This window comes from Elephas maximus, chromosome X (assembly GCF_024166365.1).
Source record: "Elephas maximus indicus isolate mEleMax1 chromosome X, mEleMax1 primary haplotype, whole genome shotgun sequence".
In the NCBI taxonomy this organism is placed as follows: Eukaryota; Metazoa; Chordata; class Mammalia; order Proboscidea; family Elephantidae; genus Elephas; species Elephas maximus.
The window spans coordinates 152,549,841-152,694,019 of NC_064846.1; the positions used below are offsets into that span (position 1 = coordinate 152,549,841).

At 45.8% G+C, this 144,179-nt stretch overlaps 5 protein-coding genes and 1 pseudogene across 5 annotated transcripts; 1 reads left to right on the forward strand and 5 right to left on the reverse strand.

Annotated features, from left to right (window-relative positions):
* The first annotated feature begins 41,079 nt into the window (after positions 1-41,079).
* Positions 41,080-45,294, forward strand: LOC126068859 (guanine nucleotide-binding protein G(s) subunit alpha-like; annotated as a pseudogene).
* A 10,873-nt stretch (positions 45,295-56,167) lies between these two features.
* On the reverse strand, positions 56,168-57,220 carry LOC126068860 (melanoma-associated antigen B4-like). The gene has a single exon (XM_049871549.1). The coding sequence runs from the start codon at positions 57,218-57,220 to the stop codon at positions 56,168-56,170; it is 1,053 nt and encodes a 350-aa protein (XP_049727506.1).
* A 24,487-nt stretch (positions 57,221-81,707) lies between these two features.
* On the reverse strand, positions 81,708-82,751 carry LOC126068861 (melanoma-associated antigen B2-like). Its single transcript, XM_049871550.1, has one exon. The coding sequence runs from the start codon at positions 82,749-82,751 to the stop codon at positions 81,708-81,710; it is 1,044 nt and encodes a 347-aa protein (XP_049727507.1).
* Positions 82,752-82,986: 235 nt separating this feature from the next.
* Positions 82,987-93,698, reverse strand: LOC126068862 (melanoma-associated antigen B2-like). Its single transcript, XM_049871551.1, has 5 exons — positions 93,587-93,698; positions 90,722-91,696; positions 85,230-85,313; positions 84,695-85,054; positions 82,987-83,000 (listed from the first exon to the last, which is right to left on the reverse strand). The coding sequence occupies exons 1-5, from the start codon at positions 93,696-93,698 to the stop codon at positions 82,987-82,989; spliced, it is 1,545 nt and encodes a 514-aa protein (XP_049727508.1).
* A 30,871-nt stretch (positions 93,699-124,569) lies between these two features.
* Positions 124,570-125,658, reverse strand: LOC126068863 (melanoma-associated antigen B5-like). The gene is given in 3 exon segments (XM_049871552.1): positions 124,570-124,656; positions 124,658-124,717; positions 124,720-125,658. Coding segments are annotated over 3 exon segments (1,086 nt in total).
* Positions 125,659-131,179: 5,521 nt separating this feature from the next.
* Positions 131,180-132,220, reverse strand: LOC126068864 (melanoma-associated antigen B17-like). The gene has a single exon (XM_049871553.1). The coding sequence runs from the start codon at positions 132,218-132,220 to the stop codon at positions 131,180-131,182; it is 1,041 nt and encodes a 346-aa protein (XP_049727510.1).
* Between the last annotated feature and the right edge of the window lie 11,959 nt (positions 132,221-144,179).

The window sequence follows — 144,179 nt, forward strand, 5'->3', positions numbered from 1 at the left end:
AATATTTAAAGTTTTGCACAATATAATTTTCATAATAATAGACCTTTATGAAAGGTTCCCTTATAAGCATAGCAATGTCGTTGTTGTTAGGAGCCATCGAGTGAATTTTAACTCATAGCCACCCCGTGTGACAGAGTAGAACTGATCCATAGTGTTTTCTTGGCTGTAATCTTTTTTTTTTTTTTTTAATCTTTAGGGAAGCAGGTTGCTAGATCTTTCTCCCTCGGAGCCCCTGCATGTGTTCAAACTGCCAACCATTTACTCCGCCAGGGCTCCTCAGACATAGACTTAGGCTGTTTTCCATTTCTTTCTTAACCAGGAGTTACACCACCCAAGTGAGGCAGGTACCCAGTATTTACAGATGAGGTAATGAAGTCAAGACAAGGTCAGTGGTTCCAAAAGTAAGTGTTTAACAACAACTGCTTCTATGATCAACTGCAGTCCTTATTTTATTCTCATAAAATAATATAGCATGCAATTTTGATTACAAATATTCGCTTAACGTTATTTCTTAAGTGCAGAAGTCAAGGTATCCCTAGTAGCTGTAACAAATAAACCTTGAAATTTAATCTTACAAAAGATTATTCCTCGTTTATATAAAGTTCAAAATGGATGTTTCAAATCTGTAAATGGTTTTTCTTCAAGTGACATTTAGGGACCTATGCTTTTTTCTTTTTTGTGGCCCTGCCATTTTAAAAAATGACTCCCAAGTCACTGTGTTCATTTGCCTCAAGTCAGAGGGAAGAAAAGTATGTGAAGGATAATGAGTGGAGTTTCTTAAAGGCCAGAAATGGAGGAGGCATACCTAATTTCTGCTCATATTCTATTTTTAAGAATTTAGTCATATGGACACATCTAATTGCAAGGGTATGCAAACAGTTAATGTGCTCGGCTGCTAACCCAGAGGCACCTCAGAAGAAAGGCCTGGCAATCCACTTCTGAAAAATCAGCCATTGCAAACCCTTTGGAGCACAATTCTACTCTGATACACACGGGGTCACCATGAGTCAAAATCGACTCGATGGCAACTGGTTAACTAGCTAATTGTAAGGAAGTTTGTGAAATGTATTCTAGCTGTACACCTAAGAAGAATTGGGTTTCGCAGGCAGCTAACCAAACTGTGCCACAACCCACTCATCTGGTCATCAAACACCCTACTCAAAGAACACCCCAAAAGAGAAAAGCCAAAGGCTCCACCAGTCACTGCCTCTAACTCAAAGGCCAACATCTCCAAGAGACATGCAGTAACTATTGTCAAGTTTGGATATGCTTTCTCTTTATCTGGAGGTCTATGAACTAAAAGGACAAATTTACCACTGTGGTAAATACCTCATCCACAACAGCTGTTTGAGTCCTCATTCCCTGAGTTGGCGACCATATTAGGTCACAAGGCAAAGGAGAATTAAGCTTCACTCATCAGGTGACTTTGGAGCCCTGGTGGTGCCATGGTTGAGAACTACGGCTGCTAACCAAAAGGCTGGCAGTTTGAATCCACCAGCTGCTCCTTGGAAACCATTCGGGGCTGTTCTACTCTGTCCTATAGAGTCGGAATCAACTCTACGGCAATGGGTTTGGTTTGGTTTGGTTTTAATCAGGTGACATTAAGGTATGAAGAGATGAAATAAGATAGGATACGATGAGATGAGATAAAATGACAAGAGATGACAAGAGACTAGAAGAGACAAGATGATAAGGAGATTGTCCTGTATTATCCTGGTGTGCAAATGTAAACAGAAAGGTCCTTAAAAGTGGAAGAGAAAGGCCTAAGAGGAGTCAGAGTCAGAGAAGGAAAGGTAATGAGGGAAAGAGGTCAGAGTGATGCAGTGTGAGAAGGAGTCAACTAGCTGATACTGGCTTTGAAGATGGGGAAAGGTGGCCATGCGCCACGGAATGAGGGCAGCTTCTGGAAGCAGGAAAAAGCAAGAAAATGTATTCTCCCCTAGAGCCTCCAGAAGGAACGCAGCCCTGCCAACACTTTGATTTTACCCCAGTGAGGCCCATGTCGGTCATATGATCTCCAGAACTGTAAGATAATAAATTGATGTTGTTTTAAGCCACTAAATTCATGGTGATTTGTCATAGGAGCAATAGAAAACTAATACAACCACCGACTTCCTCCTTCCATAAATACCCAATACAGCGGTGCTGCAACAGCAAAACTAAAAGCATTGCCATTCAGAAGAGGAAAAAATGGGAGACTCAGCAGTACTGACACAAAGCAATGATCAAATCTTGAGGGAAAGGCATCACGAACTGTGCTGGCAGTTAAGAGTTCCTTGATTAGAGCTGATTTTATTCTCTGTGAGCAAATCCCTTGCTTTTCAGTAGCCAAGGCTCCCCGTTCTACCTTCTGCAATGTTCATCCTCTGCCATTACTGTCCACCTGAAGTGAGCTTTGGGGATTATGCTGTCCTTAGGTATGGCAGGAATTTGAAAATTTGCTTTTTGCTCATGCAAATCAGAGGCCGTGATATTTTTGGTAATATAACGACAATAACAACAACAAAGGCAGATTTGATTCCAAGTAGTTCAGTGCCGAGCACCACATCAAAAGAGGCGCAGATAGGTATGGTCTAGCTGTGGGCAGAATAAGACAAAGAAATGCATTTGGTGAAATAAGTACTTTTCATTGTTGACATAAGTAATTTCCATTGTTCCATTAAGCATATTATGTTAATGGCCAGTGCACCCCCATAATTTTTTCTTATTTTGCAAGAATTTCACTATTTCCAATGAAATTGCAACCAGTACTGTCATGCACTGTCCACTCTGGCTACTCACGGAATTTTCATTTCTGGAAACCAGTATCTCCAAGGATATAATGTGTAATACACTGTAACAGGTTTACCAAATAGCTTCAGAACAAATTTTCCTGTCTCTGGAAGTAATGTAGACTATTTGGACCAGAGGTGGTTAAGCTGTAATGGTTAGTAGGCATGTGAACCATAGAATCTGACTTCTTGTGTTTAATTACTGGCTGAGCATGGAACCTTATTCTAGTTACTCTCTTTGAGCTACATTGGGCTCATCTGGAAAACAGGAATTAAAAACAGTAACTACTTTGTAGGATTACTGTGTGGATTAAACTAGAAAGTATGTATAAATCCCTGAGCTCAGAGCCTGAAAATCATAAACACCAAATACATTTTAGCTTTCTTAATTACTGAGCACTCTTTCCGTTTGAATTACCAACCTTCCAAATCGTCTTCTCTGAGGAGTCACTAAGCCCTCTTATACTTTGAATGTTGATGCTGCTGTACTCACGTTTAGCACACCCATCCAGCATTTTGTGTGTGTGAGAGGAATGTGTGTTTCAAAATATAGTGCTTCTGAAGGACTCTGGGTTGCGCAAGCAGCTTGCGCTAGGCTGGTAAACAAAAGGTTGGTGGTTGGAACCCACCTGGGGGCACCGCGGAAGAATCAGGCCTGGTGACCTGCTTCCATAAAGATTACAGTCAAGAAAACCCATGGAGCAGTTCTACTCTGTCATACGTGGGATCTCCTAAGTTACAAATCAGCAACAAAAACAAAGTCAACAACAAAATACAGTGCTTCTAGACTTTTTAATGTAAGCAAACGTTCTTGATGTACTAATTTTCATTTTCAGGGTAATGACACAAACTTAGCATCCTCCTTAGAATGGAAAACTTGCTTGGAAGTTAATTCTCTCTTTTTCTCTCTCAAAAGTGCATCTTGTAACTCCAGCTGCTTTTCTCTGAAGGACTGCTTATTTTTTGACGGGGCATTCTGTCAAAAAATCCATATTGCGTGATGGCAAAATTCTCCTGTTTTCTTCTTCACTTAATTTGTGGAACTAAAAAATAAATCTATTTTGGTTTTCTTCCTCAGGAATTCTATTTGATCTGTCCTTCCAGTCATTGCAGTTGCTAGTCTTATCTCCCCGTCGGATTTCTAAAGGGGCATGTTACTTAACTGCTCTGAACCTCCATTTCCTCATCTGTAAAATGGAGATATAATAGCATCTATCTCATAGAGTTGTCGTAAGGATTTGTCTTAGTTACCTGGTTCTGCTGTAACAGAAATACCACAAGTGGGTGGCTTTAAGGAAGAGAAATTTATTCTCTCACAGTTCAAGAGGCTAGAAGTTCAGGGCGCAGGCTCTAGGGAAAGGCTCTCTTTCTGTGGGCTCTGGAGGAAGGTCCTTGTCTCCGTTTCTGTTGCCCCAGTGTTCCCTAGTTTCTTGGCCATTTTCACATAGTGTCAATCTTCCCCCAGTTTGTCCTTGTGCTTCTGTGATTAAAAAAACAAACTGTGACTAGCGTGCTCTAACTCAGAAGTGATTAGCTATAGAACCCATCCTATTACCTAATTAATATAACAAAGAAACCCTATCTCCAAACAGCATTACATCCACAGGTAAAGGATTCCAACACATATTTCAGGGGGACACAAGTCAATTCATAACACTAGATGTATAAGCAGATGTATAAATGGATAGGTAGGTTTGTAGACAGATACATAGATGGAGAGGTTGAGAGATCAAGAGGAGAGAGAATGTACATCCTTTCTTATTTCTTGTGTCTTTCTGTAATATTCTGAATCTTGCTTTTGTCACTTTCAAAAACATAATTTATTATCGCTTTATATCAGTGTACAGAGCACTTCATTCCTTTTTATAGTTGCCTAGTGCACATTCCTTGGTGTGAATATTTCTTTTTAAATAGATAAATCCTCTTCTTAATATGGATTGTTTAAGTGCTTTGCCCATTTTTCTATTGAGTCGTTTGTCTTTTTCTTACTAATTGTAGGATTTTTAAAATACATTTTGAGTGTGAGCCTTTTGTCAGATTTGTGTACTTCGAACATCTTCTCTGGTCTGTTGTTTGCCTTTTCACTTAAACAGTTTTTTTTTTTTTTTAATAAAAAAAGCCCTCAATTTTAATGAATTCCAATTTATCAAACATTTCTTTTTCTATTTGCCTGGAGCAACAGAGGAAGAAGGAGGGTCAGGAAAAGGAAGAAGAAATGGAATGTGTAGCTAATTGGCTCCACAAACAACTGCCTCCTTTGCCATGAAGCCCTCTTCAAACCAAACAATAGTTTAGCTTAACTAGTAAAGAATACCTGCCTTGAAGATTGTGTTCTTTTAAGGATCTATCTATATGGACTCGAACTGACTGCAGCAACTCCAAAGATTAGATAGGAAATTCAGAGGACAATGAGTTTATGTTAATGCAGGAGGAACAACTCGGAAAAGGAAAGTGAGAATGGTTGCACAACTCAAAGAATGTATCAATGTCACTGAATTGTACATGTAGAAATTATTGAACTGGTGTATGTTCTGCTGTGTATATTCTCAACAACGACAGCAATAAAATAGGAAAAAATTATTTTGTGGTTAGTGCTCTTTGTGTCATGTTTATAACATCTTTACATGCTCCAAGTATACAAGGATGTTCTCTGATGTTTTCTTCTAAAGTTTTATTGCTTTTTTTTTTTTTTCTCCTTTTTTATTTAGATCTGAAATCCATCTGGAATTGACTTTTTTGTTTGTGGAGTGAAGAAGTGAAGGTCATTAGTCACTATTTGTCTAGATGCTATCAAATTAATCTAGCTCGATTTATTGAAAAGGTGAACATGTCCACAGCAATATCACCTTTGCCAGAAGTCAAGTGACCATACGTATGTCAGTCTATTTCTGGATTCATTTTAATTCTATTAGTCTTGCACCATAACCACTCAATCTTAATTACTATAGATTTATAGTAAGTATTGGTAGTTTCATTCCTCCAGTTTTTTTCTTCTTTAAGATTTCCATGGCTCTCTCTCTAAACTTTACAATCAGCTAAGAGCTGATTCTTTGAAAAGCTTGATAAGGTAGGCCTCTGGTAAGACGGATAACAAGAAATAATTAAGTAAAGTATGAAATTAAAGACGGAGAATAATTATAGAGACACATGAAAGTAAAAATAAGTTACTACAAACAACTACACACTTGTAAGAAAAAAAATTATATAAAATACCAAAACTGTCTTAAGAAGGAAAGGACTTGAATAAACTAATGAATATTAAATAAAGTTTTGAAATTTTAATTAAAAGAGAGAATAATGCATAAGTGCACAAACCTTAACTGAGCAGCTCCGTGACTATTATGGACTGAATCGTGCCCCAAATAAAAATGTGTTGTAAATCCTAACCTCCATACTTGCCAATGTCACCCCATTTGGGAATAGAGTTTTCTTTCTTATATTAATGAGACCATATCAGCGTAGACTGTATCTTAAATCTAATCACTTTTGAGATATAAAAAGAGCAGATGAGGCAAAGAGAAACAAGCAGAGATAGGGATAGATGGCAGGCCACATGAATATCACCAAAGAACCAAGAAACAGAAGCTGAAAAGAGAAAAGGACCTTCCCCTAGGGCCGACAGAGAGAAAAATCTTCCCCTAGAGCCAGCACCCTAAATTCAGACTTCTAGCCTTCTCAACTGTGAGAAAATACATTTCTGTTTATTAAAGCCACCACCTTGTGGTATGTCTGTTATACCAGCACTAGATAATTAAGACAGTGAGTTTTCAAAAGGGACACACAACTCAGATCAAAATACCAGAATATTCTCAGTCCCCTATACTGAAGGCTGTGAAGGGTTTTTTTTTTATACTGAAGGCTATAGTCTTTGATCTTCATCAGTAAGTGCTTCAAGTCATCTTAACTTTCCACAAACAGGTCGTGTCATCTGCATATCACAGGTTGTTAATGAGTCTTCCTCCAATCCTAATGCCACATTCTTCTTCATATAGTCCTGCTTCTCCGATTATTTGCTCAGCATACAGATTGAATAAGTATGGTGAAAGGACACAACCCTGACGCACAACTTTCCTGACTTTAAACCAATCAGTATCCCCTTGTTTCATCTGAACAACTGCCTCTTGATCTATGTAAAGGGTCCTCATGAGCACAATTAAATGTTCTGGAATTTCCATTTTCACAATGTTATCCATAATTTGTTATGATCCTCACATCAAGTGCTTTCATACAGTCAATAAAACACAGGCAAACATCTTTCTCTGCTTTCAGCCAAGATCCATCTGACATCAGCAATGATATCCCTACTTCCACGTCCTCTTCTGAATCCAGCTTGAATTTCAGGCAGTTCTGTGTCAATGTACTGCTGCAACTGTTTTTTTAATTATATTCATCATAATTTTACTTGCACGTAATATTAATGATATTGTTTGATAATTTCCATATTCCGTTGGATGACCTTTTTTTGGAATGGGCACAAATATGGATCTCTTCCAGTCGGTTGGCCAGGTTACTGTCTCCCAAATTTCTTGTCATAGATGAGTGAGCACCTCTAGCACTGCATCTGTTTGTTGAAACATCTCATTTGGTATTCCGTCAATCCCTGGAGCTTTGTTTTAAGCCAATGCCGACCGTGCAGCTTGGGCTTCCTTCAGTACTATTTGTTCTTGATCATGTGCTACCTTCTGAAGTAGGTTAACATATACCTATACTTTTTGGTACAGTGATTCTGTGTATTTCTTCCATCTTCTTTTGAGGCTTCCTGTGTCATTTAATATTTTCCCCATGGGATACTTAAATGTTGCAACTCCAGGCTTGAATTTTTTCTTCAGTGTTTTCAGCTTGAGAAATGCCAAGCATGTTCTTCCCTTTTGGTTTTTTGACTCCAGGTCTTTGCACATTTCGTTATTATACTTTACTTTGTCTTCTCAAGCTGTCATTTGAAATCTTCTGTTCAGTTCTCTTACTTCATCATTTCTTCTATTCAATTTAGCTACTCTACCTTCAAGAGCAAGTTTCATAGTGTCTTCTGTCATTAATTTTGGTATTTTATTTCTTTCCTCTCTCATTAATGACCTTTTGTTTTCTTTAGGTATGATGTCCTTGATGTCATTCCACAACTTATCTGGTGTCCTTGAGATGGTCTCTAAATTCAGGTGGGATATACTCAAGGTCATACTTTGACCCTCGTGGACTTATTTTTTAATTTTCTTCAACTTCATCTTGAACTTGCATATGAGCAGTTGGCTCCTGGCCTCGTTCTGACTGATAATATTGACCTTCTCCACCATTTATTTCCACGATGTTGTCCATTTAATTCCTGTGTATTCCATCAGGTGTATAGTCCCAGTTTATGTTGTTGACAAAACGTATTTCCAATGAATAAGTAGTTTGTCTTGCAAAATTCTATCATGCAATCTCCAGCGTCATTTCTTATTGCTGAGGCAGTATTTTACAACTACTGATCTTTCTTCGTATCCAACTTTTGCATTCCAATCACCAGTAATTATCAATGCATCTTGATTGCATGTTTGATCAATTTCAGACTGCAGAAGTTGGTAAAAATTTTCAATGTATTCATCTTTGGCATTAGTGTTTGGTGCGTAAATTTGAGTAATACGTACTAGCTGGTCTTACTTGTAGACGTATGGATATTATCCTATCACTGACACCTCAACACACACACAAAAAAAATCCTCACAACTGGACCAATAAGCAACATTTCATTTTACTTGACTCCACAGTCAATGCCCATGGAAGCAGCAGTCAGGAAATCAAAGGACATACTGCACTGGGCAGATCTTCTGCAAAAGGCCTTTTTAAAGTGTTAAAGAGGACTAAGGTGTGCCTAACCCAAGCCGTGATATTTTCGATTGCCTCACATGCATGTGAAAGCTGGACAGTGAATAAGGAAGACCAAAGAAGAATGTATGCACCTGAACTATGATGTTGGTGAAGAATATTGAATATACCATGGACCAGCAGAAGAATGAACAAATCTGTATTGGAAGATGTACAGCCAGAATGCTCTTTAGAAGCGAGGATGGCAAAAGACTTTGTCTCACATAATTTGAACATGTTATCAGGAGGGATCAGTCCCTGGAGGACATCATGCTTGGTAAAGTAGAGAGTTAGGGAAAAAGAAGAAGACCCTCAACAAGATGGACTGACACAGTGGCTGCAACAATGGACTCAAACACAGCAATGATTGTGAGGATGGCGCAGGAGGGCAGTGTTTCATTCTGTTGTACATAGGGTCGCTCTGAGTCAGAACTGACTTGAAGGCACCTAACAACAACAGTAACAACAACTGGACCCCCAGATGCTTCCACCATATCGCCTCCCAACCAATAAAATCCAGCCTCAAAAGTAACCATTGTCCTGACTTTAATCATTGTAGACTACTTTTGCCTAATTTTGAACTTAATACAAATGAAATCATACACTGTATACTATGTATGGCTTTTTCCACTCCACATTATATTTCTGATATTTCTCCAAGTTGTAGGAGTTTGTACAAATGAATTCCTTTTCATTGTTATAAAGTATTCCATTGTATGACATACCACAATTTATCTACTCTATTCTTTCAGTACATATGTTGTTTACAGGATTTGGCTATAACAAATAGCAATGCTATAAAAATTTTACTTTACTTCATGAACTTGTTACTTTAACTTTACAATCCTAGAATTATTTGTGATTGTGAAGGATTGTGTTTTAACGTAGTTTTAAGTTCATTCGGCATGTATTCATTTACTATTTCTCATATTCTTTTTGAATTAGGATTAGGAGTTAGCAGTTTAATTATCCTCACTTTTTACAACATACCAAATAGCCTGTCTCTGTTATATATCACAGCGCATTGAAATGATCCTTGTCGTTAAAGGATTACAAACTCCGTAAAGCATATGTGCCTGATATCTTTTTTTTTTTTCTAGGCTATTTTTTTTTTAATAACTTTTATTAAACTTCAAGTGAACGTTTACAAATCCAATCAGTCTGTCACATATAAGTTTACATACATCTCACTCCCTACTCCCACTTACTCTCCCCCTCTTGAGTCAGCCCTTTCAGTCTCTCCTTTCTTGACAATTTTGCCGGCTTCCCTCTCTCTCTAGCCTCCCATCCCCCCTCCAGACAAGAGTTGCCAACACAATCTCAAGTGTCCACCTGATATAATTAGCTCACTCTTCATCAGCGTCTCTCTCCCACCCGCTGACCAGTCCCTTTCATGTCTGATGAGTTGTCTTCAGGGATGGTTCCTGTCCTGTGTCAACAGAAGGTCTGGGGAGCATGGCCGCCGGGAATCCTCTAGTCTCAGTCAGACCATTAAGTTTGGTCTTTTTATGAGAATTTGGGGTCTGCATCCCACTGATCTCCTGCTCCCTCAGGGGTCCTCTGCTGTGCTCCCTGTCAGGGCAGTCATCGATTGTGGCCGGGCACCACCTAGTTCTTCTGGTCTCAGGATGATGTAGGTCTCTGGTTCATGTGGCCCTTTCTGTCTCTTGGGCTCTTAGTTGTCGTGTGGCCTTGGTGTTCTTCATTTTCCTTTGCTCCAGGTGGGTTGAGACCAATTGCTGCATCTTAGATGGCCACTTGTTAGCATTTAAGACCCCAGACACCACGTTTCAAAGTGGGATGCAGAATGATTTCATAATAGAATTATTTTGCCAATTGACTTAGAAGTCCCCTCAAACCATGTTCCCCAGACCCCTGCGCTTGCTCCACTGACCTTTGAAGCATTCATTTTATCCCAGAAACTTCTTTGCTTTTGGTCCAGTCCAATTGAGCTGACCTTCCATGTATTGAGTGTTGTCTTTCCCTTCACCTAAAGCAGTTCTTATCTACTGATTAATCAATAAAAAACCCTCTCCCACCCTCCCTCCCTCCCCCCCTCGTAACCACAAAAGTATGTGTTCTTCTCAGGTTTACTATTTCTCAAGATCTTATAACAGTGGTCTTATACAATATTTGTCCTTTTGCCTCTGACTCATTTCACTCAGCATAATGCCTTCCAGGTTCCTCCATGTTATGAAATGCTTCAGAGATTCGTCACTGTTCTTTATCGATGCGTAGTATTCCATTGTGTGAATATACCACAATTTATTTACCCATTCATCCGTTGATGGACACCTTGGTTGCTTCCAACTTTTTGCTATTGTAAACAGAGCTGCAATAAACATGGGTGTGCATATATCTGTTTGTATGAAGGCTCTTGTATCTCTAGGGTATATTCCTAGGAGTGGGATTTCTGGGTTGTATGGTAGTTCTATTTCTAACTGTTTAAGATAACGCCAGATAGATTTCCAAAGTGGTTGTACCATTTTACATTCCCACCAGCAGTGTATGAGAGTTCCAATCTCTCCGCAGCCTCTCCAACATTTATTATTTTGTGTTTTTTGGATTAATGCCAGCCTTGCTGGTGTGAGATGGAATCTCATCGTAGTTTTAATTTGCATTTCTCTAATGGCTAATGATCGAGAGCATTTTCTCATGTATCTGTTGGCTGCCTGAATATCTTCTTTAGTGAAATGTGTGTTCATATCCTTTGCCCACTTCTTGATTGGGTTGTTTGTCTTTTTGTGGTTGAGTTTTGACAGAATCATGTAGATTTTAGAGATCAGGCGATGGTCGGAGATGTCATAGCTGAAAATTCTTTCCCAATCTGTAGGTGGTCTTTTTACTCTTTTGGTGAAGTCTTTAGATGAGCATAGATGTTTGATTTTTAGGAGCTCCCAGTTATCGGGTTTCTCTTCATCATTTTTGGTAATGTTTTGTATTCTGTTTATACCTTGTATTAGGGCTCCTAGGGTTGTCCCAATTTTTTCTTCCATGATCTTTATCGTTTTAGTCTTTATGTTTAGGTCTTTGATCCACTTGGAGTTAGTTTTTGTGCATGGTGTGAGGTATGGGTCCTGTTTCATTTTTTTGCAAATGGATATCCAGTTATGCCAGCACCATTTGTTAAAAAGGCTATCTTTTCCCCAGTTAATTGACACTGGTCCTTTGTCAAATATCAGCTGCTCATACGTGGATGGATCTATGTCTGGGTTCTCAATTCTGTTCCATTGGTCTATGTGCCTGTTGTTGTACCAATACCAGGCTGTTTTGACTACTGTGGCTGTATAATAGGTTCTGAAGTCAGGTAAGGTGAGGCCTCCCACTTTCTTCTTCTTTTTCAGTAGTGCTTTGCTTATCCGGGGCTTCTTTCCCTTCCATATGAAGTTGGTGATTTGTTTCTCTATCCCCTTAAAATATGACATTGGAATTTGGATCGGAAGTGCGTTAAATGTGTAGATGGCTTTTGGTAGAATAGACATTTTTACTATGTTAAGTCTTCCTATCCATGAGCAAGGTATGTGTTTCCACTTAAGTATGTCCTTTTGAATTTCTTGTAGTAGAGCTTTGTAGTTTTCTTTGTATAGGTCTTTTACATCTTTGGTAAGATTTATTCCTAAGTATCTTATCTTCTTGGGGGCTACTGTGAATGGTATTGATTTGGTTATTTCCTCTTCGGTGTTCTTTTTGTTGATGTAGAGGAATCCAAGTGAGTTTTGTATGTTTATTTTATAACCTGAGACTCTGCCAAACTCTTCTATTAGTTTCAGTAGTTTTCTGGAGGATTCCTTAGGGTTTTCTGTGTATATAATCATGTCATCTGCAAATAGTGATAACTTTACTTCTTCCTTGCCAATCCGGATATCTTTTATTTCTTTGTCTAGCCTAATTGCCCTGGCTAAGACTTCCAACACGATGTTGAATAAGAGCGGTGATAAAGGGCATCCTTGTCTGGTTCCCGTTCTCAAGGGAAATGCTTTCAGGTTCTCTCCATTTAGAGTGATATTGGCTGTTGGCTTTGCATAGATGCCCTTTATTATGTTGAGGAATTTTCCTTCAATTCCTATTTTGGTAAGAGTTTTTATCATGAATGGGTGTTGGACTTTGTCAAATGCCTTTTCTGCATCAATTGATAAGATCATGTGGTTTTTGTCTTTTGTTTTATTTATGTGATGGATTACATTAATGGTTTTTCTGATATTAAACCAGCCTTGCATACCTGGTATAAATCCCACTTCATCAGGGTGAATTATTTTTTTGATGTGTTGTTGGATTCTATTGGCTAGAATTTTGTTGAGGATTTTTGCATCAATGTTCATGAGGGATATAGGTCTATAATTTTCTTTTTTTGTAATGTCTTTACCTGGTTTTGGTATCAGGGAGATGGTGGCTTCATAGAATGAGTTGGGTAGTATTCCGTCATTTTCTATGCTTTGGAATACCTTTAGTAGTAGTGGTGTTAACTCTTCTCTGAAAGTTTGGTAGAACTCTGCAGTGAAGCCGTCCGGGCCAGGGCTTTTTTTTGTTGGGAGTTTTTTGATTACCGTTTCAATCTCTTTTTTTGTTATGGGTCTATTTAGTTGTTCTACTTCTGAATGTGTTAGTTTAGGTAGGTAGTGTTTTTCCAGGAATTCATCCATTTCTTCTAGGTTTTCAAATTTGTTAGAGTACAATTTTTCATAATAATCTGAAATGATTCTTTTAATTTCATTTGGTTCTGTTGTGATGTAGTCCTTCTCATTTCTTATTCGGGTTATTTGTTTCCTTTCCTGTATTTCTTTAGTCAGTCTAGCCAATGGTTTATCAATTTTGTTAATTTTTTCAAAGAACCAGCTTTTGGCTTTGTTAATTCTTTCAATTGTTTTTCTGTTCTCTAATTCATTTAGTTCAGCTCTAATTTTTATTATTTGTTTTCTTCTGGTGCCTGATGGATTCTTTTGTTGCTCACTTTCTATTTGTTCAAGTTGTAGGGACAGTTCTCTGATTTTGGCTCTTTCTTCTTTTTGTATGTGTGCATTTATTGATATAAATTGGCCTCTGAGCACTGCTTTTGCTGTGTCCCAGAGGTTTTGATAGGAAGTATTTTCATTCTCGTTGCTTTCTATGAATTTCCTTATTCCCTCCTTGATGTCTTCTATAACCCAGTCTTTTTTCAGGAGGGTATTGTTCATTTTCCAAGTATTTGATTTCTTTTCCCTAGTTTTTCTGTTATTGATCTCTAGTTTTATTGCCTTGTGGTCTGAGAAGATGCTTTGTAATATTTCGATGTTTTGGACTCTGCAAAGATTTGTTTTATGACCTAATATGTGGTCTATTCTAGAGAATGTTCCATGTGTGCTAGAAAAAAAAGTATATTTTGCAGCAGTTGGGTGGAGAGTTCTGTATAAGTCAATGAGGTCAAGTTGGTTGATTGTTGTAATTAGATCTTCCGTGTCTCTGTTGAGCTTCTTACCGCATGTCCTGTCCTTCTCCAAAAGTGGTGTGTTGAAGTCTCCTACTATAATTGTGGAGGTATCTATCTCGCTTTTCAATTCTGTTAAAATTTGATTTATGTATCTTGCAGCCCTGTCATTGGGTGCATAAATATTTAATATGGTTATGTCTTCCTGATCAATTGTCCCTTTTATCATTATATAGTGTCCTTCTTTATCCTTTGTGGTGGATTTAAGTCTAAAGTCTATTTTGTCGGAAATTAATATTGCTACTCCTCTTCTTTTTTGCTTATTGTTTGCTTGATATACTTTTTTCCATCCTTTGAGTTTGAGTTTGTTTGTGTCTCTAAGTCTAAGGTGTGTCTCTTGTAGGCAGCATATAGATGGATCGTGTTTCTTTATCCAGTCTGTGACTCTCTCTCTCTTTATTGGTGCATTTAGTCCATTTACGTTCAGGGTAATTATAGATAAATAAGTTTTCAGTGCTGTCATTTTGATGCCTTTTTATGTGTGTTGTTGACAATTTCATTTTTCCACATACTTTTTTGTGCTGAGGCGTTTTTCTTAGTAAATTGTGAGATCCTCATTTTCATAGTGCTTGACTTTATGTTAGTTGAGTCGTTACGTTTTTCTTGGTTTTTATCTTGAGTTATAGAGTTGTTACACCTTTTTGTGGTTACCTTATTATTTACCCCTATTTTTCTAAGTAAAAACCTAACTTGTATTGTTCTATATCGCCTTGTATCACTCTCCATATGGCAGTTCAATGTCTCCTGTATTTAGTCCCTCTTTTTGATTATTGTGATCTTTTACCTATTGACTTCCATGATTCCCTGTTATGTGTATTTTTATTTATTTTTTTTAATTAATCTTAATTTGTTTGTTTTTGTGATTTCCCTATTTGAGTTGATATCAGGACGTTCTGTTTTGTGACCTTGTGTTGTGCTGATATCTGATATTATTGGTTCTCTGACCAAACAATATCCTTTAGTATTTCTTGTAGCTTTGGTTTGGTTTTTGCAAATTCTCTAAACTTGTGTTTGTCTGTAAATATCTTAATTTCGCCTTCATATTTCAGAGAGAGTTTTGCTGGATATATGATCCTTGGCTGGCAGTTTTTCTCCTTCAGTGTTCTGTATATGTCGTCCCATTCCCTTCTTGCCTGCATGGTTTCTGCTGAGTAGTCAGAACATATTCTTATTGATTCTCCCTTGAAGGAAACCTTTCTTTTCTCCCTGGCTGCTTTTAAAATTTTCTGTTTATCTTTGGTTTTGGTGAGTTTGATGATAATATGTCTTGGTGTTTTTCTTTTTGGATCCGTCTTAAATGGGGTTCGATGAGCATCTTGGATAGCTATCCTTTCGTCTTTCATGATGTCAGGGAAGTTTTCTGTCAGGAGTTCTTCAACTATTTTCTCTGTGTTTTCTGTCCCCCCTCCCTGTTCTGGGACTCCAATCACCCGCAGGTTATCCTTCTTGATAGAGTCCCACATAATTCTTAGGGTTTCTTCATTTTTTTTAATTCTTTTATCTGATTTTTTTTCAGCTATGGTGGTGTTGATTCCCTGGTCCTCCAGATGTCCCAGTCTGCATTCTAATTGCTCGAGTCTGCTCCTCTGACTTCCTAGTGCGTTGTCTAATTCTGTTATTTTATTGTTAATCTTTTGGATTTCTACATGTTGTCTCTCTATGGATTCTTGCAACTTATTAATTTTTCCAGTATGTTCTTGAATAATCTTTTTGAGTTCTTCAACAGTTTTATCAGTGTGTTCCTTGGCTTTTTCTGCAGTTATCCTAATTTCATTTGTGATATCATTAAGCATTCTGTAAATTAGTTTTTTATATTCTGTATCTGATAATTCCAAGATTGTATCTTCATTTGGGAAAGGTTTTGATTCTTTTGTTTGGGGGGTTGGAGAAGCTGTCACGGTCTGCTTCTTTAAGTGGTTTGATATGGATTGTTGTCTCCGAGCCATCACTGGGAAACTAGTTTTTCCAGAAAATCCGCTAAAAAATAAATGCAGTCAGATCCCTATCAGAGTTCTCCCTCTGGCTCAGGCTATTCAGATGTTAATGAAGCCGCCTGGGGAGGGTGGGGGAGGGAACAGAGAGATAGGAGAGTAGCACCTCAGAATATAGCCAGAGTTGCTTGTCTTCCTTGGAATGACTATTATATCTGAGATTCCTGCGGGCGCGTCGCCTATGTGTGCTGGCTGTGTGGAGATTGCCCCCGGGGGGTCCGGCCCGCTGGAGTCACGGTCAGATCCTCCGCTTCCAGCCCCACGCCCAGCGTCAAGGCTCCCCTACTGGGACGGTGCACTCTTGACTCCAAAATCAGTCGCTGCCTCCCGGGGACTTCTCGTCCCTCCAGCCGCGTGGCCGTGCTGCCCCGAGAACCAGTTGAGCCTCCTCCCGAGGTTAGTTCAGATGGGTGGAGCAGGTCCCCGTGCTTGTGCCGTGACCGAGTGTCCCGGCTGGGACGCTGTTCTCCCCGCTCCAATACCAGTCGCTGCCTCCCAGGGACTTCTCCTACCGGCTGCGTCCCACGCTGCCCGCGCGACCCAGCTGGTCCCCTTCCCAGGGTTAGTTCAGGGGTGTGGAGCAACTCTCCGTGTTTATGGCGTACCTGCGTCCAGTCCAAATCCCTGCGGGACGGTTCCCCGGCTCGGATGCTGCTCTTTCTGCTCCAAGACCAGTCACTGCCTCCCGGGAACTTCTCCTACCGGCTGCGTCCCACGCCGCCCGTGGAACCGGCTGGTCCCCCTCCCGGGGTTAGTTCAGGAGGGTGGAGCAGGTCTCTGTGCTTGTGCCGTACCTGACTGGTACGCTGGCTCCAGGCTCTGGAAACAATTGCTGCTTCCCCGTATTAGTTCGTTCTCCGTCTCTAAATCTGTGTTTGTTGTTCAGGGCTTGTAGATTGTTATGTATGTGATCGATTCACTTGTTTTTCCGTGTCTTTGTTGTAAGAGGGATCCGAGGTAGCATCTGCCTAGTCCGCCATCTTGGCTCCGCCCCCGCCTGATATCTTTTAGAGAGAGAATTATTTGGTTAATTTTTAATCCTTCATGGTTATCAGTTTATTCATTTTTCTCTTTACTTTTTGAATCAATTTTGATCACTCTGCCAGAACAGGAAAAAATTACATTTCTTTCTCAAAAGGTCATCAGTTCATGTGAACATTCCACTTTTCTATCATCTCCAGGTTTCTTTTTACCTTGTTCTAATAAAAGAGTGGAAACCTTGGTGGTTAGTGGTTAAGAGCTATGGCTGCTAACCAAGAGGTTGGCAGTTCAAATCCACCAGGCGCTTCTTGGAAACCATATGGGGCAGTTCTACTGTGTCCTATAGGGTTGCTGTGAGTCGGAATTGACTCAACGGCAAAGGGTTTGGTTCTTTTAATGGAGTTGATTAATCCAATTCCTTGTCTTCATCTATTAACTTCGATGTGCTGTATTAGAAATTATCATAGCAAACCATGAGTTTCATTTACTCTACTGCTTGCAATTTTAGTAGCCTCCATTTTCTTTTTCTCTTGTTGACTTTTGTCCCAAGTGCCCTGGAATTGGCTTCATAGTGCACATATTCAGTCAATTACTTCATCAGGATTAGTTAAGAACTGTGAAAAGAAAAGGAACCCCGACCTCCCCAGCTAGGTCTAGTTTCAATTGTAGAGACTAGACTTTAGTACAAGTGGATTTTGTCCGGTCAAGCCATCCAAAGACCAGATAAATAGTTACTTGTATTAAATTCTAATTTCTTCAGGTGTTTTATATTTCACCTTTAAATTTTTATACCATCTGAAATGCACTATGCTGTAAGTATGAGATATTTTCCTAAATTTCTTTTTTTTCTCTCAAATACATATTTACTTTCCTGAATGCTATTTTGAATAATCTATCCTTTCCAACTCATTGGAAAGCCCATCTTTTAAATAGTTTATATCTTTATTCATTCAGGCATGTATCTGGACTTTGTATTCTGTTACATCCAAACACTTATTGCTTGATGTTTTCAAATAGATATGGTATGACAAGCCGTATAGGGTCGCTATGAATCAGAATCGACTCGACAACAATAGGTTTTTTTGTTTTGTTTTGTTTTGACAAGTCATCATTCATTCTCCTTTTGCCAAATATACTTTAGTATTTTACCTTTTTCTTTTTCCAAAGGAAATCCAGTATGGCATTAAGACATCCATTTCCATCCCTCTGAATCATAATAGGACCTTAATTTGAATTAGTTTGAGGATAACTGAAATTGTATTAAAAAATTATCTTTCAGAAACAGAGTTTATCTCTTCTTTTTTTATGCCTCCTTTTATAATCTTCATTTAGAGTTTTGTACTTTTCTTACTGTAGGCCCTTATGCTATATTTAAAGCATATTAATAGTTGTTTCATGTGTAAATTGATTGCTAGAATGAATAGAAAAGATCCCCTTTATTTCAATGGAATTTTATTAAATTCTAATCACACATATACTATATGAAAATATGCTAAATTAAAACAAAACAAAACAAAAACAGTATTACAGATAAGGCTAAAGTCTTCTCTGAACATCACTACTAATCCCTTCCCTATCTCAGGTGGATGTATATCAGCCAGACCTCTCCCGTGAATTTACGGTTTTATTTGTCTTTGCCATAAAATGTATATATACAAAAAAAAAAAAAAAACCATTGCCATCGAGTCAATTCCAACTCATAGCGACCAATAGGACAGAGTAGAACTGCCCCATAGAATTTCCAAAAGCACCTGGTGGATTCGAACTGCCCACCTTTGGTTAGCAATCGTAGCTCTTAACCACTACACCACTAGGGTTTCCATAAAATATATCGGATTTTTAAATACAGCTTTATGAATCATTCTGCACTTGCTTTTTATTACTCAACGAGTTACCTTGCTTATATTTACAGATAAATACACATATATTAACCACAAGCTTATTCATTACTGCAGAGTATTCCATGATATACTGTATTGATGGACAATTAGCTTTTTTCCCATTTTTCATTACTACAAAAACCAATATTAAAAATGATAATTGCACACGCCTCCTAAGGGACCTGAGTGAAGGTTACTTAAAAGTGAAACGACTGGATCATAAAATATGTGCATATATGCTTTTTATTTTAATGTATTCTATTAAATTTCTTCCCGAAAAGGTTTGAGAAGTTTACCCTCCAATCAACCGAGTTTGAAATCATCTCTTTTTGCTCACACATTGGTCCCTCCTCAATATTATCAAACTTAAAAAAAAAAAGCTTCTCCATTTTTTTTTTTCTTCCACAGCAGATGCCAACATTTCATTACTAAGGGAGTGGACATTATAAAATAGTGATATGCCAGTTCATAATTGCAGATGATCCATTTCCCACTGTTACTATTCATAAGATATTATCAGCTAGAAGACATTTCACATATTAGAAAATACACACCCTTCATTCTGTACACAAGAAAACCAAAGCCTAATGCATGTCTGGTTGATAGAAGAGTGGTTGATAGGCTCTCCATAAAAGTTTCTCAAATATGAAGTTACTTTTCAATAACTTGATTTATTTGATTTAGTGTCAAACCAGACCAAAATTTAAAATTTCTGATATTCAGGGGAGTTTTATTTCCAATCACATGAAACTGGCCTTTGGCCTCAGAAAACTAAGCATGACTAAAAAGGATAGTGGTCAGTGTGATAGGCAGGCAATGTTGTAGCATTCTTTGGTAGGAAGAGGATTCTCAAAAGCCAAGAATGGGTAAGGTTATGGAAACTTAACAAGTAGTTCATTCGTATTCATTCTATAGGCTTGGGGGTTGTGGAAAGCATTTTTGCTTTGATTGTGTAATAAGGTTTATTTGTTTAGTTTCTTTATTTGTAGTGTTTTTTTAAATTTTTAAGTAGTGCATGTTCTTTGTTGGTGACATAGAAAACATTCAAAATCATATTTTTTAAGTTGTCCTATAATACAGCCATTTGGAGAGTATCACTACTAATATATTTTGATTTATTATGCTTGTGTATGATTGCCTGTGTGTCTAATACATCCATACATGGTCACATATTCTTCAGAATTACATTTATACTTATTCTGTATTCATCCACACACACACAAATATTCAAATGTATACACATATGTACATTTGCATAAATCCAAACCAAACCCGTTGCCGTGGCGTTGATTCCGACTCATAGGAACCCTACAGGGCAGAGTAGAACTGCCCCCACATGGTTTCCAAGGAGCAGCTGATGGATTCAAAATGCCGAACTTTTGGTTAGCAGCCAAGCTCTTAACTACTGTGCCACAAGGGCTCCATACATTTGCATGCCTGTGCATAAATATGCATAGACTTCAATAGGCACATATTTACCTATAAACATGTACTTCTGTATTATTTTACATATATGTATATGCAGACATATGTGCATATTACTGTTTATATACATGTACATATATTTGGCTGCAACATTATATGCTCTTGGAGCATTGGTGGCACAGTGGTTAAGCACTCAGCTGCTAACCGAAAGGTCAGCGGTTTGAACCCATAAGCCCCTCCATGGGAGAAAGATGTGGCAGTCCGCTGCCATAAAGATTTACAGCCTTGGAAACCCTATGGAGGCAGTTCTACTCTATGAGTTGGAATCTACTAGACAGCAGTGGGTGGGTAAGTGGAAGACAGTAGAATAGAGTTGTTAAAAGTAAGGCATATAAAAGCTTCAGTTTGACTCTTGGCATTGTCACTAACTGGTTTTGTGAATTTAACGAACTTAACCACCATAATGCAAAATTTCATACCATCTTATTATCATTATAAAATGATAGAAAGCCCTACTTAATTGGGGGCCGAACAGCATTACACGGGTTAGGTATAATACATTTTTCTTTTACATCTTGAATTCGGTGTTGGAGAGAAGTGTGCATTCTGGCAGGGTTTAGTATTTCGCTTAAAAAAAAACTGTTTTGCTAATTCAAAATCCATCAAAGACCTAAATATAAAACCAAAAAGTATAAAGTTCATAGAAATAAACATAGGATCAACACTACAGGCCCTAATATACGGCGTTAACAGGATACAAACCATAACCAACAGCACACAAACTCCAGAAGATAAGCTAGATAACTTGGATCTTCTAAAAAGTAAACAGTTGTGCCCCTCAAGAGACTTCACTGAAAGAGTAAAAAGAGAACCTACAGACTGGGGGAAAAATTATGGCTATTACAAATCACACAAAGATCTAATCTTAAAATCTACAGGAAAATCCAACACCTCTACAACAAAAAGATAAATAATCCAATTAAAAAATGGGCAAACGAAATGAATAGACACTTCACCAAATAAGACATTAAAGCAGCCAACAGACACGTGAGGAAATGCTCTCGACCCTTAGCCATTAGAGAAATGCAAATCAAAACCACAATGAGATACCATCTCACCCTGGCATTACTGGCACAAATCAATAAAACAGGAAATAACAAATGTTGGAGAGGCTGCAGGGGGATCAGTATTCTTATATGCTGCTGGTGGGAATGCAAAATGATACACCATTTTGGAAAATGATATGGTGCTTTATTAGAAAACTAGAAAGCAATCCCACTCTTAAGAATATATATGAGTCATCACACGGACAAACATATGCACACCCGTGTTTATTGCAGCACTGTTCACCATAGCAAAAAGATGGAAACAACCTAGATGCCCATCAACAGATGAATGCATGAACAAGTGATGGTATATACACACAGTGGAGTATTACACAACGATAAAGAACAATGGTGAAACCGCGAAACATCTCATAACATGGATGAATCTGGAGGGCATTATGCTGAGTGAAATAAGTCAATCACAAAGGGCAAACATTGTATGAGACCACAACTATAAAAACTCATGAAAAGGTTTACACACAAAAAGAAACAACATTTGATGGTTACGAGGGAGGGGAGGGGTGGGGATGGAAAAACACTAAATAGACGATAGATAAGAGGTAACTTTGGTGAAGGGTAAGACAGTACACAATACTGGGGAAGCCAGCACAACTTGTACAAGGCAAGGTCATGGAAGCTCCGTAGATACATCCAAACTCCTTGAGGGACCAAATTGCTGGGCTGAGGGCTTTGGGGACCATAGTCTTAAGGAACATCTAACTCGATTGGCATAACATAGTTTATAAAGAAAATGTTCTACATTCTACTTTGGTGAGTAGCGTTTGGGTCTTAAAAGCTGTGAGCAGCCATCTAAGATGCTTCTCTGGTCTCACCCCTTCTGGAGCAAGGGAGAATGAAGAAAACTAAAGATACAGGGGAAAGATTAGTCTGAAGGACAAATGGACCACAACTACCACAGCTTCCATCAGACTGAGTCCAGTACAACTGGATGGTGCCCAGCTACTACCACTGACTTCTCTGACAGGGATCCTAATAGAGGGTCCTGAACAAAGCTGGAGAAAAATGTAGAACAAAATTCTAACCCAAAAAGAAAGATCAGGCTTGCTGGCCTGACAGAGACTGGAGAAACCCTGAGTGTATAACACCCAGACACCCTTTCAACTCAGTAATGAAGTCATTCCCGAGGTTCACCCTTCAGCCAAAGATTGAACGGACCCATGGAACAAAACAAGACTAAAGGGGCACACAACCCTGGAACAGGGACTGGAAGGCAGGAGGGAACAGTAAAGCTGGTAATAGGGAACCCAGGGTTGAGAAGGGAGAGTACTGACATGCCCAAAGGACTAGTAGACCACAACTACCACAGTCTCCACCAGACTGAGTCCAGCACAACTAGATGGTGACCGGGTACCACCACCAACTGCTCTAACAGGGACCACAATAGAAGGTTCTGGGCAGAGGTGGAGAAAAATGTAGAACAAAATTATAACTCCCCCCCCCCCACACACACAAAAAGACCGGACTTACTGGTATGACAGATAGACGGGTCCATTACAAAATCCTTTATTTAGAATTCTGCCTTGCTTCCGTCAAGGTACTCATTTTCATACTAATATTACTGGCATTCCTTAATTTGTCTTTCTTTTTATCTTTAATTATTGGGTTTTGCTTCTCTCCCAAATCCATTAAAGTATCATCCACTGATAGAATTGAAAAAGATTTTTTTTTTCCTAACAGATTTTTGTTCAGGGAAGATTTTTCCTCCTCCTTAGATTATTTGAAAGATTCTCAATATTTGCTCAAGAATTAAACTGCCTTTCAAATACCCTTTTTCATTTTGTGACATACCCACTGAAAACATTTCCCATAATAATTATTTTGTGGTCCTTGGAAGAAATGTGTCACTCAATTTGAAGGGAGACTAAAACCAGTCAAGTGGTTGTGCATGTGAATACAGTAAACGCCCTACAAATAAATATCAGCTTCATTTTTCCTTGACATATTCACATAGCGGCTTGAAATTGTTTTGCTTCTCTTTTCAAAACTTACAAGGAGCTTTTCAGTAAGATATTGGGAAGGATAACATTTAATTCCAAATATTCAAGGTCTTAAGGTATGTGTGTGTCTGTTTGCTGCTTCTTCTACATGCAAAATATATTATACATACATGTATACAAATGTGGATGAAGAAGAAGGTAGGACCAAGTTTATTTTAATAAAGAGGGAAATCAGACGATTCAGATTTGATTGGCAAGCATTAAAAGGGAAGCTAAAACTCTAATATCAACAGAAACTGGCAGAAAAGAATGATAGAAATAATTTCTTAAAGCTTAAGAAATCCCCAGGTATTGGTTTGGTTGAATATTAGAGACACATGGAAACAGCCCATCGTTAATTTAGAATCCTCAACACGCTGGAGTAATTAGCATTTTCTCTCCTAGGATTAAAATAATCAATACTTTGGCTATATCCTTGTGGAGAGTCTGAAAATTACTCTGAGAACTCTTATAAAAAACAAGCAATTAATTTTCAACACAAGTTTGTCTTAGAGGATTTTTAGCTGTAGCACACGTGTCTGCTATCTTTTAGATAGGAATATTAAATAAAAGGAGAGAAAAAAAGCCCTAAACAATTTCCCTGTTGAGAACGAGAAACCACCCATAAGCCTTCTGAGAAAAATCAGTAAAGGTAGTGACCATTACGAAGCACAGCGTGGACAGGGATCAAAATAGAGGGTCCCCGGGCAGTGCTGGAGAAAAATGTAGAACAAAATTCTAACTCAAAAAGAAAGACCAGACTTGCTGGCCTGACAGAGACTGGAGAAACCCTAAGAATATGGCCCCCAGTTACTCTTTCAGCTCAGTAAGGAGGTCACTTCTGGGGTTCACCCTTCAGCCAAAGATTGAACAGACCCATGGAACAAAACAAGACTAAAGGGGCACGCCAGCCCAAAGGCAAGGATTGGAAGGCAGGAGGGAACAGGAAAGCTGGTAATAGGAAACCCAGGGTTGAGAGGGAGAGTGCTGACGTGTCGTGGGGTTGTTAACCAATGTCATAGAACAATGTGTGTACTGTTTGATCAGAAACTGGTTTGTTCTATAAACCTTCATCTAAAGTTCAATAAAAATAAAATAATTAAAAAAAAAACTGTTTCGTTCTGTTTTATTTTCTTTTCCTCCATTGATCATGAGGAATTTTTCTTCATCTTTATTTTCAAATATTTAATTGGCTCTATCTTTTTTTTTTTATCTGATTGTGTCTCTTTAATGAAGTTTGCCTTGTTTGATTTGCAAAATCAGAATTTTATGTCTTCTCAGGGAGGTTTTATCCTAATATGTATATCCTCTGGTCCAGTTTTGTTTTGTTTTCCCCTCAAGGATACTGGGAATTTGTAGAGTGAATATTCACTGATTTTTAGCTGTATAGACCCATTTTCAAATTTTCCCTCCTTGTTTTCCTTTTTGTACTTGCTTTTCTTCTGACTTCTACCTTAGTGACTTTATTTCGTGTCCTGAAGATGTTATTCATTTCAAGTGTGGTTTATTTTTACTACTGTGTTTGTATTTTTCTGCATCATTTTATTTTCTCTCATGATTCGCTTTTCAATCCCATGTTCATTTAATTCTGTTCTGTTTTATTTATTTAATTCATGATTGAATAGCTTTAATCCTGAAAGTAGCATAATAATATGTGTATTTTAAAATTACAATGGCAGTAGTTAGAGAATCCAAAACCAAACCAATGTGTCATCGATTGAATTATGTCCCCCCCTCCAATGTGTATATCAGTTGGGTTGGGCCATGATTCCCTGTATTGTATGATTGTCTTATATGTTGTAAATCCTGCCCCTATGATGTTAATGGGAGGATGGGTGGCAGTTGTGTTAGTGAGGCAGGACTCTACCTACAGGATTGGATTCTGTCTTGAGGCAATCTCTTGAGATATAAAAGAAAAAATCAAGCAGAGACAGGGGGACCTCATACCACCAAGAAAGTAGCACTGGGAGCAGAGCATGACCTTTGGACCCCGGAGTCCCTGTGCAGAGAAGCTCCTACTTCAGGGAAGATTGATGAGAAAGCCAACAGAGAGAGAATGCCCTTCTCCTGGAGCTGACACCCTGAATTTGGACTTTTAGCCTACTTTACTGTGAGAAAATAAACTTCTCTTTGTTAAAGCCATCCACTTGTGATATTTCTGTTATAGCAGCACTAGATGACTAAGATATCAACCAAGTCAAATTGATTAGCCACCCCATAGGACAGAGTAGAACTGTCCCATAGGGTTTCCAGGGAGTGGCTGATAGATCTGAACTGCTGACATTTTGATTAGCAGCTGAGCTCTTAAGCACTGTGCCATCAGGGCTCCTGTTAGAGGATAGATAGGAGAAAAATGAGATTAGAAACAAGGAGTAAAGTTAGAAGCACACTGTAATAATTTAGAGAAGCTAAACTAAGCCCTGGTGGTCAGCAGTTTGAGTCCACCATTGATACTCCTTGGAGACTCTATGGGGCAGTTTTACTCTGTCCTATAGAGTCACTATGAGTCAGAATCGACTCAAAGGCAATGAGTTTGGTTTTGGTTTAAACTAAGACAAAAGAGCCCTGCCGGCAAAAAGGTTAAGCACTGACTGGGCCGCTAGCCAAAAGGCTGGTGGTTTGAACCCACTCAGCAGCTACACAGGAGAAAGACTTGGCAATCTGCAGCCAAGAGTCAAAAGTGACTTGACAGCACCTAAAAACAACAAACTAAGGCAGTTGTAGAGTTGGAAGTGTTACCCAGTTAGGGTCTGTGCCCTGGAGGAGTCGAGCCGATGAAACATACTCCAAGTCAGAAAGAGTGAGAAAGTTTATTAAGGAGATGCGTACATCACCAGGGACTCAGCAGGAACACAGGCTGTCTCCATGGAGTCCCAAAGAGCAGTTTTACATTAGAGCTTATATAGAATCTTACAAGGGTTACAGGTGTCTTTGTAGTCCCCTGCCAGACATTTCTTTATCACTCTAAAGACATACATATCTGATACCTGGGCTCCAACTTTCCTGTGGGGGTCGTATGGCACAGGTAGTCCGGACAGAACAAAAGGTTATTTGCATCAGTTTAAAACAAAGAATAAAGTCCTGTACATTTGGTCAAAACAAAGTCATTAACAGAGGCATGTGAAGGAGGCAGGCAGAGGAAGAACAACTTATAGGTTTATCATGGCCTTATCTTTTTAGTGATGTTAAACTCTCAGTTATTCATTCTGAAAAAGGAAAACATGTTGGGGAGTATTGGGGCCACAGGAAGTATGAGAATGCTCAAAATAAGTAGTGTCATGAATTCTGGGAATCAAGGCAAAGCCTTAGATGTTTCACAGGTTTTTGTTGATTGCTTGAAGCACTAATTGAGATACAGAATAGAAGAGGAGGAGGAGGAGGATATTTGGTAGATGGTCAATTTAACTGAAGACACTTCGAGTCTAAGTGTCTTGTGGGATGTGGAAGAAAAGAATACTGATAGATATTTAACGATAAGAGTCAATTTCTCCGGAAAAGATTTTAACTACTATATTTAGTAAAGTAGCAACTGAGTGGTCAAAATTGTATATTTTCTCCTTACTCAATTCCCTGCCTCAGACAACATCCCATAGAAAACTTAATGTAAATTCTGGAAATATAAAAGAACATGAGTAAAATTACAACACGGGGAAGAGTTATATAAATTATAAAATGTAATTCATGGCCCCATTTTTGGCCTGAAAAGATTAAAAAACACACACATTTGTATCATCAACTTATAAAGTCAAAGCAAAAATAAAAAACTATCTAAAGTAGCATTAGAAGGAAATTTATAGCATTAGCTCTTCATACTAAAAAAAAACTCTAAAATCAAGGATCTCAAGTACCACCTGGAAAGCTAGAAAACTAAGAGCAAATCTGGTCCAAAGTAAGTAATGAAATGATAAAGGTAAGAGCAGAGATTAATAAATTTAAAAAGTAAGCAAAAGAGAAAAACCGGTAACATTTAATTTTTTTTTTTAATTTGAAAAAATCAATAGAATCAATAAAATCTCAAGGTATACAAATCAAGATTTCACAAAAAGAAAAGACACAATTCACCAGACAGGATTTCACCAAGAATCTTAAGGACATTAAAATTCTAGGCTTCTGAGAATATATACCAATGCTGATGAGAGCAGGCCATCCCTAATAACTTTATGACAGGAGGCATCATCAACTTTTACACTTCAAACGTAAACCTATCAAACCCAGAATATTTAAAACACTGATAAAACCATCTAGCAACTTTGTGTATTTATTGGTAAAGAGCAGATTTTGCCCTTTTATTTTATGTAATACTTTTAGCATGTGTTTTAGAGAGAATGGAAAAGAACAGAAGTTGCTATTCACACGTCAGATTTAGAAAGTAACATAAACTAAAAGTGGAACTATGTCAAAGAAAACCTAGTCTACAGAGACTACAACTGGCTGACAGTGACAAGGAAGTAGACAATTGGGCTGGAAGAAGATGGCTGGGAATAAAGCCAAAATACCTGGTGCACGTTGTGAAAAAAATATACTTGATGAATAGATTTCAGGCTGCAAAAACAGAAAAAACACAAATTTTTAAACTTGTAAACACTAATCAGTATTTGTGCTCAGTCCCTTCCATGTGAAGATTCATGAAATCATATGAACAGAATTAAGGAATCACTTTTGGCAAACGTTTAAGGGAAGAAATCAAGATTATTCTTGTTAAATCTTTGAGAGTTTTCAAGATGAAAAGAAAATACTTTTACATCACCCTTGAGTATGATTTTTTAGACTAGTAGGTATATTTTTAGATACAGTTTCAGTGGTACAGGCAAAAAAACAAACATTATAATAAAAAATGTTTTAATTTTAAGAATGGAGATAAAGGAAAACAATAATAAAAACTGTTAAGGAGTCACATAAAAGAAATAAAACACAAGTACAAGCAACAACAGCAAAAATGTATTGATACTTTCCTTTAATAGATATATAATTGAAACAATTTCTCAGATTTCAATGTGAGCATAATTTAGATTAACGCACAGTATCTTTGAAGAGGTTAAAGACAACAACCACCACCAAAAATAAGCAACGAATCGCCATTTTTTTTTTTTTTAGTTTTTTTTAATTGCATTTTATTGTTTTTGGTAAAGGTTTACAACCTACACAGCATTTAGGTTCCCATTCAACAATTTCTATACAAGTCGTTCAGTGACATTGTTTACATTCTTGAAAATGTGTGAATATTCTCATTATTTCCCTTCTGGTTGTTCTGTTTCCATTGATCTAGTTTCCCTGACCCTTTACATTCTCATCTTTGTTTTAAAGTAATTGTCGAACACTTGGAAATAACCATTTTTCTTGATGTGAGCTGTCCATTTACCTACCTGATATTGAGAAGATCTTGGTAATTTTCTTCGAGGCTTGTAATTCTATAATTTATAAATCTAAATCTATACTTATATAAAGAATCTGATAAAATAGTTTGGCCATAGGCCAAATGTAAACAAACAGAAAAAAAAAATCCTTGGCCTTTCCTGAACGCTTTAGGCAAAGGAAAACGAAAGGATTAAAACAAACCTTCTTTGACTTTTAATTTTGTTTCTGATCAGAAGATTTCCAATCTGAAGAAGAAAGTTCTACAGGAAAGTATTCACTGATTTCTGCATTACCAGAGAGAAGGGTATAAGAGATACCACAAAAGTATCTAATCATCAGCTAGAGTGTAAGTCCAGTGCCCACACTGGAGGTGTGGGAAGAAACCATTATTCATTGCCTCAGCATGAGGGGCTGAAGAAGTAAATGAGAGTGTACGATAATGATGCTTTGTGCCAAATGAATACTTGTCACTCCCAATCATTCATTATAACTGGGAGAGGAAAAGAAGAATTACCACAGAAATCGCTTTTATCTATTTTCTTTTTTCTTGATGCAATCAACGCAAGAGGACACGGCTAGTAGAGTGGTCTCATGCAAGTCTGTGACAACAGATTTTTGTATCTTATAGAGTACACAAATATCTGGCTACATAAAGTTGCTATGCTGTTTTGTTATCACTTGGTCCATTCTGCTTCAGAATTCATTACGTAAGCATGATCTCTCTGTAAGTAATGACAGTGAAAGACTTGATAAAGGACAAGATTTTCAGTATGTAAAATAAAATTTAAGAAGAATCACCTATCTTTCTTTGAGTCAAAGAAATCATAAATTAAGATGGCTGATTCCCAGGAAAATTCCTCAAAGAACATATACAAAGGTAGGTCGAACCTGTATCATGAACCTACATGAGGGTTAGTTCCAGGTCCTCCTGATGAGTGGGAAAGAACCCCATTTTCTTCCAGCCCACTTCACACCCCACAAAAGAGGTCGTTTGTCTGGATAAGTACTTACTTAGTGCGGTACAGTTTGTTATTTGAAATGTCTGCACAATAATGTTGAAATATGATGCATTTCTTACAGTTCTGCTTTCCTCTTAGTAGGTCAGTACAGTGAGCCCTCCCCTCTATATTTCCCTTATCACTAACTCAGTCAATTACATTAGAAATATATTGACTATACTGTTGATGTGTTAGCTGTTGTGTAGGGAAAGTACCACAAGTAGGTTTTGTTGAGTAACATGTTGTCCCCATTAAGTACATCCCCATAATTTGTATATTGTTTCTTATTTGACAAATAGCCTTAAGAGATGCATTTGTTGTCCATAGGAATATTCTTAGCAGATAATTTTTGTTTTACAGTTAAAAACAAGCACAACAAAAACCTATTGCTGTCGAGTCCATTCCGACTCAAAGCGACCCTATAGGATAGAGTAGAACCACCCCCCAGGGTTTCCAAGGAGTGGCTGGTGGATTCAAACTGCTGACTCTTTGGTTAGCAGCCAAACGCTCAACCACTGCGCCACAGGACAATTTTAATTTAAAAATTGGAGTTGATTCTGGCTATAACTAGACATTTGATAAAAAACAAAACACATTTTTTTGTTACTGTTATTTCACTCACTCACCCCTTACCCTATCCTGAAGCAATTGTTTTATGTTAGTTAGCAACTTTGAAATCAACCAAGTTTCTGGCACAAGCCATAGGCCCTTAATAATAATTAATCTAACAGATGCCTGAGGCCTTTATGGAAAAAAATGCAAAATGCTATTAAAGGACAGAGAAATGGTCTGAATGAATGTAGGACTACACCATGCTCATTAATGGAAAAAATAATATTGTGAAGATTGTACCAAAAATCCAAAGCTGTTGCCGGCTAATAGATTCCAACTCATAGCAGCCTTATAACAGAGTAAAGTTGCCCCGTACGGTTTCCAAAGAGTGGCTGGTGGATTCAAACTGCTGTCCTTTCGGTTAGCAGCTGAGCTCTTAACCACTGCGCCACCAGGGATGCATGAAGATTATAATTCTCCACAAATAAATGTATTGATTTAAAACAGTTCAAATATTTACAGAATCCTGAATTCTATCACCTTTCCCTGTGTTCCCCATTTCCCTGGGTGATAGAACATACAGGCTACTAGGAATAAATGAGTCCTGGGCTCTGCTGGAATCAAAACCAAGAAAACAAGAGAAACTGTCCAGCGTTTTACCCTCTCCCCCACTCCTATGGTCTAGGTATACATCTGGAGAACTGGGGGCAAGAGAAAAACGGTCATTTATTTATACAAGAAAAATAAATGTCATAAAATAGACACGAAAATTATGGTAAAGAAGAAAAGTAATGAAGGACTTGTTATTAGAGATATCAAGATAGAATCTAAAATCGTTGCATTCAATTCAATCTGGTAGTATTTTACAGACAGCCAAATAGCCTAAAGTATTCAAAAAGTTAAGTCTATTCCTTTTAATCAAAAAAGAAAGGTATTTTCCATAAGAGTCATAGAGAAGACCTCTATTTATGCTATTTGGCCAGACCTGGGTTACATAGCTGCCCCCAGACCAATCATTACCCAACAAAGATTACTATTACTGGTTTAGGCGACCAGCCATTGAATTTGGGGCTGATTTTTCTTCTCTTGGAGCTTAAGAATCTTCTCTGCTTCTTCAACAAGTTGAATAATCTCTTAAAATGAATAAGGGTAGATATCAGGTATTCAATAGATCATATTTCTCACAATGCAAAGACAAGTCGAGCAGTGTACAAGATAGAAAATATAGGAATGTATACTTAAGAGCATGATAAATGATAAAAACAGTTCAATTCAGCACGGAGAAAGGGTGGATATTAAAGAACAGTGGAGAGACGATCTGTAATTGACCTGGCAGAAAAATAAAATGGGCCTCCTTCGTACATCATAAATTATCCTTGATTCCAGAGGGATTATGTATTTAAAAATACAAAATAAGATAATAAAAATCTTAGAAGGAAACCTTGAAAACCACATGTAAAATACAAGAGCAGAGGAGACTTCAATCATAACTAAAAGCCAAAAAGCTGTAAAAGATAAAAGCATTCGAAAAAAAATTTCGTTACAGCAAAATAGAAACAAAGCTAATCCACAAAAAAGTAATGCCATTAACGAAGGGTTTATTTCTTTAAATTGCCAAATGCTCTTACAAATTCACAAGAAAAACACATGCAGTCTAATAGAAAAAGATACCAATAGACACTTCACAGAGATGTAAACCCCAAGAGCTAACGCACATATGAAGAGATGCTCAGATTCCCTAGTAATCAAGGAAATGCCAGTTGGAGTAACAATGAGATATCACTCTACCTATCAGAATGGCTAAAATTAAAATGAGCTATATAGGGTCGCTATGAGTCGGAATTGACTGGACAGCACTAGGTTTGGTTTTGGGGTTATAATCCCGATTGTTGATAGTGACTGGGAAAAGAGGTACTTTCATAATTGCTAATAAAAATACGATACACTAAAACCTTTTTGGAAAGCAATTTGGCAACTTACATTAAAACTAAAAATACAAATACCCACTCCTGAGAATCTATCCTACAGAAATAAAGGCACATAAGGACCTATGCACCTGGATGTTTATTGCAGCAATATTTGTTTTGGCAAGAAACTGGCAACAAAGTGAATCTCCAATATTAGAGAAATGTCTGAATACATCGTGACACATCCACACCATTAGTTATTCTATTGCTATTTAAAATTAATGAATTAGAAGGTTATCCGTTGAATTGGATGTTATTGAGTGACAAAAGGAATTGCAGACACGTGTACAGTGTGATACCATAGTAATAAAATCAACAGTGACAAAAATAAATCTTGCCTTTATATAAATAGATAAAACACAGAACCCATACATGTATTTATACAGAATATGTAAAGGCACAAACTATGTTGTACCAGGCACCTTGACAGCAGAGACCAAAACCAAACTCATTGCTATAGAGTCGACTCGAACTCACAGAGACCTTATAGGACAGAGTAGAACTGCCCCATAGCGTGTCCAAGGCTGTAAACTTTACAGAAGCAGACTGCCACATCTTTCTCCCTCGGAGCGGTGGCTTCGAACTGCCAACTTTTTGGTTAGCAGCCAAGCACTTAACCACTGTGCCATCAGGGTTCCTTAAAAGCAGAGAAGATGGGGAATACATATAGTGACATTGGGGGAGGGAGAAGGAGGAGGAGGACAGTCAAGAAAAAACGAAATGTGAAAAAGGCTGTGCTAAAAAATAAGGCATATATTACGTGCTCAGCTGCTCTTTGGTTTGAACTGACACGAATGATATCGTCCTAGACTACAGCTAAGGGGACAGATGAGAAGGTTTTCTGAAGGTTCTGAGTTTCAAAGATCTATCCTAAAATTTGAAAACCCCTTTAGCTCCATGCTCTGCTCCCAAGCTTCATTTCATTTCTGCTAAGAAGTCCCTTCTCTGAAGTTATTCAGTCTAAAGCTCCCTCCCCTACCCACCACCTCTCCCACTCCCCATCACGATCCCTAATATGCTTCGCGATACACCAAAGTAAGAGGGAACAAGTACCTAATAAGCTAGAATTTGCCAGAGTCAACAATATGTATATAGCAATATAGAGTTATTTAAAAGGCTTTTTTCTCTGCATGGCTGGTTAGGGCCGATGTGTATGGTGCAAGACCTTGGTAGTCATTCCAAAGATATAATATTACTTCACTCATTGTTCTAATATCAGTGTTTTTCTTTGCAAGTACTTGAAGGGCCTCCCAAGCAGGTCTAAGGGCTCTGTAGGACCCAGGCCACCACTGTATTTGTGAAATAAACACGGATAGAGATCTCCAAGCAACTCCCAAGCTGAACACACTGGAGTCAGAGCCTTCAGCAAGTCAAGCAGTGTAACTGGGTGGAACCAGGTTCAGTGGGGTTGGAAGCGTATAGAATTTGAGGGTCATCTATAAGAAAAAGAATGCAAATTACATATATATACGACATCTATATTTTAAGCATTTATTTAAAATTATGTATCTATATATAATGTATGTAATACAGTAAAATTAAAAATGTAAAAGTACAAGGATACTTGAATGTCAGTAACAAGGAAATCAATTTTTAAAATCTTATTCTAGTTTGTTCTTAGGTACATGATGTCATTGTTAGGTGCCATCGAGATGATTTTGACTCATAGAGACCCTATGTACAGCAGAATGAAAAGCTGCCCGGTCATGTTCCATCCTCACAATCCTTGTTATGCTTGAGCCCATTGTTGCAGCCACTGTGTCAGTCCATCTCGTTGAGGGTCTTCCTCTTTTTACCTGACCCTCCACTTTACCAAGCATGATGTCCTTCTCCAGGGACTGGCCCCCCTGATAATATGTCCAAAGCATGTGAGACTGTGAGATGTAGTTTTGCCATCCTTGCTTCTAAGGAGCATTCTGGTTGTACTTCTTCCAAGACAGATTTGTTCATTCTTGGCAAAACCAAAAAAAAAAGAAAACCAAACCCACTGCCGTCAAGTCGATTCCAACTCATAGCGACCCTATGGGACAGAGTAGAACTGCCCTGTAGAGTTTCCAAGGAGCGCCTGGTGGATTCGAACTGCTGACCTTTTGGCTAGCAGCCGTAGCACTTAACCACTGTGTCACCAGGGTTTCCTCATTCTTGGGAGTACAAGCCATATTCAATACTCTTTGCCAACTCCATAATCCAAAGGCATCAATTCTTCTTCAGTCTTCCTTATTCATTGTCCAGCATTCCCCTGCATATGAGGCAATTGAAAACACCATGGCTTGGAACAGACACACCTTAGTCCTTAAGGTGACATCTTTGCTTTTTAACAGTTTAAAAAGGTCTTTTCCAGCAGAATTGCCCAATGTGATATGCCATTTGATTTCTTGACTACTGCTTCCATGGGTGTTGATTGTGGATCCAAGTAAAATGAAATCCTTGACAACTTAAAAATCCATTACCAACTGCTCTGACACCGATCACAGTAGAGGGTCCCCAGCAGAGCAGGAGAAAAATGTGGAACAAAATTCCAGTTCACAAGAAAAAAAGACCAGACCTACTGGTCTGACAGAGACTGGAAGAACCCCCAAGACTATGCCCCCTGGACACCCTGCTAACTCAGAACAAAAGCCACTCCCGAAGTCCATCTTTCAGCCAAAGATTAGACAGGCCTATAAAAACAAACAATAGCACATGTGAGGAACATGCTTCTTGGTTCAATCAAGTATAAGAGACCAAATGGGCAACACCTGCCCAAAAGCAAAGCTGAGAAGGCAGGAAGGGACAGGAAAACTGGATGAATGCACACTGAGAACCCGAGGTATAAAGGGAAAGGGGGAGAGCGCTGACACATTGTGGGGACTGCAACCAACGTTACAAAACGATTCATGTATAAGTTTTTGAATGAGCAACTAATTTGTGCTGTGAACTTTCACCTAAAGCACAATAAAATTAAAAAAAAAATTCATTAGAAGATATTTGGGCACACTTTTCGTCTGCTGTGTGGCAATGTTTATAGTGAGTGTTCTTCATACGTTTAATGGTGATACTCTTGTCTTCATATTTTATAGTGTTGTTATACAGCAGTTATGCTAGTTGACTTTTAATGATGACTTTTTGAACAAGTTGGGTTTTCTTGAACCAGTTATTTGCAAGAGGTTCCTGCATTGGGAAAGCCAAGGTAGAAACATTCCACTATAGCTGGGTCTCACAAAAGAAAGACTCTCTTCTTTTCTGATCCCACTAAAATTTCTCTGTATTACTCCTCACGGATTCCCATTGCATTTGTTACTCTAAAGCAAACTGGATTGACTGATAGCATGCATGCGAGTGTGTGTGTATGTGGTGTCTAATTATGTTCTCACCCAGGTCATACATGGATGGCACTGATACCCATTGCGTGTTGCTCCCCAGAAACACATATTTCCACACACGGTTTTTGATTTTCCAGGTACGGAATATTGCTTTAGACTTTGGGGAGTACTGTACTTCAGGAATTTTAGTTTTGTTTGCTACTCCTAAGGTGTGTTGCACGTGGGTTCTCAATACTGAGCTATACCCTCGGTTTCCCTCTTTTCCCCTCTACAAAACAAGACCAAACCGCAAAATATTTATGTTGTGCTTTTAGCATCCCACATAAATATTTTGCGGTTTGGTCTTGTTTTGTAGAAAATGAAGTTTGTGGGTTTTGTTTTCTACTTTTGCTGGATTGGAAACCCTGGTGGCGTAGTGGTTAAGTGCTACGGCTGCTAACCAAAAGGTTGGCAGTTCAATCAACCAGGCACTCCTTGGAAGCTCTACGGGCAGTTCTACTCTGTCCTATAGAGTCGCTATGAGTCGGAATTGACTTGACGGCAATGGGGTTTTTCTGCTGGATTGTTTCCAGGAAGAAAATAGGAATGGTGTCTTAACCAATCGTATTTATACGAGAAAGCAGTGCTTTATTTTAATATGTGTGTTATTCTCTATATTATTATTTATATTTTTCACAGCTTTTAATTATTCAATATTAACACTTTAAAAGGAAGCCTGTTATAAAGAAATAACTATAACCCAAATAAAATGTTTGGTTTGATTCTTATCCAAGAAAAGAGGAAACGAAGGAAAATAACGTTTGGTGATTGAGCACTGTATTTCTGCCATATTAAAGTAACCCTAAGACCTTAGTGAATCAACACAACAAAAATTTATTTCTTTATCACATTTTATGTCCCAAACTGCTCTAAACAGTGATTCAAGGAACCAGGCTGATGGAGGGCCTGCAATCTGACAGCTGCGTCAAAGGAAACACCAGTCATTGTTACCGCAGGAGGGGAAAAGTGAGCTAGAGATTTGCATGTGGTGTTTGACCAGGCTTGGAAGTGGCTTATAGCACTTCTGTCTGCATTCCTTTGTCCATAACACAGTAATATGGCATACTGAGAAATGTAGCCCTCTTACGTGCCCAGGAAAAGAAAAAATGAGCATGGATTTGGAGAGTACGTAGCATTGTCTGTGAAAAACTTGTGAAAAATAGAGATAATGACATAGAGAATAACACATATATTAAAATAAAGCACTGCTTCCTGGTATGAATAGAACTGGTTAAGACACCATTCCTATTCATAGCCACCATGCGGGCAGTATCATACCTATATTATCACAGTCAGTCTTCATAAAAACAACATGAGATAATGACTGTGATCCATGGATGAGGAAACTGAGACTGAGAGAAGCAATTTAACTTACCTGAAGTCAAACTGAAAATAAATGGAAATACTGAGGAAATACACACATATACCCACACGCCAGACATATGTGTCTAGTTTATAAATATATACTATATATATTTTTTAAAAGACAGTTGCCGTTAATTCCAACTCATGGTGATTCCACGTGTGTCAGAGTAGAGCTGTGCTCCACAATTTTTCAATGGCTGATTTTCGGGGAGTAGATTGCCAGGCCTTTCTTCTGCGGTGTCTCTGGGTAGACAAGAAACACCAGCTTTTCAGTTAGCAGGCAAGTGTTTAACCTTTCACACCACCCAGTGACTCCGTATACTTATTCTCTCTCTCTCCATGTATATATTTAGCAGCTGAACTCTTAATCATATAGAGCCCTGGTGGCACAGTGGTTAAAGCAATCAACTGCTAACAAAAAATCTGCACTTTGAACCCACCAGCTGCTCCACAGAAAAGAAGATGTGGCAGTCTGCTTCTGTCAAGATTTACAGCCTTGGAAACTCTATGAGGTTGCTATGAGTTGGAATCGACTCGACGGTAATGGGTTTGGTTTTGGTTTTATGTGTGTGTAAAAAAAAAAAAAAATTTTTTTTATATATATTATATATATATATAATATATATATAGTCATGGATGGAATTATGTCCCCCCAAAAATGCATGTATCAATTTGGCTGGGCCATGATTCCCAGTATTTTGTATGATTTTCGTATATGTTGTAAATCCTGCCTCTATGATGTTAATGAGGGAGGATGGGTGGCAGCTGTGTTAGTGAGGCAGGACTCAATCTACCAGACTGGATTGTGTCTTGAGATATAAAAGAAAGAATCAAGCAGAGAGACAGGGGGACCTCATACCACCAAGAAAGCAGTGCTGGGAGCAGAGAGCGCCCTTTGGACCCGGGGTCCCTGAGCAGAGAAGCTCCTAGTCCTTCCAGGCGAAGACTGATGAGAAGGCCGACAGAGAGAGAAAGCCTTCCCCTGGAGCTGACGCCCTGAATTTGGACTGTTGGCCTACTTTACTGTGAAGAATTAAACTTCTCTTTGTTAAAGCCATCCACTTGTGGTATTTCTGTTATAGCAGCACTGGATAACTAAGATATATATATATATATATATGTTGTCGTACAGCAGAATGAAATGCTCCTTGGTCCTACACCATCCTCACAATCGTTGTTATGCTTGCAGCCACTTATTGTTGCAGCCAGTGTCAATCCATCTCATTGAGGGTCTTCCTCTTTTTCACTGACCCTCTACTTTTTCAAGCAAGGTGTCCTTCTCCAGACACTGGTCTCTCTTGATTTTATATATATAGAGAGAGAGAGAGAGAGATGGAGACAGAGACAGAGAGAGAGCACGCCCTGGTAGCACACTGGTTAATAGCTATAGTTGCTAACCAAAAGATCAGCAGTTCAAATCGATCTATCGCTCCTTGGAAACCCTATGGGGCAGTTCTGCTCTGCCCTGTAGGGTCACTATGAGTCAGAATCGACTTGACTTTAACGGATTTTACATATATATAGCTTAGAAACCCTGCATTAGATCTTCCATTGAGAATACTGACTCACATAAAAGCAGTTGTGCTTAGAGAAATACCTAAAAGAACATACATATACTTTTACTTTAAAATGGAGCCCACATCTCTGTTTTAGGGTTATGAAAAATGTAAATCTCTGATTAGTATTGTTACCCCACAAATCATCAATAATTTGAGAATGTATAACCTGTAATTATTCTTACCCATTCTTTTCATTTGGGGCTTAAAAAAAAAATACTTCTGAATGTCGATAGTCTTCATCCGAGGCAAATTCTTCACATTGCCAAAGCTTGGACAAAGCAGTTTATATGCCTATTTCTTGCTCTTTTTTGGACATTTTAACATCTTCATTTAGTATTTTAAATTTCACAGATGTCCATTTAACTGCCTGGACAATTTAGAGAATAAGTAGTAATTAAACACTATTTCCTTTAACAATAATAAAGCTTGCAAAGGAGTAAAACAAAATAAGTATCTGGTGACATTTGTGTTTTAACAAACACACTTTAAAAGAGTAGAAGAAAGTGACATCCATCAGCAGAAGCCTCTTCAGCATTTCAGAATCAAATACCCCAAACCAATAAGTGGAACTGATATAAATAGCCATTATTTTTGTCCTACGAGGAGAAGTTGTTAGAAACCCTGGTGGCATAGTGGTTAAGTGCTACAGCTGCTAACCAAAAGGCCAGCAGTTCGAATCTACCAGGTGCTCCTTGGAAACTGTGTGGGGCAGTTCTACTCTGTCCTATAGGGTCACTATGAGTTAGAATCAACTTGACAGCAACGGGGTTGGAGAAATTGTTTAACATCGATTTGGTAACTTGCAACACTGACCTCACAGCTCAGAACTGTAATTCTAAATGATTTTTTCCCCTTAGCTTTCTGAGTGGTAAAGTGCAGCCTTACTCTATAGAATGCATGCCAAAGAGGGGATTTGAAGGGTATCCACTTAATATTACTTTATAGTCTCTTTCACTTCTCATATTCTCTGGCTCTCTATTGCTCTGAAAGTTTAAAGGTATCCATCTGCTCTACATAGTATTTTTTCTATTATCTGGCTAGGAAGGGTACTGTGATGTGCTGATTAATTCGATATTCTGGTTAACTGAATTAGCATAAATCTCCAGGAATAACCAGTTTTCCAAGAGAATGTGATTCAATGCAATAATGTCAGCTATGATTGAATATGTAATGTGGTTAACTGATTGCCTTGCTTGTTTTCAAACATTCATGCCTAAAGCTTGTACTGAATACTGGGTATAATATATTATCACAGTCAGTCTTCATAATAACAACATGACGTACTGATTGTAATCCATGGACGAGGAACTGAGATTGAGAGAAGTCATTTAATTCACTTGAAGTCAAACAAAAGGAAATGCAATACTGAGTTTATTACTTAATACACACACACACACCTGATGTGAGAGTGGATAAGGAGATTCATATTATTTAAAATCCTTTGATTACTCAAATTAAGTATCAGGGTCTTGAAGTTTATTAAGACCATTTTCAATTTTTTTTCAAATAATTCAATGAAATTCCGAACTGTAGTATGTCTGTTATTTTCACAGTACCCTACCAAAGCCAATATAAAATACCAAAACCGCCAAACCCATTGCTGTCCAGTCGATTCCAACTCATACCGACCCTATAGGACAGAGTAGAACTGCCACACAGGGAGTCCAAGGCTGTAAATTTTTATGGAAACAGACTGCTGCATTTTTCTCCCTTGGAGCAGCTGGTGGGTTCAAACCACTGACCTATCTTAGTGGGTAGGTGCTTTAACCACTGCGCACCCAGGGCTTTTCAATACAAAACAGAGGATTCTTATTTTTATTCCCTTAGCCATTTAACATTTTTAACTTTCGGGCTAAATGGACAGATAAAAAAGTTTGACTCAAATAGACATAAGTATAATCATTTCAATCTACATAAAGAAAATTTGGGCTGTATGTTTGGGGTAATATATTTTAAATAATAAGAAATATATATAATGCAAACACACTAGAAACAATACCTTTATTTTGTAAAAAATAATTAGCATATCATTTTATTAAACTGAGTTAAGAAATCTACTTATTCTGGATGTTGTTAGGTGCCCTCGAGTCAGTTCCTAATCATAGTGACCCTATATATGACAGGATGAAACACTGCCCCATCCCGCACCATGCCCACAGTCGTTATTATGTTTGAGCCCATTGTTGCAGCCACTGTGTCAGTCCATCTCATTGAGGGTCTTCCTCTTTTTCGACGACTCTCTACTTTACCAAGCATGATGTCCTACCCCATGGACTGATCCCTCCTGATAACATGTCCAAAGTACATGAGACGAAGTCTCGCCATCCTCGCTTCTAAGAAGTATTCTGGCTGTACTATTCCAAGACAGACTTGGTCGTTCTTCCAGTAGTCCATGGTATATTCAATATTCTCCACAAACACCATAATTCAAAAGCATCAATTCTTCTTTGGTATTCCAGCTTTCACATGCATATGAGGTGATTGAAAACACCATGGCTTGGGTCAGGCACGTCTTAGTCCTCAAACCGACATCTTTGCTTTTTAACCCTTGAAAGAGGTCTTTTGCGGCACATTTGCCTAGTGCAATATGTCATTTGATTTCTTGACCGCCATTTCCATAGGCGTTGATTGTGGATCCAAGTAAAATGAAATCCTTGACAATGTCAATCTTTTCTCTGTTTATCATGATGTTGCTCATTGGTCCAGTTGTGAGGATTTTTTGTTTTGTTTATGTTGAGGTGTAATCTATACTGAGGGCTGTGGTCTTTGATCTTCATCAGTAAGTGCTTCAAGTCCTCTTCACTTTCAGCAAGCAAGCTTGTGTCATCTGCGTAACGCACGTTGTTAATGAGTCTTCCTCCAATACTGATGCCCCATCCTTCTTCATATAGTCCAGCTTCTCAGATTATTTGCTCAGCATATAGACTGAATAAGTATGGTGATAGGATACAACTCCAACACACGTCTTTCCTGATTTTAAACAATGCAGTAACTCCTTGTTCTCTTTGAATGGCTGCCTCTTGATCTATGTACAGGTTTCTCATGAGCACAATTAAGTGTTCTGGAATTCCCATTCTTTGCAATGCTATCCATAATTTGCTATGATCCACACAGTTGAATGCCTTTGCATAGTCAAGAAAATACAAGTAAACATCTTTCTGGTATCCTCTGCTGTCAGCCAAGATCCATGTGACATCAGCATTGATATCCCTCATTCCACATCCTCTTCTGAAACCGACTTGAATTTCTAGCAGTTTCTTGTCAATGTACTGGTGTAACTGTTTTTAAATGATCTTCAACAAAATTTATTTGCCTGTGATATTAATGACATTGTTCAATAATTTCCACATTCTCTTGGATCACCTTTCTTTGGAATGGGCACGAACATGGATCTCTTCCAGTCAGCTGGCCAGGCAGCTGTTTTCCCAAATTTCTTGGCATAGTAAATGAGCATCTCCAGCGTTGCATCTGTTTGTTGAAATATCTCAGTTGGTATTCCGTCAATTCCTGATGCCTTGTTTTTCGACAATGTCTTTAGTCCAGCTTGGACTTCTTCCTTCAGTACCATCAGTTATTGATCATATGTTACCTATTGAAATGGTTGAACTTCCACGAATTTTTTTGGTACAGTGACTCTGTGTATTCCTTCCATCTTCTTTTGATGCTTCATGCCTCATTTAATATTTTGCCCATAGGGTCTTTCAATATTGCAGCTCTATGCTTAATTCTTTTCTTCAGTTCTTTAAGTTTGAGAAATGTTCTTCCCTTTTGGTTTTCTAACTCCAGGTCTTTGCACATTCCATTATGATACTTTACTTTGTCTTCTTGAACCACCCTTTGAAATCTTCTGTTGAGCTCTTTTACTTCATCATTTCTTCCATTAGCTTTAGCAAGTTTCAGAGTGTCTTTGATATCCATTTTGGTCTTTTCTTTCCTATCTTTTTAATGACTTCATCATGTATGATGTCCTTTATGTCATCCCAAAACTTGTCTGGCCTTCAGTCATTAGTGTTTGGTGTGTCAAATCTGTTCTTGAGGTGGTCTCTAAATTCACATGGAATATACTCAAATCTGTACCTTGGCTCTGGTGGACTTGTATTATTTGTCTTCAACTTCAATTTGAACTTGTATATGAGCAATTGATGGTCTGTTCTGCAATCAGCTCCTGGCCTTGTTCCGATTGATGATATTGTGCTTGTCCATAGTCTGTTTCCACAGAAGTGGTTGATTTGATTTCTGTGTATTCCATCTGGTGAGATCCACATGTATAGTTGCTGTTATGTTGTTGAAAAAAGGTATTCGGAATGGAAAAATTATTGGTCTTGCAAAATTTTATCATGCGATCTCCATGGTAGTTTCTATCACCAAGGCCATGTTTTCCAACTACTGATCCATCTTCGTTTCTAACTTCCACATTCCAATCACCAGTAATTATCAATGCATCTTGACTGCATGTGTGATCAATCTCAGACTGTAGAAGTTGGTAAAAATCTTCAATTTCTTCATCTTTGGCCTTAGTGGCTGATGGGTAAATTTGAATAATAGCCATATTAACTGGTCTTCCTTGTAGGCATATGGATATTTTCTTATCACTGACAGCCTTGTACTTCAGGATAGATCTTAAAATGTTGTCTTCAATTTGTTATTCCCAGCATAATAGTCCATTTAAAAAACAAAGTTGTCGTGGATTCCATTCTGATGCATAGCAACCCTGTAGGACAGAGTAGAACTGCCCCCATAAGGTTGTCCTGTGTATTTTGAGTGCCTTTCACCCTATGGGGCTCATCTTCTGGCACTAGATCAGACAATGTTCCACTGTTATTCATAAGGTTTTCACTGGGCAATTTTTTTAGAAGTAGATTGCCAGGTCCTTCCTCCTAGTCTGTTTTAGTCTGGAAGCTCCACTGAAACCTGTCCACCATGGGTGACCCAGCTGGTATTTGAAATACTGGTGGTATAGCTTCCAGCATCACAGCAACAGGCAAGCCACCACAGTACAACAAACTGATAGACAAGTGGTGGTACTTATTCTCAGTTTGCTGCAAATAATTAAAGAAATTAATACATATATGAATTTATGCTAGTCAAAATGCAATTCAAAAAATGAATAACTCATGGACGATTAAAAAGGAAACCTAGGTGATCTTGGGCTTCATGGTGACTTTGTTGATACAACACCAAAAGAATATATGAAAGAAAAAAATTGATTAGTTAGACTTCATTAAAATTAAAAACTTTTGCTCAGAGAAAGACACTATTGAGAAAATGAAATAAAGCAGCTCACAAGGGCTTCTGTTCTCCTGTGGTTGGCTGCTGAGGCTGGTATCAGTCCCCTCGGCCCTGCTGGGGGACCAGAGGGGTCAGGAGCTGTGCCCTGTGCCTGCAACATCACAGCCCTCTCACCTGCCCTCCCACCATGTGTGCCAGGCCGTTGGCCCATAGTTGGCCTGCTCTGCACAGGAAGCTGAGAATGCGCCTGGCACTGCTCAGTCCACTTCCTGGCAGCATCTACCCACTGCTGCCCTAGGCTGCCTTAGCAACAGCAAGGCTGAGGACCAGCTCAATGAGAAGGCACAGCACTAGGCCAACATGAAGATGGAGAAGTAGCTGAAGGACAAACAGGCCTACTGGGCCGTGCACCACCTGCTGCTGTTGGGTGCTGGAGAGTCTGGTAAAAGCACTACTGTGAAGCAGCTGAGGATCCTGCATGTTAATGGGTTTAATGGAGAGCGCTGAGAAGAGGACCTGCAGGCTACAAGGAGCAACAGCAATGGTAGTGAGAAAGCTACGAAAGTGCATGACATCAAAAACAACCTAAAAGAGGCCATTGAAACCATCGTGGCTGCCATAAGCAACCTGGTTCCCCCTGTGGAGCTGGCCAACCCTGAGAACCAGTTCAGAGTGGACTACATTCTGAGCGTGATGAACCAATGGCTGGACTTTGATTTCCCTCTCACATTCTACGAGCGTATGCCAACACTCTCTAGGAAGATTAAGGAGTGCGTGCTTCCTAAGTGCTCCAATGAGTACCAGCTCATTGACTGCTCCCAGTACTTCCTGACAAGATCAGTGTCATCAAGCAGGCCAACTACCTGTCAAGCGACCAAGTTCTGCTCCTCTGTTGAGTCCTAACTTCTGGAATCTTTGAGACCAAATTCCAGGTGGAGAAGGCCAACTTCCTCAAGTTGGATGTGGGCGGCCAGCACGTTCACTACAAATGGATCCCATGCTTCAATGAAGTGACTGGCATCATCTGCGTGGTGGTCAGCACCAGCTAGAACATGGTCTTTGGGGAGGACAACCAAACCAACCATCTGCAGGAAGCCCTGAGTCTCTTCAACAGTATCTGGAACAACAGATGGCTACCCACCATCTCTGTGATTCTGTTCTCAGCAAGCAAGACCTGCTAGTTGAGAAAGTCCTTGCTGGGAATTCCAAGATTGAGGACTACTTTCCAGAATTTGCTCGCTACACTACTCCTGAGGATGCTGCTTCTGAGCCCAGAGAGGATCCACGTGTGACCTAGGCCAAATACTTCATCCTCAATGAATTTTTGAGAATCAGCACTGCCAGTGGAGGTGAGCACCACCACGGCTACCCTACTTCACTTGCGCCATGGACACCAACATTAGAACTTTCACCGTGTCTTCGACAATTGTCACAGCATCATTCCACTCATGGACCTTCGTCAGTACGAGCTGCTCTAAGAAGGGAACCCCAAAATCAATTAAAGCCATAAGCACAATTAAAAGCAAAACGTAATTCTACAAGTAGATCACCAGGCCTTTCTTCTGAGGTGCCTCTAGGCAGACTCAAACCTCCGGCCTTTCTATAAGCAGCTGAGTGCATTAACCATTTACATCGCCCAGGGATTCCACACACATATTTAAAAAAAAAAAAAACATTGTTGCCCAGTCGATTTCAACTCATAATGACCCTATAGTACAGGGCAGTTTCCCCATAGGATTTCCAAGGCTATAAATCTTCACAGAAGCAGACTCCCACATCTTTCTCCCATGGAGAGTCTTTAAGCACGGTACCACCAGGGCTCCTTACACACATTTGTTGTTGTTGTTAGGTGCCATCGAGCTGGTTCTGACTCATAGCGACCCTATGCATAACAGAAGAAAACACTGCCCGGTCCTGCGCCATCCTCACAATCCTTGTTATGCTTGAGTCCATTGTTGTAGCCACTGTGTTAATTCATCTTGTTGAGGGTCTTCCCCTTTTTTGCTGACCCTCCACTTTACCAAGCATGATGTCCTTCTCCAGGGCCTGATCCCTCCTGATAGCATGTCCAAAGTATGTGAGACATAGTCTCACCATCCTTGCTTCTAAGGAGCATTCTGATTGTACTTTTTCCAAGACAGATTTGTTCGTCCTTTCAGCAGTCCCTGGTATATTCAATATTAAAATACATGTATTAGAATGGCAAAAAAAAAAAACTTACGATACCAAATGCTGGTACAAATGTGGGGCCATAGGAACTTTCATTCATGACTGGTAGGAATGTAAAATGGTACAACTATGTCGTAAGACAATTTAGCAGTCTCTTACAAAGTTAAACATAGCCTTATCACGTAATTCCGCAATTGCACTCTTAAGTATGTACCCAGAGGACTTGAAAACGTATGTCCACACAAAAACCTACACACAAGTGTTTATAGTAGCTTTGCTAATAATTTCAAAAAACAGAAAGCAAACAAGATGTCCTTCAAAAGGTGAATGGAAAAATAAATTTTGGCAGGTCAACACAATGGAAAATTATTCTGTAATAAAAAGAAATGAGCTCTCAAGCCACAGAAAGACATGGAGGAACCTTAAAAGCATATTGCTAAGCGAAAGAAGCTAGTCTGAAAAGGCTACCTACTGGACCATTCCAAGTATCTGACATTCTGGAAAAGGCAAAACTATAGAGAGAGTACCACGCTGATGCAAGATGTTAATAACAGGGGAGGCTGTGTGAGGTGTCAGGTGGGGGATAAACTGGTATACAGGAACTCTCTGTAGTTGGCGTTCAATTTTTTCTGTAAACCTAAAATTGTTCTAAAAATAAAATATGTTTTTACAAAAGGATAACTCTTATTTGCAAAATGGATAAGTCACAATTTGCAAAAGCTTTAAAAAAAACGAGTGTTTTGAGAGTTTGAAAGACTACCTAATAAATAGGATCATATGAGTGCCAGTAAAGAAAGGAAATTTCTTTTGCAGGCGAATTAAATTTATGTTGAACTTTTCGGAATATTTGGCTACCGAAGAGCTAGCCATCATCCAGAGAACCTGAATTCTGTGAGTGGCTAGTGAAGTGCCTGTTTGGGTTAGTACATTCCTTCACAGGCAGCTGAAGTCAAATTCTGCTGCAAGGTACACTAAGCTGCCCATCTGTAGAGATGTTCTCTCTGTTTGCAGATAGACGGATGGATGGACGGACGGACGGATGGACAGACGGACGGGCGGATGGGCGGGCGGGCCGGCGGCTGGCTGGGCGGGCGGCTGCCTGGGCGGGCGGCTGGGTGGCTGGGTGGATACATACATACATAGACACATAGACGCATAGGTGAAGGTATAGGTACAGGTGTTCCCCTGAGTGGCACAAATAGTTTACACAGGACTGCTAACCTAAAGGTTGGTGGTTTGAACCTGCCCAGTGGTGCCTCAGAAGAAAGGCCTGGAAATTTTTTTCTGTAAAGATTACAGCCAAGAAAACCCTATGGAGCAGTTCTACTCTGTAACACATGTGGTTGCCATGATTTGGAATTGATCCGACAGGTAATGGGTTTTATAGGTATAAATATCTAGATCTAGATGATGAACCCTGGTGATGTAACGGTTAAGCACCCAGCTGCTAACCAAAAGATTGGTTGTTGAAACTCACCCAGCAGTTCTGCAAAAGAAAGATCTGGCGATCTGCTTCCATAAAGATTACAACCTGGAAAAACCTATGGTTCACCTCTACTCTGTTACATGGGTCACTATGAGTTGCAATCAACTAGAGGGCACCTAACAACAACATAGATACAGGTGCTTTGGACAGAGGAAACAACTGAGGCTTCAAATATCAGCTCTAAATCACTAAACAGAGATATCTAACACTGCTTCAATAGCAGACGTTTGTCACTGCTGTCAAGTCATGAAATATAGAGGCATGTGTATGCCTTTCCAGCAGTAAGGTTATGCTGGACCCAATCCCTGAGTTCCCTATTTATTTGAAATATTAGTACGTGGAATCCAAACTTGTTTCTACAGAATGCTGTGAAGGAGAGTCAGGTCTTTTCCCCTGGATTCCACGCTTCTCTAGGATTTTCTAGTCACTTTTGGATGCATGCAGTTCTCACGCCCGTTGATGAGTTATAAGTGCATCCCTTCTCAATGGAATCCTTTATCTGGAGTCACATGGCTTTTCAATGGGCAACCCTATGGATTTAGCTCTAGGGTGAGTAGCAGGAGGATGTAGACAAATATTTTTTACACAATTGAAGAAAAAATATGACATTACAACTCTTCAGACAGGGAATGGACTGAACTATGGGATAGAAAATGATACTGGTGAAGAATGAGCTTCTTGGCTCAAGTAGATACATATGACTATGTGGGCAGCTCCTGTCTGGAGGGGAGATGAGAAGGCAGAGGGGGTTCAGAAGCTGGACGAATGGACACGGAAAATACAGGGTGGAGAGAAAGAGTGTGCTGTCTCACTAGGGGGAGAGCAGCTAGGAGTACATAGCAGGGTGTGTATAACTTTTTGTATGAGAGACTGACTTGATTTGTAAATTTTCAGTTAAAGCACAACAAATAAATAAATAAAATAAAATAAAATGGCATGACATTGCAATGGATTGAATTGTGTCCCCCCTGCCCGGAAAATATGTGTTGGAATTGTTGCCAAATTTCCCAACACCATTAGAAATACACTGCTTCCTAAACAATGGTTCCACCTCTCCCCCTCCCTCCCGTCCCTGGTAATCACTAATAAACTTTGTTCTCTATATATTTGCCTATTCTTGTTATTTCATATATGTGAGATCATATAATATTTGTCCTTTTCTGATTGACTTGTTTCACTCAACGGAATGTCTTCACGGTTCATCCATGTTGTAGCATGTATCAGGACTTCATTTCTCTTTATGGCTGACTAGTATCCCATTGTATATATGTACCTCATTTTGTTCATCCATTCATTCACTGGTGGACTTTTCGGTTGTTTCCACCTTTTGGCTATTGTGAATGGTGCTAGAATGAACATCCGTGTATATGTGTCTGTTTGCATGGCCGCTTTCAAGTCTCCTGGGTATATCCTAAGATGGAGTTTCTGGGTCTTACGGTAGTTCTATGTTTAACTTTCCAAAGCTTTTTAATAAACCCCTTACCTGCTTATAGTATCCACTGTTGTTGTCATGTTGATTCTGACTCATGGTGACCCCATGTGTGCAGAGTAGAACTGCTCCACAGGGTTTCCAAGGCTGTGGCCCTTTTGGAAGCAGATTGCCAGGCCTGTCTTAGGAGGTGTCTCTGGGTGGGTTCAAATCACCAATCTTTTGGCTAGTAGTCGAGCACTTAACCATTTGCACCAACCAAGAACTCCATAGTTTGTTTCAATTTCTTGTAAATAAGACTTTTCAGTGATACACTATGAAACCACAAAATACATATACCTAGGTCTGTATTATTTATTACAGGTCTTAATCATATCTGTAAGCCCAGTTGGGCAGATTGCCATTTTATTGAAAGAAACTTAACTACTAGTATCCTTAAAAAAAAAAAAATAGTAGTTGATAATAGACAAATGGAAGCAAAGTATTAAAAAAAAAAAAGCCCCTAACATAAAAACATATTAGACCCTCTTATTGTTCATAGAATTCTTTCCAAACAAATAAAAAATGGCCTCAAAAGCTTTCTAAACACAACACTCAAGGTGTTGAATATCAACCTGTCAGAGATGGCAGATAACATGGAACTTATTTGTTATCTCAAAATTTGAGGCTAATCCTTGGATATAGAGTAGGCTATTGGACACTGCAGAAAGAAAAAGAGTGAAAGGAAAGGAGCTAGTCATGAATAACTCAAGAAAAAGAAATGACCGTCTAAGTATATAGAGGTAAATTCAGGCTTCTAGATCTTTGACCAACAAAAACTTAGAAAAACTGATTAGGATATTGTGATAATATTGTACACGAAAAAAGTGGCTCAACTTCTTAATTCATTTATTTGTATAATACATTCTTTGATGTGGAAAGAATTAAATTTGATATGGTTCTGATCAGGTTCTGTTTTATGCATTGGTCCAAAGAAATTCTTTCTCTGGAAGAAATTTGATAGACCACTGGTCCATATCAAGAACTAGTCATATTTGATTCAAAACAAATCACTTTGCTATAATGGGAACTGTCCCTACAATATTTATATGCTAACCTCTTACATTTCCAAATATCTCGAGAGCAGTATTGTATTCCAAGGATGGCAGGTGGCTTAGAGCCCATGCAGTATTTAAGGTCTACAGTTTAAGTTTCAATTTTTACAAACTGCTTTTCATGCAATGAAAGCAACCGTACATGTGAATTCCGATGGAACTCCTGTCAGCATTTCACTATACTGAATTCTTTGTAAGAATGGGTATGACTGTTTTATTATCCGGGCGGGCATACATAAGCCTCACCTGCTGTCATAGTTCATGTACTACTATTTTTGGAAATCTATTTTTTTAAATATTTTATTTTCTAGTAACTCTGTATAAGTGACACTGTGAATAAGTTACATTACTTACATAAAAATAATCTGTCCTGGTCACATCATATGTGTACCTATATGCATAATACACTCTTCAGTTTGGGGCCAGTGGGAGCATTTATAGAGCCAAAAACGCCTCAAGAAGCAAAGGTATTTTATAATAGAAAATCAAGGCGCACCTTTTTGGTGTGTGTGTTCCTTATTGACGTTTCCCATGCCACAGGACAGATATTTTAAAATTCCTAATATTTCAGCAGCCATTTCAGGTTGTCCCTGTTTGTTGTTGTGAACAATGAAAATCATCCAATAAGTTTTCCCTTAGTATCCAAGATGTACCGCAAGTTCCTAGTTCATAACCATGTGTAATATTTCAATATCCATTTAAAATACAAGCTATACACTAAACTAAGATGGCTAAATAAAGTTCAATCAAAAACAAAATTTATGCTAATGACACACTAAAAGATATATCACCAGGCCTGTTGACTGATATTTCCATTAAATGTGGACAGTACCTTCAGAGAAAATCCCTTGAGGTTTTATATATAACAATTTTATCATAAGAAAACCATATCACTCAGTAAAACTATTTAAAAAAAATGAATCAAAGAAAGAGAATAACAAAGGAAGAATACAGAAAGAAAATCATAGAAACAAAGGCAGTTTTTAGTGGAGTAGTTGTCTCAAAGCCTGAAGAACAGTGATCTAAAATCCATTCTTTGAGAATGACTATCTGTTGAGAACCATATCATAGTTTATGTGACTGATGTTCTCTATATTTGTAGAGTGCACAACCTGTACAACTGTACACATATTACTGGTTAAGACTCTCAATGTATCTGTTCAGTGTCATCATCTTAGAAGCAGCTAGAGCTCCTGGATTCTTGCTTCTAATCCTCATGTACCTACTTCAAAATAGTAGATACTTAACTAGGGCTTTGAAGGCAAACTGCTAAAGAACTTACTTTCTGGTGTCACTTGATTTCCAAGGAAAATCAATGCATTCATCACTCTCTCTAGGCTATGTAATTGTGGATAAAATTTAAAATAATATCTCCATTTCTAATTCTGTGCAATATTTTTAAACCACTTATCTATGTATTTACTGTATCTAGATCAAAAATGCCCTGGTGGAGCAGTGGTTAAAAATTTGGCTGCTAACCAAAAGGTCAGCAGTTCAAATCCAACAGCTGCTCCTTGGAAACCCTATAGGGCAGTTCTATTCTACAGGGTCACTGTCTTAGTCATCTAGTGCTGCTAGAACAGAAATACCACAAATGGATGGCTTTAACAAAGAGAAATTTATTTCGTCACAATAAAGTAGGCTACAAATCCAAATTCAGGGTGTCAGCTCCAGGGGAAGGCTTTCTCTCTCTGTCAGCCTTCTCATCAATCTTTCCCGGGACTAGGAGCTTCTCCACACAGTGACCCCAGATCCAAAGGACGCACTGTGCTCCCAGCACTGCTTTCTTGGTGGTATGAGGTCCCTCTGTCTCTCTGCTCATTTCTCTCTTTTATATCTCAAAAGAGATTGCCTCAAGACACAATTCAATGTTGTAGATTGAGACCTGCCTCACTAACACAACTGCCACCCATCCTCCCTTGTTAACATCATAGAGGCAGAATTTAAAACATATAGGAAAATCACACAATACTGGGAATCATGGCCCAGCCAAACTGATACACACATTTTTTGGGGGACATAATTCAATCCATGACAGTTGCTATGAGTCAGAATCAACTCGACGGCAACCGGGTATATCAAAAACTATTGCCTTATTAATCCAGGAATGTGAAAACTAATGGAAAAAAATCTTACAGAAAAGAATTTATGAGTTTATTTTTTAAAATGTACTCAATAAGTGCTGTGTGATTTAAACATTATTATAGAAGAGAATGGTTATTAATTTTTGTCTTGTAGAGCTTTAATTCAATGAGATCACAAAGAATACTGAGAACTAAAGGATCATTCATAAAAACCCTCGCTGTTGTTTTAAATCCTAATACCTAAATAGTGATAGTCGGTACATTTTATTTTTCTTCAGCCAGCAGTACACAAGCTTTAAACATGTGGAGGAAAATAACGTATGTATATTATGAAACACTTCACAATCATAGAAGTTAACTTTTTTCCCCTGTAATTAATCTCAGTGAACTGTATACGTGAAAAATGTTGAATGGGCAAATGTGTTATCTATATTTTTACAACAACAACAAATAGGGGAATGGATTGAAATCAGTGAAAATGAGGACTAGGGAACTCCAAAAGTCCATGCTCCACGAAAACAACTAATCATTTATCAAAATCAACTTTATCGGAATTCTGGAAACTAATCTAAGGATTACAGCAATCAGAACGTTTAGCCTAAAAATAAGAAAGCTAAATTCTGGTAGGAGAGATTTGTGGAATTTTAATTTACCCCCCATCCCTGGATCCCCAGCTTGGCAATGGACTTGAGAATGGGAGCCCAAGTTGTTGATATAGGTTCCTAGCGCCGGAGCGAGCAGAGCAGACCTTGTTTTCAGGGAATTGTATTTGTTTGTTTTGACCTTAGGTCCCTGAGTGGTGCAAATGGTTTGAAGTTGGAGGTTCGAACTCACCCAGGACCCACCCTAGTGGCATCAGGAAAGAAAGGCCTGGCAATCTGCTTCCATAAAGATCACAGCCAAGAAAACCCTATGGAGAAGTTCTACTCTAACACTTGGGGTCTCCATGAACCAAAATTGACTTGATGGTAACGTGTTTGGTTTGGTTGTGGTTTCTCTGGTGGCTCCCTGAAGGACTGACCGGCTCAAAAAGCTTGTTTTATTTTGCCTAGTGGGTTTGGGTTTAACTCTGAAGTCTCCCAGGGCAGAGGCACTACCCGGGTGGAGGGGTAGTTGTCAAAAACATCTAAAGGCAAATGTATTAGCCACTGCCACATGGAACAGGGGTAATAGTTCAAACAATAGACAAATTGAAAAGCCTGGGAGGAAAGGCTGAATGAGGAGCTTTGGGGAACAGGGGCTTTGAAAACTACCACACATTCCTGGGAATCTAGAAGGCCATGCTTACGCACGGGGCTGGGTGCTGCTCAGAAAAGATCCGAGAGGTCTTAAACTCTCACATCGGGCTGACTTCCAGACTCTGTTGTAACTGCCCAGCTGAGTGTTAAAGTTGTGCTCCAACACACATGCACACACACACACAGACACACACACAGACACACACACACGCATGCACAGAGCTGATCTGCAAAGAATGGAAGGTGTTTTATTTATTTTTTTTTAGTTCCAGGCATTTAAGGAGATTACTGTCAAATAACTAGCTGATCTGGGGCACACTATTTGACTTCTCCAAGCATTAGTTTCTCTTCCGTAAACCAAAAACAACCGTTGCCATTGAGTGGATTCCGACTCACAGTGACCCTGACCTATAGTAATCCTGTAGGACAGAGTAGAACTGCCCTGTAGAGTTTCCAAGGAACGCCTGGTGAATTTGAACTGCTGAACTTTTGATGGCTGCTGTAGCTCTTAAACCAAGTTAACACATAAACAGGAGTACAAAGATGATATACACCCACGGTGAAGGAAGTGACCACCAGGGAGTTGGAGGCTCTAAGTCAGACAGAGGGCGGATGATTCTGGGCTGTCTGTTCCCCTGGGAGCAGGTGCAGCCTCCAGAAGAGGAGGCAGTGACTAGCTGGTCAGTTTCCAGGGATGAGCAGGAGGGCTCACTGGGGCAGGCCCAGGGAAGGGTGCTGTAATGTGGGATAGAGTGGAACTGGACAAAAATACCAGCTCCTGGGCAGTCAACCGTCAAAGAACCCTGCGGCTAGGGGTAGCAGGACCCTAGGTAAATGAACCTACAGACAGTCCCCCAGTTGTGATTTATTCTTAGATTCACATTGCTTCTTTTGGCCTGCTTTTATACTTTTACAACAACAGAAAACCGGTTGCCATTCCGTCGACTCCAGCTCACAGAGACCCTGTGTGTTGCAGAGTAGAGCACTGCCCCGTGGGGTTCTCAAGCCTGTGACCTCTCGAAAGCAGATCACCAGGCCTTTCTTCCCAGACATCTCTGAGTGGGTTCGAACTGCCAACCTTTCATTTAGTACCCAAGCACTTAACCATTTGGTCCACCCAGGGACTCCACTTTGGCTACAGAGTCCTTTTATTTGCCTGAGAGACATTTTGTAGTGATGAGAAGAAAAGTGAATGAAGAGACACAATGTCAGCCTCTGGCTGGGAGGAATGGAAGAGTGTGGGCTCCAGACCGGTCCCAGCTGGGTCACTTACCACCTTGTGATCTGGGGAATTTTACAAGTTTTTTCATCAGCCAGTTGAAATTGGCCAGCCCTATTTTAAAGGAGTGATGGATATAAATACTGGATTAAAAGTACCTGGCAAGATGCCTGAAATATTAGGACTTTAATGAATAGCCTTTATCATTATGATGACTTTTTACTCAGACAATACCACCCTCCTCCTCCATGTAAACTTTTTTTTTTTTTTAATCCAGGAGATGTCAGAGAATATGCAATGCTCTTGGACAAAGAACATCAATTCAGCTGAAAATTCTCCTTAGCAGGTAAAACTAAGTGGATTTTTTTTCCCCATTAGCGCATCAGTTATTTAATTTGGATGTGGGCTTCTCTCCCCCAGCTGGATGCAACTCAAAGCTCCTGGAATGTGTCAAGGAACAAACCATCCCATCCTCCCAGCTCCTTCCATTCAAGTCTTCTCTATATTGTCTTTCATTTAGCCCCCACCCAAACCCCTCCCTTAGAGTTTATAAGACTGCACTCAAAATACTAGTTGCCACTGAGGTAATTTTGACTCTTGGTGACTCCATGTGTGGCAGAGTAGAACTCTGCTCCATAGAGTTTTCAGTCACTGATTTTTCAGAAGTAAATTGCCAAGTCTTTCTTTCTAGGCACCTCGGTGGACTCAAACCTCCAACATTTCAGTTGACGGTACTTAAACCGTTTGTATTATTCACTCAGAATAACCTAATTAAAATATGCTTTGATGGACTGGGCCCTGGCTCTCCCAGCCCAAGGTAAAGAGCACCAGCCCAGTGGATTCTGGGCATCTAACCTCAAGAAGGTAGCACCCTTATTTGTCAGAAACTCCCTGGAAACGCTGTGCAAAAAACACCGAGTTTGCGCTCTGTGTTCGACTGCATTAAGACAAGTGCCAAAAACAACTTCCATTCCTGCCCCAGGTAAAGAGTTCATTCTGCTTTACCTAGGGTCCCAGAGTAATTCCTAAGAGCAAGTTCTAAGGGCTTGACACCTGCTCACCATTTCCATAACTTCACTTAGCTTCCCGTCTCATGGAAAACCATAGCCCCCAAACTGCCTTGCATCAGGAAATTCTTACCCATACTTTTTACTTTAACTGTAGGAGAGAGTGTTTCAACGTCTTCCTTATATGGGTGAAGCCCACAGACTCTAAAATTCTTAGTATGTTGTTGTTGTTGTGTGCCGTCCATTAACTCCGAGGGTCACTATGAGTCGAAATCAACTCAACGGCACAAAACAACAAAATTCTTAGTATACCCAGTACTATCACAGACTCTTACATAAAGCAGATGGTCAATTAATGTTTGGGAAACAAAATAGCCAGTGAGCAAGAGGTCTAACTTATTGGGATTTCATTTCTCCTACACTCTTGAATGAGGTCAGCACTTCAAGGTAAAGACCATTTACTTCTACAAAATGACAAACTAAAAGGAAAAAGAGAAACCGAGGATTGGTCATTTTATTTTTTTCTATTTTGTTAAATCCACAATTTTACTTTGAAGTTCTTTCACATTTCCAGGCCAATCCCTATTGTGAGGTTGTAATAGCTTCTCTAGGTGGAAAGAGAGTCTCATATTTCACTAGGGGTGTTAGCAGTAGCTGCACTGGCCCTGGAGTATGCGCTGGCCATGGCACTACTGCCAGCCCTGGCTGCATCTATAGCTTGGGCTCTCTCTTCCTCATCTCTCAAAGCTTCTTCATATCGGGAGGCGAAGGCGCTGGGATCAGTATCATTGATCTTGGCCAAAAACTCCAGGACTTTCATCTTGGTGGTTTCAGCGTGGGCTCTGGGACCCCACAGGAATTCATAGCTTGGAGGATCACTGTTGGGCACCTGCCGGTACTCCAGGTACTTCAGCTTCACCAAATCTTTGGTAATGAGCTTCCTGGGCTCCCCATAGATGAAGTGCTTCTTCCCAGCAAATACACGCATCGTCTTCAGGAATTCCCAGATCTCCTCCTCGGTGGCCCGGTTGCCCTTCAAGAAGATCACACCCAGGAGAGTCATCAGTAGACCGGTCTTGGGCAACCCCTTTCTACCACACACGCGCCCATCGTTGGGAAGATCCATTTTGCTGACAAGGGCATAGGACTGAGTGATGGGGTCGACTTCCTTCACATCAGCTGCAAACACAATCTCGATGCGCTCAGCTGCTCTCTTGAGGATTTCTGGGAACTGGTCCTTGTACTTTTGTTTGACAATCTTCAGCATGTCTGCCTTGGTAATGGGCTGTTTCATTTTATACTTGTACAGCAGGAACTGCTCCAATAAACCGGCCCTCTTGGTTAGAGGATCTCGGCATGAACGCTTAGTGGAGGCTGGAGCCTGGGAGGTGCTTGGGCCTTCTGCATTTTGGCTGTTGGCACCTTCATCAGATCTTGTGCCTGAAGTAGCAGTGGTGGTGGAGAGGGCTCTCTGAGGCTCCTGGGGAGTGCTAATTGACCCAGCAGCAGATAAGCTCTGGGTCCTCAGGGGAGCACCCCCAAAAGAAAGAGAAGAAGAGGAAGGGGGTTCTCCTTCCTCTGCTAAGGTGGCCTGAGGACCCTTGAGAACCTGGGTCTCACCTTGGGCCTTGCTGAGATTTTCAAAGACTTGGACATCACCATTGTGATCATGAGGCATGATGACTCTGGTCAGGGACAGCAGGCAGGATCATGGGCAGGAGGGCAGGTGAAGTGGGATCTCAGGAAGAGGGAGGCTTAGAAGGTGTGCACCCCTTCGGCAGGCAGGTTCCACCTTGGCCTTAAGGAAGGACACCTCTGCAGTCTTCTGTGAGGGCACTGATCTAGGAATACACAAGGCTACTTTTCTCTTGTTCAGCCTGCTCTTTGAGAACTCTATGGAAGAATTTAGAGGGAGAGTTAAGCTGCAACCTGCCAGCCCTGCCAGGGACTTACTAGGGTAACAGCAGGGGCTGCCAGTGGGAGCCCCTATTCTGGATGGGAGACCTCTCAGTTCACCTTCAGGGCCATATCATATTAACTGTTGACAGGGCCTGGGCCTCACTTCTACTGCTCTAAACTTGACACCTGGAAGCCCCTGGAACTCACAAGGAGGACGTGAAGGGGTGCCTTATCCGACTACCCATAACCAGAGGTATCCAGTATGACAGCTCTGTGGGGCCCTCTCTGTCCTGGGTTCCTTGAGTCCTCAGTCCTCATTCAGGGTCCTCACTAGGCTCAAAATAGGGGCTGGGGCACCTTCTACAGAATGGTGGCTGAACCCTCAGACCAAAGATCTCCCCTCCCTTAGTCCTGATGGAAATAAGTGAGGGGAAGCCTCAGCCTGACAGCCCTGCCCTGGATCTCAGAGGCTGAAAGCAGTGGTGGAGCTTGACTCTATTATCCCTTCTGCTCAGTGGTGGGTGGTCCCCTCAGTCCCCAGGGCCCTCACCTTAGCTGCTGGAAAGACCTGGAAATCCTCCCACTGCAAACCATAGGTCATCCCCCTTAGGCTAAGTCCCTCATCTCCCTGTGACACCATAGGAGGAAATAAGTGACATGCATAATAATGTTAACAATGCCCAGGTATCCTGGGGACACCAGCCCTGGCTGGGATCTGCTTGGTCCCCTCAGTTTTGGGGTTGGGGTTTCCTTCAGCCCTCATTCAGGGCCCTCACCTTGACTCTTTGCCAGGCCTGGGCCTCTTCCCTCTTCGGATCTGAAGTCCCTCCCCTTGGACCAAGGTCTTCACTTCTATAATACCATCAAAAAGGAAATAAGGTCACTCCTGAGGTTCACCCTTCATCCAAAGATTAGACCAAAAAACCAAAACCAAACCCAGTACCGTCGAGTCGATTCCAACTCATAGCGACCCTATAGGACAGAGTAGAACTGCCCCATAGAGTTTCCAAGGAGCGCCTGGAAGATTCGAACTGCCGACGCTTTGGTTAGCAGCCGTAGCACTTAACCATTACACCACCAGGGTCTCCAAAGATTAGACAGGCTCATAAAACAAAACGAGACTAAAGTGGCACACCAGCCCAGCAGCAAGAATTAGAAGGCAGGAGAGGACAGGAAAGCTGGCAATAGGGAACCCAAGGTCGAGAAGGGGAGAGTGTTGACATGTCGTGGGGTTGTTAACCAGTGTCATAAAACAAAATGTGTACTAACTTTAATGAGAAGCTAGTTTGTTCTGTAAACCTTCTAAAGTAAAATAAATAAATAAATAAAGGAAATAAGGGTACACACATCCACCTGACCTACACGCCTGGGTTTTCTCAGGCTGCAAAAAGGGGCTGGGCGGGTCTCCGCTTTCTACCTTCTGTGAGTGCAGTACACTCTCACTCTTACGGGTCCTCACCTTGACTCTTGGCAGAACCTGCTTCTCCCCCCTCTGCTAAACTGGGGTCACCCACTCTTACCAAATCCCTCATCTCCCTGAGATCTTTCAGGAGGAAATGAGGGCATGCCTCAGCCTGATCTCTCTGCCAGGGCTTTTCAGAACTGAAAACAAGGGCAGGGCTGGGGGGCGGGGCGGGCCGGTAGGGTCCAGGACCTAGCCTCGACCCCTGACAGAGCCGAGGACAACTCACTTGGCTTACCTGAACCGCCGCTCTTAGACAAAGTCCCTCACTTCCCGAGACGCCCCAGGAGAAAGTGAGCACGCTCAGCTCGTCACCAATGATCGGGTCTCCCAGGGATACCAGCAGGGGCAGGGCTCTCTGGTGCCCCTCTGTTCAGGAGTGGGTAGTATCCTCAGTCCTCATACAGGGTTCTTGATGCCCTTTATAGCCTTTCTATACTGAAGAGGACCCCTGCCCTTCCCCCGCTTAAATGAAGGTCCTCCCCTCCAAGAGACCCTCCTTGCAGAGGTTAGCTGAAAGCTCTTCTTGGGGTCTCACAGGGCTGACAGCAGGGGCCGGTTCTGTGGCTTCTGTAGTCCGTGATCAGCTCAGTCCTCATTCAGGGTTCTGCCGTTGATCACTGGCGTGACCTGGGTTTTCTCCACCTATTGGCCTGGGTCCCAGAGCCTCAGAACAAGGCCCTCAAATCCCTGATGCCCCAGAGGGGGAACTGAGGAAATGGTACATGAGGCTAACACTGCCTGGCCCTCCCAGGGACCACATCAAGATCTAGGCACTGTGGGACCCTCTTTATTCAGGGATTGGCTGTGCTCTCAGTCCTCAGGGTCCTCACTTTGGCTCCTGCCAGGTCCTTGGACTGCTCCCTGGGCTTGCCTGAGGCCACCCTCCTTAGACAAAGTCCCTCACTTCCTGAGGCCCCCCGGTAGTAGGCAGTGCCTGCTGCTCAGCTCTTTAGAAATAATAGGGTCTCCAGGGATACCAGCAGGGACAGGGCCCTCTGGTGCCCTCTCTTTTCTGGAGTGTGTGGTACCCACCATGTTCATTAAAAAAAAAAAAAAAAGTTGCCATATAGTCATTCCTGCTCATGGCGACCTTCTGTGTTTCAGAGTAGAACTGCACTCAATAGGGTTTTCAAGGCTGTGATATTTTGGAAGTAGATTGCCAGGCCTTTCTTCTGAGGTGCTTCTGGGTGGATTTGAACCAGGCAGATTCAAACTGCCAACCTTTCAGCCACTAGCCAAGCCTTAACCATTTGCACCACCCAGAGACTCCTCAATGTTTATATAAGGTTCATAATTGGACTTCTGCTAGGGCCTGGGACTCTTAACCTCTGCTCATCTGGGGCCACCATCTTTAGACCAAAACCCTCAGCTTTCTGAGACTCTGTACAGGAGTTAGCCCTACAGTCCTGACTTAGGCCTCCCAAGGCTGAAGACAGGTGAGGGATTTGTGTCACCTACTGTTTTGGCGTCAGTGGTCACCTCGTTCTTCACTCAGTGCTCTGTTCTTGATTCCTGAGAGGGCCTAGGACTTTGCTCCCTATTGACGTGGGCCCCACAGCCTCAGACTAAGGCCCTCACAACACTACAGCCCAGAGGGGGCAATCAGGGGCAGCTACACCTGGCTACCTCTGCCTGGGTCTTCCTCAGTACTGGGGCGGAGAGTGCCACAGCCTTCATTCAGGGATCTTACCTTGACACCTGGCAGCCTCTGGGACTCCTGTTTTCTGAGCTGAGGTCGACCCACTTAGACCAAGGCTCACAATGGGATACTCACCTGACACACCTGCCTGGGGCTTTCAAGGTCTGAGAGCAGGCAGGGCCGGTCTCTATGTGACCCCTTATAACCTTGTCTGCTTTCTCAGTCCTCGTTCACTGGGGTCCTCTTGTTGACTTCTACCTCTTTAATGAAAGGCTTCCTATGAAGTGTCACATCCCTGCAACTCTTGAGCAGTCTCCCTACTGCACACCTTGCAGAGACTGGGTCCCTGTCCCAGAGCAATGTGAGATGGCATGCTGCAGCCCAAGGCAGGAGGCCCAGGACGGGCGGTGGGCTGCCGGAGAAGACGCACACGCTGAATTGTTCCTTCTCTTCACCACCCAGACTTAGTCTTTTCTGTAACTTACGTTCTGAAGGATTTACTCTCTACAGGGCAGACCCTGGACCAGATACTTTTACAAGACCCTGATCTTCTGAGGTGAAGTGACACTGCGTATGAAGATGCTCATATTGACACTGATTGCATTTCTTCTCTTTCCTCATCCATCTCATTTATTTTGATATTTTTATTGCTCTGGCTATGTACTCTAATCCAGTACTTTGAGTGTGAAAAGTCCTTCCTATGTCGTCTGAGACATTTTGGAGTGCTGAGAAGGAAAGCAAATGAAGAAACAAGGTCTGCCTCAGGCTGGGAGGAGTGGAATAGTATGGGCCCTAGAGGGATTCAGACCAGAGATGGAGTCCAGCTCTGTCGCTTACTACCTTATCACCTTGAGAATGGTGTAGGTTCTTCATCTGCCCAGTGAGTTTCCTAAGCCCTGTCTTGTAAGACTGTTAGAATATATGTACAGCATGTAAAGCACCTGGCAAGATGACTGAAAAATAATGGGTCAGTTTAATGAAGGACATAGGACCTTGACTGCTACCCAAAAGATCAGCAGTTCGAATCCACCAGCCACTCCTTGGAAACCTTATGCGGCAGGTCTACTCTATTATTATGAAAGTTTTGACCCAGACAGTTCCACCCTCCTCTCTGGGATTTTTTTTTTCTTTTTAATCCAGAAGATGCCAGAGAATATGCAATGCTCTTGGACAAAGAACACCATAGCAGCCAAAAATTCTTCTTAGCAAGTAAACCTACATAAAAATTTTCCCATTATAGCACCTACTATTTCATTTGGATGGGGGGTTGACTTCTGTCCCAGAGTGATGTGAGATAGGACACTGCAGCACAGGGCAAGAGGCCCAGGACAGGTGGTGGGCTGTCAGAGAGGAAAAAAAAAAAAACACTCTCATCTATTCCTTCTCTTTGCCACCTAGACTCAAAACGCCAAGATATTTTGTCAAGGTGCAACTACTATCCCTCCCAGGTGCCCTTTTATCCAAACTAGCTCTATTTACGTTCTTTTCACCCACACCAAAAATCTAGCCCTCCCTTACAGTTTGCCTCTGTCACACAAGATAACTTAATTCAAATGTCCTTTAATGGAGGCCGTGGCTCTCCCAGCCCAGGACAAAAAGTGCCAGCCCAGTGAATTTTTGGCATCTCACTTAAGGGGACACTCACCGTTATGTCTCAGAAGCTCCCTCAAGACATTGTGATAAAACACCTGGTTTGTGGTCTGTGTTCAAATGCACTGAGACAAGAAAAAAGGATACCTTCTATTCCTGCCCCACGTGGAGATTTCTTTCCGGTCAATCTAGTATCCCAGAGTCAATCATAAGAGCAGTTTTCTATTCCAGGGTTCTATCTCTCAACTCCGAGACCCACGAGTTGAGGGTCTGGCCTCTGTTCACCACTTCCACAGCCTCATCTAGCTCACCACCCAGCTGCATTTAGAATTATATACCCCTGAAGGACTTGCCATTTCCCAAAGTTCCAAACTGCTTTGCCTCAGGAAATTTACCCTTGACTGCTTTCATCTGGAACAGCCCCTTGGCACCCACTCTTTTTGCTTTTCCTGTAGGTCATAGGCAGCGTGACATCTTCCTTATATGGCTGTAGCTCCTAGCCTCTAAAATTCTATAGCCAGGGCTGGCTCTTTATCTTAGCATCCCCAGTACTAGCACTGAGCCTTTCAAAGAGCAGATGCTCAATTAATATTTAGGGAATAAAAGAGCAAGTGATCTAATTGATTAGGATTTCATTGCCCCCCATTCTAGAATAAGCTAAGCATATCCAGGTATAAGTCATTTAATTTTACAAAATGGAAGACTACAAGAATTAAGAAAAACCAAGAATTGATGAAGTTTTTTTTTTTTTTAATTCTCTCCCTGTTATTTCATTATTCCAACAATTTAACTTTGGGCTTCTTTGACATTTCCAAGAAAATCTCTACTGTGATGTCAGATTATCTAAGCTGGATGGTAAGAAAATCTCAGCCTTCAATAGGGGGTGAGAGAAGCTGCTGCACATGGCCCTGGGAAAGGCACTGGCCATGGCAGTAGGGCCAGCCTTGGCTGTAAGTCTGGTTCCAGCTTTCCCTTTCTCTCCTCGCACAGCCTCTTCATACAGGGATGAGAGAGCACTGGGAACGATATCATTGACCTTGGCCAAAAACTCAAGGATTTTAATCTTGGAAGTTTCAGCGTGGGCTCTGGGACCCCACAGGAACTCATACCGTGGACGATCACTGTTGGGCACCGGCCGGTACTCCAGGTACTTCAGCTTCACCAAATCCTTGGTGATGAGCTTCCTGGGCTCCCCATAGATGAGGTGCTTCCTCCCAGCAAATACACGCATCATATTCAGGAATTCCCAGATCTCTTTTTCCGTGGCACAGTTGCCCTTCAATAAGATCACACCCAGGAGAGTCATCAGTAGGCCGGTCTTGGGCAACCCCCTACCAGCACGTACCCTTCCATTGTTGGGGAGGTCCAGTTTGCTGACAAGAGCATAGTTCTGAGTGGCAGAGTCAACTTCTTTATGTCAACTGCAAACATGATCTCAATGTGCGCAGCTGCTCTCTTGAGATTCTCAGAGAACCGGTCCTTGTGCTTTCGGCTGACAATCGTCAGCATGTCTGCCTTGGTAATGGGCTGTTTGATTTTACACTTGTACACCAGGAACTGCTCCAACAAGCCTACCTTAATGGCTAGATGGTCTGGGCGTGAGCTCTCAGTGTCCAAGAAATTTGAACAGTCCTCATCTTGGCTGTTGGCATCTTCGTTAAGTCTTCTGCAAGAAACGTTTGCAGAAGTACTGGTGGTGGAGGGGGCTCTCTGAGGCCCCTGGGGAGTACTATGTGGCTCATCAGCAGAAGGACCCTGGGGAGCACCCCTAGAAGGAGGAGAAGGGGAGGAAAGGGACTCTTCTTCCACTGCTGTTGTGGCCTGAGCACCATCGTGCTCCTGGGTGTCTCCTTGGGCCTGGTGGTGTTTCTCACAAGCTTTTCGGGGCTTATTCTTCCGACTTCGAGGCATGACGACTCTGATCAGGGACAGCACGTGGGATCGTGGGCAGAAGGGCAGGTGATGTGGGCTCTCAGGAAGTTGGAGGCTGAGAAGGTATGTACCCCTTCAGCAGGCAGGTTCCACACTGGCTTTAATGAGGGACACCTCTGCAGCTTTCCATGAAGGAATACACAAGGTTACTTTTCTCCTGACAGCCTCTCTGAGAACTCTGTGGAGGAACTTAGAGGGGGCCTTAGGCTGCAGCCTTCCAGCCCTGCCTGGGGTTTACTGGGGCTGTCAGCAGGGTCTCATAATGGGGATTCCTCTATTCTGGAGTAGGGGTTGTTTCACTTCACATTTAGAATATCATGTTAACTGTTGGCAGATCCTGGGCCCCCTCACTTCTGCTGCTTTGAAATTGACACCTCAAATCAAGGCAGACACCTGCCTGAGACCCCAAAGGTGTAAGTGAAGGAGCACTTCAGCCTACCATCCTGGTCTAAGACAAGCAGTGCTGACAGCTCAGTGGGGCTCCATTGTCCTGGGCTCGCTCGGAGACACCTCAGTTTTCATTCAGAGTCCTCACCTGGCCTCCATGTTGTACCAGGACACCTCTCTTTTGTTGACTGGTGGCTGCACCTTCAGACCAAAGATCTCACCTTCCTGAGATCTGATCTAAAGAAGTGAGGTGGAACCACAGCCTGACAGCCCTGACCTGGACTTTTAAGTGCTGAAAGTAGGGGAGTGACTTAGACTCATTGTTATCCCTTCTATTTAATGGCAGGTGGTCTCCTCAGTCCTTGCCTTGCCCCCTGGAATGGTCTGGGACACCTCCCTCCCTTGTCCTGAGGCCTATCCCCTCATACTAAGGCCAGCATCTCTTTGAGGTGACCTAGGAGGACTGAGGGCTGCCTCCTCTGACCACACCTGTCTGCGGGGCCACCCTAGACTGACTGAGAGTAGGGGATGGATTCTATGATTCTCCCACTGTCATGGGGAGGGTGATCCCCATAGGCCTGAGAATCTTCACCTTGGCTCCTGGAAAACCAGGAAATCTCCCCACTGTTGACCTTAGGTCATTCCCCTTACATCAAGTCCCTCAACCCCCTGTGACACCATAAGAGGAAGTGAGTAGGATTCATTATGTCGACAATGCCCAAGAATTCCAGGGATGCCAGCAGGACAGGGTTCTTCGTGGTCTCCTCAGTTTTGATGGTGGAAATTTCCCTCCATCCTTACTCAGGGTCTTTACCTTGATTCCTGGCCAGTCCTGGGACTCCTTCTTTTGCTGACCTCAGGCTACCCCTCAGACCAAGGCCCTCACCAGGGCCTCCCAGGGCTGCCAGCAGGGGTGGGGTCCAACTCACCCCAGTGTTCTGGGGTCAGTGGTCATCACAGAACTCTCTCAGGGTTCCGTCCTAGATTCCTGTCAGGGCCTGAGATGCTTCCCTCTACTGACTTGTGTCCCACAACCTCAGACCAAGGCTCTCACCTCCCAGAGGCCCCAGAGGAGGAAGTCAGGGAATGCCACATGAGACTACCCATGTCTGGCCCTCCCATAGATGACCTCAAGATTCGGACTCTGTGGAACACTCTCTGTTGAGGACTGGAGTGTGCCATCAATCCTCACTCAGGAGCCTCAACTTGACTATTGGCAGGCCCTGGGTCTTCTATGTCTTCTGACCTGAATTTACCCTTTTAAACCAATGTTCTCATGTCCTGGAGAGCCCTGAATTATAAGTGAGGCTATATTCACCCTGACAGCCCTGTCTGGAGGCCTCTATGTCTAAGAGCAGACACAAGCCTGTCTCTCCGTGACCGCATATATTCTGGGGTGTCAGTCCTCCACATGGGGTGTCCTTATATTGGTTCTTGTATCTTTGATTAAAGGCTTCCTGAAAAATGCCACATCCCTGCAAACCCTTGAGCAGTTTCCCTACTATAAACAATGTAGAACCTGGGTCCCTATCACAGAATGAGCAGTGAAGTAAGATGGAAAAGCAGCAGAACAATGCAGGGGTCCCAGGAGAGGCAGTGGGCTGTCAGAGAAAACAAACGCTGACCTAGTCCTTGTCTTCGCCACATGGACTTAGAATTTTCTGTAATCCGCTCTAAAAGATTTAGTTTCTACAGGAAAGAAACTGGGCTCGATAATTCTGTGAGCCCCTGATCTTTTCAGGGGGCTGATCTTTTTTTGAGGAGTCTCTGGATGGTGCAAATGGTTATGCGCTCGACTATTAACCAAAAGGTTGGAGGCTCAAACCCACCCAGAGGTCACTTGAAAAAAGGGCCTGATGATCTAATTCCTAAGGGTCACAGCCTTGAAAACCCTATGGAGTTCAGTTCTACTCTGCAACCCATGGGGTTGCTAAGAGTAAGAATCCACTCAACTAACAAGTAGTTTGGTTTTTTGTTTGTTTGATCTTTTGAACTCAACAGACATGGCATGTGTACAGGATTAGATTGTCACCTCTTGCTTTTCTTTATTGATACCTCAGATTAATTTTGGTATTCTTTTGCTCAGATTATGCATTCCGAAAGAGTACTTTGGGCACATGGTCCTCTGTGACAATTTGGTGTAGGAAGAAGAAAAGTGAACCAAGAGACACAAGGTCAGCCTCCAGCTGGGAGGAGTGAAACAGTGGTGCTCCAGACAGATTCAGACCAGGGGTCTAGGTGAAGTCTATCACTTATCAGCACTGTGAACTTGAGACTACTGCAAGAGCTTCATCTGCCAAATGATTCTCATTAAACCCTATCATGCATGACTGGAGGCAAATATGTAATGTATGTAAAGCCCTTGCCACAGAGCTTGGGTCTTTAATGAATAGCAGTTATTACTGTCATTATTTTCAGCCCACATGATACCAACTTGCCCTCAGAGAATTTTTGTTTTTCACAAGAAATATTCGACAATAAACAACACTCTACGACAAAGAAACCCAGGTCAGCCAAAATGCTACTTAGCAAGTAAAACTAAGAACAATTTCCCACTAGAACATCTGTTATTTCATTTCGGTGTGGGCTGGATGCAACTCAAAGCTCCTATTTGTGTAAGGATCAACAATGTCCCTTCCTCCCAGCTGCCTTTCCATCCCAACGACCTCCATTTTAATTCATTTCATCACCACCCAAAATTCAGCCCTCCCTTACAATTTGCCACCTTACATTCAAGATGTTGTGTTGTTAGTGGCCATCGAGTCAATTCCGAACCAAGGCAGTGACACGCTGTGTGCAGGGTAGAACTGCTCCATACGGATTTCATGGCTGTGACCTTTAAGAAGCAGATCATCAGGGCTGTTTTCCAAGGTACCTCTAGGTAGGTTCGAAGCACCAAACTTCTAGCTAGTCATCAAGTGATTAACCATTTGCAACATCTAAAAACTCCTATATCCAAGATAATCGAATTCAAGTGTACTTTCAATGGAGTGGGTTCGGGCTCCCCAAGCCCAAGGAAGTGGCAGAACAGTGGCTTCTTGGTATCTCATCTCCAGGGAATCTCGCGCTATTTCCCAGAAACATCCTGGAAATGATGTGCATAGCGTACCCAGTCAGTGCACGTGTTCAAAGCACTGGAACAAGAGCACAGGGCATCTTGCGGTCCTGCATCTCAGCGTCCTCATTTCACAGCTGCCCTTACACTCTAAAATCTATACACAGGGGCTGCGACACCTTTGATTAAAGGGCCCCAGTACTAGCATGAAGCCTTCCAAAGAGCAAACGCACAATTACTCTTTGGGGAAAATACAAGCCAGTGACCAAGAGGTCAAATCATCTCAAGTTATTTTCTTCCACATCCTAGAATAAGCTAACAAATCCAGGCGCATGTACCTTTTACGTTTATCAAACGGAATAAGGGAAACCAAGAATTGCCTAACAATTATTTGTGATCCCACCTAATTGTTATGGATATATTTAATATGTAATATTTAATATTTCCAAGACTATCCCTATTACAGTATCATGTTAACTTATTCTGGATTCACAAGAAAAAGATTCAAAGATTTTCAATTTCTTTTCCATAACACAAAACTCTTACCCCTAAATCCGAAAAACAGCAATAAATGCATAAGGCATTAAAATCATACTTATTGGGTCATTATTTACAGCGCCTGTCTTGGGGGGACAGAATGGGTAAACTGAATTCATATTAGACAGTGTGTTTTTTTAATGTGGGTGTGGGTAGACTGTCCCAGTTCAACACAAAACAAAGCTCCTAGAAGTGCTGTCAAGGGCCCACAATTTCCCCTCCCAGAAGCCCTTCCATGTATGTCACCCTAGTTTTCATTCACATCACCACAGCCAAAAGTCTACTCTATACATGGAGTTTGCCAAATGACACTCAAGACAAACTCATTCTAACATCCTTTCAACGGTATGGCTTCTGGCTCCCCCAGTCCAATGCAAAAGGCTACTCTCAGTGGCTTCCTGACACCAAGGGAGGAGCGCCCTATTTCTCAAGAACCCCATGGACACGCTGTACATAACATACCTAGTCGATGTGTGTGTTCAAGTGTACTGGGGACAAAAGCACAGGACTTGCAGTCCTGCCCCAAGTGGGGATTTCTGTTTTACCCCCAATCCCAGAGTCACTGTGAAGAGCTGGTTTCCATTCCGGGCTCAGCCTTTCCAGGCTCAGACACATCATGGGAGAGTCTTGCCCTGCTCACCCCTCCCACAGGCTTATCTGGACTCCCTCCCCCCAAACCTCACCCCTACCTGCTCTTCTCCTCCCCAACCCCTACCTACCCTATGCTTCCTAACTTAAAATTCCCCCCACCCCCACTGAGAGATCAAAGTTTCCCAAGGCCCCAAACTGCGCTTCCTCACGACATTTACACTAGAGGGAACCCTGAAGTGCTGACTACTTTTCTACTAGTCCTGAGGTCTTGGACAGTATCTCAATCTCCTCCTTATTTCATAACTTCTGTTAGGCGCTAAAATCTATGCACAGGGACTTTGGCGCCTTTGCGTAAAGGGTCCCGTTACTAGCATGAAGCCTTCCAAAGGGCAGACGCTCTATTACTCTTTGGGGAAAATAATAGCCAGTGAACAAGAGGTCAAATCATCACAATCTATTTTCTACAACAGGCTTGAATAAGCTAAACAAATCTAGGCACACATACATTTTACTTTTACTGAATGGAATAGAGGAAACCAAGACTTGACCAACATTTATGTTTATCCATCTCTATCTTGTGACACCGACTAATTGCTGCAGATGTCTTTAATGTTTCAAAGAACATCCCTATTCCAATAGCATGTTAACTAGTTCTGGATTCATAAGAAAAGATTCAAGGATTTTCAATTTGTTTTACAAATACAAAACTCTTACTCCTAAATATGAAAAACAACAATAAATGCATGAGGGTGAATTTAGATTCAGAATCTCAATAAACCTTCAATTAAAAGGAACATTTGAAAAATACAAAAAAGGGAGCTAAATCTACAAATGACTCAACTATAACAGGAATACCAGAAAACATACATGTGCTCCCTCCAGCCCCATGGGGCCTCCACTACTTAGAAGGTTAACAACCATTTTCCACAACAAACTGAAGAATCTGCATCAGACTTCACCATGGATGGGAGGACCAGCTGCACTCTCCCTTTCACTAGAACAGGCCCTGGCATGAGGACCAGCTCCGGCCCATTCTCTGCCTGCGCCTCTCTCTTCCTCACCTCCCAAAGTTTCTTCATACAGGCCTTGGAAATCACCGGAACACGTATCGTTGAGCTTGGCCGAAAATTCCAAGAGTATTTTCTTGCTGGCTTCAGCTTGGGCTCTGGGACCCCACAGGAATTCATAGCGTGGAGAATTACTGTTGAACACCTGCCGGTATTCCAGGTATTTTGCCTGCAGCAAACCGGTGATGAGCGCCCGGGGTTCCCCAAAGATGTAGTGTATCTTCCCATCGTACATTCCAAACACATTCAGGAATTCCCACATCTCCTCCTCCGTGACCCGGTTGCCCTTCATGGAGATCGTGGCCAGGAGAGGCATCAGAAGCCCGGTCTTGGGAAACTCTCTGCCACCACTCAGATTCTCTTCCTCGGCGATCTCCAATTTGCTGACAATGGTATAGGATCGACCTTTGGAATCGACTTTCTTCACGTCAAGGCCAAAGACCAGCTCTAGGTACTCAGAGGTTCTCCTCAGGATCTCAGGGAAGTGCTCCTTGTACCTTTTGTTAATGAACTTCAGCATTTCTCTCTTGGTAATCTGCCGTTGCATTTCATACTTGTACATCAGGAACTGCGACAACATGATCACCCTACTGGTGAGACGGACTCTTTGTGACCTCTCATTGCGGGCTCGGGCAGAAGAGGAACTTGGACCTCCCTCATCTTGGCCCTCGGCCCCACTAGGAGCTCTTCTGCCTGAAGCAGCTATAGCACCAGTGCTGGTGGATGGGGCCCTCTGAGACCCCTGGGTAGTGCGAGCAGCATGGGAGCTCTGGGAAGGCCACCCAAAACGAGGAGAGGAAGAGGAGGTGGACCCTTCCTCCTCTGTTGTACTGGCCTGAGCACCCTGGACACTGCGGGTGTCACCTTGGGCCTGGCGACGTTTCCCGCGGGTGCGGAGCTTACTCTGATGACCACGAGGCATGATGACTCTGCTCAAGGATAGTAGGCAGGAGTGTAGAAGGAGGGCAGGTGATGCTGGCCCACAGGAGGAGGGAGGCTGAGAGGGTGTGCGCCCCTGTAGCACACAGATGCCTCCTTGGCTTTCACAACTGACGCCTCTGCAGGATTCTTGGGGACAATGCTCTAGAACCCCACAAGGTTCCTATTGGCCTGGTCAGGACCCTGCAGAGGAAATTAGAGGACGAATTAGGTTGTAGACTGTCAACCCTGCCTGGGGCTTACTGGGGTGACAGCAGGGGCTGACAAATAGGGACTCTCTGTATTGGGTTATTGGGGGTTCTTCTAATTTCACTCCTAGGGCAATCATATCAACTGCTGGCAGGGCCAGAGCACCTCCCCTCTACTGCTCTGACCCTAAAGTTTCAGATCCCTCTGGGACCCACAAGCAGAAACTTAAGGAGCAGCTCAGCCAACAGTCCTGGCAGGGTGTCTCAGTAATGACAGCACACTGGGGCCCGTTCTGTCTGGGGTTCCTTGGAGGCCTCAATCCTCCACCAGGGTCCTCACCATGGCAGCCCCCTTTTGCCAGGTCCCTCACCTCCCAAAAATGCCCTGGGAGTTAGTGAGTGCAACTCACTAAATAACCATACCCAGGTCCTCCAGGTCCACACGCACTGTTGGGGCTCAATGTTTCCCCCTTTCTTCTGGAAGCAGTCACCTCATCAGAACTCAGTAGCCTCCCCTTGACTCTCATTACAGACCATGACTCCTGCCTCTGCCGAATCCCCTGTTGGTACCCGTTGCCGTTGAGTCGATTCCAACTCATAGTGACACTATACGACAGAGCAGAACCGCCCCATGGAGTTTCCAGGAAGCACTTGGTGGATCTGAACTGCTGACCTTTACTTAGAAGCCACACTACTCAACCATTACTCCACCAGGGTTTCCTCTGCTGAATAAGCCTCTCCATTAGTCCAAGGACTTCATGTCCCTGAGACCATGTGTCCCTAGGAACAAACTCAGGGGCACCTCAGCCTGACTCCTCTGACCATGGCTCCCCTGGGCCAATAGAAGTAGGAGGCTTTGCTGCATCCTCCTCTCTTCTAGGGTGAGAGAAGTAGAGGGGTTAATTCCATACTGCCTTCTCAAGGATTTTTACCTTGACTCCCACCAGTTTCTGGGTTCCCGCTGTCTCCCGAATTGGGGCTTAAAGTAAGGCGCTCATCTCCCTCAGACACTCCAGACAGAAGTCCAGAGTCGCCTGAACTTGCCAGATTTGCCCTGGGCTTCCAGGACTAATGACATTAGCAGAGCCCACTGCAATCTTCCCCATTTTGGGTTGAGGGGTCCCAGTACCTCAATCACATCTTCCCTTCACTCTGCACCATTCCTGGGGCCCCACCCTCTGCTGTCATCAGGCCACATCCCCCAGACCAGACCAACCAAAGACCACACCTTCCTGAGAATTCAGAGTTGAAAGGCAGAGTGAGCCACATCCTTTGCAGGCTCTATTGGGAATCCTAGGCCTTGCCAGGGCGGCGGGGGTTACCTGACCCCAAATTCTCAATTGGTGATTCCTTCATTCCTCACTCAGGCTTCTGAACGTCTTCTTCCGGGTAGGGCTCCTCCCTCTACTAACTTAAGTCCGCCCGAAAGCAGGGCTAGGATTGATGACTCAGACTAAGACCCTCACCTCCCCAGAAGGAAGTCGGGGTGCTACAAATGGCTACCCCTGCCCGGGGGCTCCCAGAGCTGACAGCAAGCTTGGGCTGCCGGCGGCCCCTCTTTTAAGAAGAAGCCTCCTCATTAGCACTAAGGGTCCTCGCCTGGCCTGCAGTTAGGGTCTAGGTCTCCTCCCTCTTCGGAACTCGGGTGCTTTCTTGGACCGAGGCCCGCCCATCCGGAGACTTTACAGGCCGAAGTCAGCCTGGTGGCCTTGGGGCTGGCGGTAGGGGCGGGACTTTGTGGGACCTCCTCTGTTCTGGGTTAGGTGTCCCCTTAGTCCACATTCAGGATCCTCACCTGGACTCCTGACCGGTCCCGAGACTCCACCCTTCTCCGATGATGAAAGCCTCAACCCCGTCAGACCACAGGCCGCGGCTTCCCGGCACTTCCCGGATGGAAGTCGGCGCATGCCCGCCTGTCACTTCCGGCCAAGGCTACGGGGGGCTGCCGAGGGCCAAGGTCATGAGTGGGGGACCTCCGAGGGCCAACAGCAAGAGCGGCGCTCTTAGGACCCCGCTTTTCTGAGGTTCATTGCTCACCAGAGTCCACATTCAGGGTGCTCACCTTGAGTCCGGATCAGTTCCAAGACTCCCCCCTCCTCTGCTGAGGAGAGCTCACAGCCCCCCAAACCAGAAGCTGCACCTTCCCAGCACTTCCTAGATGGAAGCCAGGACAGGTCACATCCCTACAAGGCTGGACCTGGGAGCTCCAAGCATCAAGGCCCTCCTACAGGGGCAAGGGGTCTCCGAGGGCCGACAGCAAGGGCCGGATCCTTGGGACTCCAGTATTGTGGAGTGAGTGTTCTCTTAGTGCCCACGCAGGATCCTCACCTTGATACCTATCAGAGCCTGGGAGTCCCGCGAATGGAGACCTGACTCACAGGCTCAGAAAAAGGCACTCAACACGCTGAGACCCTAGAGGGACAGGTCAGGGTGTGCCACACCATACAGTTGCCTAGAGCCTCACATGATTGTGTTACCACAAATTGAGGGTTCGAGCCTCCTGCCGCAAAGCTAATACTGAGACAGGAGGAGGTAAGCAGTAAGAAGGCTTTATTGAATACTGGTATTCAAGAGGAAGAGGGGGTTAAATTCATCCCAAATTCTGTCTGCCCTAAAGGGTTGATGGGAGGGTTTTATATGGGAAAGGTCAGGGTTATCTAATGTTTGGAGCACGTAGTCCACAAATGCTCTTATATATCACAAAACTACTACAAAAACTCTTTATTAAACTAAAGATAAACATGTCAGGCATCTGGACGCTAATCAGTATTTTTGTAACAGGCTGAAAAAGTCTCAGAAGAATCTCTGGGCTAGTGGAGCTCTTTTGCCAAGTCCACTGTGCCTGAGATACAGAGCAAGAAAGAAAGCCTTCCTGTCGGTTTGCAGGCTGAAGGCCATTTCTCAAAGAAAAGAAAAAAGACCAAGGCCACAGGAGCTGAGATAGCTCCCCACCCCTTTGGAAGAAACCGGTGCAGCTGGTACAATTAAAAAATGTTTAGAGGTTACTTAGAGCATCATTATGGCCGTAGTCATGTGAAGCTCTCAATCACCTATTTTGAATAGGGGAACACATGTTGTAAGGTATTAGGGTGTTTGTTATGTTTAGGAGTGGAACAGGCTGCTGTATCTTGAACAGAGCCTGCACCATTTTCCAAGGACTAGAGATTAATCACAGCTTATACAGCTATACTAAAACAAATGAGAATATATATTCTCTAATATTAAAACACTAAAGAAAATGCATTTTCGCTACTTCAATGGCAGTCTCTTTCACTGCTCCTGGCAGATCCTTTTTAGGCGGCAGGTCGCCCCATAAACACTCAGGGTCCACATCTAACTCCAGATAGGGACAAGACTCCTCCCTCTGCAGATCTGGGGCCGCCCCTTTAGACCGGACCCTCCCTCCCTGAGACCACTCAGGAAGAAGCCATCGGCATCTCTGTCAGAGAGTTCTCCCAGAGGCTTCCCAGGACTAAGAACAGAGGCAATGCTCTCTTCTGCTCCTTCTGTCGATGGGGTTCCCACTCATACCACTCAGGATCCTCACCTTGCCTCCGTTGAGGGCCTGAGTCTACTCCCTGTGTGGTCCTGAGGTATGCCCACAAGACCTGATACCCTCCAGGCAGGAATGAAGGGACTCCTCATCCTGAAAACTCTGCCCTGGGCCTCCCTTTCTTCTGGGAGGAGTCACCTCATCAGAACTCAGTATCCTCAACTAGACTCCTATTAGAGGCCATGTCTCCTGCCTCTACTGAACACCCGGTTGGTACCCGTTGCCATCGAGTCGCTTCCGACTCACAGCGACCCTATAGGACAGAGTAGAATCTCCCCACAGAGTTTCCAAGAAGCAAATGGTGCATCTGAATTGCCAATACTCCGGTTATGAGCCGTAGAACTTAACCACTACGCCACCAGGGTTTCCTCTGCTGAAAAAGCCTCCCCATTAGTCTAAGGGCTTCATGTCCCTGAGACCACCTATCCCAAGGAACACATAAGGGGGCACCTCAGCCTGACACCTCTGACCGTGGCTCCCCTGGCCAATAGCAGTGGAGGCTTTTCTGCATCCTCCTTCCTTTGGAGGAGGGGAGAAGAGTGGTTAATTCCCTAGTGCCTTCTAAAGGATGTTTACCTTGACACCCACCAGTTTCTGGGATTCCTCTATCTCTTGAATTAGGGCTTAAACAAAGGCGCTCATCTCCCTCAGACACTCCAGGCAGAAGTCCAGAGTCCCCTGAACTGGCCAAATTTGTCATGGGATTCCAAGGCTAATGGCATTAGCAGGGCTTAGTGTAGTCCTCCCCATGTTGGGTTGAGTAGTCCCAGTACCTCAATCATATCTTCCTTTCAGTCTGCACCATTCCCTTCAGTCTCACCCTCTGCTGTCATGAGGCCACATCCCTCAGAACTCAGAGTTCAAAGTCAAAGGGACCCATATCCTTTGTAGGCTGTTTCGGGAATACTAGGGCTGGCCAGGGCGACGGGGGTTATCTGACCCCCGAGTTCTCAATTTGGTAACCCCTTCATTCCTCAGCCTTCTGAACTTGCCCCCTTGTAGGACTTGGGATTCCTCCCTCCACTCACTTGAGTACGTCCCAAAGCGGGGATGGGATTTGTGACTCAGAATAAGGCCCTCACCTCCCTAGAAGGAAGTGGCAGTGCTTCACATCCGGTTCCCCTGCCCGGGGGCTCCCAGATTGGAAAGCAAGGTTGGGCTGTGGGCGGCCCCTCTTTTAAGGGAAAGCCTCTGCATTACCGCTAAGGTCCTAGCCTCACCTACAGTTACGGTCTAGGTCTCCCCGCTCTTCAGAACTGGGGTGCTTCCTTGAACCAAGCCCCTCTCATCCTGAGACTTTATGGGCTGAAGTCAGCCGGGTGGCCTTGAGGCTGGCGGTAGGGGAGGGGCTTTGTGGGATCTCCTCTGTTCTGGGATAGTGACCACCCATCCCATTAGTCCACATCCAGGGTCCTCACCTGGACTCCTGACCAGTCCCGAGACTCCACCCTCCTCCGATGATGAAAGTCTCAACCCGGTCAGACCAGAGGCCTCGCCTTCCCGGCACTTCCTGGATGGAAGTCGGCGCATGCCCGCCCCACACATTCGGCGAAGGGTATAGGGGGGCCTCCGAGGGCCAAGGCCCTTAGCGGGGTGTCTCGGAGCGCCAACAGCAGCGGCGGCGCTCATAGGACCCCGCTTTTCTCGGGTTAATTGGCACAACCGTCCACATTCAGAGTCCTCACCTTGAGTCCCGATCAGTTCGGAGACCCCCCTCCTCTGCTGAGGAGAGCTCACAGCCCCCCAAACCAGAAGCTGCACCTTTCCTAGCGCTTCCTACATGGATGCCAGGACACGTCACATCCGTACAAGGCTGTACCAAGGGCATGCAAGGATCAAGACCCTCCTACAGGGGTAGGGGGGTCTCCGAGGGCCGACAGCAAGGACAGGATCCTTGGGACTCCAGTGCTCTGGAGTGAGTGTTCCCTTAGTGCCCACGCAGGGTCCTCACCTTGATACCTATCAGAGCCTGGGAGTCCCGCGTATGGAGACCTGACTCGCAGGCTCAGAACAGGATTCTCACCGCGCAGAGACCCTAGAGGGACAGGTCAGGGTGTGCCGCACCATACACTTTCCTGGGGCCTCACAGGATTGCAGGCTGTTTCGCTGCGCCTGGCAGATCCTTTTTAGGCGGCAGGTCGCCCCATAAACACTCAGGGTCCACACCTAACTCCAGGTAGGGACAAGACTCGTCCCTCTGCAGATCTGGGGCCGCCCCTTTAGACAGGACCCTCCCTCCCTGAGACCACTTAAGAAGAATCGATGGGCACCTCTGTCAGAGGGCTCTCCCAGAGGCTTCCCAGGACTGAGAACAGAGGCGATGCTCTCTTCTGCTCCTTCTGTTGATGGGGTTCCCACTTATAAAACTCAGGGTCCTCACCTTGCCTCCGTTGAGGGCCTGAGTCTCCTCCCTCTGTGGAGCTGGGGTATGCACACAAGTCCTGATACCCTCAAGGCAGAATCGAGGGGACCCCTCATCCTGACAACTCTGCCCTGGGCCTCCCAGTGCTGACAAAACCAGGGGGTATTTTGTGTGGCCTCCTCTGTCTGAGGTGGGTGGTTCCCTCCTTCCTCATTCACAGTCTTCATCTTGAACCCGACCAGTCCTGAAATTCCACTCCGTTCTGAATCGCAGGCTGCTCCCCTCATATCAAGGTCTTCACTGACCTGGGACCTCTGATTTGGACGTCAGGATGAGTCATATCCAGTCAGGACTGTTCAAGCTCTCTCAGGGCCAAATGTAAGGCCAGGACACTAGGGGATGTCACTCTTCTGGAGGGGCCGCCCATCATCTTCATTCAGCTTCATCACTTAGATATCTCTCGGAGGCTGAGTATCCTTGCTTTTCCGACTTGGAGAGTGTCCTTCAGCCAACCTCTTAGGTCCCTGAGAAACCTCAAGAATAAGTGAGGCCACTACCTGGGGCTCTGTAGGGCTGAGAGCAAGCCCTGCAGTTCTTTGTGTAATCCCTAAATTCTGGTGTGTTTTTCCTCTCTCTTTTCATTCACTGGGGTCCTCTTCTGGGCTCCTCTTTGGTTAAGGTCTTCCTGAGAAATGCCACATCCTTGCAAACTTGAGCAATTTTGCTATTGCAGAGATTGGGTCCCTGTCCCAGGGTGAGAAGTGGCATGAGGTGGGGAAGATGCAGCCAAAGATAGGAAGCCCAACACAGGCGGTGGGCTGTCAGGAAAACAGGCTGACCTCATCCTTCTCTCCTTCAGCCACACCTGGAGGTGCAGGTACCCTTGGCTCTACTAGATCTCCTTTCTTCAGGCAGGGGCTCTTCGGGATGATTTTATGAGCCCCAGATCTTTTCAGGTTATCTGGCCTTGCATTTGTCAGTGATTACATTGTCGCTGAATATTTTCTTATCTTTTCCTTATTCATACCTCTCACTTATTTTAGTGTTGACATAGCTCTGGCTATACAGTCCGACTCAACGCTCTGGGCACAGCGTTATTCGTCTTCTGACCTGAGAAACATTTTGTAGTGGAGAGAAGAACAGTGACTTAAGAGACACACGGTAAGCCTCTGGCTGGGAGGAGTGGAACAAGCTAGGCTCCAGACGGATTCAGACCAGGGGCCTAATCTAGCTCGGTCATATACTAGACTTGCAAACACATTACAAACTCTCTGAGCTTCGGGTTCTTCTTCTGTGCAGGGGGATTGATAAGCCCTGTCTTCTAGGGCAGGTGCATCGTGTGCAAGGCATGTGAAGCACCTGGCAAACTGACGGCACATGTCGGGCGTTTAAAGAATGGCACTCGTTACTACGATCATTTTCACACTCTACAATACCACCCTCCTCTTGAGGATTTTTGGTTTTGTTTACTCCACGATGTGTCAGAATATGCAGCACTCTAGGACCAAGAAAACAAAATCAGAAAAAATGCTGTTTGAGCAGAGAAATGAAGTAATGTTTTACACTGACTCCTTGCCCTTGAATCAATTCCAGCTAAATGCAACACCCTGTGGAACTGCCCTATAGGGTTTCCTTGGCTATAAACTTTAAAGAAACAGATTGCCAGGTCTTTCTTCTGCGGTACCACTGGATGAGTTTGCACTACGAACATATATGTTAGTAGTCAAGGCCAAAGCGTTTTATCACTCATTAGAGAGTCTCATACTTATCTAGTGCTGTCATAACAGAAATACCACAAGTGGATGGCTTTCACAAATAGAAATTTGTTTTCTCACAGTTTAGAAGCCTAGAAATCTGAATTCAGCGTCCTGGCTGTAGGGGAAAGCTTTACCTCTTTGATTACCGTGGGGGAAGGTCCTTGTCTTTCTTCAGCTTCTCTTTCTTGTCTCCTTGGAGATCTCATGTGGTGTGGCACCTATCTTTCCCCACCTGTGATTACTCGCTTGGTCAATCAACACCCCCTGGGAAAAAAAACCACCGCTGTCCAGAATATTACAACTCACAGGGATGCAACGGAACAGAGTAGAACTGCCCCATAGCATTTCTTTCTTTTTTTATATATATAATTTTTATTGAGCTTTAAGTGAACGTTTACAAATCAAGTCAGTCTGTCACACATAAGCTTATATACACCTTACTCCATACTCCCACTTACTCTCCCCCTAATGAGTCAGCCCTTCCAGTCTATCCTTTCGTGACGATTCTGCCAGTTTCTAAGCCTCTCTACCCTCCTATCTCCCCTCCAGACAGGAGATGCCAACACAGTCTCAAGTGTCCACCTGATACAAGTAGCTCATTCTTCATCGGCATCTCTCTCCTACCCATTGTCCAGTCCCTTCCATGTCTGATGAGTTGTCTTCGGGAATGGATCCTGTCCTGGGCCAACAGAAGGTTTGGGGACCATGACCGCGGGGATTCCTCTAGTCTCAGTCGGACCATTCAGTCTGGTCTTTTTATGAGAATTTGGGGTCTGCATCCCACTGATCTCCTGCTCCCTCAGGGGTTCTCTGTTGCGCTCCCTGTCAGGGAAGTCATCGGTTGTGGCCAGGCACCATCTAGTTCTTCTGGTCTCAGGATGATGTAAGCCTCTGATTCGTGTGGCCCTTTCTGTCTCTTGGGCTCATGGTTGTCGTGTGACCTTGGCGTTCTTCTTCTTCATTCTCCTTTCATCCAGGTGGGTTGAGACCCACTGATGCGTCTAGATGGCCGCTTGTTAGCCTTTAAGACCCCAGACGCCACATTTCAAAGTGGGATGCAGAATGTTTTCCTAATAGTATTATTTTGCCAATTGACTTAGAAGTTCCCTTAAGCCATAGTCCCCGAACCCCCGCCCTTGCTCCGCTGACCTTTGAAGCATTCAGTTTATCCCGGAAACTTCTTTGCTTTTGGTCCAGTCCATTTGAGCTGACCTTCGGTGTATTGAGTATTGTCCTTCCCTTCACCTAAAATAGTTCTTATCTACTAACTGATCAGTAAATAACCCTCTCCCACCCTCCCTCCCTCCCCCGCTCGTAACCACAAAAGTATGTGTTCTTCTCAGTTTATACTATTTCTCAAGATCTCCCATAGCATTTCTGAGGCTGTAAATCTTTACAGAAGCTGTCCACCACATCTTTCTCCCTTGGAGCAGCTTCTGGGTTGACTCAAGACACACCTTACAATCCAGTCTCTTTAACAAAACAATACACATTCCCAAATGACATTATAACCATAGTTGCTGGGTAAGGATTTATAGCACCTGTGTTTGAGGGGCATGGTGCGTTAAGTTCAGTCCCTATTACGGAGTATGTTCTTTCATGTGGGTGTGTGTAGACTGTCCCAGTTTAATGCAACACAAAGCTCCTAGAAGTGCTGTCAAGGACCAACAATTTCCCCTCCCAGCTGCCCTTCCATGTATGTCACCGCAATTTTCATTCACATCACCACGGCCAAAAGTCGTCTTCACTTGGAGTTTGCCAAATGACACTCAAGACAACCTCATTCTACTGTCCCCTCAATGGCATGCCCTTTGGCTCCCCCACCCCAAAGCAAAAGGCTATTATCAGTGGCTTCCTGACACCAAGGGAGGAGCGCCCTATTTCTCAGGAACTCCATGGACATGGTATGCATAACACACCTAGTCAGTGGATGTGTCCAAGTGCACTGGGACAACAGCACAGGACACCTGCCAGTCCTGCTCCAAGTGGGGATTTCTCTCTTCTTTACCCCCAATCCCAGAGTCACCGTGAAGAGCTGGTTTCCATTCCAGGCTCAGCCTCTCCAGGCTCAGACACATCATGGGAGTGTCTTGCCCTGCTCACCCCTCCCACAGGCTTATCTGGACTCCCTCCCCCCAACCTCACCCCTACCTGCTCTTCTCACCCCCTACCCTTCCCTACCCTATGCTTCCCAACTGAAAATTTCCCCCACCCCCACTGAGAGATCAGCGTTTCCCAAGGGCCCAAACTGCCCTCCCTCAGGGCATTTACACTAGAGGGACCCCTGAGGTGCTCACTCCTTTTTCACTAGTCCAGAGGTCTTGGGGGAAACCCTGGTGGCGTAGTGGTTAATCGCTACGGCTGCTAACCAAAGCATCGGCAGTTCGAATCCGCCAGATGCTCCTTGGAAACTCTATGGGGCAGTTCTACTCTGTCCTATAGGGTCGCTATGAGTCGGAATCGACTCGACGGCAGTGGGTTTGCTTTGGTTTGGTTTGGTTTGAGGTCTCGGAGTGTATCTCAAACTCCTCCTTCTATCGTAGCTGCTATGAGACTCTAAAATCCGTACACACGGGCTTCGACACCTTTGCCTAAAGGGCCCCAGTACTAGCATGAAGCCTTCCAAAGGGCAGATGCACAATTTTTCTTCGGGGAAAATAAGAGCCAGGGAACAAGAGATCAAATCATCAGGATTTATTTTCTACAACAGCCTTGAATGAGCTAAACAAATCCAGGCACATGTACGTTTTACTTTTACCGAATGGAATAGAAGAAACCAAGACTTGACCAATCTTTATGTTTCTCCACCTCTATCTTGTGATCCCAACTAATTCTTGCGGATGTCTTTAATGTTCCAAAGAACATCCCTATTCTGATACCACGTTAACTAGTTCTGGATTCATCAAAGTAGATTCAAGGGTTTTCAATTTGTTTTACACAATACAAAACACTTACTCCTAAATCAAGCAATAAAATAGCAATGAATGCATGAGGTTGAATTGAGCTTCTGAATCTTAATAAACCTTCAATTAAAAGGAACTACATTCAAAAAATACAAAAAAAAAAAAAAAAAAGCTTAATCTACAAGTTACTCCAGTATAACAGGAATCCAAGAAGACATACATGTGCGCCCTCCAGCCCCATGCTGCCTCCACTACTTAGAAGGTTAACAACCATTTTCAACAACAAAGTGAAGAATCTGCATCAGACTTCACCACGGATGGGACGGCCTGCTGAACTCGCCCTGACACTAGCCCTGGCCCTGGCATGAGGACCAGCCCCAGCCCATTCTCTGCCTGCAGCTCTCTCTTCCTCATCTCCCCAACTTTCTCCATACAGGGCTTGGAAGACACTGGAAAACGTATTCTTGTCCTTGGCCAAAAACTCCAGGACTTTTGTCTTGATGGCTTCGGCTTGGGCTCTGGGACCCCACAGGAATTGGTAGCGTGGAGGATCACTGTTGGGCACCTGCCGGTACTCCAGGTACTTTTCCTGCACCAAATCTTTGGTGATGAGCTTCCGGGGCTCCCCAAAGAGGAAGTGCGTCTTGCCATCGTACATCCCCACCATATTCAGGAATTCCCGCATCTCCTCCTCGCTGGCACGGTTTCCATTCGTGTAGATCATGGCCAGGAGAGGCATCAGGAGCCCCTTCTTGGGAAAGCCCCTGCCACCACTCAGATTCTCTTCCTCGGCGATCTCCAATTTGCTGACAACGGTATAGGACTGACCTTTGGAATCGACTTCCTTCACGTCAAGGCCAAAGGCCAGCTCGATGTACTCAGAGGCTCTCCTCAGGATCTCAGGGAAGTGCTCCTTGTACCTTTTGTTGATGATCTTCATCATTTTTCCCTTGGTAATGCGTTCTTGCATTTCATACTTGGACAGCAGGAACTGCGACAACATGACCACCCTCTTGGTTAGAGGGTCTCTACGTGACCTCTGACTGGGGTCTGGGGTAGAAGAGGAACTTGGACATCCCTCATCTTGGCCCTCGGCCCCTCTAGGAGCTCTTCTGCCCGAAGCACCTGCAGCACGAGTGCTGCTGGATGGGGCCCTCCGAGACCCCTGGGGAGTGCGAGCAGCATGGGAGCTCTGGGGAGGCCCCCCAGAAGGAGGAGTGGAAGAGGAGGGGGACCCTTCCTCTTCTGCTGCACTGGCCTGAGCACCCTTGACACTGCCGGTGTCACCTTGGGCCTGGCGACGTTTCGCACGGGAGCGGAGCTTACTCTGATGACCACGAGGCATGATGACTCTGCTCAAGGATAGCAGGCAGGAGTGTAGAAGGAGGGCAGGTGATGCTGGCCCACAGGAGGAGGGAGGCTGAGAGGGCGTGTGCCCCTGTAGCAGACAGACGCCACCTTGGCTTTCAGTCTGCAGGATTCTTGAGGACACTGCTTTATAACCTCACAAGGCACCTATTGTCCTGGTCAGGACCCTGTAGAGGAAATTGGAGGACGAATTAGGTTCTAGATTGTCAGCCCTACTTGGGGCTTCCTGGGGTGACAGCAGGGGCTGACACTTGGGACTCTCTGTACTCTGGGTTATTGGGAGCTCTTTTAATTTCACTCCTAGGGCCATGATGTCAACTGCTGGCAGGGCCAGAGTACCTTGACGCCTCAAATCCCTTTGGGATCCACAAGCAGGAACTGAAGGAGCAGCTCTGCCACCACCTCTGGCAGGGTGTCTCAGTGATGACACTGGGGCCCGTTCTGTCTGGGGTTCCTCGGAGGCCTCAGTCCTCTACCGGGGTCCTCACACATGGCTGCCCCCTTTTACCAGGTCCCTCACCTCCCTGAGATGCCCTGGGAGTTAGTGAGTGAAACTCACTAGGTCACCAGACCTAGGTCCTCCAGGTCTGAACGCACTGTTGGGGCTCTGTGGGGCTTCCTTTCTTCTGGGAGGAGTCACCTCATCAGAACTCAGTATCCTCAACTAGACTCCTATTAGAGGCCATGTCTCCTGCCTCTACTGAACACCCGGTTGGTACCCGTTGCCATCGAGTCGCTTCCGACTCACAGCGACCCTATAGGACAGAGTAGAATCTCCCCACAGAGTTTCCAAGAAGCAAATGGTGCATCTGAATTGCCAATACTCCGGTTATGAGCCGTAGAACTTAACCACTACGCCACCAGGGTTTCCTCTGCTGAAAAAGCCTCCCCGTTAGTCTAAGGGCTTCATGTCCCTGAGACCACCTATCCCAAGGAACACATAAGGGGGCACCTCAGCCTGACACCTCTGACCGTGGCTCCCCTGGCCAATAGCAGTGGAGGCTTTTCTGCATCCTCCTTCCTTTGGAGGAGGGGAGAAGAGTGGTTAATTCCCTAGTGCCTTCTAAAGGATGTTTACCTTGACACCCACCAGTTTCTGGGATTCCTCTATCTCTTGAATTAGGGCTTAAACAAAGGCGCTCATCTCCCTCAGACACTCCAGGGAGAAGTCCAGAGTCCCCTGAACTGGCCAAATTTGTCATGGGATTCCAAGGCTAATGGCATTAGCAGGGCTTAGTGTAGTCCTCCCCATGTTGGGTTGAGTAGTCCCAGTACCTCAATCATATCTTCCTTTCAGTCTGCACCATTCCCTTCAGTCTCACCCTCTGCTGTCATGAGGCCACATCCCTCAGAACTCAGAGTTCAAAGTCAAAGGGACCCATATCCTTTGTAGGCTGTTTCGGGTATACTAGGGCTGGCCAGGGCGACGGGGGTTATCTGACCCCCGAGTTCTCAATTTGGTAACCCCTTCATTCCTCAGCCTTCTGAACTTGCCCCCTTGTAGGACTTGGGATTCCTCCCTCCACTCACTTGAGTACGTCCCAAAGCGGGGATGGGATTTGTGACTCAGAATAAGGCCCTCACCTCCCTAGAAGGAAGTGGCAGTGCTTCACACCCGGTTCCCCTGCCCGGGGGCTCCCAGATTGGAAAGCAAGGTTGGGCTGTGGGCGACCCCTCTTTTAAGGGAAAGCCTCTGCATCACCCCTAAGGTCCTAGCCTCACCTACAGTTACGGTCTAGGTCTCCCCGCTCTTCAGAACTGGGGTGCTTCCTTGAACCAAGCCCCTCTCATCCTGAGACTTTATGGGCCGAAGTCAGCCTGGTGGCCTTGAGGCTGGCGGTAGGGGAGGGGCTTTGTGGGATCTCCTCTGTTCTGGGATAGTGACCACCCATCCCATTAGTCCACATCCAGGGTCCTCACCTGGACTCCTGACCAGTCCCGAGACTCCACCCTCCTCCGATGATGAAAGTCTCAACCCGGTCAGACCAGAGGCCTCGCCTTCCCGGCACTTCCTGGATGGAAGTCGGCGCATGCCCGCCCCACACATTCGGCCAAGGGTATAGGGGGGCCTCCGAGGGCCAAGGCCCTTAGCGGGGTGTCTCGGAGCGCCAACAGCAGCGGCGGCGCTCATAGGACCCCGCTTTTCTCGGGTTAATTGGCACAACCGTCCACATTCAGAGTCCTCACCTTGAGTCCCGATCAGTTCGGAGACTCCCCCCTCCTCTGCTGAGGAGAGCTCACAGCCCCCCAAACCAGAAGCTGCACCTTTCCTAGCGCTTCCTACATGGAAGCCAGGACACGTCACATCCGTACAAGGCTGTACCAAGGGCATGCAAGGATCAAGACCCTCCTACAGGGGTAGGGGGGTCTCCGAGGGCCGACAGCAAGGACAGGATCCTTGGGACTCCAGTGCTCTGGAGTGAGTGTTCCCTTAGTGCCCACGCAGGGTCCTCACCTTGATACCTATCAGAGCCTGGGAGTCCCGCGTATGGAGACCTGACTCGCAGGCTCAGAACAGGATTCTCACCGCGCAGAGACCCTAGAGGGACAGGTCAGGGTGTGCCGCACCATACACTTTCCTGGGGCCTCACAGGATTGCAGGCTGTTTCGCTGCGCCTGGCAGATCCTTTTTAGGCGGCAGGTCGCCCCATAAACACTCAGGGTCCACACCTAACTCCAGGTAGGGACAAGACTCGTCCCTCTGCAGATCTGGGGCCGCCCCTTTAGACAGGACCCTCCCTCCCTGAGACCACTTAAGAAGAATCGATGGGCACCTCTGTCAGAGGGCTCTCCCAGAGGCTTCCCAGGACTGAGAACAGAGGCGATGCTCTCTTCTGCTCCTTCTGTTGATGGGGTTCCCACTTATAAAACTCAGGGTCCTCACCTTGCCTCCGTTGAGGGCCTGAGTCTCCTCCCTCTGTGGAGCTGGGGTATGCACACAAGTCCTGATACCCTCAAGGCAGAATCGAGGGGACCCCTCATCCTGACAACTCTGCCCTGGGCCTCCCAGTGCTGACAAAACCAGGGGGTATTTTGTGTGGCCTCCTCTGTCTGAGGTGGGTGGTTCCCTCCTTCCTCATTCACAGTCTTCATCTTGAACCCGACCAGTCCTGAAATTCCACTCCGTTCTGAATCGCAGGCTGCTCCCCTCATATCAAGGTCTTCACTGACCTGGGACCTCTGATTTGGACGTCAGGATGAGTCATATCCAGTCAGGACTGTTCAAGCTCTCTCAGGGCCAAATGTAAGGCCAGGACACTAGGGGATGTCACTCTTCTGGAGGGGCCGCCCATCATCTTCATTCAGCTTCATCACTTAGATATCTCTCGGAGGCTGAGTATCCTTGCTTTTCCGACTTGGAGAGTGTCCTTCAGCCAACCTCTTAGGTCCCTGAGAAACCTCAAGAATAAGTGAGGCCACTACCTGGGGCTCTGTAGGGCTGAGAGCAAGCCCTGCAGTTCTTTGTGTAATCCCTAAATTCTGGTGTGTTTTTCCTCTCTCTTTTCATTCACTGGGGTCCTCTTCTGGGCTCCTCTTTGGTTAAGGTCTTCCTGAGAAATGCCACATCCTTGCAAACTTGAGCAATTTTGCTATTGCAGAGATTGGGTCCCTGTCCCAGGGTGAGAAGTGGCATGAGGTGGGGAAGATGCAGCCAAAGATAGGAAGCCCAACACAGGCGGTGGGCTGTCAGGAAAACAGGCTGACCTCATCCTTCTCTCCTTCAGCCACACCTGGAGGTGCAGGTACCCTTGGCTCTACTAGATCTCCTTTCTTCAGGCAGGGGCTCTTCGGGATGATTTTATGAGCCCCAGATCTTTTCAGGTTATCTGGCCTTGCATTTGTCAGTGATTACATTGTCGCTGAATATTTTCTTATCTTTTCCTTATTCATACCTCTCACTTATTTTAGTGTTGACATAGCTCTGGCTATACAGTCCGACTCAACGCTCTGGGCACAGCGTTATTCGTCTTCTGACCTGAGAAACATTTTGTAGTGGAGAGAAGAACAGTGACTTAAGAGACACACGGTAAGCCTCTGGCTGGGAGGAGTGGAACAAGCTAGGCTCCAGACGGATTCAGACCAGGGGCCTAATCTAGCTCGGTCATATACTAGACTTGCAAACACATTACAAACTCTCTGAGCTTCGGGTTCTTCTTCTGTGCAGGGGGATTGATAAGCCCTGTCTTCTAGGGCAGGTGCATCGTGTGCAAGGCATGTGAAGCACCTGGCAAACTGACGGCACATGTCGGGCGTTTAAAGAATGGCACTCGTTACTACGATCATTTTCACACTCTACAATACCACCCTCCTCTTGAGGATTTTTGGTTTTGTTTACTCCACGATGTGTCAGAATATGCAGCACTCTAGGACCAAGAAAACAAAATCAGAAAAAATGCTGTTTGAGCAGAGAAATGAAGTAATGTTTTACACTGACTCCTTGCCCTTGAATCAATTCCAGCTAAATGCAACACCCTGTGGAACTGCCCTATAGGGTTTCCTTGGCTATAAACTTTAAAGAAACAGATTGCCAGGTCTTTCTTCTGCGGTACCACTGGATGAGTTTGCACTACGAACATATATGTTAGTAGTCAAGGCCAAAGCGTTTTATCACTCATTAGAGAGTCTCATACTTATCTAGTGCTGTCATAACAGAAATACCACAAGTGGATGGCTTTCACAAATAGAAATTTGTTTTCTCACAGTTTAGAAGCCTAGAAATCTGAATTCAGCGTCCTGGCTGTAGGGGAAAGCTTTACCTCTTTGATTACCGTGGGGGAAGGTCCTTGTCTTTCTTCAGCTTCTCTTTCTTGTCTCCTTGGAGATCTCATGTGGTGTGGCACCTATCTTTCCCCACCTGTGATTACTCGCTTGGTCAATCAACACCCCCTGGGAAAAAAAACCACCGCTGTCCAGAATATTACAACTCACAGGGATGCAACGGAACAGAGTAGAACTGCCCCATAGCATTTCTTTCTTTTTTTATATATATAATTTTTATTGAGCTTTAAGTGAACGTTTACAAATCAAGTCAGTCTGTCACACATAAGCTTATATACACCTTACTCCATACTCCCACTTACTCTCCCCCTAATGAGTCAGCCCTTCCAGTCTATCCTTTCGTGACGATTCTGCCAGTTTCTAAGCCTCTCTACCCTCCTATCTCCCCTCCAGACAGGAGATGCCAACACAGTCTCAAGTGTCCACCTGATACAAGTAGCTCATTCTTCATCGGCATCTCTCTCCTACCCATTGTCCAGTCCCTTCCATGTCTGATGAGTTGTCTTCGGGAATGGATCCTGTCCTGGGCCAACAGAAGGTTTGGGGACCATGACCGCGGGGATTCCTCTAGTCTCAGTCGGACCATTCAGTCTGGTCTTTTTATGAGAATTTGGGGTCTGCATCCCACTGATCTCCTGCTCCCTCAGGGGTTCTCTGTTGCGCTCCCTGTCAGGGAAGTCATCGGTTGTGGCCAGGCACCATCTAGTTCTTCTGGTCTCAGGATGATGTAAGCCTCTGATTCGTGTGGCCCTTTCTGTCTCTTGGGCTCATGGTTGTCGTGTGACCTTGGCGTTCTTCTTCTTCATTCTCCTTTCATCCAGGTGGGTTGAGACCCACTGATGCGTCTAGATGGCCGCTTGTTAGCCTTTAAGACCCCAGACGCCACATTTCAAAGTGGGATGCAGAATGTTTTCCTAATAGTATTATTTTGCCAATTGACTTAGAAGTTCCCTTAAGCCATAGTCCCCGAACCCCCGCCCTTGCTCCGCTGACCTTTGAAGCATTCAGTTTATCCCGGAAACTTCTTTGCTTTTGGTCCAGTCCATTTGAGCTGACCTTCGGTGTATTGAGTATTGTCCTTCCCTTCACCTAAAATAGTTCTTATCTACTAACTGATCAGTAAATAACCCTCTCCCACCCTCCCTCCCTCCCCCGCTCGTAACCACAAAAGTATGTGTTCTTCTCAGTTTATACTATTTCTCAAGATCTCCCATAGCATTTCTGAGGCTGTAAATCTTTACAGAAGCTGTCCACCACATCTTTCTCCCTTGGAGCAGCTTCTGGGTTGACTCAAGACACACCTTACAATCCAGTCTCTTTAACAAAACAATACACATTCCCAAATGACATTATAACCATAGTTGCTGGGTAAGGATTTATAGCACCTGTGTTTGAGGGGCATGGTGCGTTAAGTTCAGTCCCTATTACGGAGTATGTTCTTTCATGTGGGTGTGTGTAGACTGTCCCAGTTTAATGCAACACAAAGCTCCTAGAAGTGCTGTCAAGGACCAACAATTTCCCCTCCCAGCTGCCCTTCCATGTATGTCACCGCAATTTTCATTCACATCACCACGGCCAAAAGTCGTCTTCACTTGGAGTTTGCCAAATGACACTCAAGACAACCTCATTCTACTGTCCCCTCAATGGCATGCCCTTTGGCTCCCCCACCCCAAAGCAAAAGGCTATTATCAGTGGCTTCCTGACACCAAGGGAGGAGCGCCCTATTTCTCAGGAACTCCATGGACATGGTATGCATAACACACCTAGTCAGTGGATGTGTCCAAGTGCACTGGGACAACAGCACAGGACACCTGCCAGTCCTGCTCCAAGTGGGGATTTCTCTCTTCTTTACCCCCAATCCCAGAGTCACCGTGAAGAGCTGGTTTCCATTCCAGGCTCAGCCTCTCCAGGCTCAGACACATCATGGGAGTGTCTTGCCCTGCTCACCCCTCCCACAGGCTTATCTGGACTCCCTCCCCCCAACCTCACCCCTACCTGCTCTTCTCACCCCCTACCCTTCCCTACCCTATGCTTCCCAACTGAAAATTTCCCCCACCCCCACTGAGAGATCAGCGTTTCCCAAGGGCCCAAACTGCCCTCCCTCAGGGCATTTACACTAGAGGGACCCCTGAGGTGCTCACTCCTTTTTCACTAGTCCAGAGGTCTTGGAGGAAACCCTGGTGGCGTAGTGGTTAATCGCTACGGCTGCTAACCAAAGCATCGGCAGTTCGAATCCGCCAGATGCTCCTTGGAAACTCTATGGGGCAGTTCTACTCTGTCCTATAGGGTCGCTATGAGTCGGAATCGACTCGACGGCAGTGGGTTTGCTTTGGTTTGGTTTGGTTTGAGGTCTCGGAGTGTATCTCAAACTCCTCCTTCTATCGTAGCTGCTATGAGACTCTAAAATCCGTACACACGGGCTTCGACACCTTTGCCTAAAGGGCCCCAGTACTAGCATGAAGCCTTCCAAAGGGCAGATGCACAATTTTTCTTCGGGGAAAATAAGAGCCAGGGAACAAGAGATCAAATCATCAGGATTTATTTTCTACAACAGCCTTGAATGAGCTAAACAAATCCAGGCACATGTACGTTTTACTTTTACCGAATGGAATAGAAGAAACCAAGACTTGACCAATCTTTATGTTTCTCCACCTCTATCTTGTGATCCCAACTAATTCTTGCGGATGTCTTTAATGTTCCAAAGAACATCCCTATTCTGATACCACGTTAACTAGTTCTGGATTCATCAAAGTAGATTCAAGGGTTTTCAATTTGTTTTACACAATACAAAACACTTACTCCTAAATCAAGCAATAAAATAGCAATGAATGCATGAGGTTGAATTGAGCTTCTGAATCTTAATAAACCTTCAATTAAAAGGAACTACATTCAAAAAATACAAAAAAAAAAAAAAAAGCTTAATCTACAAGTTACTCCAGTATAACAGGAATCCAAGAAGACATACATGTGCGCCCTCCAGCCCCATGCTGCCTCCACTACTTAGAAGGTTAACAACCATTTTCAACAACAAAGTGAAGAATCTGCATCAGACTTCACCACGGATGGGACGGCCTGCTGAACTCGCCCTGACACTAGCCCTGGCCCTGGCATGAGGACCAGCCCCAGCCCATTCTCTGCCTGCAGCTCTCTCTTCCTCATCTCCCCAACTTTCTCCATACAGGGCTTGGAAGACACTGGAAAACGTATTCTTGTCCTTGGCCAAAAACTCCAGGACTTTTGTCTTGATGGCTTCGGCTTGGGCTCTGGGACCCCACAGGAATTGGTAGCGTGGAGGATCACTGTTGGGCACCTGCCGGTACTCCAGGTACTTTTCCTGCACCAAATCTTTGGTGATGAGCTTCCGGGGCTCCCCAAAGAGGAAGTGCGTCTTGCCATCGTACATCCCCACCATATTCAGGAATTCCCGCATCTCCTCCTCGCTGGCACGGTTTCCATTCGTGTAGATCATGGCCAGGAGAGGCATCAGGAGCCCCTTCTTGGGAAAGCCCCTGCCACCACTCAGATTCTCTTCCTCGGCGATCTCCAATTTGCTGACAACGGTATAGGACTGACCTTTGGAATCGACTTCCTTCACGTCAAGGCCAAAGGCCAGCTCGATGTACTCAGAGGCTCTCCTCAGGATCTCAGGGAAGTGCTCCTTGTACCTTTTGTTGATGATCTTCATCATTTTTCCCTTGGTAATGCGTTCTTGCATTTCATACTTGGACAGCAGGAACTGCGACAACATGACCACCCTCTTGGTTAGAGGGTCTCTACGTGACCTCTGACTGGGGTCTGGGGTAGAAGAGGAACTTGGACATCCCTCATCTTGGCCCTCGGCCCCTCTAGGAGCTCTTCTGCCCGAAGCACCTGCAGCACGAGTGCTGCTGGATGGGGCCCTCCGAGACCCCTGGGGAGTGCGAGCAGCATGGGAGCTCTGGGGAGGCCCCCCAGAAGGAGGAGTGGAAGAGGAGGGGGACCCTTCCTCTTCTGCTGCACTGGCCTGAGCACCCTTGACACTGCCGGTGTCACCTTGGGCCTGGCGACGTTTCGCACGGGAGCGGAGCTTACTCTGATGACCACGAGGCATGATGACTCTGCTCAAGGATAGCAGGCAGGAGTGTAGAAGGAGGGCAGGTGATGCTGGCCCACAGGAGGAGGGAGGCTGAGAGGGCGTGTGCCCCTGTAGCAGACAGACGCCACCTTGGCTTTCAGTCTGCAGGATTCTTGAGGACACTGCTTTATAACCTCACAAGGCACCTATTGTCCTGGTCAGGACCCTGTAGAGGAAATTGGAGGACGAATTAGGTTCTAGATTGTCAGCCCTACTTGGGGCTTCCTGGGGTGACAGCAGGGGCTGACACTTGGGACTCTCTGTACTCTGGGTTATTGGGAGCTCTTTTAATTTCACTCCTAGGGCCATGATGTCAACTGCTGGCAGGGCCAGAGTACCTTGACGCCTCAAATCCCTTTGGGATCCACAAGCAGGAACTGAAGGAGCAGCTCTGCCACCACCTCTGGCAGGGTGTCTCAGTGATGACACTGGGGCCCGTTCTGTCTGGGGTTCCTCGGAGGCCTCAGTCCTCTACCGGGGTCCTCACACATGGCTGCCCCCTTTTACCAGGTCCCTCACCTCCCTGAGATGCCCTGGGAGTTAGTGAGTGAAACTCACTAGGTCACCAGACCTAGGTCCTCCAGGTCTGAACGCACTGTTGGGGCTCTGTGGGGCTTCCTTTCTTCTGGGAGGAGTCACCTCATCAGAACTCAGTATCCTCAACTAGACTCCTATTAGAGGCCATGTCTCCTGCCTCTACTGAACACCCGGTTGGTACCCGTTGCCATCGAGTCGCTTCCGACTCACAGCGACCCTATAGGACAGAGTAGAATCTCCCCACAGAGTTTCCAAGAAGCAAATGGTGCATCTGAATTGCCAATACTCCGGTTATGAGCCGTAGAACTTAACCACTACGCCACCAGGGTTTCCTCTGCTGAAAAAGCCTCCCCGTTAGTCTAAGGGCTTCATGTCCCTGAGACCACCTATCCCAAGGAACACATAAGGGGGCACCTCAGCCTGACACCTCTGACCGTGGCTCCCCTGGCCAATAGCAGTGGAGGCTTTTCTGCATCCTCCTTCCTTTGGAGGAGGGGAGAAGAGTGGTTAATTCCCTAGTGCCTTCTAAAGGATGTTTACCTTGACACCCACCAGTTTCTGGGATTCCTCTATCTCTTGAATTAGGGCTTAAACAAAGGCGCTCATCTCCCTCAGACACTCCAGGCAGAAGTCCAGAGTCCCCTGAACTGGCCAAATTTGTCATGGGATTCCAAGGCTAATGGCATTAGCAGGGCTTAGTGTAGTCCTCCCCATGTTGGGTTGAGTAGTCCCAGTACCTCAATCATATCTTCCTTTCAGTCTGCACCATTCCCTTCAGTCTCACCCTCTGCTGTCATGAGGCCACATCCCTCAGAACTCAGAGTTCAAAGTCAAAGGGACCCATATCCTTTGTAGGCTGTTTCGGGTATACTAGGGCTGGCCAGGGCGACGGGGGTTATCTGACCCCCGAGTTCTCAATTTGGTAACCCCTTCATTCCTCAGCCTTCTGAACTTGCCCCCTTGTAGGACTTGGGATTCCTCCCTCCACTCACTTGAGTACGTCCCAAAGCGGGGATGGGATTTGTGACTCAGAATAAGGCCCTCACCTCCCTAGAAGGAAGTGGCAGTGCTTCACACCCGGTTCCCCTGCCCGGGGGCTCCCAGATTGGAAAGCAAGGTTGGGCTGTGGGCGACCCCTCTTTTAAGGGAAAGCCTCTGCATCACCCCTAAGGTCCTAGCCTCACCTACAGTTACGGTCTAGGTCTCCCCGCTCTTCAGAACTGGGGTGCTTCCTTGAACCAAGCCCCTCTCATCCTGAGACTTTATGGGCCGAAGTCAGCCTGGTGGCCTTGAGGCTGGCGGTAGGGGAGGGGCTTTGTGGGATCTCCTCTGTTCTGGGATAGTGACCACCCATCCCATTAGTCCACATCCAGGGTCCTCACCTGGACTCCTGACCAGTCCCGAGACTCCACCCTCCTCCGATGATGAAAGTCTCAACCCGGTCAGACCAGAGGCCTCGCCTTCCCGGCACTTCCTGGATGGAAGTCGGCGCATGCCCGCCCCACACATTCGGCCAAGGGTATAGGGGGGCCTCCGAGGGCCAAGGCCCTTAGCGGGGTGTCTCGGAGCGCCAACAGCAGCGGCGGCGCTCATAGGACCCCGCTTTTCTCGGGTTAATTGGCACAACCGTCCACATTCAGAGTCCTCACCTTGAGTCCCGATCAGTTCGGAGACTCCCCCCTCCTCTGCTGAGGAGAGCTCACAGCCCCCCAAACCAGAAGCTGCGCCTTTCCTAGCGCTTCCTACATGGAAGCCAGGACACGTCACATCCGTACAAGGCTGTACCAAGGGCATGCAAGGATCAAGACCCTCCTACAGGGGTAGGGGGGTCTCCGAGGGCCGACAGCAAGGACAGGATCCTTGGGACTCCAGTGCTCTGGAGTGAGTGTTCCCTTAGTGCCCACGCAGGGTCCTCACCTTGATACCTATCAGAGCCTGGGAGTCCCGCGTATGGAGACCTGACTCGCAGGCTCAGAACAGGATTCTCACCGCGCAGAGACCCTAGAGGGACAGGTCAGGGTGTGCCGCACCATACACTTTCCTGGGGCCTCACAGGATTGCAGGCTGTTTCGCTGCGCCTGGCAGATCCTTTTTAGGCGGCAGGTCGCCCCATAAACACTCAGGGTCCACACCTAACTCCAGGTAGGGACAAGACTCCTCCCTCTGCAGATCTGGGGCCGCCCCTTTAGACAGGACCCTCCCTCCCTGAGACCACTTAAGAAGAATCGATGGGCACCTCTGTCAGAGGGCTCTCCCAGAGGCTTCCCAGGACTGAGAACAGAGGCGATGCTCTCTTCTGCTCCTTCTGTTGATGGGGTTCCCACTTATAAAACTCAGGGTCCTCACCTTGCCTCCGTTGAGGGCCTGAGTCTCCTCCCTCTGTGGAGCTGGGGTATGCACACAAGTCCTGATACCCTCAAGGCAGAATCGAGGGGACCCCTCATCCTGACAACTCTGCCCTGGGCCTCCCAGTGCTGACAAAACCAGGGGGTATTTTGTGTGGCCTCCTCTGTCTGAGGTGGGTGGTTCCCTCCTTCCTCATTCACAGTCTTCATCTTGAACCCGACCAGTCCTGAAATTCCACTCCGTTCTGAATCGCAGGCTGCTCCCCTCATATCAAGGTCTTCACTGACCTGGGACCTCTGATTTGGACGTCAGGATGAGTCATATCCAGTCAGGACTGTTCAAGCTCTCTCAGGGCCAAATGTAAGGCCAGGACACTAGGGGATGTCACTCTTCTGGAGGGGCCGCCCATCATCTTCATTCAGCTTCATCACTTAGATATCTCTCGGAGGCTGAGTATCCTTGCTTTTCCGACTTGGAGAGTGTCCTTCAGCCAACCTCTTAGGTCCCTGAGAAACCTCAAGAATAAGTGAGGCCACTACCTGGGGCTCTGTAGGGCTGAGAGCAAGCCCTGCAGTTCTTTGTGTAATCCCTAAATTCTGGTGTGTTTTTCCTCTCTCTTTTCATTCACTGGGGTCCTCTTCTGGGCTCCTCTTTGGTTAAGGTCTTCCTGAGAAATGCCACATCCTTGCAAACTTGAGCAATTTTGCTATTGCAGAGATTGGGTCCCTGTCCCAGGGTGAGAAGTGGCATGAGGTGGGGAAGATGCAGCCAAAGATAGGAAGCCCAACACAGGCGGTGGGCTGTCAGGAAAACAGGCTGACCTCATCCTTCTCTCCTTCAGCCACACCTGGAGGTGCAGGTACCCTTGGCTCTACTAGATCTCCTTTCTTCAGGCAGGGGCTCTTCGGGATGATTTTATGAGCCCCAGATCTTTTCAGGTTATCTGGCCTTGCATTTGTCAGTGATTACATTGTCGCTGAATATTTTCTTATCTTTTCCTTATTCATACCTCTCACTTATTTTAGTGTTGACATAGCTCTGGCTATACAGTCCGACTCAACGCTCTGGGCACAGCGTTATTCGTCTTCTGACCTGAGAAACATTTTGTAGTGGAGAGAAGAACAGTGACTTAAGAGACACACGGTAAGCCTCTGGCTGGGAGGAGTGGAACAAGCTAGGCTCCAGACGGATTCAGACCAGGGGCCTAATCTAGCTCGGTCATATACTAGACTTGCAAACACATTACAAACTCTCTGAGCTTCGGGTTCTTCTTCTGTGCAGGGGGATTGATAAGCCCTGTCTTCTAGGGCAGGTGCATCGTGTGCAAGGCATGTGAAGCACCTGGCAAACTGACGGCACATGTCGGGCGTTTAAAGAATGGCACTCGTTACTACGATCATTTTCACACTCTACAATACCACCCTCCTCTTGAGGATTTTTGGTTTTGTTTACTCCACGATGTGTCAGAATATGCAGCACTCTAGGACCAAGAAAACAAAATCAGAAAAAATGCTGTTTGAGCAGAGAAATGAAGTAATGTTTTACACTGACTCCTTGCCCTTGAATCAATTCCAGCTAAATGCAACACCCTGTGGAACTGCCCTATAGGGTTTCCTTGGCTATAAACTTTAAAGAAACAGATTGCCAGGTCTTTCTTCTGCGGTACCACTGGATGAGTTTGCACTACGAACATATATGTTAGTAGTCAAGGCCAAAGCGTTTTATCACTCATTAGAGAGTCTCATACTTATCTAGTGCTGTCATAACAGAAATACCACAAGTGGATGGCTTTCACAAATAGAAATTTGTTTTCTCACAGTTTAGAAGCCTAGAAATCTGAATTCAGCGTCCTGGCTGTAGGGGAAAGCTTTACCTCTTTGATTACCGTGGGGGAAGGTCCTTGTCTTTCTTCAGCTTCTCTTTCTTGTCTCCTTGGAGATCTCATGTGGTGTGGCACCTATCTTTCCCCACCTGTGATTACTCGCTTGGTCAATCAACACCCCCTGGGAAAAAAAACCACCGCTGTCCAGAATATTACAACTCACAGGGATGCAACGGAACAGAGTAGAACTGCCCCATAGCATTTCTTTCTTTTTTTATATATATAATTTTTATTGAGCTTTAAGTGAACGTTTACAAATCAAGTCAGTCTGTCACACATAAGCTTATATACACCTTACTCCATACTCCCACTTACTCTCCCCCTAATGAGTCAGCCCTTCCAGTCTATCCTTTCGTGACGATTCTGCCAGTTTCTAAGCCTCTCTACCCTCCTATCTCCCCTCCAGACAGGAGATGCCAACACAGTCTCAAGTGTCCACCTGATACAAGTAGCTCATTCTTCATCGGCATCTCTCTCCTACCCATTGTCCAGTCCCTTCCATGTCTGATGAGTTGTCTTCGGGAATGGATCCTGTCCTGGGCCAACAGAAGGTTTGGGGACCATGACCGCGGGGATTCCTCTAGTCTCAGTCGGACCATTCAGTCTGGTCTTTTTATGAGAATTTGGGGTCTGCATCCCACTGATCTCCTGCTCCCTCAGGGGTTCTCTGTTGCGCTCCCTGTCAGGGAAGTCATCGGTTGTGGCCAGGCACCATCTAGTTCTTCTGGTCTCAGGATGATGTAAGCCTCTGATTCGTGTGGCCCTTTCTGTCTCTTGGGCTCATGGTTGTCGTGTGACCTTGGTGTTCTTCTTCTTCATTCTCCTTTCATCCAGGTGGGTTGAGACCCACTGATGCGTCTAGATGGCCGCTTGTTAGCCTTTAAGACCCCAGACGCCACATTTCAAAGTGGGATGCAGAATGTTTTCCTAATAGTATTATTTTGCCAATTGACTTAGAAGTTCCCTTAAGCCATAGTCCCCGAACCCCCGCCCTTGCTCCGCTGACCTTTGAAGCATTCAGTTTATCCCAGAAACTTCTTTGCTTTTGGTCCAGTCCATTTGAGCTGACCTTCGGTGTATTGAGTATTGTCCTTCCCTTCACCTAAAATAGTTCTTATCTACTAACTGATCAGTAAATAACCCTCTCCCACCCTCCCTCCCTCCCCCGCTCGTAACCACAAAAGTATGTGTTCTTCTCAGTTTATACTATTTCTCAAGATCTCCCATAGCATTTCTGAGGCTGTAAATCTTTACAGAAGCTGTCCACCACATCTTTCTCCCTTGGAGCAGCTTCTGGGTTGACTCAAGACACACCTTACAATCCAGTCTCTTTAACAAAACAATACACATTCCCAAATGACATTATAACCATAGTTGCTGGGTAAGGATTTATAGCACCTGTGTTTGAGGGGCATGGTGCGTAAGTTCAGTCCCTATTACGGAGTATGTTCTTTCATGTGGGTGTGTGTAGACTGTCCCAGTTTAATGCAACACAAAGCTCCTAGAAGTGCTGTCAAGGACCAAAAATTTCCCCTCCCAGCTGCCCTTCCATGTATGTCACCGCAATTTTCATTCACATCACCACGGCCAAAAGTCGTCTTCACTTGGAGTTTGCCAAATGACACTCAAGACAACCTCATTCTACTGTCCCCTCAATGGCATGCCCTTTGGCTCCCCCACCCCAAAGCAAAAGGCTATTATCAGTGGCTTCCTGACACCAAGGGAGGAGCGCCCTATTTCTCAGGAACTCCGTGGACATGGTATGCATAACACACCTAGTCAGTGGATGTGTCCAAGTGCGCTGCGACAACAGCACAGGACACCTGCCAGTCCTGCTCCAAGTGGGGATTTCTCTCTGCTTTACCCCCAATCCCAGAGTCACCGTGAAGAGCTGGTTTCCATTCCAGGCTCAGCCTCTCCAGGCTCAGACACATCATGGGAGTGTCTTGCCCTGCTCACCCCTCCCACAGGCTTATCTGGACTCCCTCCCCCCAACCTCACCCCTACCTGCTCTTCTCACCCCCTACCCTTCCCTACCCTATGCTTCCTAACTGAAAATTTCCCCCACCCCCACTGAGAGATCAGCGTTTCCCAAGGGCCCAAACTGCCCTCCCTCAGGGCATTTACACTAGAGGGACCCCTGAGGTGCTCACTCCTTTTTCACTAGTCCAGAGGTCTTGGAGGAAACCCTGGTGGCGTAGTGGTTAATCGCTACGGCTGCTAACCAAAGCATCGGCAGTTCGAATCCGCCAGATGCTCCTTGGAAACTCTATGGGGCAGTTCTACTCTGTCCTATAGGGTCGCTATGAGTTGGAATCGACTCGACGGCAGTGGGTTTGCTTTGGTTTGGTTTGGTTTGAGGTCTCGGAGTGTATCTCAAACTCCTCCTTCTATCGTAGCTGCTATGAGACTCTAAAATCCGTACACACGGGCTTCGACACCTTTGCCTAAAGGGCCCCAGTACTAGCATGAAGCCTTCCAAAGGGCAGATGCACAATTTTTCTTCGGGGAAAATAAGAGCCAGGGAACAAGAGATCAAATCATCAGGATTTATTTTCTACAACAGCCTTGAATGAGCTAAACAAATCCAGGCACATGTACGTTTTACTTTTACCGAATGGAATAGAGGAAACCAAGACTTGACCAACCTTTATGTTTCTCCACCTCTATCTTGTGATCCCAACTAATTCTTGCGGATGTCTTTAATGTTCCAAAGAACATCCCTATTCTGATACCACGTTAACTAGTTCTGGATTCATCAAAGTAGATTCAAGGGTTTTCAATTTGTTTTACACAATACAAAACACTTACTCCTAAATCAAGCAATAAAATAGCAATGAATGCATGAGGTTGAATTGAGCTTCTGAATCTTAATAAACCTTCAATTAAAAGGAACTACATTCAAAAAATACAAAAAAAAAAAAAAGCTTAATCTACAAGTTACTCCAGTATAACAGGAATCCAAGAAGACATACATGTGCGCCCTCCAGCCCCATGCTGCCTCCACTACTTAGAAGGTTAACAACCATTTTCAACAACAAAGTGAAGAATCTGCATCAGACTTCACCACGGATGGGACGGCCTGCTGAACTCGCCCTGACACTAGCCCTGGCCCTGGCATGAGGACCAGCCCCAGCCCATTCTCTGCCTGCAGCTCTCTCTTCCTCATCTCCCCAACTTTCTCCATACAGGGCTTGGAAGACACTGGAAAACGTATTCTTGTCCTTGGCCAAAAACTCCAGGACTTTTGTCTTGATGGCTTCGGCTTGGGCTCTGGGACCCCACAGGAATTGGTAGCGTGGAGGATCACTGTTGGGCACCTGCCGGTACTCCAGGTACTTTTCCTGCACCAAATCTTTGGTGATGAGCTTCCGGGGCTCCCCAAAGAGGAAGTGCGTCTTGCCATCGTACATCCCCACCATATTCAGGAATTCCCACATCTCCTCCTCGCTGGCACGGTTTCCATTCGTGTAGATCATGGCCAGGAGAGGCATCAGGAGCCCCTTCTTGGGAAAGCCCCTGCCACCACTCAGATTCTCTTCCTCGGCGATCTCCAATTTGCTGACAACGGTATAGGACTGACCTTTGGAATCGACTTCCTTCACGTCAAGGCCAAAGGCCAGCTCGATGTACTCAGAGGCTCTCCTCAGGATCTCAGGGAAGTGCTCCTTGTACCTTTTGTTGATGATCTTCATCATTTTTCCCTTGGTAATGCGTTCTTGCATTTCATACTTGGACAGCAGGAACTGCGACAACATGACCACCCTCTTGGTTAGAGGGTCTCTACGTGACCTCTGACTGGGGTCTGGGGTAGAAGAGGAACTTGGACATCCCTCATCTTGGCCCTCGGCCCCTCTAGGAGCTCTTCTGCCCGAAGCACCTGCAGCACGAGTGCTGCTGGATGGGGCCCTCCGAGACCCCTGGGGAGTGCGAGCAGCATGGGAGCTCTGGGGAGGCCCCCCAGAAGGAGGAGTGGAAGAGGAGGGGGACCCTTCCTCTTCTGCTGCACTGGCCTGAGCACCCTTGACACTGCCGGTGTCACCTTGGGCCTGGCGACGTTTCGCACGGGAGCGGAGCTTACTCTGATGACCACGAGGCATGATGACTCTGCTCAAGGATAGCAGGCAGGAGTGTAGAAGGAGGGCAGGTGATGCTGGCCCACAGGAGGAGGGAGGCTGAGAGGGCGTGTGCCCCTGTAGCAGACAGACGCCACCTTGGCTTTCAGTCTGCAGGATTCTTGAGGACACTGCTTTATAACCTCACAAGGCACCTATTGTCCTGGTCAGGACCCTGTAGAGGAAATTGGAGGACGAATTAGGTTCTAGATTGTCAGCCCTACTTGGGGCTTCCTGGGGTGACAGCAGGGGCTGACACTTGGGACTCTCTGTACTCTGGGTTATTGGGAGCTCTTTTAATTTCACTCCTAGGGCCATGATGTCAACTGCTGGCAGGGCCAGAGTACCTTGACGCCTCAAATCCCTTTGGGATCCACAAGCAGGAACTGAAGGAGCAGCTCTGCCACCACCTCTGGCAGGGTGTCTCAGTGATGACAGCACACTGGGGCCCGTTCTGTCTGGGGTTCCTCGGAGGCCTCAGTCCTCTACCGGGGTCCTCACACATGGCTGCCCCCTTTTACCAGGTCCCTCACCTCCCTGAGATGCCCTGGGAGTTAGTGAGTGAAACTCACTAGGTCACCAGACCTAGGTCCTCCAGGTCTGAACGCACTGTTGGGGCTCTGTGGGGCTTCCTTTCTTCTGGGAGGAGTCACCTCATCAGAACTCAGTATCCTCAACTAGACTCCTATTAGAGGCCATGTCTCCTGCCTCTACTGAACACCCGGTTGGTACCCGTTGCCATCGAGTCGCTTCCGACTCACAGCGACCCTATAGGACAGAGTAGAATCTCCCCACAGAGTTTCCAAGAAGCAAATGGTGCATCTGAATTGCCAATACTCCGGTTATGAGCCGTAGAACTTAACCACTACGCCACCAGGGTTTCCTCTGCTGAAAAAGCCTCCCCGTTAGTCTAAGGGCTTCATGTCCCTGAGACCACCTATCCCAAGGAACACATAAGGGGGCACCTCAGCCTGACACCTCTGACCGTGGCTCCCCTGGCCAATAGCAGTGGAGGCTTTTCTGCATCCTCCTTCCTTTGGAGGAGGGGAGAAGAGTGGTTAATTCCCTAGTGCCTTCTAAAGGATGTTTACCTTGACACCCACCAGTTTCTGGGATTCCTCTATCTCTTGAATTAGGGCTTAAACAAAGGCGCTCATCTCCCTCAGACACTCCAGGCAGAAGTCCAGAGTCCCCTGAACTGGCCAAATTTGTCATGGGATTCCAAGGCTAATGGCATTAGCAGGGCTTAGTGTAGTCCTCCCCATGTTGGGTTGAGTAGTCCCAGTACCTCAATCATATCTTCCTTTCAGTCTGCACCATTCCCTTCAGTCTCACCCTCTGCTGTCATGAGGCCACATCCCTCAGAACTCAGAGTTCAAAGTCAAAGGGACCCATATCCTTTGTAGGCTGTTTCGGGTATACTAGGGCTGGCCAGGGCGACGGGGGTTATCTGACCCCCGAGTTCTCAATTTGGTAACCCCTTCATTCCTCAGCCTTCTGAACTTGCCCCCTTGTAGGACTTGGGATTCCTCCCTCCACTCACTTGAGTACGTCCCAAAGCGGGGATGGGATTTGTGACTCAGAATAAGGCCCTCACCTCCCTAGAAGGAAGTGGCAGTGCTTCACACCCGGTTCCCCTGCCCGGGGGCTCCCAGATTGGAAAGCAAGGTTGGGCTGTGGGCGACCCCTCTTTTAAGGGAAAGCCTCTGCATCACCCCTAAGGTCCTAGCCTCACCTACAGTTACGGTCTAGGTCTCCCCGCTCTTCAGAACTGGGGTGCTTCCTTGAACCAAGCGCCTCTCATCCTGAGACTTTATGGGCCGAAGTCAGCCTGGTGGCCTTGAGGCTGGCGGTAGGGGAGGGGCTTTGTGGGATCTCCTCTGTTCTGGGATAGTGACCACCCATCCCATTAGTCCACATCCAGGGTCCTCACCTGGACTCCTGACCAGTCCCGAGACTCCACCCTCCTCCGATGATGAAAGTCTCAACCCGATCAGACCAGAGGCCTCGCCTTCCCGGCACTTCCTGGATGGAAGTCGGCGCATGCCCGCCCCACACATTCGGCCAAGGGTATAGGGGGGGCCTCCGAGGGCCAAGGCCCTTAGCGGGGTGTCTCGGAGCGCCAACAGCAGCGGCGGCGCTCATAGGACCCCGCTTTTCTCGGGTTAATTGGCACAACCGTCCACATTCAGAGTCCTCACCTTGAGTCCCGATCAGTTCGGAGACTCCCCCCTCCTCTGCTGAGGAGAGCTCACAGCCCCCCAAACCAGAAGCTGCACCTTTCCTAGCGCTTCCTACATGGAAGCCAGGACACATCACATCCGTACAAGGCTGTACCAAGGGCATGCAAGGATCAAGACCCTCCTACAGGGGTAGGGGGGTCTCCGAGGGCCGACAGCAAGGACAGGATCCTTGGGACTCCAGTGCTCTGGAGTGAGTGTTCCCTTAGTGCCCACGCAGGGTCCTCACCTTGATACCTATCAGAGCCTGGGAGTCCCGCGTATGGAGACCTGACTCGCAGGCTCAGAACAGGATTCTCACCGCGCAGAGACCCTAGAGGGACAGGTCAGGGTGTGCCGCACCATACACTTTCCTGGGGCCTCACAGGATTGCAGGCTGTTTCGCTGCGCCTGGCAGATCCTTTTTAGGCGGCAGGTCGCCCCATAAACACTCAGGGTCCACACCTAACTCCAGGTAGGGACAAGACTCCTCCCTCTGCAGATCTGGGGCCGCCCCTTTAGACAGGACCCTCCCTCCCTGAGACCACTTAAGAAGAATCGATGGGCACCTCTGTCAGAGGGCTCTCCCAGAGGCTTCCCAGGACTGAGAACAGAGGCGATGCTCTCTTCTGCTCCTTCTGTTGATGGGGTTCCCACTCATAAAACTCAGGGTCCTCACCTTGCCTGTGTTGAGGGCCTGAGTCTCCTCCCTCTGTGGAGCTGGGGTATGCACACAAGTCCTGATACCCTCAAGGCAGAATCGAGGGGACCCCTCATCCTGACAACTCTGCCCTGGGCCTCCCAGTGCTGACAGCAGGGGGTATTTTGTGTGGCCTCCTCTGTCTGAGGTGGGTGGTTCCCTCCTTCCTCATTCACAGTCTTCATCTTGAACCCGACCAGTCCTGAAATTCCACTCCGTTCTGAATCGCAGGCTGCTCCCCTCATATCAAGGTCTTTACTGACCTGGGACCTCTGATTTGGATGTCAGGATGAGTCATATCCAGTCAGGACTGTTCAAGCTCTCTCAGGGCTATCTGTAAGGTCAGGACACTAGGTGATGTCACTCTTCTGGAGGGGCCGCGCAGAGACCCTAGAGGGACAGGTCAGGGTGTGCCGCACCATACACTTTCCTGGGGCCTCACAGGATTGATTAAAGTCTTCCTGAGAAATGCCACATCCTTGCAAACTTGAGCAATTTTGCTATTGCAGAGATTGGGTCCCTGTCCCAGGGTGAGAAGTGGCATGAGGTGGGGAAGATGCAGCCAAAGATAGGAAGCCCAACACAGGCGGTGGGCTGTCAGGAAAACAGGCTGACCTCATCCTTCTCTCCTTCAGCCACACCTGGAGGTGCAGGTACCCTTGGCTCTACTAGATCTCCTTTCTTCAGGCAGGGGCTCTTCGGGATGATTTTATGAGCCCCAGATCTTTTCAGGTTATCTGGCCTTGCATTTGTCAGTGATTACATTGTCGCTGAATATTTTCTTATCTTTTCCTTATTCATACCTCTCACTTATTTTAGTGTTGACATAGCTCTGGCTATACAGTCCGACTCAACGCTCTGGGCACAAGTTATTCGTCTTCTGACCTGAGAAACATTTTGTAGTGGAGAGAAGAACAGTGAATTAAGAGACACACGGTAAGCCTCTGGCTGGGAGGAGTGGAACAAGCTAGGCTCCAGACGGATTCAGACCAGGGGCCTAATCTAGCTCGGTCATATACTAGACTTGCAAACACATTACAAACTCTCTGAGCTTCGGGTTCTTCTTCTGTGCAGGGGGATTGATAAGCCCTGTCTTCTAGGGCAGGTGCATCGTGTGCAAGGCATGTGAAGCACCTGGCAAACTGACGGCACATGTCGGGCGTTTAAAGAATGGCACTCGTTACTACGATCATTTTCACACTCTACAATACCACCCTCCTCTTGAGGATTTTTGGTTTTGTTTACTCCACGATGTGTCAGAATATGCAGCACTCTAGGACCAAGAAAACAAAATCAGAAAAAATGCTGTTTGAGCAGAGAAATGAAGTAATATTTTACAGTGACTCCTTGCCCTTGAATCAATTCCAGCTAAATGCAACACCCTGTGGAACTGCCCTATAGGGTTTCCTTGGCTATAAACTTTAAAGAAACAGATTGCCAGGTCTTTCTTCTGCGGTACCACTGGATGAGTTTGCACTACGAACATATATGTTAGTAGTCAAGGCCAAAGCGTTTTATCACTCATTAGAGAGTCTCATACTTATCTAGTGCTGTCATAACAGAAATACCACAAGTGGATGGCTTTCACAAATAGAAATTTGTTTTCTCACAGTTTAGAAGCCTAGAAATCTGAATTCAGCGTCCTGGCTGTAGGGGAAAGCTTTACCTCTTTGATTACCGTGGGGGAAGGTCCTTGTCTTTCTTCAGCTTCTCTTTCTTGTCTCCTTGGAGATCTCATGTGGTGTGGCACCTATCTTTCCCCACTTGTGATTACTCGCTTGGTCAATCAACACCTCCTGGGAAAAAAAACACTGCTGTCCAGAATATTCCGACTCACAGGGATGCAACAGGACAGAGTAGAACTGCCCCATAGAGTTTCTAAGGTATACATCTTTACAGAAGCTGTGCACCACATCTTTCTCCCTTGGAGCAGCTTCTGGGTTGACTCAAGACACATCTTACAATCCAGTCTCTTTAACAAAACAATACACATTCCCAAATGACGTTATAACCATAGTTACTGGGTAAGGATTTATAGCACCTGTGTTTGAGGGGCATGGTGCGTAAGTTCAGTCCCTATTACGGAGTATGTTCTTTCATGTGGGTGTGTGTAGACTGTCCCAGTTTAATGTAACACAAAGCTCCTAGAAGTGCTGTCAAGGACCAAAAATTTCCCCTCCCAGCTGCCCTTCCGTGTATGTCACTGCAATTTTCATTCACATCACCACGGCCAAAAGTCGTCTTCACTTGGAGTTTGCCAAATGACACTCAAGACAACCTCATTCTACTGTCCCCTCAATGGCATGCCCTTTGGCTCCCCCACCCCAAAGCAAAAGGCTATTATCAGTGGCTTCCTGACACCAAGGGAGGAGCGCTCTATTTCTCAGGAACTCCATGGACATGGTATGCATAACACACCTAGTCAGTGGATGTGTCCAAGTGCACTGGGACCCCAGCACAGGACACCTGCCAGTGCTCCCGAAGTGCAAATTTCTTTCTGCTTTACCCCCAATCCCAGAGTCACCGTGAAGAGCTGGTTTCCATTCCAGGCTCAGCCTCTCCAGGCTCAGACACATCATGGGAGAGTCTTGCCCTGCTCACCTCTCCCATAGGCTTATCTGGATTCCCTCCACCCAACCTCAGCCCTACCTGCTCTTCTCACCCCTACCCTTCTCTACCCTATGCTTCCTAACTGAAAATTTCCCCCACCCCCACTGAGAGATCAAAGTTTCCCAATTCCCCAAACTGCCCTCCCTCAGGGTATTTGCACTAGAGGGAACCCTGAAGTACTGACTCCTTTTGTAGTAGTCCTGAGGTCTTGCACAGTATCTCAACCTCCTCCTTATTTCTTAGCTGCTCCTAGACGCTAAAATCTATGCACAGGGACTTTGACACCTTTGCATAAAGGGCCCCAGTACTAGCATGAAGCCTTCCAAAGAGCAGATGCTCAATTACTGTTTCGGGAAAATCAGAGCCAGTCAACAAGAGGTCAAGTCATCACGATTTATTTTCTCCCACATCCTTGTATAAGCTAAACAAATCCACGAACGTGTATGTTTTACTTCTACCAAATGGAATAAGGGAAACCAAGACTTGGCAACTTTTATGTTTTTCCACCTCTCTCTTGTGATCCTAACTAATTGTTGTGGATGTCTTTAATATTTCCAAGGACATCCTTACTCCGATACGTTGTTAACTGGTTCTGGATCACGAAATAATATTCAAGGATTTTCATTTTCTTTTACGTAACACAAAACTCTTACTCCTAAATCTGATAAACAGCAATAAATGCATGAGGGGGAATTCACATTCTGAATCTAAATCAGCTTGAATTAAGAGGAACAGTTTTAAAAGACTAAAAATGAGCTAAATCTACAAGTTACTCAAGTATAACAGGAACACAAAAAGACATACATGTGCTCCCTCCAGCCTAACCTCTCCTCCACTACTTAGAAAGTTAACAGCCCTGTTCAACAACAAAGTGAAGAATCTGCCTCAGACTTCACTATGGGTGGGAGGACCTACTGGACTTTGCCCTGACGCTAGCCTGGCCATGACATTCGGACCAGCCCCAGCCCATTCTCTGCCTGTAGCTTGGTCTTCCCGATCTCTCCAAATTTCTTCATACACGGCTTGGAAGGCAGTGGGGTCAGTATCACTGATGTTGGCCAAAAACCCTATGACTTTTTCCTTGTTGGCTTCAGTGTGGGCTCTGGGACCCCACAGGAATTCGTAGATTGGAGGATCACTGTTGGGCACCTGCTGGTACTCCAGGTACTTTTCCTGCACCAAATCTTTGATGATGAGCTTCCTGGGCTCCCCAAACCTAAAGTGCCTCTTTCCATCGTAGATCCCCGGTACATTCAGGAATTCCCACATCTCCTCCTCGAAGTCCCGGTTGCCATTCCTGTAGATCATGCCCACGAAAACCATCAGGAGCCATTCTTGGGAAACCCCCTGCCACCGCTCAGATTCTCTTCCTTGGTGATCTCCAATTTGCTGACAAGGGCATAGGATTGACCTTTGGAGTCAGCTTCCTTCAGGTCAAGGCCAAAGGCCAGCTCCATGTGCTCAGAGGCTCTCCTCAGGATGTCAGGGAAGTGCTCCTTGTACCTTTTGTTCATGATCTTCATCATTTCTGCCTTCGTAATGGGCTCTTTCATTTTATACTTGTACAGCAGGAACTGCAACAACATGCTCACCCTCCGGGTTACGGGGTCTCTTTGAGACCTCTCAGTGGAGGCTGGGGCCGCAGAGGAACTTGGCCCTCCCTCATCTTGGCCCTTGGCCCTTGGCCCTTCCAGCAGCTCTTGTGCCCGAAGCACCTACAGCAGCAGTGATGGTGGGCGGGATGCTCTGAGGCCCCTGGGGAACGCCAGCAGTAGGGGAGCTCGGGGGAGATCCCCCTAAAAGGAGGAGAGGAAGACGAAGGGGAACCATCCTGAGCACCCTGGACACTGTGGGTGTCGCCTTGGGCCTGGTGACGTTTCTTACGGGAGCGGAGCTTACTCTGATGACCACGAGGCATGATGACTCTGCTCAAGGATAGAAGGCAGGAGTGCAAAAGGAGGGCAGGTGATGCAGGACCGCTGGAGAAGGGAGACTGAGAGGGTGTGCGCCCCTGTAGCAGAGAGATGTCTCCTTGGTTTTCACAACACCTGCCTCTGCAGGATTCTTGAGGACACTGCTCTTGGACCCCTCAAGGCTCCTATTGTCCTGGTCAGGACCCTGTAGAGGAAATTAGAGGACGGATTAGGTTGTAGATCATCAGCCTTGCTTGGGACTTACTGGGGTGACAGCAAGGGCTGACACTAGGGACTCTCTGTACTGGGTTATTGGGGGTTCTTCTAATTTCATTCGTAGGACCATCATATCATCTGCTGGCAGGCCCAGAGCACCTCCCCTCTACTACTCTGACCTTGACACCTCAAATCCCTTTGGGACCCACAAGCAGGAACTGAAGGAGCAACCTGCCACCACTCCTGGCAGGGTGTCTCAGTGATGATGGCACATGGGGCCCATTCTGTCTGGGGTTCCTTGGAGCCCTCAGTCCTCGACCACGGTCCTTACCTGAGCTGCCACCTTTCACCAGGTCCCTCGCCTCCCTGAGGTGCCCTGGGAGGAAGTAAATGCAACTCACTAAGTCAGCATACTCAAGTCCTCCAGATCTGAAAGCATGATTGGGATTATGGTTTCCCCTGATTTGTGGGAGGAGTCACCTCAGTATAAGTCACTATCCTCACTTGACTCCTCTTAGGAACCTAGTCTCCTGCCTCCCCATTAGTCCAAGGACTTCCTGTCCCGGAGTCCACCAGCCCCAGGAACAAACGAGGGGCACCTCAGCCTGACATCTCTGACCTTGGCTTCCCAAGGCCAATATCAAAGGGGAGACTTTGTGCAGAGTCCTCTCTTCTTGGAGGGGGAGGGTGGTTAATTCCCTGGTTCCTCTTAAAGGATTTTTATCTTGACTCCCACCAGGTTCTGAATTCCTCTCTCTGCTGCACTGGGGTTTAAACTAAGGCCCTCATCTCCCTGAGACACCCCAGGCAGGGGTCCAGAATCACCTGAACTTGCTTTATTAGTCGTGGGTTCTCAGGGCCAAAGGCAGCAACAGGGCTCAGTGCAGCCCTCCCCATTTTGGATCGGGTGGTCCCCAGTACCTTAATCTTGTCTTCACCTTGACTCTGCACCTTTCCTGGGACCTTACCCTCTGCTGACCTGAGGCCACATCCCTCAGACCAGAGACCGCATCTTCCTGACACCTCAGAGTTGAAAGTCAGTGTTAGCCACATCCTTTGCAGGCTGTTTTGGGAATCCTAGGGCTGGCCGGGGCGGCGGGGGTTACTTGATCCCAGTTCTCAATTGGTGACCCCTTCATTTCTCACTCAGGCTTCTGAACTTGTTCCCGGGTAGGACTTGGGATTCCTCCCTCTACTAACTCAAGTCCGCCTGAAAGTGGGGGTGGGATTTGTGGCTCAAACTAAGGCCCTCACCTCCCTAGAGGGGAGTCAGGGAGCTGCACATTTGGCTACCCCTGCCCGGGGGCTCCCAGAGTTGAGTGAAGGGTTGGGCTGTGGGCGGCCTCTCTTTTGAGGGAGAGCCTCGCCTCGCCTGGCCTGCAGTTAGTGTCCAAATATCCTCCCCGTTCAGAACTGAGGTGCTTCCTTGGACCAAGACCCTCCCTTCGCAAGACTTTCCAGGCCAATATTGGCCTGGAGACTTTCAAGCTGGCGGTGGGGTTGGGGGGGTACTTTATGGGATCTCCTCTGTTTGGGATTATGTGGTCTCTCAGTCCACATTCAAGGTCCTCACTGGGACTCCTGACCAGTCCCGAAACTCCACCCCCCTCCGGTGATGAAAGATCACAGCCTCTCGGAGGAGAGGCCACGCCTTCCCGGCACTTCCTAGATGGAAGTCAGGACAGGTCATATCCGGCCAAGTCTGCTGCAGGGGGGCCTTTGAGGGCCAACAACAAGGGCGGGAGCCTTGGGACCCCACTCTTCTGGCTTGAGTGGTCCCTTAGTGTGCAAACAGAGTCCTCACCTTGATACCTGTGGGAGCCTGGGATTCCTTCCTATACAGACCTGAGTCATAGGCTGAAAACACGATCCTCACCTCGTGGAGATCCCAGAGCGGGAGGTCAGGGCATGCCTCACGCCATCCCTTCCTGGGGCCTGACAAGAGTGCCGGCTGGTTCAGTGCTCTGGGCAGACCCTCGTTTTGGAGGAGTACTCCCTTTAGCAGTCCGGATCCACAAGTTACTACAGCTAGAGACAAGATTCTCCCTCTGCAGAGCTGGGCCCCCTCCTTTAGACCAAGGCCCTCCCTTCCTGGGATGAGTCAGGCAGAACTGAGGGAGCCGCTCAGATTATTAGGCCTGTTTGCGTCCACTGATTGTGGTATTCCACCTCGTAAGGCTCAGAGTCTTTATCTTGACTCCTTTTAGAACCTGGGTCTTCTCCCTCTTCGGACTTGGGACAGCCCCCACTGGATCAATTCCCCCACCAGGCAGAGCCCCTTCAGACAAACATGTGGGGACTCCACATCCTGAGGGCTCTGCCCCTGGCCTCCCAAGGCTGACAGTGGGGCTGGAGCGGGGGGGGGGGGGGGGGGCAGGCAGGGGGTTGGAGGTCTTCTTAGTTCTGAGGTGGATGGTTCCCTCATTCCTCATTTGTGGTCCTTGTTTTGACAAGTGAACAGTCCTGGGACTTGAGACTGCTCCTCTCAGATCAACTTCCTAACTGACTGTGTGTCCAAGCTGGAAGTCAGGATGAGCTACATCTAGCCAGGACTTTTCTGGACCTCCAATGGCTGACTGCTGGTCTGGGCCTCGATAGAACCCCACAGTTGTTGCCAAGCCATTTCATCATCCTCATTCAGGGTCATCACTTGGACCTCATTCTGAGGCTGGAACTCAACACTCTAATGACCCGAGATTGCCCTTTTAGGCCAAGGCTCTCAAGCCCTGGGAACCTTGGAGAATAAGTGAGGGGATGCTCGGCCTGCCAACCGTGTCTGAGGCCTTCTAGGTCTGAGAGGAAGCCCAGCTGGTCTCTGTGACCCTTTATGTTGTGAAGTTTCATCTGCCCAATCCTCCTACACCAAAAAACCAAACCAAACCCATTGCCGTCAAGTTGATTCCGACTCACAGTGACCCTATAGGACAGAGTAGAACTGCCCCATAAGGTTTCCAAAGAGTGGCTGGTGGATTTAAATGGCTGACCTTTTGGTTAGCAACCCAGCTCTTAATCACTGCACCACCAGGGCTCTGATCCTCTTACATGTAGGTCCTAATCTTGGCTCTCATCTTTTTGATTAAAAACTTCCTGGGAAATGTCACATTCCTGCAAATTCTTGAGCAGTTTTGAAACACAAACCTTGCAGAGATTGGGCCCCTGTTCCAGAGTGAGGGTGATGTGAGATGGGGAAACTGCAGCAAAAGGCAGGAAACTCAGCACAGGTGGTGGGCTGTCAGAAAAACACGCTGATCTATTCCCTGTTTTCTTCAGGCACATTTAGAGGCTCATGTAACTTCAGTTCTAATAGACCTACTTTCTACGGGAAGGGGCTCTCCACGATAAAGGGTTGCTATGTGTCGGAAGCAACTTGATGGCAACAGGATCTTTTGAGGTACTCTGACATTACATATGTAGATGATTATATTGTCAGGAATATTATCTTTCTTTTTCTTAGTCATACTTCTCATTTGTTTTGGTATTCTTAGGGCTCTGGCTCTGTATTCCAATAATACTTTGGCCACAGAGTACTTCTTTTGATTGCCTGAGATACATTTTGTAGTGGAGAGAAGAAAAGTGAATTTAGAGACAGAAGGTAAGCCCCTGACTGGGAGGAGGGGAACAGTCTGGGCTCCAGGCAGATTCAGATCAGGGGTCTGGTCCAGGTTAATCATCTACTAGACTTGCAAACTTTTGCACAGTACCTAACTCTCCGATCTCTAGAGTCTTCATCTATATGCTGGGTTTGATAAGCTCTGTATTCTAGGGCTGATAAAATGTACATAATGCATGTAAAGCCCCTGACAAAGTGACTGGCAAATGTTGGATCTTGAAGGAATGGTAGTTATTACTATCAGTACGACCATGGGCACATCCTCTGCAAAAGATCTCTTTAAAGTGTTGAAAAGCAAAGACATCATCTTGAAGACCAAGATGTGCCTGACCCAACAACCCATGGTGTTTTCAATTGCCTAATATGCATGCAAAAGCCGACAATGGATAAGGAAGGCCAGAGAAGAATTGACGCCTTTGAATTGTGGTGTTGGCGAAGAATATTGAACATATCGTGGACTGCCAAAAGAATGAACAAATCTGTCTTGGAAGAAGTACAACCAGATGCTCCTTAGAAGCAAGGATGGTGAGACTGAGTCTCACATACTTTGGACATGTTGTCAGTCCCTGGAGAAGGACATCACGTTTGGTAAGGAGAGGGTCAGCAAAAAAGAGAAAGACCCTCAACAAGATGGATTGACACCACAGTGAGTGCAACAGTGGGCTTAAGCATAACAATGATTGCAAGGATGGGGTAGGACCAGGCAATGTTTCCTTCTGTTGTAAATAGGGTCGCTTTGAGTTGGAAGTGACTTGACGACACCTAACAACAACAACAGTTATTACTCTGATTATTTTGACCCCAGATATTAGCAAACACTACACTCTGAAACATTTATAGTTTTTTAATTCACCATATGTCAGAGAATATACAGCATTCTAGGACACACGAACGGGGCCTCCATGGCACAATGCTTAAGCGCTTGGCTGCTAACCCAAAAGTTGGAAGTTCAAACACACCAATGCATTCCACGGGAGAAAGATGTGGCAGTCTGCTTCCGTAAAGATTACAGTCTTAGAAACCCCATGAGGCAGTTCTACTCTATCCTATAGGGTTGCTACGAGTCGGAATTGACTCAAAGGCAATGGGTTTCTTTTTTGGGAGTTAGGACAAAGAAAAAGGAACCTACGTGGTGAAAATGGTTTACAATCAGCTGCTAACCTAATGGTTGGCGGTTCCAACCCACTCAACTGCTCCGTGGAATAAAAAGCCTAGCTAATTGCTTCTGTAAAGATTACAGCCAAGAAAACCCTGTGGAGCAGTTCTACTCTGTAATACCTTGGGCCGCCATGAGCCAGGGGCAGATTTGATGGCAAAAATCCTACAGGGCAGTTCTACTCTGTCCTATAGGGTCACTGTAGGGTCGCTATGAGTCGGAATTGACTCAACGGCAACGGGGTCTTGGTTTTAATAAGAACAAAGAAAAGGAAAGCAGATCAGGCCAAATCCTGCTTAGTAAGGAAAACTAAGTAATATTTCTCCATTAGGGCATAAGTTATTTAATGTGAGTGTGAAATAGACCTTCCCAGTTAAATACAACTCAAAGCTCCTAGAATTCATGTCAAAGACCAACAACTTCCCTCCCCCCCAGCTGCCCTCCATCTAACTCCCTCCTATATTCATGGATTCAACCACCACCAAAAATGTAGACCTCGCTTAGAGTTTGCCACGTTACCCACAAGATAACCTAACTTAAATGTCCTTTTATTAGAGAGGAGTCGTAGCGGTGCAATAGTCAACCACTCAGATGCTAACTGAAAGGTCGGGGGTTGGAACGCACCTGCTGCTCCTTGGGAGAAAGATGTGGCAGTCGGCTTCTGTAAAGATTACAGCCTTGGAAAACCTGACAAGGACAAACTGTGAGAGAATCAGTTCCTGTTTGTAAAAGGCAACTACTTGTGGTATTTCTGTTACAGCAGCACTAAGTAACTAAGACACATACCATCTGAGTGTCTGGCCTCTGCACACCACTCCCACAGCCTCATCTAGCACCCCAGGCAGCCTAATTAAAAATTCCTAACTGAAAATGACCTTCCGTTGTTGTTGTTGTTGTTAGGTGCCGTCAAGTCGGTTCTGACTCATAGCGACCCTATGCACAACAGAACGAAACACTGCCCGGTCCTGCACCATCCTTACAATCGTTGTTATGCTTGGGCTCGTTGTTGCAGCCACTGTGTCAATCCACCTCGTTGAGGGTCTTCCTCTTTTCCGCTGACCCTGTACTCTGCCAAGCATGATGTCCTTCTCCAGGGACACATCCCTCCTGACAACATGTCCAAAGTATGTAAGACGCAGTCTCGCCATCCTTGCTTCTTCTAAGGAGCATTCTGGCAGCACTTCTTCCAAGACAGATTTGTTTGTTCTTTTGGCAGTCCATTGTATATTCAATATTCTTCGCCAACACCACAATTCAAAGGCGTCAATTCTTCTTCGGTCTTCCTTATTCATTGTCCAGCTCTCACATGCATATGAAGCGACTGAAAATACCATGGCTTGGGTCAGGCACACCTTTGTCTTCAAGGTGACATCTTTGCTCTTCGGCACGTTAAAGAGGTCTTTCGCAGCAGATTTACCTTCCGTTGAGGGACTGGAAATTTCCCCGTGCCTCAAATTGGCCTGTCTTCCGGCCTTTACACTATACTGCTTTCCTCTAGGAGCCATGGTGGCTCAGGGATTAAGTGCCCTGCTGCTAACTGAAAGTTCGGCAGTTGATACCCACCAGCCGCTCTGCAAGAGAAAGATGTGGCGGTCTGCTCCTGTAAAGATTATAACCTATGGGGCAGTTCTACTCTGTCGTATACGGTCACTGTGAGTCAGAATTCGACTGGACAGTGATGGGTTTTTGGTTCTTTCATATGAATGCACCCTGTGGGTCAAAGAACGAAGTTTGGCTTTTTGCCTCTGGTTTTTTGGTTTTTGTTTAACGTGAGTTTTTTTTTTAATTCTAATTTACATAAAAATTTACAGAGTAAATTGGTTTCTCATTGAGTAGTTAATACACAAGTTGTTTTGTGATATTGGTTGCCTACCCTGTGATATGTCAACACTCTTCTTGTTTTCATTCGTTCAGTTTTCCTGCCCCTTCCTGTGTTCTTCTCTTTGCTTTTGAGCTGATGCACCCATTAAAAAAAAAAAAATTTTTTTTTTTACCCATTAGTCTCATATAAATGATTGAATTTGAAGCACGTCCCTCACATATGCTATCATTGGCCTTCTAGACCTGTCTACTCTTTGGTTGCAGAGCGAACCTCAGGAGTGACTTCAGTACTGAGTTAAAAGGGTGTCCTGGGGTCATACTACAGGGTTTCTTCAGTCTCTGTCAGACCAGCAAGCTTGGTCTCTGTGTGTGTATGTGTGTGAATTTCATTCTACAGTTTTCTCCTGCTCTGTCAGGTGTTCTCTGTTGTCCTGCCAGAGCAGTCAGTGATGGTAACCAGGCACCATCTAGTTGTTCTGGGCTCAATCTGGTGGTAGTTGTGGTTCATTAGTCCTTTTGACTAATCTTTCCCTTGTTTCTTTGGTTTTCTTTGCTTCTAGTTTTTGGGGAAAAACCTGAGCATTTAAGTTTCAAGTAGCAGATAAACATAGGCCCCACACGTGGCGAACAACCTTCTGGAAGGTGGGGGGGGCATCATGCAGTCATGCATATTCAATGACTAGGGACTCTGGACCTTGAAGCTCTCTCTTTGGGGTTCCCTGGCTTAGGTGAGAACATCCAGGTACAGGTCAGGGTGCAGCACCTCCCTGGTGACATTGGAAGCCTTATGGTACCAGGCCCTCTCCCAGACCTTGCCTGATGTATCTTCCTATATCCTTTCTGGTTATAATTAATGGGTAAGTGTAAGTATAGGTAACAGTCCCTGTGAATTTTGTGAGTCATTAGAAAATTAACAAGCCCACAGGGGCAATGAGACAGCAGGGGCTGGCAGTACAGGGTCGATTTGGATAGACCCAGTTCTGAGTGGCTTGGTGATAGGGAAAGGCTACACAACCAGTCGTTGAAGAAGGATAGAGTCCTTCTAGTTCGTGACCTAGTCCCAGGGGTCTAGAGAAAGAGAGAGACAGAAACAGAGAGAGGTCAGTCGATCCGAAGTGTAGGGAGTTGTGTAGACTCCTGAACCTACGGCTGCTTCCCAATGACCTGGCCTCAGGTGTCCCGGGATGTTTTGTCCCAGCTCAGGATAGCTGGGGGTGAGGTCTGATCTAACCCTGGGTAGTTAGGATTTGAGAGAGAGTTTTTGCCACGGAAGTGGCTGGTGATGAGGGATGGAAACATGGGAATTGGATTCATCCTGATCCATGCCAAGCAGCTAGTGATAAAGGTGGGTGCCCACTTTGCCCCTTTTACAGTGCAGTTTGTAGTATGGTCCACACACCTCCACACGTGTCCCCTCCTTTTTACTTGTCTTTTAGGTAGTAGTGAAGATCTTGTTATCTTCCTATATGATTGTTGCTACTAGAGCCTACATCTCCATGGGCAGTATCTCCATCTCCCATTTTGGACCCTTGCCAGCAGGGAACCTTCAATGAATTAATGTTTGAAAGAGTTGAATTAACTAATGTTTAGGGAATACAAGAGAGGGTGAATAAATCTAATATATTATGAATTAATTTCTCATACATTTTGAAGGACATAAGCAAATCCAGGTATAAAATTTTAACATTAGAAAGAGTTAAAAAGAGAGAAGGAAAACAAAGAATTAGCCACCCTTTACTTTTTTCCCCTCATCATTTAATGATCCCAGCTACTTTACTGTGAAGTTCTTTTACAATTTCACGACAAGCCCTGTGCCAAGGCCATGTTATCTTGATGTAGAACAAAAAAACAAAACAAAGCAAACAAACAAAAAAAAACTGAAGGTGTTTCAGTCTGTTTTACAAAGACCAAAACTTTTAGCCTTAAACCTGATATAAAGAGCAATAAATGTGTGCAATCCATGGCATTCATAAACTAAGATTCTATAGCAAAATAAATCTTCTCTTAAGAGAAAGATTTGAAAAAGAAAAAAAACCACATATATAAAGATAGATGATGGATAGAGATACACACACAGAGTGTGTGTGTGCATGTGTGTGTGTAAAAGGAACAAAACCAGTTGCCATCAAGTCGATCCTGACTCATGGCACCCCCATATTTTAGAGAGCAGAACTACTCCCTAAAGTTTGCTATGGAAGCGGATCACCAGGCCCTCTTTTTCACAGCCCTGCTGGGTGGGTTTGAACTGCCAACCTTTAGGTTAGTAACGGAGCTCAAACCATTTGCACCACTCATGGGTATGTATGTATATGTACATATATACATGTACGTGTGTGCCTGCGTGTGTGGGGCGGGTTGTATATCTACATATATGGGAGCCCTGGTGACACAGTGGTTAAGTGATATGGCTGCTAACCAAAAAGTCGGCAGTTGGAATCCACCAGCTACTCCTTGGAAGCCCTATGAGGCAGTTCTACTCTATCCTATAGGGTCGCTATGGGTCCAAATCGACTCGATGGCAATGGTTTGGTCTTATATATATAAAGCAATAAAGTTATTCACGTAGACTAGGAAAACAAAGAAGATACACATTTTATTCCCTCCAACCCACTTTGCCTCCACTATTTAGAAGGTCAACCACCCTTCTCAACAACAGAGTGAAAAATCTTCCTGAGAGTTCACTTGGGGTGAGAGGAGCTGCTGGACGTGCCCTGAAACGGGCACTGGCCATGGCAGTAGGGGCACCCGCCTGCAGTTCTGGCTCGGGCTCTCTCTTCCTCATCTCTCCAAGACTTTTCATGCAGGGATGGGAATAAACTGACCATTATATCATGAATCTTGGCCAAAAACTCCAGGATTTCATCTTGCTGGTATCAGCATGGACTTGTGGATCCCACAGGAATTCACAGAGTCGAGAGACCTTGGGTGTCACGTCAGGCCTGGCGGTGTTTCTCAAGGGCACAGAATATACTCTTCTGACCACAAGGCAAGCTAACTCTGGGCGGGAACAGCAGGTATGAGTGGCAGGAGGACAGGTGATGTGGACCTAATAGCGGAAGAAGGATAAGATGGCATGCGCACTTTCAGCAGGGAGATACCACCTTGAATTTAACGAAAGTACCCTCTGCGGTTTTCCTTGAGGGCAGTGCTCTAGGAACCCACAAAGGCAGCCTGTCCCCTGAGAATCCTGTAGAGGAAATTAGAGTGAGGCTTAAGCTGCATCCTGCCATCCCTGAGGTGACAGCAAGGGCTGACAGTGAGCTCCTCTCTACTGAGGCCAAGGGGTCCTCTCAGTCCACTTTCACGGCCATCATACCAATAGTTGGCAGGACTTGGGCCCTCTTCACTCTGCTACCCTGAACTTGACACATCAGAGCCCCGTGGGACCCTCTAGGAGGAAGGGAAGGGGCAGCCCAGCCACCATCCCTAGCAGGAGACCCACCCATCTCATGACAGTGCAGTGGGACCCTTTCTATCCTTGGTTCCTTCGAGGCCTCAGTCTTCATTCAGGGTCCTCACTTAACTCCATGTAGGGGCGGGGCCTCCTTCCTTCCACAGACCAGTGCTGGCACCTACAGACAAAGAATCTCCCCACTCCTTTGACCTAATATGCGGAAGTGAGGGGCCCTCAGCCTAACAGCCCTCTCTGGGCCTGCAAGGGCTGAAAGCAGGGGCAGGGCCGGACTCTGCCTTGTTCCCTCCATTCAGCAATGGGTGGTCCCCTCAGTCCTCACTTAGGGTCCTCACTTTGACTCTGGACAGGGCCTGGGATTCCTCTCTCTCTTGACTTCACTCCTGTCTCTAATACCAAAGCCTGTACTTTCTGAGACCCATTAGGAGCAAGCTAGGTTTGCCCTATCAGGCCATACTTGCCCAGGTTCTCTCAAGGCTGAAAGCTGCAGCAGGCAAGTTGAGGGCTTGTGGTGAATGGTCCTACCATCCTTAGTCAGGGTCCTAAATCTGATTCGGGGAGGGCTCAAGCTTCTTCCCTCTGCTGACCGGGGACAACTCCCCAAGGAGGAATTAGGGGCACCTCTGGCTGACATTTACGCTTAGGGTCTCCCAGGGCTGACAATCTGGGAGGGATTCTGTGGGGGTCCCTCTGTTAGTGGATGGGTGATCCTTGAAGTTCTTAGTGTTCTTCATTGACAGGTAGTAGAACCTAGAAATCGTCCCTCTGTTAACCTGAGTCCCCTCCCATGAAATCAAGGTCTTCACCCTCCTTAGGTCACAGAGGTATAAAAAGGCATGAGCCACACTCAGCTACTCTTGTTTATGGCTTCCCTGGATTGGTAGCAGGGGGCAGACTACGAGACCCCACGTTTCTGGGATCAGCGGCCCCTTTAGTTCTTACTCAAGCAGGATCTGGGACTCCTTCCTCAGTCCATCTGAGTCCTCCAGCTTCAGACCAAGGCCCTCAGTTCCCTGACAGCATCCCTGGAGGAAATGAGCAGGCACTTCAGCCTGACAACTTTGCCCTGGGCCTCCCAGGCTGGACAGTAGGAGCGGCACTCTGTGCTGGCCCCATTTTCTGGGGGGAGTAGTTTCCTCTGCCCTCACTCAAAAAAAACGTTCTCATTTTAACACTCAATCAGTCCTCGGTCCTCACACTCGGCTGATCTGGTACCAGGCCCTTCAGATCAAGGTCCTCACCTTCCTGGGACCTCCAAGGCAGCATTCAGGATGAGCCACACCCAGCCACACCTGTTTGAGTCTTCTCAGGGCTGATGGCAGGGCTGTGTTTCTACGAGACTCCACTGTTCTAGAGTTGGTGGTCCCCTCAGTTGTCACTCAGAATCCTCACCTTGGTATCTATCAGAGCCTGGGACTCCTCCCTCTACTGACCCAAGTCCTCTACCCTGAGAACAAGGGCCTTGCCTCTCTAAGTCTCTAGAGGGGGGAGTGAGGGTGTGCCACATCTGGCTACTCCTGCCTAGGGCCTACCATGCCTGACAGAAGGGACAGTACTCCACTCATCAGCATGCAGGGTCTTCACCTCGATTCCAGTTAAGGCCTGTTAGGAACTCCTCCTTCTGCAGAATGTGGGTCACCACCAATACACCAAGGTCCTCACCTACCTGAGACCACCCCCCAGCGGAAATGAGGAATTAGGAAGTATCTTAGCCAGACAGTACTGCACATGGCTGCCCAGTGGGTCCCCACTGTTTCTGTGGTGAATGTTTCCCTCATCCTTCATTCAGGGTCCTCACCTTAACACCTAAAGAATTCTGGGAGTCCACCCTTGGTTGACCAGGGGCTGCTACCCTCAAACGAAGGTCCTCAACGTCCTGAAATCTCTGAAGTGGACCCTGAGTCTTCAGGAAGGAACACCAGGGGTCACCATATCTGAATTCCCCTGCCTGGGGTCTCCCAAATCTGACAGCAGGGACAGGGCTCTGTGGGGACCCATGTTCTGAGGAAAATTCCCCTCAGTCCTCACTCAGGGTCCTCACCTTGATTCCTGGCAGAACCTGCAACTCTCTTTCTACAGCCTCTTAGACCAATGTTTTTGGGTCTCTGAGACTCCTGAAGAGTAAGTGAGGGGATGTATAGCCTGACGACCCTGCCTAAGGTCTTTGTCGTGGATTGAATTATGTCCCCTCAAAAATGTCTGAATCAGTTTGACTAGGCCATGATTCCCAGTATTGGGTGCTTGTTCTCCATCTTATGATTGTAATTTTATGTTAAAGAGGATTAGGGTGGGGTTGTAACACCCTTACCCATGTCACATCTCTGATCCAATGTAAAGGGAGTTTCCCTGGGGTGTGGCCTACAACACCTTTTATCTCTTAAGAGATAAAAAGGAAAGGGAAGCAAGCAGACAGAAGGACCTCATACCACCAAGAAAGCAGTGCCTGGAGCAGAGCGCATCCTTTGGACTTGAGGTTCCTGCACTGAGATGCTCCTAGTCCAGTGGAAGATTGATGAGAAGGACCTTCCTCCAGAGCGGACAGAGAGAGAAAGACTTTCCCTGGAGCCAGCACCCTGAATTCAGACTTTCAGCTTACTGGACTGTGAGAAAATAAATATCTCTTTGTTAAAGCCATCCACTTGTGGTGTTTCTGTTATAGCAGCACTAGATGACTAAGATAGTCTTCTAGGTCGGAGTGTAGGCAGCGCTGGTCTCTATGTGACCCCCTATGTTCTTGGCACTGTTCTCAGTCTTCATTCACTGGGGTCCTGTTGCTGACTCCTGCCTCTTTAATGAAAGGAATCCTATGAAATGTCACATCCCTGCAACAACTGAGCAGCTTCCTTACTACACATCTTGCAGAGGATGGGTCCCTGACCCAGAGCAATGTGAGATGGCATGCTGCAGCACAAGGCCTCCTGCGGTGGCTGTCAGAGAAAACACCTGGGTTTTCTGCCCCTATTGGCCTGGGTCCCAGAGCCTCAGAACGAAGCCCTCAAATCCCTGATGCCCCAGAGGGGGAAGTCAGGAAATGGTACATGAGGCTAACCCTGCCTGGCCCTCCCAGGGATCACATCGAGATCTAGGCACTGTGGGACCCTCTTTATCAGGGATTGGCTGAGCTCTCTGTCCTCAGGGCCCTCACTTTGGCTCCTGCCAGGTCCTTAGACTGCTCCCTGGGCTTACCTGAGGCCACCCTCCTTAGACAAAGTCCCTCACTTCCTGAGACCGTGTATTAGGAAGCCAGTGCTGCTCAGCTCCTCAGCAATGATAGGGTCTCCCAGGGATACCAGCAGGGGCAGGGCCCTCTGCTGCCGCCTCTTTTCTGAAGTGGGTGATACATTCCAGGTTTATTAAAAAAAAAAAAAAAACGCCGTGAAGGCAGTCCTGCTCATGGTGAACGCATGTGTTTCAGAGTAGAACTGCACTCAATAGGGTTTTCAATGGCTGTGATATTTTGGACATAGATTGCCAGGCCTTTCTTCTGAGGTGCTTCTGGGTGGATTTGAACCAGGCAGATTCAAACTGCCAACCTTTCAGCCACTAGCCAAGCCTTAACCATTTGTACCACCCAGAGACTCCTCAATGTTTGTATAAGGTTCATAATTTGATTTCTGCTAGGGCCTGGGACTCTTAACCTCTGCTCATCTGGGGCCACCATCTTTAGACCAAAACCCTCAGCTTTCTGAGACTCTTTACAGGAGTTAGCCCTACAGTCCTGACTTAGGCCTTCCAAGGCTGAAGACAGGTGAGGGATTTGTGTCACCTACTGTTTTGGCGTCAGTGGTCACCTCGTTCTTCACTCAGTGCTCTGTTCTTGATTCCTGAGAGAGCCTAGGACTTTGCTCCCTATTAACATGGGCCCCACAGCCTCAGACTAAGGCCCTCACAACACTACAGCCCAGAGGGGGCAATCAGGGGCAGCTACACCTGGCTACCTCTGCCTGGGTCTTCCTCAGTACTGGGGTGGAGAGTGCCACAGCCTTCATTCAGGGATCTTACCTTGACACCTGGCAGCCTCTGGGACTCCTGTTTTCTGAGATGAGGTTGACCCACTTAGACCAAGGCTCACAATGGGATACTCACCTGACACACCTGCCTGGGGCTTTCAAGGTCTGAGAGCAGGCAGGGCCGGTCTCTATGTGACCCCTTATAACCTTGTCTGCTTTCTTTCTCAGTCCTCATTCACTGGGGTCCTCTTGTTGACTCCTACCTCTTTAATGAAAGGCTTCCTATGAAGTGTCACATCCCTGCAACCCTTGAGCAGTCTCCCTACTGCACACCTTGCAGAGACTGGGTCCCTGTCCCAGAGCAATGTGAGATGGCATGCTGCAGCCCAAGGCAGGAGGCCCAGGACGGGCGGTGGGCTGCCGGAGAAGACGCACACGCTGAATTGTTCCTTCTCTTCACCACCCAGACTTAGTCTTTTCTGTAACTTACGTTCTGAAGGATTTACTCTCTACAGGGCAGACCCTGGACCAGATACTTTTACAAGACCCTGATCTTCTGAGGTGAAGTGACACTGCGTATGAAGATGCTCATATTGACACTGATTGCATTTCTTCTCTTTCCTCATCCATCTCATTTATTTTGATATTTTTATTGCTCTGGCTATGTACTCTAATCCAGTACTTTGCATGAGAAAAGTCCTTCCTATGTCGTCTGAGACATTTTGGAGTGCTGAGAAGGAAAGCAAATGAAGAAACAAGGTCTGCCTCAGGCTGGGAGGAGTGGAATAGTATGGGCCCTAGAGGGATTCAGACCAGAGATGGAGTCCAGCTCTGTCGCTTACTACCTTATCACCTTGAGAATGGTGTAGGTTCTTCATCTGCCCAGTGAGTTTCCTAAGCCCTGTCTTGTAAGACTGTTAGAATATATGTACAGTATGTAAAGCACCTGGCAAGGTGACTGAAAAATAATGGGTCAGTTTAATGAAGGACATAGGACCTTGACTGCTACCCAAAAGATCAGCAGTTCGAATCCACCAGCCACTCCTTGGAAACCTTATGCGGCAGGTCTACTCTATTATTATGAAAGTTTTGACCCAGACAGTTTCTACCCTCCTCTCTGGGATTTTTTTTTTCTTTTTAATCCAGAAGATACCAGAGAATATGCAATGCTCTTGGACAAAGAACACCATAGCAGCCAAAAATTCTTCTTAGCAAGTAAACCTACATAAAAATTTTCCCATTATAGCACCTACTATTTCATTTGGATGGGGGGTTGACTTCTGTCCCAGAGTGATGTGAGATAGGACACTGCAGCACAGGGCAAGAGGCCCAGGACAGGTGGTGGGCTGTCAGAGAGGAAAAAAAAAAAAACACTCTGATCTATTCCTTTTCTTTGCCACCTAGACTCAAAACGCCAAGATATTTTGTCAAGGTGCAACTACTATCCCTCCCAGGTGCCCTTTTATCCAAACTAGCTCTATTTACGTTCTTTTCACCCACACCAAAAATCTAGCCCTCCCTTACAGTTTGCCTCTGTCACACAAGATAACTTAATTCAAATGTCCTTTAATGGAGGCCGTGGCTCTCCCAGCCCAGGACAAAAAGTGCCAGCCCAGTGAATTTTTGGCATCTCACTTAAGGGGACACTCACCGTTATGTCTCAGAAGCTCCCTCAAGACATTGTGATAAAACACCTGGTTTGTGGACTGTGTTCAAATGCACTGAGACAAGAAAAAAGGATACCTTCTATTCCTGCCCCACGTGGAGATTGCTTTCCGGTCAATCTAGTATCCCAGAGTCAATCATAAGAGCAGTTTTCTATTCCAGGGTTCTATCTCTCAACTCCAAGACCCACGAGTTGAGGGTCTGGCCTCTGTTCACCACTTCCACAGCCTCATCTAGCCCACCACCCAGCTCCTTTTAAAATTATATACCCCTGAAGGACTTGCCATTTCCCAAAGTTCCAAACTGCTTTGCCTCAGGAAATTTACCCTTGACTGCTTTCATCTGGAACAGCCCTTTGGCACCCACTCTTTTTGCTTTTCCTGTAGGTCATAGGCAGCGTGACATCTTCCTTATATGGCTGTAGCTCCTAGCCTCTAAAATTCTATAGCCAGGGCTGGCTCTTTATCTTAGCATCCCCAGTACTAGCACTGAGCCTTTCAAAGAGCAGATGCTCAATTAATATTTAGGGAATAAAAGAGCAAGTGATCTAATTGATTAGGATTTCATTGGCCCCCATTCTAGAATAAGCTAAGCATATCCAGGTATAAGTCATTTAATTTTACAAAATGGAAGACTACAAGAATTAAGGGAAACCAAGAATTGATCTTTTTTTTTTTTTTCTTCTCCGCCTATTATTTCATTATTCCAACAATTTAACTTTGGGCTTCTTTGACATTTCCAAGAAAATCTCTACTGCGAGGTCAGATTATCTAAGCTGGATGGTAAGAAAATCTCAGCCTTCAATAGGGGGTGAGAGAAGCTGCTGCACATGGCCCTGGGAAAGGCACTGGCCATGGCAGTAGGGCCAGCCTTGGCTGTAAGTCTGGTTCCAGCTTTCCCTTTCTCTCCTCGCACAGCCTCTTCATACAGGGATGAGAGAGCACTGGGAACGATATCATTGACCTTGGCCAAAAACTCAAGGATTTTAATCTTGGAAGTTTCAGCGTGGGCTCTGGGACCCCACAGGAACTCATACCGTGGAGGATCACTGTTGGGCACCTGCCGGTACTCCAGGTACTTCAGCTTCACCAAATCCTTGGTGATGAGCTTCCTGGGCTCCCCATAGATGAGGTGCTTCCTCCCAGCAAATACACGCATCATATTCAGGAATTCCCAGATCTCTTTTTCCGTGGCACAGTTGCCCTTCAATAAGATCACACCCAGGAGAGTCATCAGTAGGCCGGTCTTGGGCAACCCCCTACCAGCACGTACCCTTCCATTGTTGGGGAGGTCCAGTTTGCTGACAAGAGCATAGTTCTGAGTGGCAGAGTCAACTTCTTTCACGTCAACTGCAAACATGATCTCGATGTGCGCAGCTGCTCTCTTGAGGATCTCAGAGAACCGGTCCTTGTACTTTTGGCTGACAATCTTCAGCATGTCTGCCTTGGTAATGGGCTGTTTCATTTTATACTTGTACAGCAGGAACTGCTCCAACAAGCCTACCTTAATGGCTAGATAGTCTGGGAGTGAGCTCTCAGTGTCCAAGAAATTTGAACAGTCCTCATCTTGGCTGTTGGCATCTTCGTTAAGTCTTCTGCAAGAAATGTCTGCAGAAGCGCTGGTGGAGGAAGGGGCTCTCTGAGGCCCCCGGGGAGTACTATGTGGCTCATCAGCAGAAGGACCCTGGGGAGCACCCCTAGAAAGAGGAGAGGGGGAGGAAAGGGACTCTTCTTCCACTGCTGTTGTGGCCTGAGCACCGTCGTGCTCCTGGGTGTCTCCTTGGGCCTGGTGGTGTTTCTCACGAGCTTTTCGGGGCTTATTCTTCCGACTTCGAGGCATGACGACTCTGGTCAGGGACAGCACGTGGGATCGTGGGCAGAAGGGCAGGTGATGTGGGCTCTCAGGAAGTTGGAGGCTGAGAGGGTATGTACCCCTTCAGCAGGCAGGTTCCACACTGGCTTTGATGAGGGACACCTCTGCAGCTTTCCATGAAGGAATACACAAGGTTACTTTTCTCCTGACAGCCTCTCTGAGAACTCTGTGGAGGAACTTAGAGGGGGCCTTAGGCTGCAGCCTTCCAGCCCTGCCTGGGGTTTACTGGGGCTGTCAGCAGGGTCTCATAATGGGGATTCCTCTATTCTGGAGTGGGGGTTGTTTCACTCCACATTTAGAATATCATGTTAACTGTTGGCAGATCCTGGGCCCCCTCACTTCTGCTGCTTTGAAATTGACACCTCAAATCAAGGCAGACACCTGCCTGAGACCCCAAAGGTGTAAGTGAAGGAGCACTTCAGCCTACCACCCTGGTCTAAGACAAGCAGTGCTGACAGCTCAGTGGGGCTCCATTGTCCTGGGCTCGCTCGGAGACACCTCAGTTTTCATTCAGAGTCCTCGTCTGGCCTCTATGTTGTACCAGGACACCTCTCTTTTGTTGACTGGTGGCTGCACCTTCAGACCAAAGATCTCACCTTCCTGAGATCTGATCTAAAGAAGTGAGGTAGAACCACAGCCTGACAGCCCTGACCTAGACTTTCAAAAGCTGAAATTAGGGGAGTGACTTGGACTCATTTTTATCCCTTCTATTTAATGGCAGGTGGTCTCCTCAGTCCTTGCCTTGCCCCCTGGAATGGTCTGGGACACCTCCCTCCCTTGTCCTGAGGCCTATCCCCTCATACTAAGGCCAGCATCTCTTTGAGATGACCTAGGAGGACTGAGGGCTGCCTCCTCTGACCACACCTGTCTGCGGGGCCACCCTAGACTGACTGAGAGTAGGGGATGGATTCTATGATTCTCCCACTGTCATGGGGGGGTGATCCCCACAGGCCTGAGAATCTTCACCTTGGCTCCTGGAAAACCGGGAAATCTCCCCACAGTTGACCTTAGGTCATCCCCCTTACATCAAGTCCCTCAACCCCCTGAGACACCATAAGAGGAAGTGAGTAGGATTCATTATGTCGACAATGCCCAAGAATTCCAGGGATGCCAGCAGGACAGGGTTCTTCCTGGTCTCCTCAGTTCTGATGGTGGAAATTTCCCTCCATCCTTACTCAGGGTCTTTACCTTGATTCCTGGCCAGTCTTGGGACTCCTTCTTTTGCTGACCTCAGGCTACCCCTCAGACCAAGGCCCTCACCAGGGCCTCCCAGGGCTGTCAGCAGGGGTGGGGTCCAACTCACCCCAGTGTTCTGGGGTCAGTGGTCATCACAGAACTCTCTCAGGGTTCCGTCCTAGATTCCTGTCAGGGCCTGAGATGCTTCTCTCTACTGACTTGTGTCCCACAACCTCAGACCAAGGCTCTCACCTCCCAGAGGCCCCAGAGGAGGAAGTCAGGGAATGCCACATGAGACTACCCATGTCTGGCCCTCCCATAGATGACCTCAAGATTCAGACTCTGTGGGACCCTCTCTGTTGAGGACTGGGGTGTGCCCTCAGTCTTCACTCAGGAGCCTCAACTTGATTATCGGCAGGCCCTGGGTCTTCTATGTCTTCTGACCTGAATTTACCCTCTTAAACCAATGTTCTCATGTCCTGGAGAGCCCTGAATTATAAGTGAGGCTATATTCACCCTGACAGCCCTGTCTGGAGGCCTCTATGTCTAAGAGCAGACACAAGCCTGTCTCTCCGTGACCGCATATATTCTGGGGTGTCAGTCCTCCACATGGGGTGTCCTTATACTGGTTCCTGTATCTTTGATTAAAGGCTTCCTGGAAAACGCCACATCCCTGCAAACCCTTGAGCAGTTTCTCTACTATAAACAATGTAGAAACTGGGTCCCTGTCACAGAATGAGGGGTGAAATAAGATGGAAAAGCAGCAGAAGAAGGCAGGGGTCCCAGGACAGACGGTGGGCTGTCAGAGAAAACAAACGCTGACCTAGTCCTTGTCTTCGCCACATGGACTTAGAATTTTCTGTAATCCGCTCTAAAAGATTTAGTTTCTACAGGAAAGAAACTGGGCTCGATAATTCTGTGAGCCCCTGATCTTTTCAGGGGGCTGATCTTTTTTTGAGGAGTCTCTGGATGGTGCAAATGGTTACGCGCTCGACTATTAACACTAAGGTTGGAGGCTCGAACCCGCTCAGAGGTCACTTGAAAAAAAGGGCCTGATGATCTAATTCCTAAGGGTCACAGCCTTGAAAACCCTATGGAGTTCAGTTCTACTCTGCAACCCATGGGGTTGCTAAGAGTAAGAATCCACTCAACTAACAAGTAGTTTGGTTTTTTGTTTGTTTGATCTTTTGAACTCAACAGACATGGCATGTGTACAGGATTAGATTGTCACCTCTTGCTTTTCTTTATTGATACCTCAGATTAATTTTGGTATTCTTTTGCTCAGATTATGCATTCCGAAAGAGTACTTTGGGCACATGGTCCTCTGTGACAATTTGGTGTAGGAAGAAGAAAAGTGAACCAAGAGACACAAGGTCAGCCTCCAGCTGGGAGGAGTGAAACAGTGGTGCTCCAGACAGATTCAGACCAGGGGTCTAGGTGAAGTCTATCACTTATCAGCACTGTGAACTTGAGACTACTGCAAGAGCTTCATCTGCCAAATGATTCTCATTAAACCCTATCATGCATGACTGGAGGCAAATATGTAATGTATGTAAAGCCCTTGCCACAGAGCTTGGGTCTTTAACGAATAGCAGTTATTACTGTCATTATTTTCAGCCCACATGATACCAACTTGCCCTCAGAGAATTTTTGTTTTTCCCAAGAAATATTCGACAATAAACAACACTCTACGACAAAGAAACCCAGGTCAGCCAAAATGCTACTTAGCAAGTAAAACTAAGAACAGTTTCCCACTAGAACATCTGTTATTTCATTTCGGTGTGGGCTGGATGCAACTCAAAGCTCCTATTTGTGTAAGGATCAACAATGTCCCTTCCTCCCAGCTGCCTTTCCATCCCAACGACCTCCATTTTAATTCATTTCATCACCACCCAAAATTCAGCCCTCCCTTACAATTTGCCACCTTACATTCAAGATGTTGTGTTGTTAGTGGCCATCGAGTCAATTCCGAACCAAGGCAGTGACACGCTGTGTGCAGGGTAGAACTGCTCCATACGGATTTCATGGCTGTGACCTTTAAGAAGCAGATCATCAGGGCTGTTTTCCAAGGTACCTCTAGGTAGGTTCGAAGCACCAAACTTCTAGCTAGTCATCAAGTGATTAACCATTTGCAACATCTAAAAACTCCTATATCCAAGATAATCGAATTCAAGTGTACTTTCAATGGAGTGGGTTCGGGCTCCCCAAGCCCAAGGAAGTGGCAGAACAGTGGCTTCTTGGTATCTCATCTCCAGGGAATCTCGCGCTATTTCCCAGAAACATCCTGGAAATGATGTGCATAGCGTACCCAGTCAGTGCACGTGTTCAAAGCACTGGAACAAGAGCACAGGGCATCTTGCGGTCCTGCATCTCAGCGTCCTCATTTCACAGCTGCCCTTACACTCTAAAATCTATACACAGGGGCTGCGACACCTTTGATTAAAGGGCCCCAGTACTAGCATGAAGCCTTCCAAAGAGCAAACGCACAATTACTCTTTGGGGAAAATACAAGCCAGTGACCAAGAGGTCAAATCATCTCAAGTTATTTTCTTCCACATCCTAGAATAAGCTAACAACTCCAAGCACATGCATGTTTTACGTTTATCCAACGGAAGAAGGGAAACCAAGAATTGCCTAACAATTATTTGTGATCCCACCTAATTGTTATGGATATATTTAATATGTAATATTTAATATTTCCAAGACTATCCCTATTACAGTATCACGTTAAATCATTCTGGATTCACAAAAAAAAAGATTCAAAGATTTTCAATTTCTTTTCCATAACACAAAACTCTTACCCCTAGATCTGAAAAATAGCAATAAATGCAAGAGGCATTGAAACCATACTTATTCGGTCATTATTTACAGCACCTGTTTTGGGGGGACACGATGGGTAACTGAATTCATATTAGAGAGTGTGTTTTTTAATGTGGGTGTGGGTGGACTGTCCCAGTTCAATGCAAAACAAAGATCCCAGAAGTGCTGTCAAGGGCCCACAATTTCCCCTCCCAGAAGCCCTTCCGTGTATGTCACCCTAATTTTCATTCACATCACCACGGCCAAAAGTCTAGTCAAATGACACTCAAGACAACCTCATTCTACCGTTCTTTCAACGGCATGGCTTCTGGCTCCCCCAGCCCAACGCAAAAGGCTACTCTCAGTGGCTTCCTGACACCAAGGGAGGAGCGTCATATTTCTCAGGAATCCCATGGACACGCTGTGCGTAACATACCTAGTCCATGTGTGTGATCAAGTGCACTGGGGACAAAAGCATAGGACACCTACCAGTCCTGCCCCAAGTGGGGATTTCTGTTTTACCCCCAATCCCAGAGTCACTGTGAAGAGCTGGTTTCCATTGCAGGCTTAGTCTTTCCAGGCTCAGACACATCATGGGAGAGTCTTGCCCTGCTCACCCCTCCCACAGGCTTATCTGGACTCCCTCCCCCCAACCTCACCCCTACCTGCTCTTCTCCCCCCCAACCCCTACCTACCCTATGCTGCCTAACTTAAAATTCCCCCCACCCACTGAGAGATCAAAGTTTCCCAAGGCCCCAAACTGCGCTTCCTCGGGGCATTTACACTACAAGGAACCCTCAAGTACTGACTCCTTTTCTACTAGTCCTGAGATCTTGGACAGTATCTCAATCTCCTCCTTATTTCATAACTTCTGTTAGACGCTAAAATCTATGCACAGGGACTTTGGTGCATTTGCATAAAGGGTCCCGGTACTAGCACGAAGCCTTCCAAAGGGCAGACGCTTGATTACTCTTTGGGGAAAATAACAGCCAGTCAACAAGAGGTCAAATCATCACGATTTATTTTCTACAACAGGCTTGAATAAGCTAAGCATATCCAGGCACATGTACGTTTTACTGTTACCGAATGGAATAGAGGAAACCAAGACTTGACGAACATTTATGTTTATCTACCTCTATCTTGTGATCCCCACTAACTGTTGCAGATGTCTTTAACGATTCAAAGAACATCCCTATTCCAATAGCATGTTAACTAGTTCTGGATTCATAAGAAAAGATTCAAGGATTTTCAATTTGTTTTACAAATACAAAACTCTTACTCCTAAATATGAAAAACAACAATAAATGCATGAGGGTGAATTTAGATTCGGAATCTCAATAAACCTTCAATTAAAAGGAACATTTGAAAAATACAAAAAAGGGAACTAAATCTACAAATGACTCAACTATAACAGGAATACCAGAAAACATACATGTGCTCCCTCCAGCCCCATGGGGCCTCCATTACTTAGAAGGTTAACAACCATTTTCCACAACAAACTGAAGAATCTGCATCAGACTTCACCACGGATGGGAGGACCAGCCGCACTCTCCCTTTCACTAGAACAGGCCCTGGCATGAAGACCAGCTCTGGCCCATTCTCTGCCTGCACCTCTCTCTTCCTCACCTCCCAAAGTTTCTTCATACAGGCCTTGGAAGTCACCGGAACACGTATCGTTGAGCTTGGACGAAAATTCCAGGAGTATTTTCTTGCTGGCTTCAGCTTGGGCTCTGGGACCCCACAGGAATTCATAGCGTGGAGGATTACTGTTGAACACCTGCCGGTATTCCAGGTATTTTGCCTGCAGCAAACCGGTGATGAGCGCCCGGGGTTCCCCAAAGATGTAGTGTACCTTCCCATCGTACATTCCAAACACATTCAGGAATTCCCACATCTCCTCCTCCGTGACCCGGTTGCCCTTCATGGAGATCGTGGCCAGGAGAGGCATCAGAAGCCCGGTCTTGGGAAACTCTCTGCCACCACTCAGATTCTCTTCCTCGGCGATCTCCAATTTGCTGACAATGGTATAGGATCGACCTTTGGAATCGACTTTCTTCACGTCAAGGCCAAAGACCAGCTCTAGGTACTCAGAGGTTCTCCTCAGGATCTCAGGGAAGTGCTCCTTGTACCTTTTGTTAATGAACTTCAGCATTTCTCTCTTGGTAATCTGCCGTTGCATTTCATACTTGTACATCAGGAACTGCGACAACATGATCACCCTACTGGTGAGACGGACTCTTTGTGACCTCTCACTGCGGGCTCGGGCAGAAGAGGAACTTGGACCTCCCTCATCTTGGCCCTCGGCCCCACTAGGAGCTCTTCTGCCTGAAGCAGCTATAGCACCAGTGCTGGTGGATGGGGCCCTCTGAGACCCCTGGGTAGTGCGAGCAGCATGGGAGCTCTGGGAAGGCCACCCAAAACGAGGAGAGGAAGAGGAGGTGGACCCTTCCTCCTCTGTTGTACTGGCCTGAGCACCCTGGACACTGCGGGTGTCACCTTGGGCCTGGCGACGTTTCCCGCGGGTGCGGAGCTTACTCTGATGACCACGAGGCATGATGACTCTGCTCAAGGATAGTAGGCAGGAGTGTAGAAGGAGGGCAGGTGATGCTGGCCCACAGGAGGAGGGAGGCTGAGAGGGTGTGCGCCCCTGTAGCACACAGATGCCTCCTTGGCTTTCACAACTGACGCCTCTGCAGGATTCTTGGGGACAATGCTCTAGAACCCCACAAGGTTCCTATTGGCCTGGTCAGGACCCTGCAGAAGAAATTAGAGGACGAATTAGGTTGTAGACTGTCAACCCTGCCTGGGGCTTACTGGGGTGGCAGCAGGGGCTGAGGCTAGGGACTCTCTGTACTGGGTTATTGGGGGTTCTTCTAATTTCACTCCTAGGGCCATCATATCAACTGCTGGCAGGGCCAGAGCACCTCCCCTCTACTGCTCTGACCCTGAAGCTTCAAATCCCTCTGGGACCCACAAGCAGAAACTTAAGGAGCAGCTCAGCCAACAGTCCTGGCAGGGTGTCTCAGTAATGACAGCACACTGGGGCCCGTTCTGTCTGGGGTTCTTTGGAGGCCTCAATCCTCCACCAGGGTCCTCACCATGGCAGCCCCCTTTTGCCAGGTCCCTCACCTCCCAAAAATGCCCTGGGAGTTAGTGAGTGCAACTCACTAAATAACCATACCCAGGTCCTCCAGGTCCACACGCACTGTTGGGGCTCAATGTTTCCCCCTTTCTTCTGGAAGCAGTCACCTCATCAGAACTCAGTAGCCTCCCCTTGACTCTTATTAGAGTCCATGTCTCCTGCCTCTGCCGAATCCCCTGTTGGTACCCGTTGCCGTTGAGTCGATTCCAACTCATAGTGACACTATACGACAGAGTAGAGCTGCCCCATGGAGTTTCCAGGAAGCACCTGGTGGATCTGAACTGCTGACCTTTACTGAGAAGCCACACTACTCAACCATTACTCCACCAGGGTTTCCTCTGCTGAATAAGCCTCTCCACTGGTCCAAGGACTTCATGTCCCTGAGACCATGTGTCCCTAGGAACAAACTCAGGGGCACCTCAGCCTGACTCCTCTGACCGTGGCTCCCCTGGGCCAATAGAAGTAGGAGGCTTTGCTGCATCCTCCTCTCTTCTAGGGTGAGAGAAGTAGAGGGGTTAATTCCATACTGCCTTCTCAAGGATTTTTACCTTGACTCCCACCAGTTTCTGGGTTCCCGCTGTCTCCCGAATTGGGGCTTAAAGTAAGGCGCTCATCTCCCTCAGACACTCCAGACAGAAGTCCAGAGTCGCCTGAACTTGCCAGATTTGCCCTGGGCTTCCAGGACTAATGACATTAGCAGAGCCCACTGCAATCTTCCCCATTTTGGGTTGAGGGGTCCCAGTACCTCAATCACATCTTCCCTTCACTCTGCACCATTCCTGGGGCCCCACCCTCTGCTGTCATCAGGCCACATCCCCCAGACCAGACCAACCAAAGACCACACCTTCCTGAGAATTCAGAGTTGAAAGGCAGAGTGAGCCACATCCTTTGCAGGCTCTATTGGGAATCCTAGGCCTTGCCAGGGCGGCGGGGGTTACCTGACCCCAAATTCTCAATTGGTGATTCCTTCATTCCTCACTCAGGCTTCTGAACGTCTTCTTCCGGGTAGGGCTCCTCCCTCTACTAACTTAAGTCCGCCCGAAAGCAGGGCTAGGATTGATGACTCAGACTAAGGCCCTCACCTCCCCAGAAGGAAGTCGGGGTGCTACAAATGGCTACCCCTGCCCGGGGGCTCCCAGAGCTGACAGCAAGCTTGGGCTGCCGGCGGCCCCTCTTTTAAGAAGAAGCCTCCTCATTAGCACTAAGGGTCCTCGCCTGGCCTGCAGTTAGGGTCTAGGTCTCCTCCCTCTTCGGAACTCGGGTGCTTTCTTGGACCAAGGCCCGCCCATCCGGAGACTTTACAGGCCGAAGTCAGCCTGGTGGCCTTGGGGCTGGCGGTAGGGGCGGGACTTTGTGGGACCTCCTCTGTTCTGGGTTAGGTGTCCCCTTAGTCCACATTCAGGATCCTCACCTGGACTCCTGACCGGTCCCGAGACTCCACCCTTCTCCGATGATGAAAGCCTCAACCCCGTCAGACCACAGGCCGCGGCTTCCCGGCACTTCCCGGATGGAAGTCGGCGCATGCCCGCCTGTCACTTCCGGCCAAGGCTACGGGGGGCTGCCGAGGGCCAAGGTCGTGAGTGGGGGACCTCCGAGGGCCAACAGCAGGAGCGGAGCTCATAGGACCCCGCCTTTCTGAGGTTCATTGCTCACCAGAGTCCACATTCAGGGTGCTCACCTTGAGTCCGGATCAGTTCCAAGACTCTCCCCTCCTCTGCTGAGGAGAGGTCACAGCCCCTCAAACCAGAAGCTGCACCTTCCCAGCGCTTCCTAGATGGAAGCCAGGACAGGTCACATTCGTACAAGGCTGGACCTGGGAACTCCAAGCATCAAGGCCCTCCTACAGGGGCAAGGGGTCTCCGAGGGCCGACAGCAAGGGCCGGATCCTTGGGACTCCAGTATTGTGGAGTGAGTGTTCTCTTAGTGCCCACGCAGGATCCTCACCTTGATACCTATCAGAGCCTGGGAGTCCCGCGAATGGAGACCTGACTCACAGGCTCAGAAAAAGGCACTCAACACGCTGAGACCCTAGAGGGACAGGTCAGGGTGTGCCACACCATACAGTTGCCTAGAGCCTCACATGATTGTGTTACCACAAATTGAGGGTTCGAGCCTCCTGCCGCAAAGCTAATACTGAGACAGGAGGAGGTAAGCAGTAAGAAGGCTTTATTGAATACTGGTATTCAAGAGGAAGAGGGGGTTAAATTCATCCCAAATTCTGTCTGCCCTAAAGGGTTGATGGGAGGGTTTTATATGGGAAAGGTCAGGGTTATCTAATGTTTGGAGCACGTAGTCCACAAATGCTCTTATATATCACAAAACTACTACAAAAACTCTTTATTAAACTAAAGATAAACATGTCAGGCATCTGGACGCTAATCAGTATTTTTGTAACAGGCTGAAAAAGTCTCAGAAGAATCTCTGGGCTAGTGGAGCTCTTTTGCCAAGTCCACTGTGCCTGAGATACAGAGCAAGAAAGAAAGCCTTCCTGTCGGTTTGCAGGCTGAAGGCCATTTCTCAAAGAAAAGAAAAAAGACCAAGGCCACAGGAGCTGAGATAGCTCCCCACCCCTTTGGAAGACACCAGTGCAGCTGGTACAATTAAAAAATGTTTAGAGGTTACTTAGAGCATCATTATGGCCGTAGTCATGTGAAGCTCTCAATCACCTATTTTGAATAGGGGAACACATGTTGTAAGGTATTAGGGTGTTTGTTATGTTTAGGAGTGGAACAGGCTGCTCAGCTATATCTTGAACAGAGCCTGCACCATTTTCCAAGGACTAGAGATTAATCACAGCTTATACAGCTATACTAAAACAAATGAGAAAATATATTCTCTCTCTAATATTAAAACACTAAAGAAAATGCATTTTCACTACTTCAATGGCAGTCTGTTTCACTGCTCCTGGCAGATCCTTTTTAGGCGGCAGGTCGCCCCATAAACACTCAGGGTCCACGTCTAACTCCAGTGAGGGACAAGACTCCTCCCTCTGCAGAACTGGGGCCGCCCCTTTAGACCGGACCCTCCCTCCCTGAGACCACTCAGGAAGAAGCCATCGGCATCTCTGTCAGAGAGTTCTCCCAGAGGCTTCCCAGGACTAAGAAGAGAGGCAATGCTCTCTTCTGCTCCTTCTGTCGATGGGGTTCCCACTCATACCACTCAGGATCCTCACCTTGCCTCCATTGAGGGCCTGAGTCTCCTCCCTCTCCTCCCTCTATGGACCTGGGGTATGCCCACAAGACCTGATACCCTCCAGGCAGGAATGAAGGGACTCCTCATCCTGACAACTCTGCCCTCGGCCTCCCAGGGCCAATAGCAGGGGGGATAAAAAAAATTTTTTTTTACTTTTTTTCTTCTGTCTGGGGTGGGTGGTTCCCTCCTTCCTCATTCACAGTCTTCATCTTGAAAATGACCAGTCCTAGAAATCCACTCCCTGCTGAATCCAAGGCCGCTCCCCTCAGATCAAGGTCTTCACTGACCTGGGACCTCTTATTTAAAAGTCAGGATGAGTCATATCCAGCCAGGACTGTTCGAAATCTCTCAGGGCCAACTGCAAGGCTAGGACACTAGAGGACCACACTCTTCTTGAGGGGCCCACTCATCATCTTCATTCACGGTCATCTCTTAGGTATCTATCAGAGGGTGAGTGTCCTCGCTTTACTGACTTGGAGGGTGTCCTTAGGCCAACGTCTCAGGTCCCTGAGAAACCTGAAGAATAGTGAGGTCACTACCTGGGGCTCTCTAGTCTCAGAGGAAGCCCTGCACTTGTTTGTGTGACCCCTAAATTCTGGTGTGTTTTTCTTCTCCCTTTTCATTCACTCGGGTCCTCTTCTGGGCTCCTCTTTGATGAAAGGCATCCTGAGAAATGCCACATCCTTGCAAACTTGAGCAATTTTGCTCTTGCAGAGATTGGGTCCCTGTCCCAGGGTGAGAAGTGGCATGAGGTGGGGAAGATGCAGCCAAAGACAGGAAGACCAACACAGGTGGTGGGCTGTCAGAAAAACAGGCTGATCTAATGCTTCTCTCCTTCAACCATACCTGGAGGTCCATGTAACCTTGGTTCTAATAGATCTCCTTTCTATAGGCAGTGGCTCTCCAGGATGATTTTAGAAGCCCCAGGTCTTTTCAGGCTATCTGGCCTTGCATTTGTCGATGATTATATTGTCATTGAATATTTTCTTTTCTTTTCCTTATTCGTACCTCTCACTTGCAAACCCTGGTGGTGTAGTGGTTAGGTGCTATGGCTGCTAACCAAAGGGTTGGCAGTTCGAATCTGCCAGGCGCTCCTTGGAAACTCTATGGGGCATTTCTACTCTGTCCTATACGGTCGCTAGGAGTCGGAATCGACTCGATGGCACTGGGTTTGGTTTTGTTGTTGTTGTTGTTGTTTTTACCTCTCACTTATTTTAGTATCCACATAGCTCTGGCCGTACAGTCCAACTCAATACTCTGGGCACAGCATTATTCATTTTTTTACCTGAGAATCATTTTGTAGTGGAGAGAAAAACAGTGAATTAACAGACACACGGTAGGCCTCTGGCTGGGAGGAGTGGAACAAGCTAGGCTCCAGACGGATTCAGACCAGGGGTTCAGTCTAGCTCAGTCATGTACTAGACTTACAAACACATTACCAAGTCTCTGAGCTTCAGGTTCGACTTCTGTGAAGTGGGATTGATAAGCCCTGTCTTCTAGGGCTGGTGCATGGAAAAGCACCTGGCAAAGTAACTGCCTATATCGGGTCTTTAAAGAATGGCACTTGTTACTCTGATTATTTTCACACCACACAATACCACCCTCCTCTTCAGAATTTTTGGTTTTGTTTAGTCTACGGTGTGTCAAAATATGCTGCACTCTAAGACAAAGAAAACAAGATTAGAAAAAATGCTGATTTGGAAGAAAAATGAAGTAATATTTTACAAAAACTCGTTGGCATCGGATCAATTCCAACTAAATGCAACCCCGTGTAGAACTGCTCTATAGGGTTTCCTTGGCTATAAACTTTAAGGAAACAGATTGCCAGGTCTTTCTTCTGCAGTACCACTGGATGAGTTTCCACTGCCAACACACATTTCAGTAGTCAAGGCCAAAGCATTTTATCACTCGGTTAGAGAGTGTCATAGTTATCTAGTGCTGTTATAACAGAAATACAACAAGTGGATGGCTTTAACAAATAGAAAATTGTTTTCTCAGAGTTTCAGAGCCTAGAAATCTGAATTCTGGGTGTGGCTCTAGGGGAAAGCTTTAACTCTTTTTTTTGCTGTGGGGGAAGGTCCTTGTCATTCTTGAGCTTCTGTTTTGTCTTTCCTTGGAGATCTCATGTGGCATGGCAACTATCATTCCCCACTTGTGATTACTTGCTTGCTGAATCACCTCCTTTATACCTCAAAAGAGATTGGACTTAAGATACCCCCCGCCCCGGGAAAAAAAAACACTCCTGTCCAGAAGATTCTGACTCACAGGGATGCAACAGGACAGAGTACAACTGCCCCATAGGATTTCCAAGGCTGTAAATCTTTACAGAAGCTGACCACCACATGTTTCTCCCTTGGAGCAGCTGGTGGGTTGACTCAAAAAGACACACCTTACAATGCCATCTCTTTGACATAAAAACACACATTCCCAAATGGCACTGTAACTACATGTATAGGGTTAGGATTTACAAGACCTGTTTTTAGGGGGCATGGTGGTGAAATTCAGTCCATAGTAGGGAGTATATTCCTTCATGTGGATGTGGGTAGACTGTCCCAGTTCAATGCAAAACAAAGCAGCTAGAAGTGCTGTTAAGGACCAACAATTTCCCCTCCCAGAAGCCCTTCAGAGTATGTCACCCCAATTTTCATTCACATCACCACGGCCAAAAGTCTAGTCTTCACATGGAGTTTGCCAAATGACACTCAAGACAACCTCATTCTACCGCCCATTCAACGTCATGGCCTCTGGCTCCCCGAGCCCAATGCAAAAGGCTACTCCCAGTGGCTTCCTGACGCCAAGGGAGGAGTGCCCTATTTCTCAGGAACTTCATGGACACGCTGTGCGTAACATACTTAGTCCATGTGTGTGATCAAGTGCACGGAGGAGAAAAGCACAGAATACCTACCAGTCTTGCCCCAAGTGGGGATTTCTCTCTCCTTTACCCCCAATCCCAGAGTCACTGTGAAGAGCTGGTTTCCATTCCAGGCTCAGCCTCTCCGGGCTCAGACACATCATGGGAGAGTCTTGCCCTGCTCACCCCTCCCACAGGCTTATCCCAACTCCCTCCCTGCAGCCTCACCCCTACCTGCTCTTCTCACCCCGTAACTTTCCCTACCCTATGCTTCCTAACTTAAAATTCCCCCAATCCACACTGAGAGATCAAAGTCTCCCAAGGCCCCAAATTGCCCTCCCTCAGGGCATTTACACTAGAGGGAACACTGAAGTGCTCACTCCTTTTCTGCCAGTCCTGAGGTCCTGGAATGTATCTCAAACTCCTCCTTCTATCAGAGCTGCTATGAGACTCTAAAATCTATACACACGGGCTTCGACACCTTTGCCTAAAGGGCCCCAGTACTAGCATGAAGCCTTCCAAAGGGCAGATGCACAATTATTGTTCGGGGAAAATAAGAGCCAGGAAACAAGAGATCAAATCATCAGGATTTATTTTCTACAACAGCCTTGAATGAGCCAAACAAATCCAGGCACATGTACGTTTCACTTTGACTGAATGGAATAGAGGAAACCAAGACTTGACCAACCTTTATGTTTATCCACCTCTATCTTGTGATCCCAACTAATTGTTGCAGATGTCCTTAATGTTTCAAAGAACATCCCTATTCTGATACCACGTTAACTAGTTCTGGATTCATCAAAATAGATTCAAGGATTTTCAATTTGTTTTACACAATACAAAACACTTACTCCTAAATCAAGCAATAAAATAGCAATGAATGCATGAGGTTGAATTGAGCTTCTGAATCTTAATAAACCTTCAATTAAAAGGAACTACATTCAAAAAATACAAAAAAAAAAAAAAAGCTTAATCTACAAGTTACTCCAGCATAACAGGAATCCAAGAAGACATACATGTGCGCCCTCCAGCCCCATGCTGCCTCCACTACTTAGGTTAACAACCATTTTCAACAACAAAGTGAAGAATCTGCATCAGACTTCACCACGGATGGGACGGCCTGCTGGACTCGCCCTGACACTAGCCCTGGCCCTGGCATGAAGACCAGCCCCAGCCCATTCTCTGCCTGCAGCTCTCTCTTCCTCATCTCCCCAACTTTCTCCATACAGGGCTTGGAAGACACTGGAAAACGTATTCTTGTCCTTGGCCAAAAACTCCAGGACTTTTGTCTTGATGGCTTCGGCTTGGGCTCTGGGACCCCACAGGAATTGGTAGCGTGGAGGATCACTGTTGGGCACCTGCCGGTACTCCAGGTACTTTTCCTGCACCAAATCTTTGGTGATGAGCTTCCGGGGCTCCCCAAAGAGGAAGTGCGTCTTGCCATCGTACATCCCCACCATATTCAGGAATTCCCACATCTCCTCCTCGCTGGCACGGTTTCCATTCGTGTAGATCATGGCCAGGAGAGGCATCAGGAGCCCCTTCTTGGGAAACCCCCTGCCACCACTCAGATTCTCTTCTTCGGTAATCTCCAATTTGCTGACAACGGTATAGGACTGACCTTTGGAATCAACTTCCTTCACGTCAAGGCCAAAGGCCAGCTGGACGTACTCAGAGGCTCTCCTCAGGATCTCAGGGAAGTGCTCCTTGTACCCTTTGTTGATGATCTTCATCATTTTTCCCTTGGTAATGCACTCTTGCACTTCATACTTGGACAGCAGGAACTGTGACAAGATGATCACCCTCCTGGTTACCTCTCTATGTGACCTCTCAGTGGGTGCTCGGGCAGAAGAGGAACTTGGACCTCCCTCATCTTGGCCCTCGGCCCCTCTAGGAGCTCTTGAGCCCAACGCACCTGCCCCACCAGTGCTGGTGGATGGGGCCCTCTGAGACCCCTGGGGAGTGCAAGCATCATGGGAGCTTTGGGGAGGCCCCCCGAAAGGAGGAGTGGAAGAGGAGGGGGACCCTTCCTCTTCTGCTGCACTGGCCTGAGCACTCTTGACACTGCCGGTGTCACCTTGGGCCTGGCGACGTTTCTCACGGTAGCGGAGCTTACTCTTGTGACCGTGAGGCATGATGTCTCTGCTCAAGGAAAATAGGCAGGAGTGTAGAAGGGGGGCAGGTGATGCTGGCCCACAGGAGGAGGGAGGCTGAAAGGGTGTGCACCCCTGTAGCTGACAGATGCCATCTTGGCTTTCAGTCTGCAGGATTCTTGAGGACACTGTTCTATAACCTCACAAGGCACCTATTGTCCTGGTCAGGACCCTGTGGAGGAAATTAGAGGATGAATTAGGTTGTAGATTGTCAGCCCTGCTTGGGGCTTACTGAGTTGACAGCAGGGGGTGACACTAGGGACTCTCTGTACTCTGGGTTATTGGGAGTTCTTCTAATTTCACTCCTAGGGCCATGATATCAACTGCTCACAGGGCCAGAGCACCTTCCCTCTACTACTCTGAATTTGACACTTCAAATCCCTTTGGGATCCACAAGCAGGAACTGAAGGAGCAGCGGAGCCACCACTCCTGGCGGGGTGTCTCAGTGATGACAGCACACTGGGGCCCGTTCTGTCTGGGGTTCCTCGGAGGCCTCAGTCCTCTACCGGGGTCCTCACCATGGCTGCCCCCTTTTACCAGGTCCCTCACCTCCCTGAGATGCCCTGGGAGTTAGTGAGTGAAACTCACTAGGTCACCAGACCTAGGTCCTCCAGGTCTGAACGCACTGTTGGGGCTCTATGGGGCTTCCTTTCTTCTGGGAGGAGTCACCTCATCAGAACTCAGTATCCTCAACTTGACTCCTATTAGAGACCATGTCTCCTGCCTCTGCTGAACACCCGGTTGGTACCCGTTGCCGTCGAGTCGCTTCCGACTCACAGCAACCCTATAGGACAGAGTAGAATCGCCCCATAGAGTTTCCAAGAAGCAAATGGTGCATCTGAATTGCCAATACTCCGGTTATGAGCTGTAGAACTTAACCACTACACCACCAGGTTTTCCTCTGCTGAAAAAGGCTCCCCTTTAGTCTAAGGGCTTCATGTCCCTAAGACCACCTAGCCCAAGGAACACATAAGGGGGCACCTCAGCCTGACACCTCTGACCGTGGCTCCCCTGGCCAATAGCAGTGGAGGCTTTTCTGCATCCTCCTTCCTTTGGAGAAGGGGAGAAGAGTGGTTAATTCCCTAGTGCCTTCTAAACGATGTTCACCTTGACACCCACCAGCTTCTGGGATTCCTCCATCTCTTGAATTAGGGCTTAAACAAAGGCGCTCATCTCCCTCAGACACTCCAGGCAGAAGTCCAGAGTCCCCTGAACTTGCCAAATTTGTCATGGGTTTCCAAGACTAATGGCATTAGCAGCGCTTACTGCAGCCCTCCTGATGTTGGGTTGAGTGGTCCCAGTACCTCAATCGTATCTTTCTTTCAGTCTGCACCATTCCCTTCAGTCTCACCCTCCGCTGTCATGAGGCCACATCCCTCAGAACTCAAGAGTTGAAAGTCAGAGGGACCCGTATCCTTTGTAGGCTGTTTCGGGAATACTAGGGCTGGCCAGGGCGACGGGGGTTACCTGACCCCAGAGTTCTCAATTTCGTAACCCCTTCATTCCTCAGCCTTCTGAACTTGCCCCCTTGTAGGACTTGGGATTCCTCCCTCCACTCACTTGAGTACGTCCCAAAGCAGGGATGGGATTTGTGACTCAGAATAAGGCCCTCACCTCCCTAGAAGGAAGTGGCAGTGCTTCACACCCGGTTCCCCTGCCCGGGGGCTCCCAGATTGGAAAGCAAGGTTGGGCTGTGGGCGACCCCTCTTTTAAGGGAAAGCCTCTGCATTACCCCTAAGGTCCTAGCCTCACCTACAGTTACGGTCTAGGTCTCCCCGCTCTTCAGAACTGGGGTGCTTCCTTGAACCAAGCCCCTCTCATCCTGAGACTTTATGGGCCGAAGTCAGCCTGGTGGCCTTGAGGCTGGCGGTAGGGGAGGGGCTTTGTGGGATCTCCTCTGTTCTGGGATAGTGACCACCCATCCCATTAGTCCACATCCAGGGTCCTCACCTGGACTCCTGACCAGTCCCGAGACTCCACCCTCCTCCGATGATGAAAGTCTCAACCCGGTCAGACCAGAGGCCTCGCCTTCCCGGCACTTCCTGGATGGAAGTCGGCGCATGCCCGCCCCACACATTCGGCCAAGGGTATAGGGGGGCCTCCGAGGGCCAAGGCCCTTAGCGGGGTGTCTCGGAGCGCCAACAGCAGGGGCGGCGCTCATAGGACCCCGCTTTTCTCGGGTTAATTGGCACAACCGTCCACATTCAGAGTCCTCACCTTGAGTCCCGATCAGTTCGGAGACTCCCCCCTCCTCTCCTGAGGAGAGCTCACAGCCCCCCAAACCAGAAGCTGCACCTTCCTAGAGCTTCCTACGTGGAAGCCAGGACACGTCACATCCGTACAAGGCTGTACCAAGGGCATGCAAGGATCAAGACCCTCCTACAGGGGTAGGGGGGTCTCCGAGGGCCGACAGCAAGGACAGGATCCTTGGGACTCCAGTGCTCTGGAGTGAGTGTTCCCTTAGTGCCCACGCAGGGTCCTCACCTTGATACCTATCAGAGCCTGGGAGTCCCGCGTATGGAGACCTGACTCGCAGGCTCAGAACAGGATTCTCACCGCGCAGAGACCCTAGAGGCACAGGTCAGGGTGTGCCGCACCATACACTTTCCTGGGGCCTCACAGGATTGCAGGCTGTTTCGCTGCGCCTGGCAGATCCTTTTTAGGCGGCAGATCGCCCCATATACACTCAGGGTCCACACCTAACTCCAGGTAGGGACAAGACTCCTCCCTCTGCAGATCTGGGGCCGCCCCTTTAGACCGGACCCTCCCGCCCTGAGACCACTTAAGAAGAATCGATGGGCACCTCTGTCAGAGGACTCTCCCAGAGGCTTCCCAGGACTGAGAACAGAGGCAATGCTCTCTTCTACTCCTTCTGTTGATGGGGTTCCCACTCATAACACTCAGGGTCCTCACCTTGCCTCCGTTGAGGGCCTGAGTCTCCTCCCTCTGTGGAGCTGGGGTATACACACAAGTCCTGATACCCTCAAGGCAGAATCGAGGGGACCCCTCATCCTGACAACTCTGCCCTGGGCCTCCCAGTACTGACAAAAGCAGGGGGTATTTTGTGTGGCCTCCTCTGTCTGGGGAGGGTGGTTCCCTCCTTCCTCATTCACAGTCTTCATCTTGAACCTGACCAGTCCTGAAATTCTACTCCCTGCTGAATCGCAGGCTGCTC

What these genes read in the sequence shown, in the direction of transcription:
- LOC126068860 (XM_049871549.1), bottom strand. Translation starts at nt 57,220, where the DNA reads ATGCCTCATGATCACAATGGTGATGTCCAAGTCTTTGAAAATCTCAGC.
- LOC126068861 (XM_049871550.1), bottom strand. Translation starts at nt 82,751, where the DNA reads ATGCCTCGTGGTCATCAGAGTAAGCTCCGCTCCCGTGCGAAACGTCGC.
- LOC126068862 (XM_049871551.1), bottom strand. Translation starts at nt 93,698, where the DNA reads ATGCGCCGACTTCCATCCAGGAAGTGCCGGGAAGGCGAGGCCTCTGGT. An exon ending in GGGACTGGTCAGGAGTCCAG is followed by an intron (nt 91,697 to 93,586) that starts GTGAGGACCCTG and finishes CCTGTGGGCCAG; the next exon opens with CATCACCTGCCCTCCTTCTA. An exon ending in CCAAGCCCTGTATGGAGAAA is followed by an intron (nt 85,314 to 90,721) that starts GTTGGGGAGATG and finishes CTGTCCCTCTAG; the next exon opens with GGTCTCTGCGCGGTGAGAAT.
- LOC126068864 (XM_049871553.1), bottom strand. Translation starts at nt 132,220, where the DNA reads ATGCCTCGTGGTCATCAGAGTAAGCTCCGCACCCGCGGGAAACGTCGC.